The sequence below is a fragment of the Barbatula barbatula genome (genome assembly GCF_947034865.1).
Source record: "Barbatula barbatula genome assembly, chromosome: 23".
In the NCBI taxonomy this organism is placed as follows: domain Eukaryota; kingdom Metazoa; phylum Chordata; class Actinopteri; order Cypriniformes; family Nemacheilidae; genus Barbatula; species Barbatula barbatula.
In genome coordinates, this window is record NC_136786.1 from 3,418,322 (window position 1) to 3,562,500 (window position 144,179).

The following is a 144,179-nucleotide window of genomic DNA, read 5'->3' on the forward strand; positions in this document are numbered from 1 at the left end:
GAGCTGTTAGAATGTCAGAAACAAGCTTTCTGAGCTGAGAACTGCATTTTGTGACAAAGTGAATCAGTGGATGATGAGAATGTCACTTTTGAAAAAGAACACTGATCATTACTAAAATGCTCTAATTGAGCTGTTAGAATGTCAGAAACAAGCTTTCTGAGCTGAGAACTGCATTTTGTGACATAGTGCATCAGTGGATGATGAGAATGTCACTTTTGACAAAGAACACTGTTCATTACTAAAATGCTCTAATTGAGCTGTTAGAATGTCAGAAACAAGCTTTCTGAGCAGAGAACTGCATTTTGTGACAAAGTTCATCAGTGAATGATGAGAATGTCAGTTTTGACAAAGAACACTGATCATTACTAAAATGCTCCAATTGAGCTGTTAGAATGTCAGAAACAAGCTTTCTGAGCTGAGAACTGCATTTTGTGACATAGGTCATCAGTGGATGATGAGAATGTCAGTTTTGACAAAGAACACTGATCATTACTAAAATGCTCCAATTGAGCTGTTAGAATGTCAGAAACAAGCTTTCTGAGCTGAGAACTGCATTTTGTGACATAGTTCATCAGTGGATGATGAGAATGTCAGTTTTGACAAAGAACACTGTTCATTACTAAAATGCTCAAATTGAGCTGTTAGAATGTCAGAAACAAGCTTTCTGAGTTGAGAACTGCATTTTGTGACATAGTTCATCAGTGGATGATGAGAATGTCAGTTTTGACAAAGAACACTGTTCATTACTAAAATGCTCTAATTGAGCTGTTAGAATGTCAGAAACAAGCTTTCTGAGCTGAAAACTGCATTTTGTGACAAAAAGCATCAGTGGATGATGAGAATGTCAGTTTTGACAAAGAACAATGATCATCACTAAAATGCTCCAATTGAGCTGTTAGAATGTCAGAAACAAGCTTTCTGAGCTGAGAACTGCATTTTGTGACATAGTTCATCAGTGGATGATGAGAATGTCAGTTTTGACAAAGAACACTGTTCATTACTAAAATGCTCTAATTGAGCTGTTAGAATGTCAGAAACAAGCTTTCTGAGCTGAGAACTGCATTTTGTGACATAGTTCATCAGTGGATGATGAGAATGTCAGTTTTGACAAAGAACACTGTTCATTACTAAAATGCTCTAATTGAGCTGTTAGAATGTCAGAAACAAGCTTTCTGAGCTGAGAACTGCATTTTGTGACAAAGTGAATCAGTGGATGATGAGAATGTCACTTTTGACAAAGAACACTGATCATTACTAAAATGCTCTAATTGAGCTGTTAGAATGTCAGAAACAAGCTTTCTGAGCATAAAACTGCATTTTGTGACAAAGTGCATCAGTGGATGATGAGAATGTCAGTTTTGACAAAGAACACTGTTCATTACTAAAATGCTCTAATTGAGCTGTTAAAATATCAGAAACAAGCTTTCTGAGCTGAGAACTGCATTTTGTGACAAAGTGAATCAGTGGATGATGAGAATGTCACTTTTGACAAAGAACACTGATCATTACTAAAATGCTCTAATTGAGCTGTTAGAATGTCAGAAACAAGCTTTCTGAGCTGAGAACTGCATTTTGTGACAAAGTGAATCAGTGGATGATGAGAATGTCACTTTTGACAAAGAACACTGATCATTACTAAAATGCTCTAATTGAGCTGTTAGAATGTCAGAAACAAGCTTTCTGAGCTGAGAACTGCATTTTGTGACATAGTTCATCAGTGGATGATGAGAATGTCAGTTTTGACAAAGAACACTGTTCATTACTGAAATGCTCCAATTGAGCTGTTAGAATGTCAGAAACAAGCTTTCTGAGCTGAGAAATGCATTTTGTGACAAAGTGAATCAGTGGATGATGAGAATGTCAGTTTTGACAAAGAACACTGATAATTACTAAAATGCTCTAATTGAGCTGTTAGAATGTCAGAAACAAGCTTTCTGAGCTGAGAACTGCATTTTGTGACAAAGTGAATCGGTGGATGATGAGAATGTCACTTTTGACAAAGAACACTGATCATTACTAAAATGCTCTAATTGAGCTGTTAGAATGTCAGAAACAAGCTTTCTGAGCTGAGAACTGCATTTTGTGACATAGTTCATCAGTGGATGATGAGAATGTCAGTTTTGACAAAGAACACTGTTCATTACTGAAATGCTCCAATTGAGCTGTTAGAATGTCAGAAACAAGCTTTCTGAGCTGAGAAATGCATTTTGTGACAAAGTGAATCAGTGGATGATGAGAATGTCAGTTTTGACAAAGAACACTGATAATTACTAAAATGCTCTAATTGAGCTGTTAGAATGTCAGAAACAAGCTTTCTGAGCTGAGAACTGCATTTTGTGACAAAGTGAATCGGTGGATGATGAGAATGTCACTTTTGACAAAGAACACTGATCATTACTAAAATGCTCTAATTGAGCTGTTAGAATGTCAGAAACAAGCTTTCTGAGCTGAGAACTGCATTTTGTGACAAAGTGAATCAGTGGATGATGAGAATGTCACTTTTGACAAAGAACACTGATCATTACTAAAATGCTCTAATTGAGCTGTTAGAATGTCAGAAACAAGCTTTCTGAGCTGAGAACTGCATTTTGTGACAAAGTGAATCGGTGGATGATGAGAATGTCACTTTTGACAAAGAACACTGATCATTACTAAAATGCTCTAATTGAGCTGTTAGAATGTCAGAAACAAGCTTTCTGAGCTGAGAACTGCATTTTGTGACAAAGTGAATCAGTGGATGATGAGAATGTCACTTTTGACAAAGAACACTGATCATTGCTAAAATGCTCTAATTTGAGCTGTTAGAATGTCAGAAACAAGCTTTCTGAGCTGAGAACTGCATTTTGTGACAAAGTTCATCAGTGGATGATGAGAATGTCAGTTTTGACAAAGAACACTGATCATTACTAAAATGCTCCAATTGAGCTGTTAGAATGTCAGAAACAAGCTTTCTGAGCTGAGAACTGCATTTTGTGACATAGGTCATCAGTGGATGATGAGAATGTCAGTTTTGACAAAGAACACTGATCATTAGTAAAATGCTCCAATTGAGCTGTTAGAATGTCAGAAACAAGCTTTCTGAGCTGAAAACAGCATTTATTTGACAAAGTGCATCAGTGGATGATGAGAATGTCAGTTTTGACAAAGAACACTGTTCATTACTAAAATGCTCTAATTGAGCTGTTAGAATGTCAGAAACAAGCTTTCTGAGCTGAGAACTGCATTTTGTGACAAAGTGAATCAGTGGATGATGAGAATGTCACTTTTGACAAAGAACACTGATCATTACTAAAATGCTCTAATTGAGCTGTTAGAATGTCAGAAACAAGCTTTCTGAGCTGAGAACTGCATTTTGTGACAAAGTGAATCAGTGGATGATGAGAATGTCAGTTTTGACAAAGAACACTGTTCATTACTGAAATGCTCCAATTGAGCTGTTAGAATGTCAGAAACAAGCTTTCTGAGCTGAAAACTGCATTTTGTGACAAAAAGCATCAGTGGATGATGAGAATGTCAGTTTTGACAAAGAACACTGTTCATCACTAAAATGCTCCAATTGAGCTGTTAGAATGTCAGAAACAAGCTTTCTGAGCTGAGAACTGCATTTTGTGACATAGTTCATCAGTGGATGATGAGAATGTCAGTTTTGACAAAGAACACTGTTCATTACTAAAATGCTCCAATTGAGCTGTTAGAATGTCAGAAACAAGCTTTCTGAGCTGAAAACAGCATTTATTTGACAAAGTGCATCAGTGGATGATGAGAATGTCAGTTTTGACAAAGAACACTGTTCATTACTAAAATGCTCTAATTGAGCTGTTAGAATGTCAGAAACAAGCTTTCTGAGCTGAGAACTGCATTTTGTGACAAAGTGAATCAGTGGATGATAAGAATGTCAGTTTTGACAAAGAACACTGTTCATTACTGAAATGCTCCAATTGAGCTGTTAGAATGTCAGAAACAAGCTTTCTGAGCTGAGAAATGCATTTTGTGACAAAGTGAATCAGTGGATGATGAGAATGTCACTTTTGACAAAGAACACTGATCATTACTAAAATGCTCTAATTGAGCTGTTAGAATGTCAGAAACAAGCTTTCTGAGCTGAGAACTGCATTTTGTGACAAAGTGAATCAGTGGATGATGAGAATGTCACTTTTGACAAAGAACACTGATCATTACTAAAATGCTCTAATTGAGCTGTTAGAATGTCAGAAACAAGCTTTCTGAGCTGAGAACTGCATTTTGTGACAAAGTGAATCGGTGGATGATGAGAATGTCACTTTTGACAAAGAACACTGATCATTACTAAAATGCTCTAATTGAGCTGTTAGAATGTCAGAAACAAGCTTTCTGAGCTGAGAACTGCATTTTGTGACAAAGTGAATCAGTGGATGATGAGAATGTCACTTTTGACAAAGAACACTGATCATTGCTAAAATGCTCTAATTTGAGCTGTTAGAATGTCAGAAACAAGCTTTCTGAGCTGAGAACTGCATTTTGTGACAAAGTTCATCAGTGGATGATGAGAATGTCAGTTTTGACAAAGAACACTGATCATTACTAAAATGCTCAAATTGAGCTGTTAGAATGTCAGAAACAAGCTTTCTGAGCTGAGAACTGCATTTTGTGACATAGGTCATCAGTGGATGATGAGAATGTCAGTTTTGACAAAGAACACTGATCATTAGTAAAATGCTCCAATTGAGCTGTTAGAATGTCAGAAACAAGCTTTCTGAGCTGAAAACAGCATTTATTTGACAAAGTGCATCAGTGGATGATGAGAATGTCAGTTTTGACAAAGAACACTGTTCATTACTAAAATGCTCTAATTGAGCTGTTAGAATGTCAGAAACAAGCTTTCTGAGCTGAGAACTGCATTTTGTGACAAAGTGAATCAGTGGATGATGAGAATGTCACTTTTGACAAAGAACACTGATCATTGCTAAAATGCTCTAATTTGAGCTGTTAGAATGTCAGAAACAAGCTTTCTGAGCTGAGAACTGCATTTTGTGACAAAGTGAATCAGTGGATGATGAGAATGTCAGTTTTGACAAAGAACACTGTTCATTACTAAAATGCTCTAATTGAGCTGTTAGAATGTCAGAAACAAGCTTTCTGAGCATAAAACTGCATTTTGTGACAAAGTGCATCAGTGGATGATGAGAATGTCAGTTTTGACAAAGAACACTGATCATTACTAAAATGCTCCAATTGAGCTGTTAGAATGTCAGAAACAAGCTTTCTGAGCTGAGAACTGCATTTTGTGACATAGTTCATCAGTGGATGATGAGAATGTCAGTTTTGACAAAGAACACTGTTCATTACTAAAATGCTCTAATTGAGCTGTTATAATGTCAGAAACAAGCTTTCTGAGCTGAAAACTGCATTTTGTGACAAAAAGCATCAGTGGATGATGAGAATGTCAGTTTTGACAAAGAACACTGATCATTACTAAAATGCTCCAATTGAGCTGTTAGAATTTCAGAAACAAGCTTTCTGAGCTGAGAACTGCATTTTGTGACAAAGTGAATCAGTGGATGATGAGAATGTCAGTTTTGACAAAGAACACTGATCGTTACTAAAATGCTCTAATTGAGCTGTTATAATGTCAGAAACAAGCTTTCTGAGCTGAGAACTGCATTTTGTGACAAAGTGAATCAGTGGATGATGAGAATGTCAGTTTTGACAAAGAACACTGTTCATTACTGAAATGCTCCAATTGAGCTGTTAGAATGTCAGAAACAAGCTTTCTGAGCTGAGAAATGCATTTTGTGACAAAGTGAATCAGTGGATGATGAGAATGTCAGTTTTGACAAAGAACACTGATAATTACTAAAATGCTCTAATTGAGCTGTTAGAATGTCAGAAACAAGCTTTCTGAGCTGAGAACTGCATTTTGTGACAAAGTTCATCAGTGGATGATGAGAATGTCAGTTTTGACAAAGAACACTGTTCATTACTAAAATGCTCTAATTGAGCTGTTAGAATGTCAGAAACAAGCTTTCTGAGCATAAAACTGCATTTTGTGACAAAGTGCATCAGTGGATGATGAGAATGTCAGTTTTGACAAAGAACACTGATCATTACTAAAATGCTCCAATTGAGCTGTTAGAATGTCAGAAACAAGCTTTCTGAGCTGAGAACTGCATTTTGTGACATAGTTCATCAGTGGATGATGAGAATGTCAGTTTTGACAAAGAACACTGTTCATTACTAAAATGCTCTAATTGAGCTGTTAGAATGTCAGAAACAAGCTTTCTGAGCTGAAAACTGCATTTTGTGACAAAAAGCATCAGTGGATGATGAGAATGTCAGTTTTGACAAAGAACACTGATCATCACTAAAATGCTCCAATTGAGCTGTTAGAATGTCAGAAACAAGCTTTCTGAGCTGAAAACTGCATTTTGTGACAAAAAGCATCAGTGGATGATGAGAATGTCACTTTTGACAAAGAACACTGATCATTGCTAAAATGCTCTAATTTGAGCTGTTAGAATGTCAGAAACAAGCTTTCTGAGCTGAGAACTGCATTTTGTGACAAAGTTCATCAGTGGATGATGAGAATGTCAGTTTTGACAAAGAACACTGATCATTACTAAAATGCTCAAATTGAGCTGTTAGAATGTCAGAAACAAGCTTTCTGAGCTGAGAACTGCATTTTGTGACATAGGTCATCAGTGGATGATGAGAATGTCAGTTTTGACAAAGAACACTGATCATTAGTAAAATGCTCCAATTGAGCTGTTAGAATGTCAGAAACAAGCTTTCTGAGCTGAAAACAGCATTTATTTGACAAAGTGCATCAGTGGATGATGAGAATGGCAGTTTTGACAAAGAACACTGTTCATTACTAAAATGCTCTAATTGAGCTGTTAGAATGTCAGAAACAAGCTTTCTGAGCTGAGAACTGCATTTTGTGACAAAGTGAATCAGTGGATGATGAGAATGTCACTTTTGACAAAGAACACTGATCATTGCTAAAATGCTCTAATTTGAGCTGTTAGAATGTCAGAAACAAGCTTTCTGAGCTGAGAACTGCATTTTGTGACAAAGTGAATCAGTGGATGATGAGAATGTCAGTTTTGACAAAGAACACTGTTCATTACTAAAATGCTCTAATTGAGCTGTTAGAATGTCAGAAACAAGCTTTCTGAGCATAAAACTGCATTTTGTGACAAAGTGCATCAGTGGATGATGAGAATGTCAGTTTTGACAAAGAACACTGATCATTACTAAAATGCTCCAATTGAGCTGTTAGAATGTCAGAAACAAGCTTTCTGAGCTGAGAACTGCATTTTGTGACATAGTTCATCAGTGGATGATGAGAATGTCAGTTTTGACAAAGAACACTGTTCATTACTAAAATGCTCTAATTGAGCTGTTAGAATGTCAGAAACAAGCTTTCTGAGCTGAAAACTGCATTTTGTGACAAAAAGCATCAGTGGATGATGAGAATGTCAGTTTTGACAAAGAACACTGATCATTACTAAAATGCTCCAATTGAGCTGTTAGAATTTCAGAAACAAGCTTTCTGAGCTGAGAACTGCATTTTGTGACAAAGTGAATCAGTGGATGATGAGAATGTCAGTTTTGACAAAGAACACTGATCGTTACTAAAATGCTCTAATTGAGCTGTTATAATGTCAGAAACAAGCTTTCTGAGCTGAAAACTGCATTTTGTGACAAAGTGAATCAGTGGATGATGAGAATGTCAGTTTTGACAAAGAACACTGTTCATTACTGAAATGCTCCAATTGAGCTGTTAGAATGTCAGAAACAAGCTTTCTGAGCTGAGAAATGCATTTTGTGACAAAGTGAATCAGTGGATGATGAGAATGTCAGTTTTGACAAAGAACACTGATAATTACTAAAATGCTCTAATTGAGCTGTTAGAATGTCAGAAACAAGCTTTCTGAGCTGAGAACTGCATTTTGTGACAAAGTTCATCAGTGGATGATGAGAATGTCAGTTTTGACAAAGAACACTGTTCATTACTAAAATGCTCTAATTGAGCTGTTAGAATGTCAGAAACAAGCTTTCTGAGCATAAAACTGCATTTTGTGACAAAGTGCATCAGTGGATGATGAGAATGTCAGTTTTGACAAAGAACACTGATCATTACTAAAATGCTCCAATTGAGCTGTTAGAATGTCAGAAACAAGCTTTCTGAGCTGAGAACTGCATTTTGTGACATAGTTCATCAGTGGATGATGAGAATGTCAGTTTTGACAAAGAACACTGTTCATTACTAAAATGCTCTAATTGAGCTGTTAGAATGTCAGAAACAAGCTTTCTGAGCTGAAAACTGCATTTTGTGACAAAAAGCATCAGTGGATGATGAGAATGTCAGTTTTGACAAAGAACACTGATCATCACTAAAATGCTCCAATTGAGCTGTTAGAATGTCAGAAACAAGCTTTCTGAGCATAAAACTGCATTTTGTGACATAGTTAATCAGTGGATGATGAGACTGTCAGTTTTGACAAAGAACACTGTTCATTACTAAAATGCTCTAATTGAGCTGTTAAAATATCAGAAACAAGCTTTCTGAGCTGAAAACTGCATTTTGTGACAAAAAGCATCAGTGGATGATGAGAATGTCAGTTTTGACAAAGAACACTGTTCATTACTAAAATGCTCTAATTGAGCTGTTAGAATGTCAGAAACAAGCTTTCTGAGCTGAGAACTGCATTTTGTGACAAAAAGCATCAGTGGATGATGAGAATGTCAGTTTTGACAAAGAACACTGATCATTACTAAAATGCTCTAATTGAGCTGTTAGAATGTCAGAAACAAGCTTTCTGAGCTGAGAACTGCATTTTGTGACAAAGTGAATCAGTGGATGATGAGAATGTCAGTTTTGACAAAGAACACTGTTCATTACTAAAATGCTCTAATTGAGCTGTTAGAATGTCAGAAACAAGCTTTCTGAGCATAAAACTGCATTTTGTGACAAAGTGCATCAGTGGATGATGAGAATGTCAGTTTTGACAAAGAACACTGTTCATTACTAAAATGCTCTAATTGAGCTGTTAGAATGTCAGAAACAAGCTTTCTGAGCTGAAAACTGCATTTTGTGACAAAAAGCATCAGTGGACGATGAGAATGTCAGTTTTGACAAAGAACACTGATCATCACTAAAATGCTCCAATTGAGCTGTTAGAATGTCAGAAACAAGCTTTCTGAGCTGAGAACTGCATTTTGTGACATAGTTCATCAGTGGATGATGAGAATGTCAGTTTTGACAAAGAACACTGTTCATTACTAAAATGCTCTAATTGAGCTGTTAGAATGTCAGAAACAAGCTTTCTGAGCTGAAAACTGCATTTTGTGACAAAGTGAATCAGTGGATGATGAGAATGTCAGTTTTGACAAAGAAAACTGTTCATTACTAAAATGCTCTAATTGAGCTGTTAGAATGTCAGAAACAAGCTTTCTGAGCTGAGAACTGCATTTTGTGACATAGTTCATCAGTGGATGATGAGAATGTCAGTTTTGACAAAGAACACTGTTCATTACTAAAATGCTCTAATTGAGCTGTTAGAATGTCAGAAACAAGCTTTCTGAGCTGAGAACTGCATTTTGTGACATAGTTCATCAGTGGATGATGAGAATGTCAGTTTTGACAAAGAACACTGTTCATTACTAAAATGCTCGAATTGAGCTTTTAGAATGTCAGAAACAAGCTTTCTGAGCTGAGAACTGCATTTTGTGACAAAGTGAATCAGTGGATGATGAGAATGTCACTTTTGACAAAGAACACTGTTCATTACTAAAATGCTCTAATTGAGCTGTTAGAATGTCAGAAACAAGCTTTCTGAGCTGAGAACTGCATTTTGTGACATAGTTCATCAGTGGATGATGAGATGTCAGTTTTGACAAAGAACACTGATCATTACTAAAATGCTCCAATTGAGCTTGTTAGAATGTCAGAAACAAGCTTTCTGAGCTGAAAACTGCATTTTGTGACAAAAAGCATCAGTGGATGATGAGAATGTCAGTTTTGACAAAGAACACTGATCATTACTAAAATGCTCTAATTGAGCTGTTAGAATGTCAGAAACAAGCTTTCTGAGCTGAGAACTGCATTTTGTGACAAAAAGCATCAGTGTATGATGAGAATGTCAGTTTTGACAAAGAACACTGATCATTACTGAAATGCTCCAATTGAGCTGTTAGAATGTCAGAAACAAGCTTTCTGAGCTGAGAAATGCATTTTGTGACAAAAAGCATCAGTGGATGATGAGAATGTCAGTTTTGACAAAGAACACTGAACATCACTAAAATGCTCCAATTGAGCAGTTAGAATGTCAGACACAAGCTTTCTGAGCTGAGAACTGCATTTTGTGACAAAGTGAATCAGTGGATGATAAGAATGTCAGTTTTGACAAAGAACACTGTTCATTACTGAAATGCTCCAATTGAGCTGTTAGAATGTCAGAAACAAGCTTTCTGAGCTGAGAAATGCATTTTGTGACAAAGTGAATCAGTGGATGATGAGAATGTCACTTTTGACAAAGAACACTGATCATCACTAAAATGCTCCAATTGAGCTGTTAGAATGTCAGAAACAAGCTTTCTGAGCTGAGAAATGCATTTTGTGACAAAGTGCATCAGTGGATGATGAGAATGTCAGTTTTGACAAAGAACACTGTTCATTACCAAAATGCTCTAATTGAGCTGTTAGAATGTCAGAAACAAGCTTTCTGAGCTGAAAACTGCATTTTGTGACAAAAAGCATCAGTGGATGATGAGAATGTCAGTTTTGACAAAGAACACTGAACATCACTAAAATGCTCCAATTGAGCAGTTAGAATGTCAGACACAAGCTTTCTGAGCTGAGAACTGCATTTTGTGACAAAGTGAATCAGTGGATGATAAGAATGTCAGTTTTGACAAAGAACACTGTTCATTACTGAAATGCTCCAATTGAGCTGTTAGAATGTCAGAAACAAGCTTTCTGAGCTGAGAAATGCATTTTGTGACAAAGTGAATCAGTGGATGATGAGAATGTCACTTTTGACAAAGAACACTGATCATCACTAAAATGCTCCAATTGAGCTGTTAGAATGTCAGAAACAAGCTTTCTGAGCTGAAAACTGCATTTTGTGACAAAGTGAATCAGTGGATGATGAGAATGTCACTTTTGACAAAGAACACTGATCATTACTAAAATGCTCTAATTGAGCTGTTAGAATGTCAGAAACAAGCTTTCTGAGCATAAAACTGCATTTTGTGACAAAGTGAATCAGTGGATGATGAGAATGTCACTTTTGACAAAGAACACTGATCATCACTAAAATGCTCCAATTGAGCTGTTAGAATGTCAGAAACAAGCTTTCTGAGCTGAGAAATGCATTTTGTGACAAAGTGCATCAGTGGATGATGAGAATGTCAGTTTTGACAAAGAACACTGTTCATTACCAAAATGCTCTAATTGAGCTGTTAGAATGTCAGAAACAAGCTTTCTGAGCTGAAAACTGCATTTTGTGACAAAAAGCATCAGTGGATGATGAGAATGTCACTTTTGACAAAGAACACTGATCATTACTAAAATGCTCTAATTGAGCTGTTAGAATGTCAGAAACAAGCTTTCTGAGCTGAGAACTGCATTTTGTGACATAGTGCATCAGTGGATGATGAGAATGTCACTTTTGACAAAGAACACTGTTCATTACTAAAATGCTCTAATTGAGCTGTTAGAATGTCAGAAACAAGCTTTCTGAGCAGAGAACTGCATTTTGTGACAAAGTTCATCAGTGAATGATGAGAATGTCAGTTTTGACAAAGAACACTGATCATTACTAAAATGCTCCAATTGAGCTGTTAGAATGTCAGAAACAAGCTTTCTGAGCTGAGAACTGCATTTTGTGACATAGGTCATCAGTGGATGATGAGAATGTCAGTTTTGACAAAGAACACTGATCATTACTAAAATGCTCCAATTGAGCTGTTAGAATGTCAGAAACAAGCTTTCTGAGCTGAGAACTGCATTTTGTGACATAGTTCATCAGTGGATGATGAGAATGTCAGTTTTGACAAAGAACACTGTTCATTACTAAAATGCTCAAATTGAGCTGTTAGAATGTCAGAAACAAGCTTTCTGAGTTGAGAACTGCATTTTGTGACATAGTTCATCAGTGGATGATGAGAATGTCAGTTTTGACAAAGAACACTGATCATCACTAAAATGCTCCAATTGAGCTGTTAGAATGTCAGAAACAAGCTTTCTGAGCTGAGAACTGCATTTTGTGACATAGTTCATCAGTGGATGATGAGAATGTCAGTTTTGACAAAGAACACTGTTCATTACTAAAATGCTCTAATTGAGCTGTTAGAATGTCAGAAACAAGCTTTCTGAGCTGAGAACTGCATTTTGTGACAAAGTGAATCAGTGGATGATGAGAATGTCACTTTTGACAAAGAACACTGATCATTACTAAAATGCTCTAATTGAGCTGTTAGAATGTCAGAAACAAGCTTTCTGAGCTGAGAACTGCATTTTGTGACAAAGTGAATCAGTGGATGATGAGAATGTCACTTTTGACAAAGAACACTGTTCATTACTAAAATGCTCTAATTGAGCTGTTAAAATATCAGAAACAAGCTTTCTGAGCTGAGAACTGCATTTTGTGACAAAGTGAATCAGTGGATGATGAGAATGTCACTTTTGACAAAGAACACTGATCATTACTAAAATGCTCTAATTGAGCTGTTAGAATGTCAGAAACAAGCTTTCTGAGGATAAAACTGCATTTTGTGACAAAGTGCATCAGTGGATGATGAGAATGTCAGTTTTGACAAAGAACACTGTTCATTACTAAAATGCTCTAATTGAGCTGTTAAAATATCAGAAACAAGCTTTCTGAGCTGAAAACTGCATTTTGTGACAAAAAGCATCAGTGGATGATGAGAATGTCAGTTTTGACAAAGAACACTGATCGTTACTAAAATGCTCTAATTGAGCTGTTAGAATGTCAGAAACAAGCTTTCTGAGCTGAGAACTGCATTTTGTGACAAAGTGAATCAGTGGATGATGAGAATGTCACTTTTGACAAAGAACACTGATCATTACTAAAATGCTCTAATTGAGCTGTTAGAATGTCAGAAACAAGCTTTCTGAGCATAAAACTGCATTTTGTGACATAGTTCATCAGTGGATGATGAGAATGTCAGTTTTGACAAAGAACACTGTTCATTACTAAAATGCTCCAATTGAGCTGTTAGAATGTCAGAAACAAGCTTTCTGAGCATAAAACTGCATTTTGTGACAAAAAGCATCAGTGGATGATGAGAATGTCAGTTTTGACAAAGAACACTGTTCATCACTAAAATGCTCCAATTGAGCTGTTAGAATGTCAGAAACAAGCTTTCTGAGCTGAGAACTGCATTTTGTGACATAGTTCATCAGTGGATGATGAGAATGTCAGTTTTGACAAAGAACACTGTTCATTACTAAAATGCTCTAATTGAGCTGTTAGAATGTCAGAAACAATATTTCTGAGCTGAGAACTGCATTTTGTGACATAGTTCATCAGTGGATGATGAGAATGTCAGTTTTGACAAAGAACACTGTTCATTACTAAAATGCTCTAATTGAGCTGTTAGAATGTCAGAAACAAGCTTTCTGAGCTGAAAACTGCATTTTGTGACAAAGTGAATCAGTGGATGATGAGAATGTCAGTTTTGACAAAGAACACTGTTCATTACTAAAATGCTCTAATTGAGCTGTTAGAATGTCAGAAACAAGCTTTCTGAGCTGAGAACTGCATTTTGTGACATAGTTCATCAGTGGATGATGAGAATGTCAGTTTTGACAAAACACTGTTCATTACTAAAATGCTCTAATTGAGCTGTTAGAATGTCAGAAACAAGCTTTCTGAGCTGAGAACTGCATTTTGTGACATAGTTCATCAGTGGATGATGAGAATGTCAGTTTTGACAAAGAACACTGTTCATTACTAAAATGCTCTAATTGAGCTGTTAGAATGTCAGAAACAAGCTTTCTGAGCTGAGAACTGCATTTTGTGACAAAGTGAATCAGTGGATGATGAGAATGTCACTTTTGACAAAGAAAACTAATCATTACTAAAATGCTCTAATTGAGCTGTTAGAATGTCAGAAACTAGCTTTCTGAGCTGAGAACTGCATTTTGTGACAAAGTGAATCAGTGGATGATGAGAATGTCAGTTTTGACAAAGAACACTGATCGTTACTAAAATGCTCTAATTGAGCTGTTAGAATGTCAGAAACAAGCTTTCTGAGCTGAGAACTGCATTTTGTGACATAGTTCATCAGTGGATGATGAGAATGTCAGTTTTGACAAAGAACACTGTTCATTACTAAAATGCTCTAATTGAGCTGTTAGAATGTCAGAAACAAGCTTTCTGAGCTGAGAACTGCATTTTGTGACATAGTTCATCAGTGGATGATGAGAATGTCAGTTTTGACAAAGAACACTGTTCATTACTAAAATGCTCTAATTGAGCTGTTAGAATGTCAGAAACAAGCTTTCTGAGCTGAGAACTGCATTTTGTGACAAAGTGAATCAGTGGATGATGAGAATGTCACTTTTGACAAAGAACACTGATCATTACTAAAATGCTCTAATTGAGCTGTTAGAATGTCAGAAACAAGCTTTCTGAGCTGAGAACTGCATTTTGTGACAAAGTGAATCAGTGGATGATGAGAATGTCAGTTTTGACAATGAACACTGATCATTACTAAAATGCTCCAATTGAGCTGTTAGAATGTCAGAAACAAGCTTTCTGAGCTGAGAACTGCATTTTGTGACATAGGTCATCAGTGGATGATGAGAATGTCAGTTTTGACCAAGAACACTGATCATTACTAAAATGCTCCAATTGAGCTGTTAGAATGTCAGAAACAAGCTTTCTGAGCTGAGAACTGCATTTTGTGACAAAGTTCATCAGTGGATGATGAGAATGTCAGTTTTGACAATGAACACTGATCATTACTAAAATGCTCCAATTGAGCTGTTAGAATGTCAGAAACAAGCTTTCTGAGCTGAGAACTGCATTTTGTGACATAGGTCATCAGTGGATGATGAGAATGTCAGTTTTGACAAAGAACACTGATCATTACTAAAATGCTCCAATTGAGCTGTTAGAATGTCAGAAACAAGCTTTCTGAGCTGAAAACAGCATTTATTTGACAAAGTGCATCAGTGAATGATGAGAATGTCAGTTTTGACAAAGAACACTGTTCATTACTAAAATGCTCTAATTGAGCTGTTAGAATGTCAGGAACAAGCTTTCTGAGCTGAGAACTGCATTTTGTGACAAAGTGAATCAGTGGATGATGAGAATGTCACTTTTGACAAAGAACACTGATCATTACTAAAATGCTCTAATTGAGCTGTTAGAATGTCAGAAACAAGCTTTCTGAGCATAAAACTGCATTTTGTGACAAAGTGCATCAGTGGATGATGAGAATGTCAGTTTTGACAAAGAACACTGTTCATTACTAAAATGCTCTAATTGAGCTGTTAAAATATCAGAAACAAGCTTTCTGAGCTGAAAACTGCATTTTGTGACAAAAAGCATCAGTGGATGATGAGAATGTCAGTTTTGACAAAGAACACTGATCATTACTAAAATGCTCCAATTGAGCTGTTAGAATGTCAGAAACAAGCTTTCTGAGCTGAGAACTGCATTTTGTGACATAGTTCATCAGTGGATGATGAGAATGTCAGTTTTGACAAAGAACACTGTTCATTACTAAAATGCTCTAATTTAGCTGTTAGAATGTCAGAAACAAGCTTTCTGAGCTGAAAACTGCATTTTGTGACAAAAAGCATCAGTGGATGATGAGAATGTCAGTTTTGACAAAGAACACTGATCATCACTAAAATGCTCCAATTGAGCTGTTAGAATGTCAGAAACAAGCTTTCTGAGCTGAGAACTGCATTTTGTGACATAGTTCATCAGTGGATGATGAGAATGTCAGTTTTGACAAAGAACACTGTTCATTACTGAAATGCTCCAATTGAGCTGTTAGAATGTCAGAAACAAGCTTTCTGAGCTGAGAAATGCATTTTGTGACAAAGTGAATCAGTGGATGATGAGAATGTCAGTTTTGACAAAGAACACTGATAATTACTAAAATGCTCTAATTGAGCTGTTAGAATGTCAGAAACAAGCTTTCTGAGCTGAGAACTGCATTTTGTGACATAGTTCATCAGTGGATGATGAGAATGTCAGTTTTGACAAAGAACACTGTTCATTACTAAAATGCTCTAATTGAGCTGTTAGAATGTCAGAAACAAGCTTTCTGAGCTGAGAACTGCATTTTGTGACAAAGTGAATCAGTGGATGATGAGAATGTCACTTTTGACAAAGAACACTGATCATTACTAAAATGCTCTAATTGAGCTGTTAGAATGTCAGAAACAAGCTTTCTGAGCTGAGAACTGCATTTTGTGACAAAGTGAATCAGTGGATGATGAGAATGTCACTTTTGACAAAGAACACTGATCATTGCTAAAATGCTCTAATTGAGCTGTTAGAATGTCAGAAACAAGCTTTCTGAGCTGAGAACTGCATTTTGTGACAAAGTTCATCAGTGGATGATGAGAATGTCAGTTTTGACAAAGAACACTGATCATTACTAAAATGCTCCAATTGAGCTGTTAGAATGTCGGAAACAAGCTTTCTGAGCTGAGAACTGCATTTTGTGACATAGGTCATCAGTGTATGATGAGAATGTCAGTTTTGACAAAGAACACTGATCATTACTAAAATGCTCTAATTGAGCTGTTAGAATGTCAGAAACAAGCTTTCTGAGCTGAGAACTGCATTTTGTGACAAAGTGAATCAGTGGATGATGAGAATGTCACTTTTGACAAAGAACACTGATCATTGCTAAAATGCTCTAATTGAGCTGTTAGAATGTCAGAAACAAGCTTTCTGAGCTGATAACTGCATTTTGTGACATAGTGCATCAGTGGATGATGAGAATGTCAGTTTTGACAAAGAACACTGTTCATTACTAAAATGCTCTAATTGAGCTGTTAGAATGTCAGAAACAAGCTTTCTGAGCTGAGAACTGCATTTTGTGACAAAGTTCATCAGTGGATGATGAGAATGTCAGTTTTGACAAAGAACACTGATCATTACTAAAATGCTCCAATTGAGCTGTTAGAATGTCAGAAACAAGCTTTCTGAGCTGAGAACTGCATTTTGTGACATAGGTCATCAGTGGATGATGAGAATGTCAGTTTTGACAAAGAACACTGATCATTACTAAAATGCTCCAATTGAGCTGTTAGAATGTCAGAAACAAGCTTTCTGAGCTGAAAACTGCATTTTGTGACAAAAAGCATCAGTGGATGATGAGAATGTCAGTTTTGACAAAGAACACTGTTCATCACTAAAATGCTCCAATTAAGCTGTTAGAATGTCAGAAACAAGCTTTCTGAGCTGAGAACTGCATTTTGTGACATAGTTCATCAGTGGATGATGAGAATGTCAGTTTTGACAAAGAACACTGTTCATTACTAAAATGCTCTAATTGAGCTGTTAGAATGTCAGAAACAAGCTTTCTGAGCTGAGAACTGCATTTTGTGACATAGTTCATCAGTGGATGATGAGAATGTCAGTTTTGACAAAGAACACTGTTCATTACTAAAATGCTCTAATTGAGCTGTTAGAATGTCAGAAACAAGCTTTCTGAGCTGAGAACTGCATTTTGTGACAAAGTGAATCAGTGGATGATGAGAATGTCACTTTTGACAAAGAACACTGATCATTACTAAAATGCTCTAATTGAGCTGTTAGAATGTCAGAAACAAGCTTTCTGAGCATAAAACTGCATTTTGTGACAAAGTGCATCAGTGGATGATGAGAATGTCAGTTTTGACAAAGAACACTGTTCATTACTAAAATGCTCTAATTGAGCTGTTAAAATATCAGAAACAAGCTTTCTGAGCTGAGAACTGCATTTTGTGACAAAGTGAATCAGTGGATGATGAGAATGTCACTTTTGACAAAGAACACTGATCATTACTAAAATGCTCTAATTGAGCTGTTAGAATGTCAGAAACAAGCTTTCTGAGCTGAGAACTGCATTTTGTGACAAAGTGAATCAGTGGATGATGAGAATGTCACTTTTGACAAAGAACACTGATCATTACTAAAATGCTCTAATTGAGCTGTTAGAATGTCAGAAACAAGCTTTCTGAGCTGAGAACTGCATTTTGTGACATAGTTCATCAGTGGATGATGAGAATGTCAGTTTTGACAAAGAACACTGTTCATTACTAAAATGCTCTAATTGAGCTGTTAGAATGTCAGAAACAAGCTTTCTGAGCTGAAAACTGCATTTTGTGACAAAAAGCATCAGTGGATGATGAGAATGTCAGTTTTGACAAAGAACACTGTTCATTACTAAAATGCTCTAATTGAGCTGTTAGAATGTCAGAAACAAGCTTTCTGAGCTGAAAACTGCATTTTGTGACAAAAAGCATCAGTGGATGATGAGAATGTCAGTTTTGACAAAGAACACTGATCATTACTAAAATGCTCTAATTGAGCTGTTAGAATGTCAGAAACAAGCTTTCTGAGCTGAAAACTGCATTTTGTGACAAAGTGAATCAGTGGATGATGAGAATGTCAGTTTTGACAAAGAACACTGTTCATTACTGAAATGCTCCAATTGAGCTGTTAGAATGTCAGAAACAAGCTTTCTGAGCTGAGAAATGCATTTTGTGACAAAGTGCATCAGTGGATGATGAGAATGTCAGTTTTGACAAAGAACACTGATCATTACTAAAATGCTCTAATTGAGCTGTTAGAATGTCAGAAACAAGCTTTCTGAGCTGAGAACTGCATTTTGTGACATAGTTCATCAGTGGATGATGAGAAGGTCAGTTTTGACAAAGAACACTGTTCATTACTAAAATGCACTAATTGAGCTGTTAGAATGTCAGAAACAAGCTTTCTGAGCTGAGAACTGCATTTTGTGACATAGTTCATCAGTGGATGATGAGAATGTCAGTTTTGACAAAGAACACTGTTCATTACTAAAATGCTCTAATTGAGCTGTTAGAATGTCAGAAACAAGCTTTCTGAGCTGAGAACTGCATTTTGTGACAAAGTGAATCAGTGGATGATGAGAATGTCAGTTTTGACAAAGAACACTGATCGTTACTAAAATGCTCTAATTGAGCTGTTAGAATGTCAGAAACAAGCTTTCTGAGCTGAGAACTGCATTTTGTGACAAAGTGAATCAGTGGATGATGAGAATGTCACTTTTGACAAAGAACACTGATCATTACTAAAATGCTCTAATTGAGCTGTTAGAATATCAGAAACAAGCTTTCTGAGCTGAGAACTGCATTTTGTGACAAAGTGAATCAGTGGATGATGAGAATGTCAGTTTTGACAAAGAACACTGTTCATTACTGAAATGCTCCAATTGAGCTGTTAGAATGTCAGAAACAAGCTTTCTGAGCTGAAAACTGCATTTTGTGACAAAAAGCATCAGTGGATGATGAGAATGTCAGTTTTGACAAAGAACACTGTTCATCACTAAAATGCTCCAATTGAGCTGTTAGAATGTCAGAAACAAGCTTTCTGAGCTGAGAACTGCATTTTGTGACATAGTTCATCAGTGGATGATGAGAATGTCAGTTTTGACAAAGAACACTGTTCATTACTAAAATGCTCTAATTGAGCTGTTAGAATGTCAGAAACAAGCTTTCTGAGCTGAGAACTGCATTTTGTGACATAGTTCATCAGTGGATGATGAGAATGTCAGTTTTGACAAAGAACACTGTTCATTACTAAAATGCTCTAATTGAGCTGTTAGAATGTCAGAAACAAGCTTTCTGAGCTGAGAACTGCATTTTGTGACAAAGTGAATCAGTGGATGATGAGAATGTCACTTTTGACAAAGAACACTGATCATTACTAAAATGCTCTAATTGAGCTGTTAGAATGTCAGAAACAAGCTTTCTGAGCTGAGAACTGCATTTTGTGACAAAGTGAATCAGTGGATGATGAGAATGTCACTTTTGACAAAGAACACTGATCATTACTAAAATGCTCTAATTGAGCTGTTAGAATGTCAGAAACAAGCTTTCTGAGCTGAGAACTGCATTTTGTGACAAAGTGAATCAGTGGATGATGAGAATGTCAGTTTTGAAAAAGAACACTGATCGTTACTAAAATGGTCTAATTGAGCTGTTAGAATGTCAGAAACAAGCTTTCTGAGCTGAGAACTGCATTTTGTGACAAAGTGAATCAGTGGATGATGAGAATGTCACTTTTGACAAAGAACACTGATCATTACTAAAATGCTCTAATTGAGCTGTTAGAATGTCAGAAACAAGCTTTCTGAGCTGAGAACTGCATTTTGTGACAAAGTGAATCAGTGGATGATGAGAATGTCAGTTTTGACAAAGAACACTGTTCATTACTGAAATGCTCTAATTGAGCTGTTAGAATGTCAGAAACAAGCTTTCTGAGCTGAAAACTGCATTTTGTGACAAAAAGCATCAGTGGATGATGAGAATGTCAGTTTTGACAAAGAACACTGTTCATCACTAAAATGCTCCAATTGAGCTGTTAGAATGTCAGAAACAAGCTTTCTGAGCTGAGAACTGCATTTTGTGACATAGTTCATCAGTGGATGATGAGAATGTCAGTTTTGACAAAGAACACTGTTCATTACTAAAATGCTCCAATTGAGCTGTTAGAATGTCAGAAACAAGCTTTCTGAGCTGAAAACAGCATTTATTTGACAAAGTGCATCAGTGGATGATGAGAATGTCAGTTTTGACAAAGAACACTGTTCATTACTAAAATGCTCTAATTGAGCTGTTAGAATGTCAGAAACAAGCTTTCTGAGCTGAGAACTGCATTTTGTGACAAAGTGAATCAGTGGATGATGAGAACGTCACTTTTGACAAAGAAAACTAATCATTACTAAAATGCTCTAATTGAGCTGTTAGAATGTCAGAAACAAGCTTTCTGAGCTGAGAACTGCATTTTGTGACAAAGTGAATCAGTGGATGATGAGAATGTCAGTTTTGACAAAGAACACTGATCGTTACTAAAATGCTCTAATTGAGCTGTTAGAATGTCAGAAACAAGCTTTCTGAGCTGAAAACTGCATTTTGTGACAAAGTGAATCAGTGGATGATGAGAATGTCAGTTTTGACAAAGAACACTGTTCATTACTGAAATGCTCCAATTGAGCTGTAGAATGTCAGAAACAAGCTTTCTGAGCTGAAAACTGCATTTTGTGACATAGTTCATCAGTGGATGATGAGAATGTCAGTTTTGACAAAGAACACTGTTCATTACTAAAATGCTCTAATTGAGCTGTTAGAATGTCAGAAACAAGCTTTCTGAGCTGAAAACTGCATTTTGTGACAAAAAGCATCAGTGGATGATGAGAATGTCAGTTTTGACAAAGAACACTGATCATTACTAAAATGCTCTAATTGAGCTGTTAGAATGTCAGAAACAAGCTTTCTGAGCTGAAAACTGCATTTTGTGACAAAGTGAATCAGTGGATGATGAGAATGTCAGTTTTGACAAAGAACACTGTTCATTACTGAAATGCTCCAATTGAGCTGTTAGAATGTCAGAAACAAGCTTTCTGAGCTGAGAACTGCATTTTGTGACAAAGTGAATCAGTGGATGATGAGAATGTCAGTTTTGACAAAGAACACTGTTCATTACTGAAATGCTCCAATTGAGCTGTTAGAATGTCAGAAACAAGCTTTCTGAGCTGAAAACTGCATTTTGTGACAAAAAGCATCAGTGGATGATGAGAATGTCAGTTTTGACAAAGAACACTGTTCATCACTAAAATGCTCCAATTGAGCTGTTAGAATGTCAGAAACAAGCTTTCTGAGCTGAGAACTGCATTTTGTGACATAGTTCATCAGTGGATGATGAGAATGTCAGTTTTGACAAAGAACACTGATCATTACTAAAATGCTCTAATTGAGCTGTTAGAATGTCAGAAACAAGCTTTCTGAGCTGAAAACTGCATTTTGTGACATAGTTCATCAGTGGATGATGAGAATGTCAGTTTTGACAAAGAACACTGTTCATTACTAAAATGCTCTAATTGAGCTGTTAGAATGTCAGAAACAAGCTTTCTGAGCTGAGAACTGCATTTTGTGACATAGTTCATCAGTGGATGATGAGAATGTCAGTTTTGACAAAGAACACTGTTCATTACTAAAATGCTCTAATTGATCTGTTAGAATGTCAGAAACAAGCTTTCTGAGCTGAGAACTGCATTTTGTGACATAGTTCATCAGTGGATGATGAGAATGTCAGTTTTGACAAAGAACACTGTTCATTACTAAAATGCTCTAATTGAGCTGTTAGAATGTCAGAAACAAGCTTTCTGAGCTGAGAACTGCATTTTGTGACAAAGTGAATCAGTGGATGATGAGAAATTCAGTTTTGACAAAGAAGACTGTTCATCACTAAAATGCTCTAATTGAGCTGTTAGAATGTCAGAAACAAGCTTTCTGAGCTGAAAACTGCATTTTGTGACAAAGTGAATTAGTGGATGATGAGAATGTCAGTTTTGACAAAGAACACTGTTCATTACTGAAATGCTCCAATTCAGCTGTTACAATGTCAGAAACAAGCTTTCTGAGCTGAGAATTGCATTTTGTGACAAAGTGAATCAGTGGATGATGAGAATGTCAGTTTTGACAAAGAACACTGATAATTACTAAAATGCTCTAATTGAGCTGTTAGAATGTCAGAAACAAGCTTTCTGAGCTGAGAACTGCATTTTGTGACATAGTTCATCAGTGGATGATGAGAATGTCAGTTTTGACAAAGAACACTGTTCATTACTAAAATGCTCTAATTGAGCTGTTAGAATGTCAGAAACAAGCTTTCTGAGCTGAGAACTGCATTTTGTGACAAAGTGAATCAGTGGATGATGAGAATGTCACTTTTGACAAAGAACACTGATCATTACTAAAATGCTCTAATTGAGCTGTTAGAATGTCAGAAACAAGCTTTCTGAGCTGAGAACTGCATTTTGTGACATAGTGCATCAGTGGATGATGAGAATGTCACTTTTGACAAAGAACACTGTTCATTACTAAAATGCTCTAATTGAGCTGTTAGAATGTCAGAAACAAGCTTTCTGAGCAGAGAACTGCATTTTGTGACAAAGTTCATCAGTGGATGATGAGAATGTCAGTTTTGACAAAGAACACTGTTCATCACTAAAATGCTCCAATTGAGCTGTTAGAATGTCAGAAACAAGCTTTCTGAGCTGAGAACTGCATTTTGTGACATAGTTCATCAGTGGATGATGAGAATGTCAGTTTTGACAAAGAACACTGATCATTACTAAAATGCTCTAATTGAGCTGTTAGAATGTCAGAAACAAGCTTTCTGAGCTGAAAACTGCATTTTGTGACATAGTTCATCAGTGGATGATGAGAATGTCAGTTTTGACAAAGAACACTGTTCATTACTAAAATGCTCTAATTGAGCTGTTAGAATGTCAGAAACAAGCTTTCTGAGCTGAGAACTGCATTTTGTGACATAGTTCATCAGTGGATGATGAGAATGTCAGTTTTGACAAAGAACACTGTTCATTACTAAAATGCTCTAATTGAGCTGTTAGAATGTCAGAAACAAGCTTTCTGAGCTGAGAACTGCATTTTGTGACATAGTTCATCAGTGGATGATGAGAATGTCAGTTTTGACAAAGAACACTGTTCATTACTAAAATGCTCTAATTGAGCTGTTAGAATGTCAGAAACAAGCTTTCTGAGCTGAGAACTGCATTTTGTGACAAAGTGAATCAGTGGATGATGAGAAATTCAGTTTTGACAAAGAAGACTGTTCATCACTAAAATGCTCTAATTGAGCTGTTAGAATGTCAGAAACAAGCTTTCTGAGCTGAAAACTGCATTTTGTGACAAAGTGAATTAGTGGATGATGAGAATGTCAGTTTTGACAAAGAACACTGTTCATTACTGAAATGCTCCAATTGAGCTGTTACAATGTCAGAAACAAGCTTTCTGAGCTGAGAACTGCATTTTGTGACAAAGTGAATCAGTGGATGATGAGAATGTCACTTTTGACAAAGAACACTGATCATTACTAAAATGCTCTAATTGAGCTGTTAGAATGTCAGAAACAAGCTTTCTGAGCTGAAAACTGCATTTTGTGACAAAGTGAATCAGTGGATGATGAGAATGTCAGTTTTGACAAAGAACACTGTTCATTACTGAAATGCTCCAATTGAGCTGTTAGAATGTCAGAAACAAGCTTTCTGAGCTGAGAAATGCATTTTGTGACAAAGTGCATCAGTGGATGATGAGAATGTCAGTTTTGACAAAGAACACTGATCATTACTAAAATGCTCCAATTAAGCTGTTAGAATGTCAGAAACAAGCTTTCTGACCTGAGAACTGCATTTTGTGACATAGTTCATCAGTGGATGATGAGAATGTCAGTTTTGACAAAGAACACTGTTCATTACTAAAATGCTCTAATTGAGCTGTTAGAATGTCAGAAACAAGCTTTCTGAGCTGAGAACTGCATTTTGTGACATAGTTCATCAGTGGATGATGAGAATGTCAGTTTTGACAAAGAACACTGTTCATTACTGAAATGCTCCAATTGAGCTGTTAGAATGTCAGAAACAAGCTTTCTGAGCTGAAAACTGCATTTTGTGACAAAAAGCATCAGTGGATGATGAGAATGTCAGTTTTGACAAAGAACACTGTTCATCACTAAAATGCTCCAATTGAGCTGTTAGAATGTCAGAAACAAGCTTTCTGAGCTGAGAACTGCATTTTGTGACATAGTTCATCAGTGGATGATGAGAATGTCAGTTTTGACAAAGAACACTGTTCATTACTAAAATGCTCTAATTGAGCTGTTAGAATGTCAGAAACAAGCTTTCTGAGCTGAGAACTGCATTTTGTGACATAGTTCATCAGTGGATGATGAGAATGTCAGTTTTGACAAAGAACACTGTTCATTACTAAAATGCTCTAATTGAGCTGTTAGAATGTCAGAAACAAGCTTTCTGAGCTGAGAACTGCATTTTGTGACAAAGTGAATCAGTGGATGATGAGAATGTCACTTTTGACAAAGAACACTGATCATTACTAAAATGCTCTAATTGAGCTGTTAGAATGTCAGAAACAAGCTTTCTGAGCTGAGAACTGCATTTTGTGACAAAGTGAATCAGTGGATGATGAGAATGTCACTTTTGACAAAGAACACTGATCATTACTAAAATGCTCTAATTGAGCTGTTAGAATGTCAGAAACAAGCTTTCTGAGCTGAGAACTGCATTTTGTGACAAAGTGAATCAGTGGATGATGAGAATGTCAGTTTTGAAAAAGAACACTGATCGTTACTAAAATGGTCTAATTGAGCTGTTAGAATGTCAGAAACAAGCTTTCTGAGCTGAGAACTGCATTTTGTGACAAAGTGAATCAGTGGATGATGAGAATGTCACTTTTGACAAAGAACACTGATCATTACTAAAATGCTCTAATTGAGCTGTTAGAATGTCAGAAACAAGCTTTCTGAGCTGAGAACTGCATTTTGTGACAAAGTGAATCAGTGGATGATGAGAATGTCAGTTTTGACAAAGAACACTGTTCATTACTGAAATGCTCTAATTGAGCTGTTAGAATGTCAGAAACAAGCTTTCTGAGCTGAAAACTGCATTTTGTGACAAAAAGCATCAGTGGATGATGAGAATGTCAGTTTTGACAAAGAACACTGTTCATCACTAAAATGCTCCAATTGAGCTGTTAGAATGTCAGAAACAAGCTTTCTGAGCTGAGAACTGCATTTTGTGACATAGTTCATCAGTGGATGATGAGAATGTCAGTTTTGACAAAGAACACTGTTCATTACTAAAATGCTCCAATTGAGCTGTTAGAATGTCAGAAACAAGCTTTCTGAGCTGAAAACAGCATTTATTTGACAAAGTGCATCAGTGGATGATGAGAATGTCAGTTTTGACAAAGAACACTGTTCATTACTAAAATGCTCTAATTGAGCTGTTAGAATGTCAGAAACAAGCTTTCTGAGCTGAGAACTGCATTTTGTGACAAAGTGAATCAGTGGATGATGAGAACGTCACTTTTGACAAAGAAAACTAATCATTACTAAAATGCTCTAATTGAGCTGTTAGAATGTCAGAAACAAGCTTTCTGAGCTGAGAACTGCATTTTGTGACAAAGTGAATCAGTGGATGATGAGAATGTCAGTTTTGACAAAGAACACTGATCGTTACTAAAATGCTCTAATTGAGCTGTTAGAATGTCAGAAACAAGCTTTCTGAGCTGAAAACTGCATTTTGTGACAAAGTGAATCAGTGGATGATGAGAATGTCAGTTTTGACAAAGAACACTGTTCATTACTGAAATGCTCCAATTGAGCTGTAGAATGTCAGAAACAAGCTTTCTGAGCTGAAAACTGCATTTTGTGACATAGTTCATCAGTGGATGATGAGAATGTCAGTTTTGACAAAGAACACTGTTCATTACTAAAATGCTCTAATTGAGCTGTTAGAATGTCAGAAACAAGCTTTCTGAGCTGAAAACTGCATTTTGTGACAAAAAGCATCAGTGGATGATGAGAATGTCAGTTTTGACAAAGAACACTGATCATTACTAAAATGCTCTAATTGAGCTGTTAGAATGTCAGAAACAAGCTTTCTGAGCTGAAAACTGCATTTTGTGACAAAGTGAATCAGTGGATGATGAGAATGTCAGTTTTGACAAAGAACACTGTTCATTACTGAAATGCTCCAATTGAGCTGTTAGAATGTCAGAAACAAGCTTTCTGAGCTGAGAACTGCATTTTGTGACAAAGTGAATCAGTGGATGATGAGAATGTCAGTTTTGACAAAGAACACTGTTCATTACTGAAATGCTCCAATTGAGCTGTTAGAATGTCAGAAACAAGCTTTCTGAGCTGAAAACTGCATTTTGTGACAAAAAGCATCAGTGGATGATGAGAATGTCAGTTTTGACAAAGAACACTGTTCATCACTAAAATGCTCCAATTGAGCTGTTAGAATGTCAGAAACAAGCTTTCTGAGCTGAGAACTGCATTTTGTGACATAGTTCATCAGTGGATGATGAGAATGTCAGTTTTGACAAAGAACACTGATCATTACTAAAATGCTCTAATTGAGCTGTTAGAATGTCAGAAACAAGCTTTCTGAGCTGAAAACTGCATTTTGTGACATAGTTCATCAGTGGATGATGAGAATGTCAGTTTTGACAAAGAACACTGTTCATTACTAAAATGCTCTAATTGAGCTGTTAGAATGTCAGAAACAAGCTTTCTGAGCTGAGAACTGCATTTTGTGACATAGTTCATCAGTGGATGATGAGAATGTCAGTTTTGACAAAGAACACTGTTCATTACTAAAATGCTCTAATTGATCTGTTAGAATGTCAGAAACAAGCTTTCTGAGCTGAGAACTGCATTTTGTGACATAGTTCATCAGTGGATGATGAGAATGTCAGTTTTGACAAAGAACACTGTTCATTACTAAAATGCTCTAATTGAGCTGTTAGAATGTCAGAAACAAGCTTTCTGAGCTGAGAACTGCATTTTGTGACAAAGTGAATCAGTGGATGATGAGAAATTCAGTTTTGACAAAGAAGACTGTTCATCACTAAAATGCTCTAATTGAGCTGTTAGAATGTCAGAAACAAGCTTTCTGAGCTGAAAACTGCATTTTGTGACAAAGTGAATTAGTGGATGATGAGAATGTCAGTTTTGACAAAGAACACTGTTCATTACTGAAATGCTCCAATTCAGCTGTTACAATGTCAGAAACAAGCTTTCTGAGCTGAGAATTGCATTTTGTGACAAAGTGAATCAGTGGATGATGAGAATGTCAGTTTTGACAAAGAACACTGATAATTACTAAAATGCTCTAATTGAGCTGTTAGAATGTCAGAAACAAGCTTTCTGAGCTGAGAACTGCATTTTGTGACATAGTTCATCAGTGGATGATGAGAATGTCAGTTTTGACAAAGAACACTGTTCATTACTAAAATGCTCTAATTGAGCTGTTAGAATGTCAGAAACAAGCTTTCTGAGCTGAGAACTGCATTTTGTGACAAAGTGAATCAGTGGATGATGAGAATGTCACTTTTGACAAAGAACACTGATCATTACTAAAATGCTCTAATTGAGCTGTTAGAATGTCAGAAACAAGCTTTCTGAGCTGAGAACTGCATTTTGTGACATAGTGCATCAGTGGATGATGAGAATGTCACTTTTGACAAAGAACACTGTTCATTACTAAAATGCTCTAATTGAGCTGTTAGAATGTCAGAAACAAGCTTTCTGAGCAGAGAACTGCATTTTGTGACAAAGTTCATCAGTGGATGATGAGAATGTCAGTTTTGACAAAGAACACTGTTCATCACTAAAATGCTCCAATTGAGCTGTTAGAATGTCAGAAACAAGCTTTCTGAGCTGAGAACTGCATTTTGTGACATAGTTCATCAGTGGATGATGAGAATGTCAGTTTTGACAAAGAACACTGATCATTACTAAAATGCTCTAATTGAGCTGTTAGAATGTCAGAAACAAGCTTTCTGAGCTGAAAACTGCATTTTGTGACATAGTTCATCAGTGGATGATGAGAATGTCAGTTTTGACAAAGAACACTGTTCATTACTAAAATGCTCTAATTGAGCTGTTAGAATGTCAGAAACAAGCTTTCTGAGCTGAGAACTGCATTTTGTGACATAGTTCATCAGTGGATGATGAGAATGTCAGTTTTGACAAAGAACACTGTTCATTACTAAAATGCTCTAATTGAGCTGTTAGAATGTCAGAAACAAGCTTTCTGAGCTGAGAACTGCATTTTGTGACATAGTTCATCAGTGGATGATGAGAATGTCAGTTTTGACAAAGAACACTGTTCATTACTAAAATGCTCTAATTGAGCTGTTAGAATGTCAGAAACAAGCTTTCTGAGCTGAGAACTGCATTTTGTGACAAAGTGAATCAGTGGATGATGAGAAATTCAGTTTTGACAAAGAAGACTGTTCATCACTAAAATGCTCTAATTGAGCTGTTAGAATGTCAGAAACAAGCTTTCTGAGCTGAAAACTGCATTTTGTGACAAAGTGAATTAGTGGATGATGAGAATGTCAGTTTTGACAAAGAACACTGTTCATTACTGAAATGCTCCAATTGAGCTGTTACAATGTCAGAAACAAGCTTTCTGAGCTGAGAACTGCATTTTGTGACAAAGTGAATCAGTGGATGATGAGAATGTCACTTTTGACAAAGAACACTGATCATTACTAAAATGCTCTAATTGAGCTGTTAGAATGTCAGAAACAAGCTTTCTGAGCATAAAACTGCATTTTGTGACAAAGTGCATCAGTGGATGATGAGAATGTCAGTTTTGACAAAGAACACTGTTCATTACTAAAATGCTCTAATTGAGCTGTTAAAATATCAGAAACAAGCTTTCTGAGCTGAAAACTGCATTTTGTGACAAAAAGCATCAGTGGATGATGAGAATGTCAGTTTTGACAAAGAACACTGATCATTACTAAAATGCTCCAATTGAGCTGTTAGAATGTCAGAAACAAGCTTTCTGAGCTGAGAACTGCATTTTGTGACAAAGTGAATCAGTGGATGATGAGAATGTCACTTTTGACAAAGAACACTGATCATTACTAAAATGCTCTAATTGAGCTGTTAGAATGTCAGAAACAAGCTTTCTGAGCTGAGAACTGCATTTTGTGACAAAGTGAATCAGTGGATGATGAGAATGTCAGTTTTGACAAAGAACACTGATCGTTACTAAAATGCTCTAATTGAGCTGTTAGAATGTCAGAAACAAGCTTTCTGAGCTGAGAACTGCATTTTGTGACATAGTTCATCAGTGGATGATGAGAATGTCAGTTTTGACAAAGAACACTGATAATTACTAAAATGCTCTAATTGAGCTGTTAGAATGTCAGAAACAAGCTTTCTGAGCTGAGAACTGCATTTTGTGACATAGTTCATCAGTGGATGATGAGAATGTCAGTTTTGACAAAGAACACTGTTCATTACTAAAATGCTCTAATTGAGCTGTTAGAATGTCAGAAACAAGCTTTCTGAGCTGAGAACTGCATTTTGTGACAAAGTGAATCAGTGGATGATGAGAATGTCACTTTTGACAAAGAACACTGATCATTACTAAAATGCTCTAATTGAGCTGTTAGAATGTCAGAAACAAGCTTTCTGAGCTGAGAACTGCATTTTGTGACATAGTGCATCAGTGGATGATGAGAATGTCACTTTTGACAAAGAACACTGTTCATTACTAAAATGCTCTAATTGAGCTGTTAGAATGTCAGAAACAAGCTTTCTGAGCAGAGAACTGCATTTTGTGACAAAGTTCATCAGTGGATGATGAGAATGTCAGTTTTGACAAAGAACACTGTTCATCACTAAAATGCTCCAATTGAGCTGTTAGAATGTCAGAAACAAGCTTTCTGAGCTGAGAACTGCATTTTGTGACATAGTTCATCAGTGGATGATGAGAATGTCAGTTTTGACAAAGAACACTGATCATTACTAAAATGCTCTAATTGAGCTGTTAGAATGTCAGAAACAAGCTTTCTGAGCTGAAAACTGCATTTTGTGACATAGTTCATCAGTGGATGATGAGAATGTCAGTTTTGACAAAGAACACTGTTCATTACTAAAATGCTCTAATTGAGCTGTTAGAATGTCAGAAACAAGCTTTCTGAGCTGAGAACTGCATTTTGTGACATAGTTCATCAGTGGATGATGAGAATGTCAGTTTTGACAAAGAACACTGTTCATTACTAAAATGCTCTAATTGAGCTGTTAGAATGTCAGAAACAAGCTTTCTGAGCTGAGAACTGCATTTTGTGACATAGTTCATCAGTGGATGATGAGAATGTCAGTTTTGACAAAGAACACTGTTCATTACTAAAATGCTCTAATTGAGCTGTTAGAATGTCAGAAACAAGCTTTCTGAGCTGAGAACTGCATTTTGTGACAAAGTGAATCAGTGGATGATGAGAAATTCAGTTTTGACAAAGAAGACTGTTCATCACTAAAATGCTCTAATTGAGCTGTTAGAATGTCAGAAACAAGCTTTCTGAGCTGAAAACTGCATTTTGTGACAAAGTGAATTAGTGGATGATGAGAATGTCAGTTTTGACAAAGAACACTGTTCATTACTGAAATGCTCCAATTGAGCTGTTACAATGTCAGAAACAAGCTTTCTGAGCTGAGAACTGCATTTTGTGACAAAGTGAATCAGTGGATGATGAGAATGTCACTTTTGACAAAGAACACTGATCATTACTAAAATGCTCTAATTGAGCTGTTAGAATGTCAGAAACAAGCTTTCTGAGCATAAAACTGCATTTTGTGACAAAGTGCATCAGTGGATGATGAGAATGTCAGTTTTGACAAAGAACACTGTTCATTACTAAAATGCTCTAATTGAGCTGTTAAAATATCAGAAACAAGCTTTCTGAGCTGAAAACTGCATTTTGTGACAAAAAGCATCAGTGGATGATGAGAATGTCAGTTTTGACAAAGAACAGTGATCATTACTAAAATGCTCCAATTGAGCTGTTAGAATGTCAGAAACAAGCTTTCTGAGCTGAGAACTGCATTTTGTGACAAAGTGAATCAGTGGATGATGAGAATGTCACTTTTGACAAAGAACACTGATCATTACTAAAATGCTCTAATTGAGCTGTTAGAATGTCAGAAACAAGCTTTCTGAGCTGAGAACTGCATTTTGTGACAAAGTGAATCAGTGGATGATGAGAATGTCAGTTTTGACAAAGAACACTGATCGTTACTAAAATGCTCTAATTGAGCTGTTAGAATGTCAGAAACAAGCTTTCTGAGCTGAGAACTGCATTTTGTGACATAGTTCATCAGTGGATGATGAGAATGTCAGTTTTGACAAAGAACACTGTTCATTACTAAAATGCTCTAATTGAGCTGTTAGAATGTCAGAAACAAGCTTTCTGAGCTGAAAACTGCATTTTGTGACAAAAAGCATCAGTGGATGATGAGAATGTCAGTTTTGACAAAGAACACTGCTCATCACTAAAATGCTCCAATTGAGCTGTTAGAATGTCAGAAACAAGCTTTCTGAGCTGAGAACTGCATTTTGTGACATAGTTCATCAGTGGATGATGAGAATGTCAGTTTTGACATAGAACACTGTTCATTACTAAAATGCTCTAATTGAGCTGTTAGAATGTCAGAAACAAGCTTTCTGAGCTGAGAACTGCATTTTGTGACAAAGTGAATCAGTGGATGATGAGAATGTCACTTTTGACAAAGAACACTGATCATTACTAAAATGCTCTAATTGAGCTGTTAGAATGTCAGAAACAAGCTTTCTGAGCATAAAACTGCATTTTGTGACAAAGTGCATCAGTGGATGATGAGAATGTCAGTTTTGACAAAGAACACTGTTCATTACTAAAATGCTCTAATTGAGCTGTTAAAATATCAGAAACAAGCTTTCTGAGCTGAAAACTGCATTATGTGACAAAAAGCATCAGTGTATGATGAGAATGTCAGTTTTGACAAAGAACACTGATCATTACTAAAATGCTCCAATTGAGCTGTTAGAATGTCAGAAACAAGCTTTCTGAGCTGAGAACTGCATTTTGTGACATAGTTCATCAGTGGATGATGAGAATGTCAGTTTTGACAAAGAACACTGTTCATTACTAAAATGCTCTAATTGAGCTGTTAGAATGTCAGAAACAAGCTTTCTGAGCTGAAAACTGCATTTTGTGACAAAGTGAATCAGTGGATGATGAGAATGTCAGTTTTGACAAAGAACACTGTTCATTACTAAAATGCTCTAATTGAGCTGTTAGAATGTCAGAAACAAGCTTTCTGAGCTGAGAACTGCATTTTGTGACATAGTTCATCAGTGGATGATGAGAATGTCAGTTTTGACAAAGAACACTGTTCATTACTTAAATGCTCTAATTGAGCTGTTAGAATGTCAGAAACAAGCTTTCTGAGCTGAAAACTGCATTTTGTGACAAAGTGAATCAGTGGATGATGAGAATGTCAGTTTTGACAAAGAACACTGTTCATTACTAAAATGCTCTAATTGAGCTGTTAGAATGTCAGAAACAAGCTTTCTGAGCTGAGAACTGCATTTTGTGACATAGTTCATCAGTGGATGATGAGAATGTCAGTTTTGACAAAGAACACTGTTCATTACTAAAATGCTCTAATTGAGCTGTTAGAATGTCAGAAACAAGCTTTCTGAGCTGAGAACTGCATTTTGTGACAAAGTGAATCAGTGGATGATGAGAATGTCAGTTTTGACAAAGAACACTGATAATTACTAAAATGCTCTAATTGAGCTGTTAGAATGTCAGAAACAAGCTTTCTGAGCTGAGAACTGCATTTTGTGACAAAGTGAATCAGTGGATGATGAGAATGTCACTTTTGACAAAGAACACTGATCGTTACTAAAATGCTCTAATTGAGCTGTTAGAATGTCAGAAACAAGCTTTCTGAGCTGAGAACTGCATTTTGTGACAAAGTGAATCAGTGGATGATGAGAATGTCACTTTTGACAAAGAACACTGATCATTACTAAAATGCTCTAATTGAGCTGTTAGAATGTCAGAAACAAGCTTTCTGAGCTGAGAACTGCATTTTGTGACAAAGTGAATCAGTGGATGATGAGAATGTCAGTTTTGACAAAGAACACTGTTCATTACTGAAATGCTCCAATTGAGCTGTTAGAATGTCAGAAACAAGCTTTCTGAGCTGAAAACTGCATTTTGTGACAAAAAGCATCAGTGGATGATGAGAATGTCAGTTTTGACAAAGAACACTGTTCATCACTAAAATGCTCCAATTGAGCTGTTAGAATGTCAGAAACAAGCTTTCTGAGCTGAGAACTGCATTTTGTGACATAGTTCATCAGTGGATGATGAGAATGTCAGTTTTGACAAAGAACACTGATCATTACTAAAATGCTCTAATTGAGCTGATAGAATGTCAGAAACAAGCTTTCTGAGCTGAGAACTGCATTTTGTGACATAGTTCATCAGTGGATGATGAGAATGTCAGTTTTGACAAAGAACACTGTTCATTACTAAAATGCTCTAATTGAGCTGTTAGAATGTCAGAAACAAGCTTTCTGAGCTGAGAACTGCATTTTGTGACATAGTTCATCAGTGGATGATGAGAATGTCAGTTTTGACAAAGAACACTGTTCATTACTAAAATGCTCTAATTGAGCTGTTAGAATGTCAGAAACAAGCTTTCTGAGCTGAGAACTGCATTTTGTGACAAAGTGAATCAGTGGATGATGAGAATGTCACTTTTGACAAAGAACACTGATCATTACTAAAATGCTCTAATTGAGCTGTTAGAATGTCAGAAACAAGCTTTCTGAGCTGAGAACTGCATTTTGTGACAAAGTGAATCAGTGGATGATGAGAATGTCACTTTTGACAAAGAACACTGATCATTACTAAAATGCTCTAATTGAGCTGTTAGAATGTCAGAAACAAGCTTTCTGAGCTGAGAACTGCATTTTGTGACAAAGTGAATCAGTGGATGATGAGAATGTCAGTTTTGAAAAAGAACACTGATCGTTACTAAAATGCTCTAATTGAGCTGTTAGAATGTCAGAAACAAGCTTTCTGAGCTGAGAACTGCATTTTGTGACAAAGTGAATCAGTGGATGATGAGAATGTCACTTTTGACAAAGAACACTGATCATTACTAAAATGCTCTAATTGAGCTGTTAGAATGTCAGAAACAAGCTTTTTGAGCTGAGAACTGCATTTTGTGACAAAGTGAATCAGTGGATGATGAGAATGTCAGTTTTGACAAAGAACACTGTTCATTACTGAAATGCTCCAATTGAGCTGTTAGAATGTCAGAAACAAGCTTTCTGAGCTGAAAACTGCATTTTGTGACAAAAAGCATCAGTGGATGATGAGAATGTCAGTTTTGACAAAGAACACTGTTCATCACTAAAATGCTCCAATTGAGCTGTTAGAATGTCAGAAACAAGCTTTCTGAGCTGAGAACTGCATTTTGTGACATAGTTCATCAGTGGATGATGAGAATGTCAGTTTTGACAAAGAACACTGTTCATTACTAAAATGCTCTAATTGAGCTGTTAGAATGTCAGAAACAAGCTTTCTGAGCTGAAAACTGCATTTTGTGACAAAGTGAATCAGTGGATGATGAGAATGTCAGTTTTGACAAAGAACACTGTTCATTACTAAAATGCTCTAATTGAGCTGTTAGAATGTCAGAAACAATATTTCTGAGCTGAGAACTGCATTTTGTGACATAGTTCATCAGTGGATGATGAGAATGTCAGTTTTGACAAAGAACACTGTTCATTACTAAAATGCTCTAATTGAGCTGTTAGAATGTCAGAAACAAGCTTTCTGAGCTGAAAACTGCATTTTGTGACAAAGTGAATCAGTGGATGATGAGAATGTCAGTTTTGACAAAGAACACTGTTCATTACTAAAATGCTCTAATTGAGCTGTTAGAATGTCAGAAACAAGCTTTCTGAGCTGAGAACTGCATTTTGTGACATAGTTCATCAGTGGATGATGAGAATGTCAGTTTTGACAAAACACTGTTCATTACTAAAATGCTCTAATTGAGCTGTTAGAATGTCAGAAACAAGCTTTCTGAGCTGAGAACTGCATTTTGTGACATAGTTCATCAGTGGATGATGAGAATGTCAGTTTTGACAAAGAACACTGTTCATTACTAAAATGCTCTAATTGAGCTGTTAGAATGTCAGAAACAAGCTTTCTGAGCTGAGAACTGCATTTTGTGACAAAGTGAATCAGTGGATGATGAGAATGTCACTTTTGACAAAGAAAACTAATCATTACTAAAATGCTCTAATTGAGCTGTTAGAATGTCAGAAACTAGCTTTCTGAGCTGAGAACTGCATTTTGTGACAAAGTGAATCAGTGGATGATGAGAATGTCAGTTTTGACAAAGAACACTGATCGTTACTAAAATGCTCTAATTGAGCTGTTAGAATGTCAGAAACAAGCTTTCTGAGCTGAGAACTGCATTTTGTGACATAGTTCATCAGTGGATGATGAGAATGTCAGTTTTGACAAAGAACACTGTTCATTACTAAAATGCTCTAATTGAGCTGTTAGAATGTCAGAAACAAGCTTTCTGAGCTGAGAACTGCATTTTGTGACATAGTTCATCAGTGGATGATGAGAATGTCAGTTTTGACAAAGAACACTGTTCATTACTAAAATGCTCTAATTGAGCTGTTAGAATGTCAGAAACAAGCTTTCTGAGCTGAGAACTGCATTTTGTGACAAAGTGAATCAGTGGATGATGAGAATGTCACTTTTGACAAAGAACACTGATCATTACTAAAATGCTCTAATTGAGCTGTTAGAATGTCAGAAACAAGCTTTCTGAGCTGAGAACTGCATTTTGTGACAAAGTGAATCAGTGGATGATGAGAATGTCAGTTTTGACAATGAACACTGATCATTACTAAAATGCTCCAATTGAGCTGTTAGAATGTCAGAAACAAGCTTTCTGAGCTGAGAACTGCATTTTGTGACATAGGTCATCAGTGGATGATGAGAATGTCAGTTTTGACAAAGAACACTGATCATTACTAAAATGCTCCAATTGAGCTGTTAGAATGTCAGAAACAAGCTTTCTGAGCTGAGAACTGCATTTTGTGACAAAGTTCATCAGTGGATGATGAGAATGTCAGTTTTGACAATGAACACTGATCATTACTAAAATGCTCCAATTGAGCTGTTAGAATGTCAGAAACAAGCTTTCTGAGCTGAGAACTGCATTTTGTGACATAGGTCATCAGTGGATGATGAGAATGTCAGTTTTGACAAAGAACACTGATCATTACTAAAATGCTCCAATTGAGCTGTTAGAATGTCAGAAACAAGCTTTCTGAGCTGAAAACTGCATTTTGTGACAAAAAGCATCAGTGGATGATGAGAATGTCAGTTTTGACAAAGAACACTGATCATTACTAAAATGCTCCAATTGAGCTGTTAGAATGTCAGAAACAAGCTTTCTGAGCTGAGAACTGCATTTTGTGACATAGTTCATCAGTGGATGATGAGAATGTCAGTTTTGACAAAGAACACTGATCATTACTAAAATGCTCCAATTGAGCTGTTAGAATGTCAGAAACAAGCTTTCTGAGCTGAGAACTGCATTTTGTGACATAGTTCATCAGTGGATGATGAGAATGTCAGTTTTGACAAAGAACACTGTTCATTACTAAAATGCTCTAATTTAGCTGTTAGAATGTCAGAAACAAGCTTTCTGAGCTGAAAACTGCATTTTGTGACAAAAAGCATCAGTGGATGATGAGAATGTCAGTTTTGACAAAGAACACTGATCATCACTAAAATGCTCCAATTGAGCTGTTAGAATGTCAGAAACAAGCTTTCTGAGCTGAGAACTGCATTTTGTGACATAGTTCATCAGTGGATGATGAGAATGTCAGTTTTGACAAAGAACACTGTTCATTACTGAAATGCTCCAATTGAGCTGTTAGAATGTCAGAAACAAGCTTTCTGAGCTGAGAAATGCATTTTGTGACAAAGTGAATCAGTGGATGATGAGAATGTCAGTTTTGACAAAGAACACTGTTCATTACTAAAATGCTCTAATTGAGCTGTTAGAATGTCAGAAACAAGCTTTCTGAGCTGAGAACTGCATTTTGTGACAAAGTGAATCAGTGGATGATGAGAATGTCACTTTTGACAAAGAACACTGATCATTACTAAAATGCTCTAATTGAGCTGTTAGAATGTCAGAAACAAGCTTTCTGAGCTGAGAACTGCATTTTGTGACAAAGTGAATCAGTGGATGATGAGAATGTCACTTTTGACAAAGAACACTGATCATTGCTAAAATGCTCTAATTGAGCTGTTAGAATGTCAGAAACAAGCTTTCTGAGCTGAGAACTGCATTTTGTGACATAGTGCATCAGTGGATGATGAGAATGTCAGTTTTGACAAAGAACACTGTTCATTACTAAATTGCTCTAATTGAGCTGTTAGAATGTCAGAAACAAGCTTTCTGAGCTGAGAACTGCATTTTGTGACAAAGTTCATCAGTGGATGATGAGAATGTCAGTTTTGACAAAGAACACTGATCATTACTAAAATGCTCCAATTGAGCTGTTAGAATGTCAGAAACAAGCTTTCTGAGCTGAGAACTGCATTTTGTGACATAGGTCATCAGTGGATGATGAGAATGTCAGTTTTGACAAAGAACACTGATCATTACTAAAATGCTCTAATTGAGCTGTTAGAATGTCAGAAACAAGCTTTCTGAGCTGAGAACTGCATTTTGTGACAAAGTGAATCAGTGGATGATGAGAATGTCACTTTTGACAAAGAACACTGATCATTGCTAAAATGCTCTAATTGAGCTGTTAGAATGTCAGAAACAAGCTTTCTGAGCTGAGAACTGCATTTTGTGACATAGTGCATCAGTGGATGATGAGAATGTCAGTTTTGACAAAGAACACTGTTCATTACTAAAATGCTCTAATTGAGCTGTTAGAATGTCAGAAACAAGCTTTCTGAGCTGAGAACTGCATTTTGTGACAAAGTTCATCAGTGGATGATGAGAATGTCAGTTTTGACAAAGAACACTGATCATTACTAAAATGCTCCAATTGAGCTGTTAGAATGTCAGAAACAAGCTTTCTGAGCTGAGAACTGCATTTTGTGACATAGGTCATCAGTGGATGATGAGAATGTCAGTTTTGACAAAGAACACTGATCATTACTAAAATGCTCCAATTGAGCTGTTAGAATGTCAGAAACAAGCTTTCTGAGCTGAAAACAGCATTTATTTGACAAAGTGCATCAGTGGATGATGAGAATGTCAGTTTTGACAAAGAACACTGTTCATTACTAAAATGCTCTAATTGAGCTGTTAGAATGTCAGAAACAAGCTTTCTGAGCTGAGAACTGCATTTTGTGACAAAGTGAATCAGTGGATGATGAGAATGTCACTTTTGACAAAGAACACTGATCATTACTAAAATGCTCTAATTGAGCTGTTAGAATGTCAGAAACAAGCTTTCTGAGCATAAAACTGTATTTTGTGACAAAGTGCATCAGTGGATGATGAGAATGTCAGTTTTGACAAAGAACACTGTTCATTACTAAAATGCTCTAATTGAGCTGTTAAAATATCAGAAACAAGCTTTCTGAGCTGAAAACTGCATTTTGTGACAAAAAGCATCAGTGGATGATGAGAATGTCAGTTTTGACAAAGAACACTGATCATTACTAAAATGCTCCAATTGAGCTGTTAGAATGTCAGAAACAAGCTTTCTGAGCTGAGAACTGCATTTTGTGACATAGTTCATCAGTGGATGATGAGAATGTCAGTTTTGACAAAGAACACTGTTCATTACTAAAATGCTCTAATTGAGCTGTTAGAATGTCAGAAACAAGCTTTCTGAGCTGAAAACTGCATTTTGTGACAAAAAGCATCAGTGGATGATGAGAATGTCAGTTTTGACAAAGAACACTGTTCATTACTAAAATGCTCTAATTGAGCTGTTAGAATGTCAGAAACAAGCTTTCTGAGCTGAGAACTGCATTTTGTGACATAGTTCATCAGTGGATGATGAGAATGTCAGTTTTGACAAAGAACACTGTTCATTACTAAAATGCTCTAATTGAGCTGTTAGAATGTCAGAAACAAGCTTTCTGAGCTGAGAACTGCATTTTGTGACAAAGTGAATCAGTGGATGATGAGAATGTCACTTTTGACAAAGAACACTGATCATTACTAAAATGCTCTAATTGAGCTGTTAGAATGTCAGAAACAAGCTTTCTGAGCATAAAACTGCATTTTGTGACAAAGTGCATCAGTGGATGATGAGAATGTCAGTTTTGACAAAGAACACTGTTCATTACTAAAATGCTCTAATTGAGCTGTTAAAATATCAGAAACAAGCTTTCTGAGCTGAAAACTGCATTATGTGACAAAAAGCATCAGTGTATGATGAGAATGTCAGTTTTGACAAAGAACACTGATCATTACTAAAATGCTCCAATTGAGCTGTTAGAATGTCAGAAACAAGCTTTCTGAGCTGAGAACTGCATTTTGTGACATAGTTCATCAGTGGATGATGAGAATGTCAGTTTTGACAAAGAACACTGTTCATTACTAAAATGCTCTAATTGAGCTGTTAGAATGTCAGAAACAAGCTTTCTGAGCTGAAAACTGCATTTTGTGACAAAGTGAATCAGTGGATGATGAGAATGTCAGTTTTGACAAAGAACACTGTTCATTACTAAAATGCTCTAATTGAGCTGTTAGAATGTCAGAAACAAGCTTTCTGAGCTGAGAACTGCATTTTGTGACATAGTTCATCAGTGGATGATGAGAATGTCAGTTTTGACAAAGAACACTGTTCATTACTAAAATGCTCTAATTGAGCTGTTAGAATGTCAGAAACAAGCTTTCTGAGCTGAAAACTGCATTTTGTGACAAAGTGAATCAGTGGATGATGAGAATGTCAGTTTTGACAAAGAACACTGTTCATTACTAAAATGCTCTAATTGAGCTGTTAGAATGTCAGAAACAAGCTTTCTGAGCTGAGAACTGCATTTTGTGACATAGTTCATCAGTGGATGATGAGAATGTCAGTTTTGACAAAGAACACTGTTCATTACTAAAATGCTCTAATTGAGCTGTTAGAATGTCAGAAACAAGCTTTCTGAGCTGAGAACTGCATTTTGTGACATAGTTCATCAGTGGATGATGAGAATGTCAGTTTTGACAAAGAACATTGTTCATTACTAAAATGCTCTAATTGAGCTGTTAGAATGTCAGAAACAAGCTTTCTGAGCTGAGAACTGCATTTTGTGACAAAGTGAATCAGTGGATGATGAGAATGTCACTTTTGACAAAGAACACTGATCATTACTAAAATGCTCTAATTGAGCTGTTAGAATGTCAGAAACAAGCTTTCTGAGCTGAGAACTGCATTTTGTGACATAGTTCATCAGTGGATGATGAGAATGTCAGTTTTGACAAAGAACACTGTTCATTACTAAAATGCTCTAATTGAGCTGTTAGAATGTCAGAAACACGCTTTCTGATCTGAGAACTGCATTTTGTGACAAATTGAATCAGTGGATGATGAGAATGTCACTTTTGACAAAGAACACTGATCATTACTAAAATGCTCCAATTGAGCTGTTAGAATGTCATAAACAAGCTTTCTGAGCTGAGAACTGCATTTTGTGACAAAGTGAATCAGTGGATGATGAGAATGTCACTTTTGACAAAGAACACTGATCATTACTAAAATGCTCTAATTGAGCTGTTAGAATGTCAGAAACAAGCTTTCTGAGCTGAGAACTGCATTTTGTGACAAAGTGAATCAGTGGATGATGAGAATGTCAGTTTTGACAAAGAACACTGTTCATTACTAAAATGCTCTAATTGAGCTGTTAGAATGTCAGAAACAAGCTTTCTGAGCTGAAAACTGCATTTTGTGAAAAAAGCATCAGTGGATGATGAGAATGTCAGTTTTGACAAAGAACACTGTTCATTACTAAAATGCTCTAATTGAGCTGTTAGAATGTCAGAAACAAGCTTTCTGAGCTGAAAGCTGCATTTTGTGACAAAAAGCATCAGTGGATGATGAGAATGTCAGTTTTGACAAAGAACACTGATCATTACTAAAATGCTCTAATTGAGCTGTTAGAATGTCAGAAACAAGCTTTCTGAGCTGAGAACTGCATTTTGTGACAAAGTGAATCAGTGGATGATGAGAATGTCAGTTTTGACAAAGAACACTGTTCATTACTAAAATGCTCTAATTGAGCTGTTAGAATGTCAGAAACAAGCTTTCTGAGCATAAAACTGCATTTTGTGACAAAGTGCATCAGTGGATGATGAGAATGTCAGTTTTGACAAAGAACACTGTTCATTACTAAAATGCTCTAATTGAGCTGTTAGAATGTCAGAAACAAGCTTTCTGAGCTGAAAACTGCATTTTGTGACAAAGTGAATCAGTGGATGATGAGAATGTCAGTTTTGACAAAGAACACTGTTCATTACTGAAATGCTCCAATTGAGCTGTTAGAATGTCAGAAACAAGCTTTCTGAGCTGAGAACTGCATTTTGTGACATAGTTCATCAGTGGATGATGAGAATGTCAGTTTTGACAAAGAACACTGTTCATTACTAAAATGCTCTAATTGAGCTGTTAGAATGTCAGAAACAAGCTTTCTGAGCTGAAAACTGCATTTTGTGACAAAAAGCATCAGTGGATGATGAGAATGTCAGTTTTGACAAAGAACACTGATCATTACTAAAATGCTCTAATTGAGCTGTTAGAATGTCAGAAACAAGCTTTCTGAGCTGAAAACTGCATTTTGTGACAAAGTGAATCAGTGGATGATGAGAATGTCAGTTTTGACAAAGAACACTGTTCATTACTGAAATGCTCCAATTGAGCTGTTAGAATGTCAGAAACAAGCTTTCTGAGCTGAGAAATGCATTTTGTGACAAAGTTAATCAGTGGATGATGAGAATGTCAGTTTTGACAAAGAACACTGATCATTACTAAAATGCTCTAATTGAGCTGTTAGAATGTCAGAAACAAGCTTTCTGAGCTGAGAACTGCATTTTGTGACATAGTTCATCAGTGGATGATGAGAATGTCAGTTTTGACAAAGAACACTGTTCATTACTAAAATGCTCTAATTGAGCTGTTAGAATGTCAGAAACAAGCTTTCTGAGCTGAGAACTGCATTTTGTGACATAGTTCATCAGTGGATGATGAGAATGTCAGTTTTGACAAAGAACACTGTTCATTACTAAAATGCTCTAATTGAGCTGTTAGAATGTCAGAAACAAGCTTTTTGAGCTGAGAACTGCATTTTGTGACAAAGTGAATCAGTGGATGATGAGAATGTCACTTTTGACAAAGAACACTGATCATTACTAAAATGCTCTAATTGAGCTGTTAGAATGTCAGAAACAAGCTTTCTGAGCTGAGAACTGCATTTTGTGACATAGTTCATCAGTGGATGATGAGAATGTCAGTTTTGACAAAGAACACTGTTCATTACTAAAATGCTCTAATTGAGCTGTTAGAATGTCAGAAACAAGCTTTCTGAGCTGAGAACTGCATTTTGTGACATAGTTCATCAGTGGATGATGAGAATGTCAGTTTTGACAAAGAACACTGTTCATTACTAAAATGCTCTAATTGAGCTGTTAGAATGTCAGAAACAAGCTTTCTGAGCTGAGAACTGCATTTTGTGACATAGTTCATCAGTGGATGATGAGAATGTCAGTTTTGACAAAGAACACTGTTCATTACTAAAATGCTCTAATTGAGCTGTTAGAATGTCAGAAACAAGCTTTCTGAGCTGAAAACTGCATTTTGTGACAAAAAGCATCAGTGGATGATGAGAATGTCAGTTTTGACAAAGAACACTGTTCATTACTGAAATGCTCCAATTGAGCTGTTAGAATGTCAGAAACAAGCTTTCTGAGCTGAGAAATGCATTTTGTGACAAAGTGCATCAGTGGATGATGAGAATGTCAGTTTTGACAAAGAACACTGTTCATTACTAAAATGCTCTGATTGAGCTGTTAGAATGTCAGAAACAAGCTTTCTGAGCTGAGAACTGCATTTTGTGACAAAGTGAATCAGTGGATGATGAGAATGTCAGTTTTGACAAAGAACACTGATCATTACTAAAATGCTCTAATTGAGCTGTTAGAATGTCAGAAACAAGCTTTCTGAGCTGAGAACTGCATTTTGTGACATAGTTCATCAGTTGATGATGAGAATGTCAGTTTTGACAAAGAACACTGTTCATTACTAAAATGCTCTAATTGAGCTGTTAGAATGTCAGAAACAAGCTTTCTGAGCTGAGAACTGCATTTTGTGACAAAGTGAATCAGTGGATGATGAGAATGTCACTTTTGACAAAGAACACTGATCATTACTAAAATGCTCTAATTGAGCTGTTAGAATGTCAGAAACAAGCTTTCTGAGCTGAGAACTGCATTTTGTGACAAAGTGAATCAGTGGATGATGAGAATGTCAGTTTTGACAAAGAACACTGTTCATTACTAAAATGCTCTAATTGAGCTGTTAGAATGTCAGAAACAAGCTTTCTGAGCTGAAAACTGCATTTTGTGAAAAAAGCATCAGTGGATGATGAGTATGTCAGTTTTGACAAAGAACACTGTTCATTACTAAAATGCTCTAATTGAGCTGTTAGAATGTCAGAAACAAGCTTTCTGAGCTGAAAACTGCATTTTGTGACAAAAAGCATCAGTGGATGATGAGAATGTCAGTTTTGACAAAGAACACTGTTCATTACTAAAATGCTCTAATTGAGCTGTTAGAATGTCAGAAACAAGCTTTCTGAGCTGAGAACTGCATTTTGTGACATAGTTCATCAGTGGATGATGAGAATGTCAGTTTTGACAAAGAACACTGTTCATTACTAAAATGCTCTAATTGAGCTGTTAGAATGTCAGAAACAAGCTTTTTGAGCTGAGAACTGCATTTTGTGACAAAGTGAATCAGTGGATGATGAGAATGTCACTTTTGACAAAGAACACTGATCATTACTAAAATGCTCTAATTGAGCTGTTAGAATGTCAGAAACAAGCTTTCTGAGCTGAGAACTGCATTTTGTGACATAGTTCATCAGTGGATGATGAGAATGTCAGTTTTGACAAAGAACACTGTTCATTACTAAAATGCTCTAATTGAGCTGTTAGAATGTCAGAAACAAGCTTTCTGAGCTGAGAACTGCATTTTGTGACAAAAAGCATCAGTGGATGATGAGAATGTCAGTTTTGACAAAGAACACTGATCATTATTAAAATGCTCCAATTGAGCTGTTAGAATGTCAGAAACAAGCTTTCTGAGCTGAGAACTGCATTTTGTGACATAGTTCATCAGTGGATGATGAGATGTCAGTTTTGACAAAGAACACTGATCATTACTAAAATGCTCCAATTGAGCTTGTTAGAATGTCAGAAACAAGCTTTCTGAGCTGAAAACAGCATTTATTTGACAAAGTGCATCAGTGGATGATGAGAATGTCAGTTTTGACAAAGAACACTGTTCATTACTAAAATGCTCTAATTGAGCTGTTAGAATGTCAGAAACAAGCTTTCTGATCTGAGAACTGCATTTTGTGACAAATTGAATCAGTGGATGATGAGAATGTCACTTTTGACAAAGAACACTGATCATTACTAAAATGCTCCAATTGAGCTGTTAGAATGTCATAAACAAGCTTTCTGAGCTGAGAACTGCATTTTGTGACATAGTTCATCAGTGGATGATGAGAATGTCAGTTTTGACAAAGAACACTGTTCATTACTAAAATGCTCTGATTGAGCTGTTAGAATGTCAGAAACAAGCTTTCTGAGCTGAGAACTGCATTTTGTGACAAAGTGAATCAGTGGATGATGAGAATGTCAGTTTTGACAAAGAACACTGATCATTACTAAAATGCTCTAATTGAGCTGTTAGAATGTCAGAAACAAGCTTTCTGAGCTGAGAACTGCATTTTGTGACATAGTTCATCAGTGGATAAAGAGAATGTCAGTTTTGACAAAGAACACTGATCATTACTAAAATGCTCTAATTGAGCTGTTAGAATGTCAGAAACAAGCTTTCTGAGCTGAGAACTGCATTTTGTGACAAAGTGAATCAGTGGATGATGAGAATGTCAGTTTTGACAAAGAACACTGTTCATTACTAAAATGCTCTAATTGAGCTGTTAGAATGTCAGAAACAAGCTTTCTGAGCTGAAAACTGCATTTTGTGAAAAAAGCATCAGTGGATGATGAGAATGTCAGTTTTGACAAAGAACACTGTTCATTACTAAAATGCTCTAATTGAGCTGTTAGAATGTCAGAAACAAGCTTTCTGAGCTGAAAACTGCATTTTGTGACAAAAAGCATCAGTGGATGATGAGAATGTCAGTTTTGACAAAGAACACTGATCATTACTAAAATGCTCTAATTGAGCTGTTAGAATGTCAGAAACAAGCTTTCTGAGCTGAGAACTGCATTTTGTGACAAAGTGAATCAGTGGATGATGAGAATGTCAGTTTTGACAAAGAACACTGTTCATTACTAAAATGCTCTAATTGAGCTGTTAGAATGTCAGAAACAAGCTTTCTGAGCATAAAACTGCATTTTGTGACAAAGTGCATCAGTGGATGATGAGAATGTCAGTTTTGACAAAGAACACTGTTCATTACTAAAATGCTCTAATTGAGCTGTTAGAATGTCAGAAACAAGCTTTCTGAGCTGAAAACTGCATTTTGTGACAAAAAGCATCAGTGGACGATGAGAATGTCAGTTTTGACAAAGAACACTGATCATTACTAAAATGCTCCATTTGAGTTGTTAGAATGTCAGAAACAAGCTTTCTGAGCTGAGAACTGCATTTTGTGACATAGTTCATCAGTGGATGATGAGAATGTCAGTTTTGACAAAGAACACTGTTCATTACTGAAATGCTCCAATTGAGCTGTTAGAATGTCAAAAACAAGCTTTCTGAGCTGAAAACTGCATTTTGTGACAAAGTGAATCAGTGGATGATGAGAATGTCACTTTTGACAAAGAACACTGATCATTACTAAAATGCTCTAATTGAGCTGTTAGAATGTCAGAAACAAGCTTTCTGAGCATAAAACTGCATTTTGTGACAAAGTGCATCAGTGGATGATGAGAATGTCAGTTTTGACAAAGAACACTGTTCATTACTAAAATGCTCTAATTGAGCTGTTAGAATGTCAGAAACAAGCTTTCTGAGCTGAAAACTGCATTTTGTGACAAAAAGCATCAGTGGACGATGAGAATGTCAGTTTTGACAAAGAACACTGATCATTACTAAAATGCTCCATTTGAGTTGTTAGAATGTCAGAAACAAGCTTTCTGAGCTGAGAACTGCATTTTGTGACATAGTTCATCAGTGGATGATGATAATGTCACTTTTGACAAAGAACACTGTTCATTACTGAAATGCTCCAATTGAGCTGTTAGAATGTCAAAAACAAGCTTTCTGAGCTGAAAACTGCATTTTGTGACAAAGTGAATCAGTGGATGATGAGAATGTCACTTTTGACAAAGAACACTGATCATTACTAAAATGCTCTAATTGAGCTGTTAGAATGTCAGAAACAAGCTTTCTGAGCTGAGAACTGCATTTTGTGACAAAGTGAATCAGTGGATGATGAGAATGTCAGTTTTGACAAAGAACACTGATCGTTACTAAAATGCTCTAATTGAGCTGTTAGAATGTCAGAAACAAGCTTTCTGAGCTGAGAACTGCATTTTGTGACATAGTTCATCAGTGGATGATGAGAATGTCAGTTTTGACAAAGAACACTGTTCATTACTAAAATGCTCTAATTGAGCTGTTAGAATGTCAGAAACAAGCTTTCTGAGCTGAAAACTGCATTTTGTGACAAAAAGCATCAGTGGATGATGAGAATGTCAGTTTTGACAAAGAACACTGATCATTACTTAAATGCTCTAATTGAGCTGTTAGAATGTCAGAAACAAGCTTTCTGAGCTGAAAACTAAATTTGGTGACAAAGTGAATCAGTGGATGATGAGAATGTCAGTTTTGACAAAGAACACTGATCATCACTAAAATGCTCCAATTGAGCTGTTAGAATGTCAGAAACAAGCTTTCTGAGCTGAGAACTGCATTTTGTGACAAAGTGAATCAGTGGATGATGAGAATGTCACTTTTGACAAAGAACACTGATCATTGCTAAAATGCTCTAATTGAGCTGTTAGAATGTCAGAAACAAGCTTTCTGAGCATAAAACTGCATTTTGTGACAAAGTGCATCAGTGGATGATGAGAATGTCAGTTTTGACAAAGAACACTGTTCATTACTAAAATGCTCCAATTGAGGTGTTAGAATGTCAGAAACAAGCTTTCTGAGATGAGAACTGCATTTTGTGACAAAAAGCATCAGTGGATGATGAGAATGTCAGTTTTGACAAAGAACACTGATCATTACTAAAATGCTCCAATTGAGCTGTTAGAATGTCAGAAACAGGCTTTCTGAGCTGAGAACTGCATTTTGTGACATAGTTCATCAGTGGATGATGAGAATGTCAGTTTTGACAAAGAACACTGATCATTACTAAAATGCTGTAATTGAGCTGTTAGAATGTCAGAAACGAGCTTTCCGAGCTGAGAACTGCATTTTGTGACATAGTTCATCAGTGGATGATGAGAATGTCAGTTTTGACAAAGAACACTGTTCATTACTAAAATGCTCTAATTGAGCTGTTAGAATGTCAGAAACAAGCTTTCTGAGCTGAGAACTGCATTTTGTGACATAGTTCATCAGTGGATGATGAGAATGTCAGTTTTGACAAAGAACACTGTTCATTACTAAAATGCTCTAATTGAGCTGTTAGAATGTCAGAAACAAGCTTTTTGAGCTGAGAACTGCATTTTGTGACAAAGTGAATCAGTGGATGATGAGAATGTCACTTTTGACAAAGAACACTGATCATTACTAAAATGCTCTAATTGAGCTGTTAGAATGTCAGAAACAAGCTTTCTGAGCTGAGAACTGCATTTTGTGACATAGTTCATCAGTGGATGATGAGAATGTCAGTTTTGACAAAGAACACTGTTCATTACTAAAATGCTCTAATTGAGCTGTTAGAATGTCAGAAACAAGCTTTCTGAGCTGAGAACTGCATTTTGTGACAAAAAGCATCAGTGGATGATGAGAATGTCAGTTTTGACAAAGAACACTGATCATTATTAAAATGCTCCAATTGACCTGTTAGAATGTCAGAAACAAGCTTTCTGAGCTGAGAACTGCATTTTGTGACATAGTTCATCAGTGGATGATGAGATGTCAGTTTTGACAAAGAACACTGATCATTACTAAAATGCTCCAATTGAGCTTGTTAGAATGTCAGAAACAAGCTTTCTGAGCTGAAAACAGCATTTATTTGACAAAGTGCATCAGTGGATGATGAGAATGTCAGTTTTGACAAAGAACACTGTTCATTACTAAAATGCTCTAATTGAGCTGTTAGAATGTCAGAAACAAGCTTTCTGATCTGAGAACTGCATTTTGTGACAAATTGAATCAGTGGATGATGAGAATGTCACTTTTGACAAAGAACACTGATCATTACTAAAATGCTCCAATTGAGCTGTTAGAATGTCATAAACAAGCTTTCTGAGCTGAGAACTGCATTTTGTGACATAGTTCATCAGTGGATGATGAGAATGTCAGTTTTGACAAAGAACACTGTTCATTACTAAAATGCTCTGATTGAGCTGTTAGAATGTCAGAAACAAGCTTTCTGAGCTGAGAACTGCATTTTGTGACAAAGTGAATCAGTGGATGATGAGAATGTCAGTTTTGACAAAGAACACTGATCATTACTAAAATGCTCTAATTGAGCTGTTAGAATGTCAGAAACAAGCTTTCTGAGCTGAGAACTGCATTTTGTGACATAGTTCATCAGTGGATGATGAGAATGTCAGTTTTGACAAAGAACACTGTTCATTACTAAAATGCTCTAATTGAGCTGTTAGAATGTCAGAAACAAGCTTTCTGAGCTGAGAACTGCATTTTGTGACAAAGTGAATCAGTGGATGATGAGAATGTCACTTTTGACAAAGAACACTGATCATTACTAAAATGCTCTAATTGAGCTGTTAGAATGTCAGAAACAAGCTTTCTGAGCTGAGAACTGCATTTTGTGACAAAGTGAATCAGTGGATGATGAGAATGTCAGTTTTGACAAAGAACACTGTTCATTACTAAAATGCTCTAATTGAGCTGTTAGAATGTCAGAAACAAGCTTTCTGAGCTGAAAACTGCATTTTGTGAAAAAAGCATCAGTGGATGATGAGAATGTCAGTTTTGACATAGAACACTGTTCATTACTAAAATGCTCTAATTGAGCTGTTAGAATGTCAGAAACAAGCTTTCTGAGCTGAAAACTGCATTTTGTGACAAAAAGCATCAGTGGATGATGAGAATGTCAGTTTTGACAAAGAACACTGATCATTACTAAAATGCTCTAATTGAGCTGTTAGAATGTCAGAAACAAGCTTTCTGAGCATAAAACTGCATTTTGTGACAAAGTGCATCAGTGGATGATGAGAATGTCAGTTTTGACAAAGAACACTGTTCATTACTAAAATGCTCTAATTGAGCTGTTAGAATGTCAGAAACAAGCTTTCTGAGCTGAAAACTGCATTTTGTGACAAAAAGCATCAGTGGACGATGAGAATGTCAGTTTTGACAAAGAACACTGATCATTACTAAAATGCTCCATTTGAGTTGTTAGAATGTCAGAAACAAGCTTTCTGAGCTGAGAACTGCATTTTGTGACATAGTTCATCAGTGGATGATGAGAATGTCAGTTTTGACAAAGAACACTGTTCATTACTGAAATGCTCCAATTGAGCTGTTAGAATGTCAAAAACAAGCTTTCTGAGCTGAAAACTGCATTTTGTGACAAAGTGAATCAGTGGATGATGAGAATGTCACTTTTGACAAAGAACACTGATCATTACTAAAATGCTCTAATTGAGCTGTTAGAATGTCAGAAACAAGCTTTCTGAGCATAAAACTGCATTTTGTGACAAAGTGCATCAGTGGATGATGAGAATGTCAGTTTTGACAAAGAACACTGTTCATTACTAAAATGCTCTAATTGAGCTGTTAGAATGTCAGAAACAAGCTTTCTGAGCTGAAAACTGCATTTTGTGACAAAAAGCATCAGTGGACGATGAGAATGTCAGTTTTGACAAAGAACACTGATCATTACTAAAATGCTCCATTTGAGTTGTTAGAATGTCAGAAACAAGCTTTCTGAGCTGAGAACTGCATTTTGTGACATAGTTCATCAGTGGATGATGATAATGTCACTTTTGACAAAGAACACTGTTCATTACTGAAATGCTCCAATTGAGCTGTTAGAATGTCAAAAACAAGCTTTCTGAGCTGAAAACTGCATTTTGTGACAAAGTGAATCAGTGGATGATGAGAATGTCACTTTTGACAAAGAACACTGATCATTACTAAAATGCTCTAATTGAGCTGTTAGAATGTCAGAAACAAGCTTTCTGAGCTGAGAACTGCATTTTGTGACAAAGTGAATCAGTGGATGATGAGAATGTCAGTTTTGACAAAGAACACTGATCGTTACTAAAATGCTCTAATTGAGCTGTTAGAATGTCAGAAACAAGCTTTCTGAGCTGAGAACTGCATTTTGTGACATAGTTCATCAGTGGATGATGAGAATGTCAGTTTTGACAAAGAACACTGATCGTTACTAAAATGCTCTAATTGAGCTGTTAGAATGTCAGAAACAAGCTTTCTGAGCTGAAAACTGCATTTTGTGACAAAAAGCATCAGTGGATGATGAGAATGTCAGTTTTGACAAAGAACACTGATCATTACTTAAATGCTCTAATTGAGCTGTTAGAATGTCAGAAACAAGCTTTCTGAGCTGAAAACTAAATTTGGTGACAAAGTGAATCAGTGGATGATGAGAATGTCAGTTTTGACAAAGAACACTGATCATCACTAAAATGCTCCAATTGAGCTGTTAGAATGTCAGAAACAAGCTTTCTGAGCTGAGAACTGCATTTTGTGACAAAGTGAATCAGTGGATGATGAGAATGTCACTTTTGACAAAGAACACTGATCATTGCTAAAATGCTCTAATTGAGCTGTTAGAATGTCAGAAACAAGCTTTCTGAGCATAAAACTGCATTTTGTGACAAAGTGCATCAGTGGATGATGAGAATGTCAGTTTTGACAAAGAACACTGTTCATTACTAAAATGCTCCAATTGAGCTGTTAGAATGTCAGAAACAAGCTTTCTGAGATGAGAACTGCATTTTGTGACAAAAAGCATCAGTGGATGATGAGAATGTCAGTTTTGACAAAGAACACTGATCATTACTAAAATGCTCCAATTGAGCTGTTAGAATGTCAGAAACAGGCTTTCTGAGCTGAGAACTGCATTTTGTGACATAGTTCATCAGTGGATGATGAGAATGTCAGTTTTGACAAAGAACACTGATCATTACTAAAATGCTCTAATTGAGCTGTTAGAATGTCAGAAACGAGCTTTCTGAGCTGAGAACTGCATTTTGTGACATAGTTCATCAGTGGATGATGAGAATGTCAGTTTTGACAAAGAACACTGTTCATTACTAAAATGCTCTAATTGAGCTGTTAGAATGTCAGAAACAAGCTTTCTGAGCTGAGAACTGCATTTTGTGACATAGTTCATCAGTGGATGATGAGAATGTCAGTTTTGACAGAGAACACTGTTCATTACTAAAATGCTCTAATTGAGCTGTTAGAATGTCAGAAACAAGCTTTTTGAGCTGAGAACTGCATTTTGTGACAAAGTGAATCAGTGGATGATGAGAATGTCACTTTTGACAAAGAACACTGATCATTACTAAAATGCTCTAATTGAGCTGTTAGAATGTCAGAAACAAGCTTTCTGAGCTGAGAACTGCATTTTGTGACATAGTTCATCAGTGGATGATGAGAATGTCAGTTTTGACAAAGAACACTGTTCATTACTAAAATGCTCTAATTGAGCTGTTAGAATGTCAGAAACAAGCTTTCTGAGCTGAGAACTGCATTTTGTGACAAAAAGCATCAGTGGATGATGAGAATGTCAGTTTTGACAAAGAACACTGATCATTACTAAAATGCTCCAATTGAGCTTGTTAGAATGTCAGAAACAAGCTTTCTGAGCTGAAAACAGCATTTATTTGACAAAGTGCATCAGTGGATGATGAGAATGTCAGTTTTGACAAAGAACACTGTTCATTACTAAAATGCTCTAATTGAGCTGTTAGAATGTCAGAAACAATCTTTCTGATCTGAGAACTGCATTTTGTGACAAATTGAATCAGTGGATGATGAGAATGTCACTTTTGACAAAGAACACTGATCATTACTAAAATGCTCCAATTGAGCTGTTAGAATGTCAGAAACAAGCTTTCTGAGCTGAGAACTGCATTTTGTGACAAAGTGAATCAGTGGATGATGAGAATGTCAGTTTTGACAAAGAACACTGTTCATTACTAAAATGCTCTAATTGAGCTGTTAGAATGTCAGAAACAAGCTTTCTGAGCTGAAAACTGCATTTTGTGAAAAAAGCATCAGTGGATGATGAGAATGTCAGTTTTGACAAAGAACACTGTTCATTACTAAAATGCTCTAATTGAGCTGTTAGAATGTCAGAAACAAGCTTTCTGAGCTGAAAACTGCATTTTGTGACAAAAAGCATCAGTGGATGATGAGAATGTCAGTTTTGACAAAGAACACTGTTCATTACTAAAATGCTCTAATTGAGCTGTTAGAATGTCAGAAACAAGCTTTCTGAGCTGAGAACTGCATTTTGTGACATAGTTCATCAGTGGATGATGAGAATGTCAGTTTTGACAAAGAACACTGTTCATTACTAAAATGCTCTAATTGAGCTGTTAGAATGTCAGAAACAAGCTTTTTGAGCTGAGAACTGCATTTTGTGACAAAGTGAATCAGTGGATGATGAGAATGTCACTTTTGACAAAGAACACTGATCATTACTAAAATGCTCTAATTGAGCTGTTAGAATGTCAGAAACAAGCTTTCTGAGCTGAGAACTGCATTTTGTGACATAGTTCATCAGTGGATGATGAGAATGTCAGTTTTGACAAAGAACACTGTTCATTACTAAAATGCTCTAATTGAGCTGTTAGAATGTCAGAAACAAGCTTTCTGAGCTGAGAACTGCATTTTGTGACAAAAAGCATCAGTGGATGATGAGAATGTCAGTTTTGACAAAGAACACTGATCATTATTAAAATGCTCCAATTGAGCTGTTAGAATGTCAGAAACAAGCTTTCTGAGCTGAGAACTGCATTTTGTGACATAGTTCATCAGTGGATGATGAGATGTCAGTTTTGACAAAGAACACTGATCATTACTAAAATGCTCCAATTGAGCTTGTTAGAATGTCAGAAACAAGCTTTCTGAGCTGAAAACAGCATTTATTTGACAAAGTGCATCAGTGGATGATGAGAATGTCAGTTTTGACAAAGAACACTGTTCATTACTAAAATGCTCTAATTGAGCTGTTAGAATGTCAGAAACAAGCTTTCTGATCTGAGAACTGCATTTTGTGACAAATTGAATCAGTGGATGATGAGAATGTCACTTTTGACAAAGAACACTGATCATTACTAAAATGCTCCAATTGAGCTGTTAGAATGTCATAAACAAGCTTTCTGAGCTGAGAACTGCATTTTGTGACATAGTTCATCAGTGGATGATGAGAATGTCAGTTTTGACAAAGAACACTGTTCATTACTAAAATGCTCTGATTGAGCTGTTAGAATGTCAGAAACAAGCTTTCTGAGCTGAGAACTGCATTTTGTGACAAAGTGAATCAGTGGATGATGAGAATGTCAGTTTTGACAAAGAACACTGATCATTACTAAAATGCTCTAATTGAGCTGTTAGAATGTCAGAAACAAGCTTTCTGAGCTGAGAACTGCATTTTGTGACATAGTTCATCAGTGGATAAAGAGAATGTCAGTTTTGACAAAGAACACTGATCATTACTAAAATGCTCTAATTGAGCTGTTAGAATGTCAGAAACAAGCTTTCTGAGCTGAGAACTGCATTTTGTGACAAAGTGAATCAGTGGATGATGAGAATGTCAGTTTTGACAAAGAACACTGTTCATTACTAAAATGCTCTAATTGAGCTGTTAGAATGTCAGAAACAAGCTTTCTGAGCTGAAAACTGCATTTTGTGAAAAAAGCATCAGTGGATGATGAGAATGTCAGTTTTGACAAAGAACACTGTTCATTACTAAAATGCTCTAATTGAGCTGTTAGAATGTCAGAAACAAGCTTTCTGAGCTGAAAACTGCATTTTGTGACAAAAAGCATCAGTGGATGATGAGAATGTCAGTTTTGACAAAGAACACTGATCATTACTAAAATGCTCTAATTGAGCTGTTAGAATGTCAGAAACAAGCTTTCTGAGCTGAGAACTGCATTTTGTGACAAAGTGAATCAGTGGATGATGAGAATGTCAGTTTTGACAAAGAACACTGTTCATTACTAAAATGCTCTAATTGAGCTGTTAGAATGTCAGAAACAAGCTTTCTGAGCATAAAACTGCATTTTGTGACAAAGTGCATCAGTGGATGATGAGAATGTCAGTTTTGACAAAGAACACTGTTCATTACTAAAATGCTCTAATTGAGCTGTTAGAATGTCAGAAACAAGCTTTCTGAGCTGAAAACTGCATTTTGTGACAAAAAGCATCAGTGGACGATGAGAATGTCAGTTTTGACAAAGAACACTGATCATTACTAAAATGCTCCATTTGAGTTGTTAGAATGTCAGAAACAAGCTTTCTGAGCTGAGAACTGCATTTTGTGACATAGTTCATCAGTGGATGATGAGAATGTCAGTTTTGACAAAGAACACTGTTCATTACTGAAATGCTCCAATTGAGCTGTTAGAATGTCAAAAACAAGCTTTCTGAGCTGAAAACTGCATTTTGTGACAAAGTGAATCAGTGGATGATGAGAATGTCACTTTTGACAAAGAACACTGATCATTACTAAAATGCTCTAATTGAGCTGTTAGAATGTCAGAAACAAGCTTTCTGAGCATAAAACTGCATTTTGTGACAAAGTGCATCAGTGGATGATGAGAATGTCAGTTTTGACAAAGAACACTGTTCATTACTAAAATGCTCTAATTGAGCTGTTAGAATGTCAGAAACAAGCTTTCTGAGCTGAAAACTGCATTTTGTGACAAAAAGCATCAGTGGACGATGAGAATGTCAGTTTTGACAAAGAACACTGATCATTACTAAAATGCTCCATTTGAGTTGTTAGAATGTCAGAAACAAGCTTTCTGAGCTGAGAACTGCATTTTGTGACATAGTTCATCAGTGGATGATGATAATGTCACTTTTGACAAAGAACACTGTTCATTACTGAAATGCTCCAATTGAGCTGTTAGAATGTCAAAAACAAGCTTTCTGAGCTGAAAACTGCATTTTGTGACAAAGTGAATCAGTGGATGATGAGAATGTCACTTTTGACAAAGAACACTGATCATTACTAAAATGCTCTAATTGAGCTGTTAGAATGTCAGAAACAAGCTTTCTGAGCTGAGAACTGCATTTTGTGACAAAGTGAATCAGTGGATGATGAGAATGTCAGTTTTGACAAAGAACACTGATCGTTACTAAAATGCTCTAATTGAGCTGTTAGAATGTCAGAAACAAGCTTTCTGAGCTGAGAACTGCATTTTGTGACATAGTTCATCAGTGGATGATGAGAATGTCAGTTTTGACAAAGAACACTGTTCATTACTAAAATGCTCTAATTGAGCTGTTAGAATGTCAGAAACAAGCTTTCTGAGCTGAAAACTGCATTTTGTGACAAAAAGCATCAGTGGATGATGAGAATGTCAGTTTTGACAAAGAACACTGATCATTACTTAAATGCTCTAATTGAGCTGTTAGAATGTCAGAAACAAGCTTTCTGAGCTGAAAACTAAATTTGGTGACAAAGTGAATCAGTGGATGATGAGAATGTCAGTTTTGACAAAGAACACTGATCATCACTAAAATGCTCCAATTGAGCTGTTAGAATGTCAGAAACAAGCTTTCTGAGCTGAGAACTGCATTTTGTGACAAAGTGAATCAGTGGATGATGAGAATGTCACTTTTGACAAAGAACACTGATCATTGCTAAAATGCTCTAATTGAGCTGTTAGAATGTCAGAAACAAGCTTTCTGAGCATAAAACTGCATTTTGTGACAAAGTGCATCAGTGGATGATGAGAATGTCAGTTTTGACAAAGAACACTGTTCATTACTAAAATGCTCCAATTGAGCTGTTAGAATGTCAGAAACAAGCTTTCTGAGATGAGAACTGCATTTTGTGACAAAAAGCATCAGTGGATGATGAGAATGTCAGTTTTGACAAAGAACACTGATCATTACTAAAATGCTCCAATTGAGCTGTTAGAATGTCAGAAACAGGCTTTCTGAGCTGAGAACTGCATTTTGTGACATAGTTCATCAGTGGATGATGAGAATGTCAGTTTTGACAAAGAACACTGATCATTACTAAAATGCTCTAATTGAGCTGTTAGAATGTCAGAAACGAGCTTTCTGAGCTGAGAACTGCATTTTGTGACATAGTTCATCAGTGGATGATGAGAATGTCAGTTTTGACAAAGAACACTGTTCATTACTAAAATGCTCTAATTGAGCTGTTAGAATGTCAGAAACAAGCTTTCTGAGCTGAGAACTGCATTTTGTGACATAGTTCATCAGTGGATGATGAGAATGTCAGTTTTGACAAAGAACACTGTTCATTACTAAAATGCTCTAATTGAGCTGTTAGAATGTCAGAAACAAGCTTTTTGAGCTGAGAACTGCATTTTGTGACAAAGTGAATCAGTGGATGATGAGAATGTCACTTTTGACAAAGAACACTGATCATTACTAAAATGCTCTAATTGAGCTGTTAGAATGTCAGAAACAAGCTTTCTGAGCTGAGAACTGCATTTTGTGACATAGTTCATCAGTGGATGATGAGAATGTCAGTTTTGACAAAGAACACTGTTCATTACTAAAATGCTCTAATTGAGCTGTTAGAATGTCAGAAACAAGCTTTCTGAGCTGAGAACTGCATTTTGTGACAAAAAGCATCAGTGGATGATGAGAATGTCAGTTTTGACAAAGAACACTGATCATTATTAAAATGCTCCAATTGACCTGTTAGAATGTCAGAAACAAGCTTTCTGAGCTGAGAACTGCATTTTGTGACATAGTTCATCAGTGGATGATGAGATGTCAGTTTTGACAAAGAACACTGATCATTACTAAAATGCTCCAATTGAGCTTGTTAGAATGTCAGAAACAAGCTTTCTGAGCTGAAAACAGCATTTATTTGACAAAGTGCATCAGTGGATGATGAGAATGTCAGTTTTGACAAAGAACACTGTTCATTACTAAAATGCTCTAATTGAGCTGTTAGAATGTCAGAAACAAGCTTTCTGATCTGAGAACTGCATTTTGTGACAAATTGAATCAGTGGATGATGAGAATGTCACTTTTGACAAAGAACACTGATCATTACTAAAATGCTCCAATTGAGCTGTTAGAATGTCATAAACAAGCTTTCTGAGCTGAGAACTGCATTTTGTGACATAGTTCATCAGTGGATGATGAGAATGTCAGTTTTGACAAAGAACACTGTTCATTACTAAAATGCTCTGATTGAGCTGTTAGAATGTCAGAAACAAGCTTTCTGAGCTGAGAACTGCATTTTGTGACAAAGTGAATCAGTGGATGATGAGAATGTCAGTTTTGACAAAGAACACTGATCATTACTAAAATGCTCTAATTGAGCTGTTAGAATGTCAGAAACAAGCTTTCTGAGCTGAGAACTGCATTTTGTGACATAGTTCATCAGTGGATGATGAGAATGTCAGTTTTGACAAAGAACACTGTTCATTACTAAAATGCTCTAATTGAGCTGTTAGAATGTCAGAAACAAGCTTTCTGAGCTGAGAACTGCATTTTGTGACAAAGTGAATCAGTGGATGATGAGAATGTCACTTTTGACAAAGAACACTGATCATTACTAAAATGCTCTAATTGAGCTGTTAGAATGTCAGAAACAAGCTTTCTGAGCTGAGAACTGCATTTTGTGACAAAGTGAATCAGTGGATGATGAGAATGTCAGTTTTGACAAAGAACACTGTTCATTACTAAAATGCTCTAATTGAGCTGTTAGAATGTCAGAAACAAGCTTTCTGAGCTGAAAACTGCATTTTGTGAAAAAAGCATCAGTGGATGATGAGAATGTCAGTTTTGACATAGAACACTGTTCATTACTAAAATGCTCTAATTGAGCTGTTAGAATGTCAGAAACAAGCTTTCTGAGATGAAAACTGCATTTTGTGACAAAAAGCATCAGTGGATGATGAGAATGTCAGTTTTGACAAAGAACACTGATCATTACTAAAATGCTCTAATTGAGCTGTTAGAATGTCAGAAACAAGCTTTCTGAGCATAAAACTGCATTTTGTGACAAAGTGCATCAGTGGATGATGAGAATGTCAGTTTTGACAAAGAACACTGTTCATTACTAAAATGCTCTAATTGAGCTGTTAGAATGTCAGAAACAAGCTTTCTGAGCTGAAAACTGCATTTTGTGACAAAAAGCATCAGTGGACGATGAGAATGTCAGTTTTGACAAAGAACACTGATCATTACTAAAATGCTCCATTTGAGTTGTTAGAATGTCAGAAACAAGCTTTCTGAGCTGAGAACTGCATTTTGTGACATAGTTCATCAGTGGATGATGAGAATGTCAGTTTTGACAAAGAACACTGTTCATTACTGAAATGCTCCAATTGAGCTGTTAGAATGTCAAAAACAAGCTTTCTGAGCTGAAAACTGCATTTTGTGACAAAGTGAATCAGTGGATGATGAGAATGTCACTTTTGACAAAGAACACTGATCATTACTAAAATGCTCTAATTGAGCTGTTAGAATGTCAGAAACAAGCTTTCTGAGCATAAAACTGCATTTTGTGACAAAGTGCATCAGTGGATGATGAGAATGTCAGTTTTGACAAAGAACACTGTTCATTACTAAAATGCTCTAATTGAGCTGTTAGAATGTCAGAAACAAGCTTTCTGAGCTGAAAACTGCATTTTGTGACAAAAAGCATCAGTGGACGATGAGAATGTCAGTTTTGACAAAGAACACTGATCATTACTAAAATGCTCCATTTGAGTTGTTAGAATGTCAGAAACAAGCTTTCTGAGCTGAGAACTGCATTTTGTGACATAGTTCATCAGTGGATGATGATAATGTCACTTTTGACAAAGAACACTGTTCATTACTGAAATGCTCCAATTGAGCTGTTAGAATGTCAAAAACAAGCTTTCTGAGCTGAAAACTGCATTTTGTGACAAAGTGAATCAGTGGATGATGAGAATGTCACTTTTGACAAAGAACACTGATCATTACTAAAATGCTCTAATTGAGCTGTTAGAATGTCAGAAACAAGCTTTCTGAGCTGAGAACTGCATTTTGTGACAAAGTGAATCAGTGGATGATGAGAATGTCAGTTTTGACAAAGAACACTGATCGTTACTAAAATGCTCTAATTGAGCTGTTAGAATGTCAGAAACAAGCTTTCTGAGCTGAGAACTGCATTTTGTGACATAGTTCATCAGTGGATGATGAGAATGTCAGTTTTGACAAAGAACACTGATCGTTACTAAAATGCTCTAATTGAGCTGTTAGAATGTCAGAAACAAGCTTTCTGAGCTGAAAACTGCATTTTGTGACAAAAAGCATCAGTGGATGATGAGAATGTCAGTTTTGACAAAGAACACTGATCATTACTTAAATGCTCTAATTGAGCTGTTAGAATGTCAGAAACAAGCTTTCTGAGCTGAAAACTAAATTTGGTGACAAAGTGAATCAGTGGATGATGAGAATGTCAGTTTTGACAAAGAACACTGATCATCACTAAAATGCTCCAATTGAGCTGTTAGAATGTCAGAAACAAGCTTTCTGAGCTGAGAACTGCATTTTGTGACAAAGTGAATCAGTGGATGATGAGAATGTCACTTTTGACAAAGAACACTGATCATTGCTAAAATGCTCTAATTGAGCTGTTAGAATGTCAGAAACAAGCTTTCTGAGCATAAAACTGCATTTTGTGACAAAGTGCATCAGTGGATGATGAGAATGTCAGTTTTGACAAAGAACACTGTTCATTACTAAAATGCTCCAATTGAGCTGTTAGAATGTCAGAAACAAGCTTTCTGAGATGAGAACTGCATTTTGTGACAAAAAGCATCAGTGGATGATGAGAATGTCAGTTTTGACAAAGAACACTGATCATTACTAAAATGCTCCAATTGAGCTGTTAGAATGTCAGAAACAGGCTTTCTGAGCTGAGAACTGCATTTTGTGACATAGTTCATCAGTGGATGATGAGAATGTCAGTTTTGACAAAGAACACTGATCATTACTAAAATGCTCTAATTGAGCTGTTAGAATGTCAGAAACGAGCTTTCTGAGCTGAGAACTGCATTTTGTGACATAGTTCATCAGTGGATGATGAGAATGTCAGTTTTGACAAAGAACACTGTTCATTACTAAAATGCTCTAATTGAGCTGTTAGAATGTCAGAAACAAGCTTTCTGAGCTGAGAACTGCATTTTGTGACATAGTTCATCAGTGGATGATGAGAATGTCAGTTTTGACAGAGAACACTGTTCATTACTAAAATGCTCTAATTGAGCTGTTAGAATGTCAGAAACAAGCTTTTTGAGCTGAGAACTGCATTTTGTGACAAAGTGAATCAGTGGATGATGAGAATGTCACTTTTGACAAAGAACACTGATCATTACTAAAATGCTCTAATTGAGCTGTTAGAATGTCAGAAACAAGCTTTCTGAGCTGAGAACTGCATTTTGTGACATAGTTCATCAGTGGATGATGAGAATGTCAGTTTTGACAAAGAACACTGTTCATTACTAAAATGCTCTAATTGAGCTGTTAGAATGTCAGAAACAAGCTTTCTGAGCTGAGAACTGCATTTTGTGACCAAAAGCATCAGTGGATGATGAGAATGTCAGTTTTGACAAAGAACACTGATCATTACTAAAATGCTCCAATTGAGCTTGTTAGAATGTCAGAAACAAGCTTTCTGAGCTGAAAACAGCATTTATTTGACAAAGTGCATCAGTGGATGATGAGAATGTCAGTTTTGACAAAGAACACTGTTCATTACTAAAATGCTCTAATTGAGCTGTTAGAATGTCAGAAACAATCTTTCTGATCTGAGAACTGCATTTTGTGACAAATTGAATCAGTGGATGATGAGAATGTCACTTTTGACAAAGAACACTGATCATTACTAAAATGCTCCAATTGAGCTGTTAGAATGTCATAAACAAGCTTTCTGAGCTGAGAACTGCATTTTGTGACAAAGTTCATCAGTGGATGATGAGAATGTCAGTTTTGACAAAGAACACTGTTCATTACTAAAATGCTCTGATTGAGCTGTTAGAATGTCAGAAACAAGCTTTCTGAGCTGAGAACTGCATTTTGTGACAAAGTGAATCAGTGGATGATGAGAATGTCACTTTTGACAAAGAACACTGATCATTACTAAAATGCTCTAATTGAGCTGTTAGAATGTCAGAAACAAGCTTTCTGAGCTGAGAACTGCATTTTGTGACATAGTTCATCAGTGGATGATGAGAATGTCAGTTTTGACAAAGAACACTGTTCATTACTAAAATGCTCTAATTGAGCTGTTAGAATGTCAGAAACAAGCTTTCTGAGCTGAGAACTGCATTTTGTGACAAAGTGAATCAGTGGATGATGAGAATGTCACTTTTGACAAAGAACACTGATCATTACTAAAATGCTCTAATTGAGCTGTTAGAATGTCAGAAACAAGCTTTCTGAGCTGAGAACTGCATTTTGTGACAAAGTGAATCAGTGGATGATGAGAATGTCAGTTTTGACAAAGAACACTGTTCATTACTAAAATGCTCTAATTGAGCTGTTAGAATGTCAGAAACAAGCTTTCTGAGCTGAAAACTGCATTTTGTGAAAAAAGCATCAGTGGATGATGAGAATGTCAGTTTTGACAAAGAACACTGTTCATTACTAAAATGCTCTAATTGAGCTGTTAGAATGTCAGAAACAAGCTTTCTGAGCTGAAAACTGCATTTTGTGACAAAAAGCATCAGTGGATGATGAGAATGTCAGTTTTGACAAAGAACACTGATCATTACTAAAATGCTCTAATTGAGCTGTTAGAATGTCAGAAACAAGCTTTCTGAGCTGAGAACTGCATTTTGTGACAAAGTGAATCAGTGGATGATGAGAATGTCAGTTTTGACAAAGAACACTGTTCATTACTAAAATGCTCTAATTGAGCTGTTAGAATGTCAGAAACAAGCTTTCTGAGCATAAAACTGCATTTTGTGACAAAGTGCATCAGTGGATGATGAGAATTTCAGTTTTGACAAAGAACACTGTTCATTACTAAAATGCTCTAATTGAGCTGTTAGAATGTCAGAAACAAGCTTTCTGAGCTGAAAACTGCATTTTGTGACAAAAAGCATCAGTGGACGATGAGAATGTCAGTTTTGACAAAGAACACTGATCATTACTAAAATGCTCCATTTGAGTTGTTAGAATGTCAGAAACAAGCTTTCTGAGCTGAGAACTGCATTTTGTGACATAGTTCATCAGTGGATGATGAGAATGTCAGTTTTGACAAAGAACACTGTTCATTACTGAAATGCTCCAATTGAGCTGTTAGAATGTCAAAAACAAGCTTTCTGAGCTGAAAACTGCATTTTGTGACAAAGTGAATCAGTGGATGATGAGAATGTCACTTTTGACAAAGAACACTGATCATTAATAAAATGCTCTAATTGAGCTGTTAGAATGTCAGAAACAAGCTTTCTGAGCATAAAACTGCATTTTGTGACAAAGTGCATCAGTGGATGATGAGAATGTCAGTTTTGACAAAGAACACTGTTCATTACTAAAATGCTCTAATTGAGCTGTTAGAATGTCAGAAACAAGCTTTCTGAGCTGAAAACTGCATTTTGTGACAAAAAGCATCAGTGGACGATGAGAATGTCAGTTTTGACAAAGAACACTGATCATTACTAAAATGCTCCATTTGAGTTGTTAGAATGTCAGAAACAAGCTTTCTGAGCTGAGAACTGCATTTTGTGACATAGTTCATCAGTGGATGATGATAATGTCACTTTTGACAAAGAACACTGTTCATTACTGAAATGCTCCAATTGAGCTGTTAGAATGTCAAAAACAAGCTTTCTGAGCTGAAAACTGCATTTTGTGACAAAGTGAATCAGTGGATGATGAGAATGTCACTTTTGACAAAGAACACTGATCATTACTAAAATGCTCTAATTGAGCTGTTAGAATGTCAGAAACAAGCTTTCTGAGCTGAGAACTGCATTTTGTGACAAAGTGAATCAGTGGATGATGAGAATGTCAGTTTTGACAAAGAACACTGATCGTTACTAAAATGCTCTAATTGAGCTGTTAGAATGTCAGAAACAAGCTTTCTGAGCTGAGAACTGCATTTTGTGACATAGTTCATCAGTGGATGATGAGAATGTCAGTTTTGACAAAGAACACTGTTCATTACTAAAATGCTCTAATTGAGCTGTTAGAATGTCAGAAACAAGCTTTCTGAGCTGAAAACTGCATTTTGTGACAAAAAGCATCAGTGGATGATAAGAATGTCAGTTTTGACAAAGAACACTGATCATTACTTAAATGCTCTAATTGAGCTGTTAGAATGTCAGAAACAAGCTTTCTGAGCTGAAAACTAAATTTGGTGACAAAGTGAATCAGTGGATGATGAGAATGTCAGTTTTGACAAAGAACACTGATCATCACTAAAATGCTCCAATTGAGCTGTTAGAATGTCAGAAACAAGCTTTCTGAGCTGAGAACTGCATTTTGTGACAAAGTGAATCAGTGGATGATGAGAATGTCACTTTTGACAAAGAACACTGATCATTGCTAAAATGCTCTAATTGAGCTGTTAGAATGTCAGAAACAAGCTTTCTGAGCATAAAACTGCATTTTGTGACAAAGTGCATCAGTGGATGATGAGAATGTCAGTTTTGACAAAGAACACTGTTCATTACTAAAATGCTCCAATTGAGCTGTTAGAATGTCAGAAACAAGCTTTCTGAGATGAGAACTGCATTTTGTGACAAAAAGCATCAGTGGATGATGAGAATGTCAGTTTTGACAAAGAACACTGATCATTACTAAAATGCTCCAATTGAGCTGTTAGAATGTCAGAAACAGGCTTTCTGAGCTGAGAACTGCATTTTGTGACATAGTTCATCAGTGGATGATGAGAATGTCAGTTTTGACAAAGAACACTGATCATTACTAAAATGCTCTAATTGAGCTGTTAGAATGTCAGAAACGAGCTTTCTGAGCTGAGAACTGCATTTTGTGACATAGTTCATCAGTGGATGATGAGAATGTCAGTTTTGACAAAGAACACTGTTCATTACTAAAATGCTCTAATTGAGCTGTTAGAATGTCAGAAACAAGCTTTCTGAGCTGAGAACTGCATTTTGTGACATAGTTCATCAGTGGATGATGAGAATGTCAGTTTTGACAAAGAACACTGTTCATTACTAAAATGCTCTAATTGAGCTGTTAGAATGTCAGAAACAAGCTTTCTGAGCTGAGAACTGCATTTTGTGACAAAGTGAATCAGTGGATGATGAGAATGTCACTTTTAAAAGGAACACTGATCATTACTAAAATGCTCTAATTGAGCTGTTAGAATGTCAGAAACAAGCTTTCTGAGCATAAAACTGCATTTTGTGACAAAGTGCATCAGTGGATGATGAGAATGTCAGTTTTGACAAAGAACACTGTTCATTACTAAAATGCTCTAATTGAGCTGTTAAAATATCAGAAACAAGCTTTCTGAGCTGAAAACTGCATTTTGTGACAAAAAGCATCAGTGGATGATGAGAATGTCAGTTTTGACAAAGAACACTGTTCATTACTAAAATGCTCTAATTGAGCTGTTAGAATGTCAGAAACAAGCTTTCTGAGCTGAAAACTGCATTTTGTGACAAAGTGAATCAGTGGATGATGAGAATGTCAGTTTTGACAAAGAACACTGTTCATTACTAAAATGCTCTAATTGAGCTGTTAGAATGTCAGAAACAAGCTTTCTGAGCTGAGAACTGCATTTTTTGACATAGTTCATCAGTGGATGATGAGAATGTCAGTTTTGACAAAGAACACTGTTCATTACTAAAATGCTCTAATTGAGCTGTTAGAATGTCAGAAACAAGCTTTCTGAGCTGAGAACTGCATTTTGTGACAAAGTGAATCAGTGGATGATGAGAATGTCACTTTTGACAAAGAACACTGATCATTACTAAAATGCTCTAATTGAGCTGTTAGAATGTCAGAAACAAGCTTTCTGAGCTGAGAACTGCATTTTGTGACAAAGTGAATCAGTGGATGATGAGAATGTCACTTTTGACAAAGAACACTGATCATTACTAAAATGCTCTAATTGAGCTGTTAGAATGTCAGAAACAAGCTTTCTGAGCTGAGAACTGCATTTTGTGACAAAGTGAATCAGTGGATGATGAGAATGTCAGTTTTGAAAAAGAACACTGATCGTTACTAAAATGCTCTAATTGAGCTGTTAGAATGTCAGAAACAAGCTTTCTGAGCTGAGAACTGCATTTTGTGACAAAGTGAATCAGTGGATGATGAGAATGTCACTTTTGAAAAAGAACACTGATCATTACTAAAATGCTCTAATTGAGCTGTTAGAATGTCAGAAACAAGCTTTCTGAGCTGAGAACTGCATTTTGTGACAAAGTGAATCAGTGGATGATGAGAATGTCAGTTTTGACAAAGAACACTGTTCATTACTGAAATGCTCCAATTGAGCTGTTAGAATGTCAGAAACAAGCTTTCTGAGCTGAAAACTGCATTTTGTGACAAAAAGCATCAGTGGATGATGAGAATGTCAGTTTTGACAAAGAACACTGTTCATCACTAAAATGCTCCAATTGAGCTGTTAGAATGTCAGAAACAAGCTTTCTGAGCTGAGAACTGCATTTTGTGACATAGTTCATCAGTGGATGATGAGAATGTCAGTTTTGACAAAGAACACTGTTCATTACTAAAATGCTCTAATTGAGCTGTTAGAATGTCAGAAACAAGCTTTCTGAGCTGAAAACTGCATTTTGTGACAAAGTGAATCAGTGGATGATGAGAATGTCAGTTTTGACAAAGAACACTGTTCATTACTAAAATGCTCTAATTGAGCTGTTAGAATGTCAGAAACAAGCTTTCTGAGCTGAGAACTGCATTTTGTGACATAGTTCATCAGTGGATGATGAGAATGTCAGTTTTGACAAAGAACACTGTTCATTACTAAAATGCTCTAATTGAGCTGTTAGAATGTCAGAAACAAGCTTTCTGAGCTGAAAACTGCATTTTGTGACAAAGTGAATCAGTGGATGATGAGAATGTCAGTTTTGACAAAGAACACTGTTCATTACTAAAATGCTCTAATTGAGCTGTTAGAATGTCAGAAACAAGCTTTCTGAGCTGAGAACTGCATTTTGTGACATAGTTCATCAGTGGATGATGAGAATGTCAGTTTTGACAAAACACTGTTCATTACTAAAATGCTCTAATTGAGCTGTTAGAATGTCAGAAACAAGCTTTCTGAGCTGAGAACTGCATTTTGTGACATAGTTCATCAGTGGATGATGAGAATGTCAGTTTTGACAAAGAACACTGTTCATTACTAAAATGCTCTAATTGAGCTGTTAGAATGTCAGAAACAAGCTTTCTGAGCTGAGAACTGCATTTTGTGACAAAGTGAATCAGTGAATGATGAGAATGTCACTTTTGACAAAGAAAACTAATCATTACTAAAATGCTCTAATTGAGCTGTTAGAATGTCAGAAACTAGCTTTCTGAGCTGAGAACTGCATTTTGTGACAAAGTGAATCAGTGGATGATGAGAATGTCAGTTTTGACAAAGAACACTGATCGTTACTAAAATGCTCTAATTGAGCTGTTAGAATGTCAGAAACAAGCTTTCTGAGCTGAGAACTGCATTTTGTGACATAGTTCATCAGTGGATGATGAGAATGTCAGTTTTGACAAAGAACACTGTTCATTACTAAAATGCTCTAATTGAGCTGTTAGAATGTCAGAAACAAGCTTTCTGAGCTGAGAACTGCATTTTGTGACATAGTTCATCAGTGGATGATGAGAATGTCAGTTTTGACAAAGAACACTGTTCATTACTAAAATGCTCTAATTGAGCTGTTAGAATGTCAGAAACAAGCTTTCTGAGCTGAGAACTGCATTTTGTGACAAAGTGAATCAGTGGATGATGAGAATGTCAGTTTTGACAAAGAACACTGATCATTACTAAAATGCTCCAATTGAGCTGTTAGAATGTCAGAAACAAGCTTTCTGAGCTGAGAACTGCATTTTGTGACAAAGTTCATCAGTGGATGATGAGAATGTCAGTTTTGACAATGAACACTGATCATTACTAAAATGCTCCAATTGAGCTGTTAGAATGTCAGAAACAAGCTTTCTGAGCTGAGAACTGCATTTTGTGACATAGGTCATCAGTGGATGATGAGAATGTCAGTTTTGACAAAGAACACTGATCATTACTAAAATGCTCCAATTGAGCTGTTAGAATGTCAGAAACAAGCTTTCTGAGCTGAAAACAGCATTTATTTGACAAAGTGCATCAGTGAATGATGAGAATGTCAGTTTTGACAAAGAACACTGTTCATTACTAAAATGCTCTAATTGAGCTGTTAGAATGTCAGGAACAAGCTTTCTGAGCTGAGAACTGCATTTTGTGACAAAGTGCATCAGTGGATGATGAGAATGTCACTTTTGACAAAGAACACTGATCATTACTAAAATGCTCTAATTGAGCTGTTAGAATGTCAGAAACAAGCTTTCTGAGCATAAAACTGCATTTTGTGACAAAGTGCATCAGTGGATGATGAGAATGTCAGTTTTGACAAAGAACACTGTTCATTACTAAAATGCTCTAATTGAGCTGTTAAAATATCAGAAACAAGCTTTCTGAGCTGAAAACTGCATTTTGTGACAAAAAGCATCAGTGGATGATGAGAATGTCAGTTTTGACAAAGAACACTGATCATTACTAAAATGCTCCAATTGAGCTGTTAGAATGTCAGAAACAAGCTTTCTGAGCTGAGAACTGCATTTTGTGACATAGTTCATCAGTGGATGATGAGAATGTCAGTTTTGACAAAGAACACTGTTCATTACTAAAATGCTCTAATTTAGCTGTTAGAATGTCAGAAACAAGCTTTCTGAGCTGAAAACTGCATTTTGTGACAAAAAGCATCAGTGGATGATGAGAATGTCAGTTTTGACAAAGAACACTGATCATCACTAAAATGCTCCAATTGAGCTGTTAGAATGTCAGAAACAAGCTTTCTGAGCTGAGAACTGCATTTTGTGACATAGTTCATCAGTGGATGATGAGAATGTCAGTTTTGACAAAGAACACTGTTCATTACTGAAATGCTCCAATTGAGCTGTTAGAATGTCAGAAACAAGCTTTCTGAGCTGAGAAATGCATTTTGTGACAAAGTGAATCAGTGGATGATGAGAATGTCAGTTTTGACAAAGAACACTGATCATTACTAAAATGCTCTAATTGAGCTGTTAGAATGTCAGAAACAAGCTTTCTGAGCTGAGAACTGAATTTTGTGACATAGTTCATCAGTGGATGATGAGAATGTCAGTTTTGACAAAGAACACTGTTCATTACTAAAATGCTCTAATTGAGCTGTTAGAATGTCAGAAACAAGCTTTCTGAGCTGAGAACTGCATTTTGTGACAAAGTGAATCAGTGGATGATGAGAATGTCACTTTTGACAAAGAACACTGATCATTACTAAAATGCTCTAATTGAGCTGTTAGAATGTCAGAAACAAGCTTTCTGAGCATAAAACTGTATTTTGTGACAAAGTGCATCAGTGGATGATGAGAATGTCAGTTTTGACAAAGAACACTGTTCATTACTAAAATGCTCTAATTGAGCTGTTAAAATATCAGAAACAAGCTTTCTGAGCTGAAAACTGCATTTTGTGACAAAAAGCATCAGTGGATGATGAGAATGTCAGTTTTGACAAAGAACACTGATCATTACTAAAATGCTCCAATTGAGCTGTTAGAATGTCAGAAACAAGCTTTCTGAGCTGAGAACTGCATTTTGTGACATAGTTCATCAGTGGATGATGAGAATGTCAGTTTTGACAAAGAACACTGTTCATTACTAAAATGCTCTAATTGAGCTGTTAGAATGTCAGAAACAAGCTTTCTGAGCTGAAAACTGCATTTTGTGACAAAAAGCATCAGTGGATGATGAGAATGTCAGTTGCGACAAAGAACACTGTTCATCACTAAAATGCTCCAATTAAGCTGTTAGAATGTCAGAAACAAGCTTTCTGACCTGAGAACTGCATTTTGTGACATAGTTCATCAGTGGATGATGAGAATGTCAGTTTTGACAAAGAACACTGTTCATTACTAAAATGCTCTAATTGAGCTGTTAGAATGTCAGAAACAAGCTTTCTGAGCTGAGAACTGCATTTTGTGACATAGTTCATCAGTGGATGATGAGAATGTCAGTTTTGACAAAGAACACTGTTCATTACTAAAATGCTCTAATTGAGCTGTTAGAATGTCAGAAACAAGCTTTCTGAGCTGAGAACTGCATTTTGTGACAAAGTGAATCAGTGGATGATGAGAATGTCACTTTTGACAAAGAACACTGATCATTACTAAAATGCTCTAATTGAGCTGTTAGAATGTCAGAAACAAGCTTTCTGAGCATAAAACTGCATTTTGTGACAAAGTGCATCAGTGGATGATGAGAATGTCAGTTTTGACAAAGAACACTGTTCATTACTAAAATGCTCTAATTGAGCTGTTAAAATATCAGAAACAAGCTTTCTGAGCTGAAAACTGCATTATGTGACAAAAAGCATCAGTGTATGATGAGAATGTCAGTTTTGACAAAGAACACTGATCATTACTAAAATGCTCCAATTGAGCTGTTAGAATGTCAGAAACAAGCTTTCTGAGCTGAGAACTGCATTTTGTGACATAGTTCATCAGTGGATGATGAGAATGTCAGTTTTGACAAAGAACACTGTTCATTACTAAAATGCTCTAATTGAGCTGTTAGAATGTCAGAAACAAGCTTTCTGAGCTGAAAACTGCATTTTGTGACAAAGTGAATCAGTGGATGATGAGAATGTCAGTTTTGACAAAGAACACTGTTCATTACTAAAATGCTCTAATTGAGCTGTTAGAATGTCAGAAACAAGCTTTCTGAGCTGAGAACTGCATTTTGTGACATAGTTCATCAGTGGATGATGAGAATGTCAGTTTTGACAAAGAACACTGTTCATTACTAAAATGCTCTAATTGAGCTGTTAGAATGTCAGAAACAAGCTTTCTGAGCTGAAAACTGCATTTTGTGACAAAGTGAATCAGTGGATGATGAGAATGTCAGTTTTGACAAAGAACACTGTTCATTACTAAAATGCTCTAATTGAGCTGTTAGAATGTCAGAAACAAGCTTTCTGAGCTGAGAACTGCATTTTGTGACATAGTTCATCAGTGGATGATGAGAATGTCAGTTTTGACAAAGAACACTGTTCATTACTAAAATGCTCTAATTGAGCTGTTAGAATGTCAGAAACAAGCTTTCTGAGCTGAGAACTGCATTTTGTGACAAAGTGAATCAGTGGATGATGAGAATGTCACTTTTGACAAAGAACACTGATCATTACTAAAATGCTCTAATTGAGCTGTTAGAATGTCAGAAACAAGCTTTCTGAGCTGAGAACTGCATTTTGTGACATAGTTCATCAGTGGATGATGAGAATGTCACTTTTGACAAAGAACACTGTTCATTACTAAAATGCTCCAATTGAGCTGTTAGAATGTCATAAACAAGCTTTCTGAGCTGAGAACTGCATTTTGTGACAAAGTGAATCAGTGGATGATGAGAATGTCACTTTTGACAAAGAACACTGATCATTACTAAAATGCTCTAATTGAGCTGTTAGAATGTCAGAAACAAGCTTTCTGAGCTGAGAACTGCATTTTGTGACAAAGTGAATCAGTGGATGATGAGAATGTCAGTTTTGACAAAGAACACTGTTCATTACTAAAATGCTCTAATTGAGCTGTTAGAATGTCAGAAACAAGCTTTCTGAGCTGAAAACTGCATTTTGTGAAAAAAGCATCAGTGGATGATGAGAATGTCAGTTTTGACAAAGAACACTGTTCATTACTAAAATGCTCTAATTGAGCTGTTAGAATGTCAGAAACAAGCTTTCTGAGCTGAAAACTGCATTTTGTGACAAAAAGCATCAGTGGATGATGAGAATGTCAGTTTTGACAAAGAACACTGATCATTACTAAAATGCTCTAATTGAGCTGTTAGAATGTCAGAAACAAGCTTTCTGAGCTGAGAACTGCATTTTGTGACAAAGTGAATCAGTGGATGATGAGAATGTCAGTTTTGACAAAGAACACTGTTCATTACTAAAATGCTCTAATTGAGCTGTTAGAATGTCAGAAACAAGCTTTCTGAGCATAAAACTGCATTTTGTGACAAAGTGCATCAGTGGATGATGAGAATGTCAGTTTTGACAAAGAACACTGTTCATTACTAAAATGCTCTAATTGAGCTGTTAGAATGTCAGAAACAAGCTTTCTGAGCTGAAAACTGCATTTTGTGACAAAAAGCATCAGTGGACGATGAGAATGTCAGTTTTGACAAAGAACACTGATCATTACTAAAATGCTCCATTTGAGTTGTTAGAATGTCAGAAACAAGATTTCTGAGCTGAGAACTGCATTTTGTGACATAGTTCATCAGTGGATGATGAGAATGTCAGTTTTGACAAAGAACACTGTTCATTACTAAAATGCTCTAATTGAGCTGTTAGAATGTCAGAAACAAGCTTTCTGAGCTGAAAACTGCATTTTGTGACAAAAAGCATCAGTGGATGATGAGAATGTCAGTTTTGACAAAGAACACTGATCATTACTAAAATGCTCTAATTGAGCTGTTAGAATGTCAGAAACAAGCTTTCTGAGCTGAAAACTGCATTTTGTGACAAAGTGAATCAGTGGATGATGAGAATGTCAGTTTTGACAAAGAACACTGTTCATTACTGAAATGCTCCAATTGAGCTGTTAGAATGTCAGAAACAAGCTTTCTGAGCTGAGAAATGCATTTTGTGACAAAGTGCATCAGTGGATGATGAGAATGTCAGTTTTGACAAAGAACACTGATCATTACTAAAATGCTCTAATTGAGCTGTTAGAATGTCAGAAACAAGCTTTCTGAGCTGAGAACTGCATTTTGTGACATAGTTCATCAGTGGATGATGAGAATGTCAGTTTTGACAAAGAACACTGTTCATTACTAAAATGCTCTAATTGAGCTGTTAGAATGTCAGAAACAAGCTTTCTGAGCTGAGAACTGCATTTTGTGACATAGTTCATCAGTGGATGATGAGAATGTCAGTTTTGACAAAGAACACTGTTCATTAATAAAATGCTCTAATTGAGCTGTTAGAATGTCAGAAACAAGCTTTTTGAGCTGAGAACTGCATTTTGTGACAAAGTGAATCAGTGGATGATGAGAATGTCACTTTTGACAAAGAACACTGATCATTACTAAAATGCTCTAATTGAGCTGTTAGAATGTCAGAAACAAGCTTTCTGAGCTGAGAACTGCATTTTGTGACATAGTTCATCAGTGGATGATGAGAATGTCAGTTTTGACAAAGAACACTGTTCATTACTAAAATGCTCTAATTGAGCTGTTAGAATGTCAGAAACAAGCTTTCTGAGCTGAGAACTGCATTTTGTGACATAGTTCATCAGTGGATGATGAGAATGTCAGTTTTGACAAAGAACACTGTTCATTACTAAAATGCTCTAATTGAGCTGTTAGAATGTCAGAAACAAGCTTTCTGAGCTGAGAACTGCATTTTGTGACAAAGTGAATCAGTGGATGATGAGAATGTCACTTTTGACAAAGAACACTGATCATTACTAAAATGCTCTAATTGAGCTGTTAGAATGTCAGAAACAAGCTTTCTGAGCTGAGAACTGCATTTTGTGACAAAGTGAATCAGTGGATGATGAGAATGTCAGTTTTGACAAAGAACACTGTTCATTACTAAAATGCTCTAATTGAGCTGTTAGAATGTCAGAAACAAGCTTTCTGAGCTGAAAACTGCATTTTGTGAAAAAAGCATCAGTGGATGATGAGAATGTCAGTTTTGACAAAGAACACTGTTCATTACTAAAATGCTCTAATTGAGCTGTTAGAATGTCAGAAACAAGCTTTCTGAGCTGAAAACTGCATTTTGTGACAAAAAGCATCAGTGGATGATGAGAATGTCAGTTTTGACAAAGAACACTGATCATTACTAAAATGCTCTAATTGAGCTGTTAGAATGTCAGAAACAAGCTTTCTGAGCTGAGAACTGCATTTTGTGACAAAGTGAATCAGTGGATGATGAGAATGTCAGTTTTGACAAAGAACACTGTTCATTACTAAAATGCTCTAATTGAGCTGTTAGAATGTCAGAAACAAGCTTTCTGAGCATAAAACTGCATTTTGTGACAAAGTGCATCAGTGGATGATGAGAATGTCAGTTTTGACAAAGAACACTGTTCATTACTAAAATGCTCTAATTGAGCTGTTAGAATGTCAGAAACAAGCTTTCTGAGCTGAAAACTGCATTTTGTGACAAAAAGCATCAGTGGACGATGAGAATGTCAGTTTTGACAAAGAACACTGATCATTACTAAAATGCTCCATTTGAGTTGTTAGAATGTCAGAAACAAGATTTCTGAGCTGAGAACTGCATTTTGTGACATAGTTCATCAGTGGATGATGAGAATGTCAGTTTTGACAAAGAACACTGTTCATTACTAAAATGCTCTAATTGAGCTGTTAGAATGTCAGAAACAAGCTTTCTGAGCTGAAAACTGCATTTTGTGACAAAAAGCATCAGTGGATGATGAGAATGTCAGTTTTGACAAAGAACACTGATCATTACTAAAATGCTCTAATTGAGCTGTTAGAATGTCAGAAACAAGCTTTCTGAGCTGAAAACTGCATTTTGTGACAAAGTGAATCAGTGGATGATGAGAATGTCAGTTTTGACAAAGAACACTGTTCATTACTGAAATGCTCCAATTGAGCTGTTAGAATGTCAGAAACAAGCTTTCTGAGCTGAGAAATGCATTTTGTGACAAAGTGCATCAGTGGATGATGAGAATGTCAGTTTTGACAAAGAACACTGATCATTACTAAAATGCTCTAATTGAGCTGTTAGAATGTCAGAAACAAGCTTTCTGAGCTGAGAACTGCATTTTGTGACATAGTTCATCAGTGGATGATGAGAATGTCAGTTTTGACAAAGAACACTGTTCATTACTAAAATGCTCTAATTGAGCTGTTAGAATGTCAGAAACAAGCTTTCTGAGCTGAGAACTGCATTTTGTGACATAGTTCATCAGTGGATGATGAGAATGTCAGTTTTGACAAAGAACACTGTTCATTAATAAAATACTCTAATTGAGCTGTTAGAATGTCAGAAACAAGCTTTTTGAGCTGAGAACTGCATTTTGTGACAAAGTGAATCAGTGGATGATGAGAATGTCACTTTTGACAAAGAACACTGATCATTACTAAAATGCTCTAATTGAGCTGTTAGAATGTCAGAAACAAGCTTACTGAGCTGAGAACTGCATTTTGTGACATAGTTCATCAGTGGATGATGAGAATGTCAGTTTTGACAAAGAACACTGTTCATTACTAAAATGCTCTAATTGAGCTGTTAGAATGTCAGAAACAAGCTTTCTGAGCTGAGAACTGCATTTTGTGACATAGTTCATCAGTGGATGATGAGAATGTCAGTTTTGACAAAGAACACTGTTCATTACTAAAATGCTCTAATTGAGCTGTTAGAATGTCAGAAACAAGCTTTCTGAGCTGAGAACTGCATTTTGTGACATAGTTCATCAGTGGATGATGAGAATGTCAGTTTTGACAAAGAACACTGTTCATTACTAAAATGCTCTAATTGAGCTGTTAGAATGTCAGAAACAAGCTTTCTGAGCTGAAAACTGCATTTTGTGACAAAAAGCATCAGTGGATGATGAGAATGTCAGTTTTGACAAAGAACACTGTTCATTACTGAAATGCTCCAATTGAGCTGTTAGAATGTCAGAAACAAGCTTTCTGAGCTGAGAAATGCATTTTGTGACAAAGTGCATCAGTGGATGATGAGAATGTCAGTTTTGACAAAGAACACTGATCATTACTAAAATGCTCTAATTGAGCTGTTAGAATGTCAGAAACAAGCTTTCTGAGCTGAGAACTGCATTTTGTGACATAGTTCATCAGTGGATGATGAGAATGTCAGTTTTGACAAAGAACACTGTTCATTACTAAAATGCTCTAATTGAGCTGTTAGAATGTCAGAAACAAGCTTTCTGAGCTGAGAACTGCATTTTGTGACATAGTTCATCAGTGGATGATGAGAATGTCACTTTTGACAAAGAACACTGATCATTACTAAAATGCTCTAATTGAGCTGTTAGAATGTCAGAAACAAGCTTTCTGAGCTGAGAACTGCATTTTGTGACAAAGTGAATCAGTGGATGATGAGAATGTCACTTTTGACAAAGAACACTGATCATTACTAAAATGCTCTAATTGAGCTGTTAGAATGTCAGAAACAAGCTTTCTGAGCTGAGAACTGCATTTTGTGACATAGTTCATCAGTGGATGATGAGAATGTCAGTTTTGACAAAGAACACTGTTCATTACTAAAATGCTCTAATTGAGCTGTTAGAATGTCAGAAACAAGCTTTCTGATCTGAGAACTGCATTTTGTGACAAATTGAATCAGTGGATGATGAAAATGTCACTTTTGACAAAGAACACTGATCATTACTAAAATGCTCCAATTGAGCTGTTAGAATGTCATAAACAAGCTTTCTGAGCTGAGAACTGCATTTTGTGACATAGTTCATCAGTGGATGATGAGAATGTCAGTTTTGACAAAGAACACTGTTCATTACTAAAATGCTCTGATTGAGCTGTTAGAATGTCAGAAACAAGCTTTCTGAGCTGAGAACTGCATTTTGTGACAAAGTGAATCAGTGGATGATGAGAATGTCAGTTTTGACAAAGAACACTGATCATTACTAAAATGCTCTAATTGAGCTGTTAGAATGTCAGAAACAAGCTTTCTGAGCTGAGAACTGCATTTTGTGACATAGTTCATCAGTGGATGATGAGAATGTCAGTTTTGACAAAGAACACTGTTCATTACTAAAATGCTCTAATTGAGCTGTTAGAATGTCAGAAACAAGCTTTCTGAGCTGAGAACTGCATTTTGTGACAAAGTGAATCAGTGGATGATGAGAATGTCACTTTTGACAAAGAACACTGATCATTACTAAAATGCTCTAATTGAGCTGTTAGAATGTCAGAAACAAGCTTTCTGAGCTGAGAACTGCATTTTGTGACAAAGTGAATCAGTGGATGATGAGAATGTCAGTTTTGACAAAGAACACTGTTCATTACTAAAATGCTCTAATTGAGCTGTTAGAATGTCAGAAACAAGCTTTCTGAGCTGAAAACTGCATTTTGTGAAAAAAGCATCAGTGGATGATGAGAATGTCAGTTTTGACAAAGAACACTGTTCATTACTAAAATGCTCTAATTGAGCTGTTAGAATGTCAGAAACAAGCTTTCTGAGCTGAAAACTGCATTTTGTGACAAAAAGCATCAGTGGATGATGAGAATGTCAGTTTTGACAAAGAACACTGATCATTACTAAAATGCTCTAATTGAGCTGTTAGAATGTCAGAAACAAGCTTTCTGAGCTGAGAACTGCATTTTGTGACAAAGTGAATCAGTGGATGATGAGAATGTCAGTTTTGACAAAGAACACTGTTCATTACTAAAATGCTCTAATTGAGCTGTTAGAATGTCAGAAACAAGCTTTCTGAGCATAAAACTGCATTTTGTGACAAAGTGCATCAGTGGATGATGAGAATGTCAGTTTTGACAAAGAACACTGTTCATTACTAAAATGCTCTAATTGAGCTGTTAGAATGTCAGAAACAAGCTTTCTGAGCTGAAAACTGCATTTTGTGACAAAAAGCATCAGTGGACGATGAGAATGTCAGTTTTGACAAAGAACACTGATCATTACTAAAATGCTCCATTTGAGTTGTTAGAATGTCAGAAACAAGCTTTCTGAGCTGAGAACTGCATTTTGTGACATAGTTCATCAGTGGATGATGAGAATGTCAGTTTTGACAAAGAACACTGTTCATTACTGAAATGCTCCAATTGAGCTGTTAGAATGTCAAAAACAAGCTTTCTGAGCTGAAAACTGCATTTTGTGACAAAGTGAATCAGTGGATGATGAGAATGTCACTTTTGACAAAGAACACTGATCATTACTAAAATGCTCTAATTGAGCTGTTAGAATGTCAGAAACAAGCTTTCTGAGCATAAAACTGCATTTTGTGACAAAGTGCATCAGTGGATGATGAGAATGTCAGTTTTGACAAAGAACACTGTTCATTACTAAAATGCTCTAATTGAGCTGTTAGAATGTCAGAAACAAGCTTTCTGAGCTGAAAACTGCATTTTGTGACAAAAAGCATCAGTGGATGATGAGAATGTCAGTTTTGACAAAGAACACTGATCATTACTTAAATGCTCTAATTGAGCTGTTAGAATGTCAGAAACAAGCTTTCTGAGCTGAAAACTAAATTTGGTGACAAAGTGAATCAGTGGATGATGAGAATGTCAGTTTTGACAAAGAACACTGATCATCACTAAAATGCTCCAATTGAGCTGTTAGAATGTCAGAAACAAGCTTTCTGAGCTGAGAACTGCATTTTGTGACAAAGTGAATCAGTGGATGATGAGAATGTCACTTTTGACAAAGAACACTGATCATTACTAAAATGCTCAAATTGAGCTGTTAGAATGTCAGAAACGAGCTTTCTGAGCTGAGAACTGCATTTTGTGACATAGTTCATCAGTGGATGATGAGAATGTCAGTTTTGACAAAGAACACTGTTCATTACTAAAATGCTCTAATTGAGCTGTTAGAATGTCAGAAACAAGCTTTCTGAGCTGAGAACTGCATTTTGTGACATAGTTCATCAGTGGATGATGAGAATGTCAGTTTTGACAAAGAACACTGATCATTACTAAAATGCTCTAATTGAGCTGTTAGAATGTCAGAAACAAGCTTTCTGAGCTGAGAACTGCATTTTGTGACAAAGTGAATCAGTGGATGATGAGAATGTCACTTTTGACAAAGAACACTGATCATTACTAAAATGCTCTAATTGAGCTGTTAGAATGTCAGAAACAAGCTTTCTGAGCATAAAACTGCATTTTGTGACAAAGTGCATCAGTGGATGATGAGAATGTCAGTTTTGACAAAGAACACTGTTCATTACTAAAATGCTCTAATTGAGCTGTTAAAATATCAGAAACAAGCTTTCTGAGCTGAAAACTGCATTTTGTGACAAAAAGCATCAGTGGATGATGAGAATGTCAGTTTTGACAAAGAACACTGTTCATTACTAAAATGCTCTAATTGAGCTGTTAGAATGTCAGAAACAAGCTTTCTGAGCTGAAAACTGCATTTTGTGACAAAGTGAATCAGTGGATGATGAGAATGTCAGTTTTGACAAAGAACACTGTTCATTACTAAAATGCTCTAATTGAGCTGTTAGAATGTCAGAAACAAGCTTTCTGAGCTGAGAACTGCATTTTTTGACATAGTTCATCAGTGGATGATGAGAATGTCAGTTTTGACAAAGAAAACTGTTCATTACTAAAATGCTCTAATTGAGCTGTTAGAATGTCAGAAACAAGCTTTCTGAGCTGAGAACTGCATTTTGTGACAAAGTGAATCAGTGGATGATGAGAATGTCACTTTTGACAAAGAACACTGATAATTACTAAAATGCTCTAATTGAGCTGTTAGAATGTCAGAAACAAGCTTTCTGAGCTGAGAACTGCATTTTGTGACAAAGTGAATCAGTGGATGATGAGAATGTCAGTTTTGACAAAGAACACTGATCGTTACTAAAATGCTCTAATTGAGCTGTTAGAATGTCAGAAACAAGATTTCTGAGCTGAAAACTGCATTTTGTGACAAAGTGAATCAGTGGATGATGAGAATGTCAGTTTTGACAAAGAACACTGTTCATTACTGAAATGCTCCAATTGAGCTGTTAGAATGTCAGAAACAAGCTTTCTGAGCTGAGAAATGCATTTTGTGACAAAGTGCATCAGTGGATGATGAGAATGTCAGTTTTGACAAAGAACACTGATCATTACTAAAATGCTCTAATCGAGCTGTTAGAATGTCAGAAACGAGCTTTCTGAGCTGAGAACTGCATTTTGTGACAAAAAGCATCAGTGGATGATGAGAATGTCAGTTTTGACAAAGAACACTGTTCATTACTAAAATGCTCTAATTGAGCTGTTAGAATGTCAGAAACAAGCTTTCTGAGTTGAGAACTGCATTTTGTGACATAGTTCATCAGTGGATGATGAGAATGTCAGTTTTGACAAAGAACACTGTTCATTACTAAAATGCTCTAATTGAGCTGTTAGAATGTCAGAAACAAGCTTTCTGAGCTGAAAACTGCATTTTGTGACAAAAAGCATCAGTGGATGATGAGAATGTCAGTTTTGACAAAGAACACTGATCATCACTAAAATGCTCCAATTGAGCTGTTAGAATGTCAGAAACAAGCTTTCTGAGCTGAGAACTGCATTTTGTGACATAGTTCATCAGTGGATGATGAGAATGTCAGTTTTGACAAAGAACACTGTTCATTACTAAAATGCTCTAATTGAGCTGTTAGAATGTCAGAAACAAGCTTTCTGAGCTGAGAACTGCATTTTGTGACATAGTTCATCAGTGGATGATGAGAATGTCAGTTTTGACAAAGAACACTGTTCATTACTAAAATGCTCTAATTGAGCTGTTAGAATGTCAGAAACAAGCTTTCTGAGCTGAGAACTGCATTTTGTGACAAAGTGAATCAGTGGATGATGAGAATGTCACTTTTGACAAAGAACACTGATCATTACTAAAATGCTCTAATTGAGCTGTTAGAATGTCAGAAACAAGCTTTCTGAGCATAAAACTGCATTTTGTGACAAAGTGCATCAGTGGATGATGAGAATGTCAGTTTTGACAAAGAACACTGTTCATTACTAAAATGCTCTAATTGAGCTGTTAAAATATCAGAAACAAGCTTTCTGAGCTGAAAACTGCATTTTTTGACAAAAAGCATCAGTGGATGATGAGAATGTCAGTTTTGACAAAGAACACTGATCATTACTAAAATGCTCCAATTGAGCTGTTAGAATGTCAGAAACAAGCTTTCTGAGCTGAAAACTGCATTTTGTGACAAAGTGAATCAGTGGATGATGAGAATGTCAGTTTTGACAAAGAACACTGTTCATTACTAAAATGCTCTAATTGAGCTGTTAGAATGTCAGAAACAAGCTTTCTGAGCTGAGAACTGCATTTTGTGACAAAGTGAGTCAGTGGATGAAGAGAATGTCACTTTTGACAAAGAACACTGATCATTACTAAAATGCTCTAATTGAGCTGTTAGAATGTCAGAAACAAGCTTTCTGAGCTGAGAACTGCATTTTGTGACAAAGTGAATCAGTGGATGATGAGAATGTCACTTTTGACAAAGAAAACTAATCATTACTAAAATGCTCTAATTGAGCTGTTAGAATGTCAGAAACAAGCTTTCTGAGCTGAGAACTGCATTTTGTGACAAAGTGAATCAGTGGATGATGAGAATGTCAGTTTTGACAAAGAACACTGATCGTTACTAAAATGCTCTAATTGAGCTGTTAGAATGTCAGAAACAAGCTTTCTGAGCTGAAAACTGCATTTTGTGACAAAGTGAATCAGTGGATGATGAGAATGTCAGTTTTGACAAAGAACACTGTTCATTACTGAAATGCTCCAATTGAGCTGTTAGAATGTCAGAAACAAGCTTTCTGAGCTGAAAACTGCATTTTGTGACATAGTTCATCAGTGGATGATGAGAATGTCAGTTTTGACAAAGAACACTGTTCATTACTAAAATGCTCTAATTGAGCTGTTAGAATGTCAGAAACAAGCTTTCTGAGCTGAAAACTGCATTTTGTGACAAAAAGCATCAGTGGATGATGAGAATGTCAGTTTTGACAAAGAACACTGATCATTACTAAAATGCTCTAATTGAGCTGTTAGAATGTCAGAAACAAGCTTTCTGAGCTGAAAACTGCATTTTGTGACAAAGTGAATCAGTGGATGATGAGAATGTCAGTTTTGACAAAGAACACTGTTCATTACTGAAATGCTCCAATTGAGCTGTTAGAATGTCAGAAACAAGCTTTCTGAGCTGAGAACTGCATTTTGTGACAAAGTGAATCAGTGGATGATGAGAATGTCAGTTTTGACAAAGAACACTGTTCATTACTGAAATGCTCCAATTGAGCTGTTAGAATGTCAGAAACAAGCTTTCTGAGCTGAAAACTGCATTTTGTGACAAAAAGCATCAGTGGATGATGAGAATGTCAGTTTTGACAAAGAACACTGTTCATCACTAAAATGCTCCAATTGAGCTGTTAGAATGTCAGAAACAAGCTTTCTGAGCTGAGAACTGCATTTTGTGACATAGTTCATCAGTGGATGATGAGAATGTCAGTTTTGACAAAGAACACTGATCATTACTAAAATGCTCTAATTGAGCTGTTAGAATGTCAGAAACAAGCTTTCTGAGCTGAAAACTGCATTTTGTGACATAGTTCATCAGTGGATGATGAGAATGTCAGTTTTGACAAAGAACACTGTTCATTACTAAAATGCTCTAATTGAGCTGTTAGAATGTCAGAAACAAGCTTTCTGAGCTGAGAACTGCATTTTGTGACATAGTTCATCAGTGGATGATGAGAATGTCAGTTTTGACAAAGAACACTGTTCATTACTAAAATGCTCTAATTGAGCTGTTAGAATGTCAGAAACAAGCTTTCTGAGCTGAGAACTGCATTTTGTGACAAAGTGAATCAGTGGATGATGAGAATGTCACTTTTGACAAAGAACACTGATCATTACTAAAATGCTCTAATTGAGCTGTTAGAATGTCAGAAACAAGCTTTCTGAGCTGAGAACTGCATTTTGTGACAAAGTGAATCAGTGGATGATGAGAATGTCACTTTTGACAAAGAACACTGATCATTACTAAAATGCTCTAATTGAGCTGTTAGAATGTCAGAAACAAGCTTTCTGAGCTGAGAACTGCATTTTGTGACAAAGTGAATCAGTGGATGACGAGAATGTCAGTTTTGAAAAAGAACACTGATCGTTACTAAAATGCTCTAATTGAGCTGTTAGAATGTCAGAAACAAGCTTTCTGAGCTGAGAACTGCATTTTGTGACAAAGTGAATCAGTGGATGATGAGAATGTCACTTTTGACAAAGAACACTGATCATTACTAAAATGCTCTAATTGAGCTGTTAGAATGTCAGAAACAAGCTTTCTGAGCTGAGAACTGCATTTTGTGACAAAGTGAATCAGTGGATGATGAGAATGTCAGTTTTGACAAAGAACACTGTTCATTACTGAAATGCTCTAATTGAGCTGTTAGAATGTCAGAAACAAGCTTTCTGAGCTGAGAACTGCATTTTGTGACAAAGTGAATCAGTGGATGATGAGAATGTCAGTTTTGACAAAGAACACTGATCGTTAATAAAATGCTCTAATTGAGCTGTTAGAATGTCAGAAACAAGCTTTCTGAGCTAAAAACTGCATTTTGTGACAAAGTGAATCAGTGGATGATGAGAATGTCAATTTTGACAAAGAACACTGTTCATTACTAAAATGCTCTAATTGAGCTGTTAGAATGTCAGAAACAAGCTTTCTGAGCATAAAACTGCATTTTGTGACAATGTGCATCAGTGGATGATGAGAATGTCAGTTTTGACAAAGAACACTGTTCATTACTAAAATGCTCTAATTGAGCTGTTAAAATATCAGAAACAAGCTTTCTGAGCTGAAAACTGCATTTTGTGACAAAAAGCATCAGTGGATGATGAGAATGTCAGTTTTGACAAAGAACACTGATCATTACTAAAATGCTCCAATTGAGCTGTTAGAATGTCAGAAACAAGCTTTCTGAGCTGAGAACTGCATTTTGTGACATAGTTCATCAGTGGATGATGAGAATGTCAGTTTTGACAAAGAACACTGTTCATTACTAAAATGCTCTAATTTAGCTGTTAGAATGTCAGAAACAAGCTTTCTGAGCTGAAAACTGCATTTTGTGACAAAAAGCATCAGTGGATGATGAGAATGTCAGTTTTGACAAAGAACACTGATCATCACTAAAATGCTCCAATTGAGCTGTTAGAATGTCAGAAACAAGCTTTCTGAGCTGAGAACTGCATTTTGTGACATAGTTCATCAGTGGATGATGAGAATGTCAGTTTTGACAAAGAACACTGTTCATTACTGAAATGCTCCAATTGAGCTGTTAGAATGTCAGAAACAAGCTTTCTGAGCTGAGAAATGCATTTTGTGACAAAGTGAATCAGTGGATGATGAGAATGTCAGTTTTGACAAAGAACACTGATAATTACTAAAATGCTCTAATTGAGCTGTTAGAATGTCAGAAACAAGCTTTCTGAGCTGAGAACTGCATTTTGTGACATAGTTCATCAGTGGATGATGAGAATGTCAGTTTTGACAAAGAACACTGTTCATTACTAAAATGCTCTAATTGAGCTGTTAGAATGTCAGAAACAAGCTTTCTGAGCTGAGAACTGCATTTTGTGACAAAGTGAATCAGTGGATGATGAGAATGTCACTTTTGACAAAGAACACTGATCATTACTAAAATGCTCTAATTGAGCTGTTAGAATGTCAGAAACAAGCTTTCTGAGCTGAGAACTGCATTTTGTGACAAAGTGAATCAGTGGATGATGAGAATGTCACTTTTGACAAAGAACACTGATCATTGCTAAAATGCTCTAATTGAGCTGTTAGAATGTCAGAAACAAGCTTTCTGAGCTGAGAACTGCATTTTGTGACATAGTGCATCAGTTGATGATGAGAATGTCAGTTTTGACAAAGAACACTGTTCATTACTAAAATGCTCTAATTGAGCTGTTAGAATGTCAGAAACAAGCTTTCTGAGCTGAGAACTGCATTTTGTGACAAAGTTCATCAGTGGATGATGAGAATGTCAGTTTTGACAAAGAACACTGATCATTACTAAAATGCTCCAATTGAGCTGTTAGAATGTCAGAAACAAGCTTTCTGAGCTGAAGAACTGCATTTTGTGACATAGGTCATCAGTGGATAATGAGAATGTCACTTTTGACAAAGAACACTGATCATTACTAAAATGCTCCAATTGAGCTGTTAGAATGTCAGAAACAAGCTTTCTGAGCTGAAAACAGCATTTATTTGACAAAGTGCATCAGTGGATGATGAGAATGTCAGTTTTGTCAAAGAACACTGTTCATTACTAAAATGCTCTAATTGAGCTGTTAGAATGTCAGAAACAAGCTTTCTGAGCTGAGAACTGCATTTTGTGACAAAGTGAATCAGTGGATGATGAGAATGTCAGTTTTGACAAAGAACACTGTTCATTACTAAAATGCTCTAATTGAGCTGTTGGAATGTCAGAAACAAGCTTTCTGAGCTGAGAACTGCATTTTGTGACAAAGTGAATCAGTGGATGATGAGAATGTCACTTTTGACAAAGAACACTGATCATTACTAAAATGCTCTAATTGAGCTGTTAGAATGTCAGAAACAAGCTTTCTGAGCATAAAACTGTATTTTGTGACAAAGTGCATCAGTGGATGATGAGAATGTCAGTTTTGACAAAGAACACTGTTCATTACTAAAATGCTCTAATTGAGCTGTTAAAATATCAGAAACAAGCTTTCTGAGCTGAAAACTGCATTTTGTGACAAAAAGCATCAGTGGATGATGAGAATGTCAGTTTTGACAAAGAACACTGATCATTACTAAAATGCTCCAATTGAGCTGTTAGAATGTCAGAAACAAGCTTTCTGAGCTGAGAACTGCATTTTGTGACATAGTTCATCAGTGGATGATGAGAATGTCAGTTTTGACAAAGAACACTGTTCATTACTAAAATGCTCTAATTGAGCTGTTAGAATGTCAGAAACAAGCTTTCTGAGCTGAGAACTGCATTTTGTGACAAAGTGAATCAGTGGATGATGAGAATGTCACTTTTGACAAAGAACACTGATCATTACTAAAATGCTCTAATTGAGCTGTTAGAATGTCAGAAACAAGCTTTCTGAGCATAAAACTGCATTTTGTGACAAAGTGCATCAGTGGATGATGAGAATGTCAGTTTTGACAAAGAACACTGTTCATTACTAAAATGCTCTAATTGAGCTGTTAAAATATCAGAAACAAGCTTTCTGAGCTGAAAACTGCATTATGTGACAAAAAGCATCAGTGTATGATGAGAATGTCAGTTTTGACAAAGAACACTGATCATTACTAAAATGCTCCAATTGAGCTGTTAGAATGTCAGAAACAAGCTTTCTGAGCTGAGAACTGCATTTTGTGACATAGTTCATCAGTGGATGATGAGAATGTCAGTTTTGACAAAGAACACTGTTCATTACTAAAATGCTCTAATTGAGCTGTTAGAATGTCAGAAACAAGCTTTCTGAGCTGAGAACTGCATTTTGTGACATAGTTCATCAGTGGATGATGAGAATGTCAGTTTTGACAAAGAACACTGTTCATTACTAAAATGCTCTAATTGAGCTGTTAGAATGTCAGAAACAAGCTTTCTGAGCTGAAAACTGCATTTTGTGACAAAGTGAATCAGTGAATGATGAGAATGTCAGTTTTGACAAAGAACACTGTTCATTACTAAAATGCTCTAATTGAGCTGTTAGAATGTCAGAAACAAGCTTTCTGAGCTGAGAACTGCATTTTGTGACATAGTTCATCAGTGGATGATGAGAATGTCAGTTTTGACAAAGAACACTGTTCATTACTAAAATGCTCTAATTGAGCTGTTAGAATGTCAGAAACAAGCTTTCTGAGCTGAGAACTGCATTTTGTGACATAGTTCATCAGTGGATGATGAGAATGTCAGTTTTGACAAAGAACACTGTTCATTACTAAAATGCTCTAATTGAGCTGTTAGAATGTCAGAAACAAGCTTTCTGAGCTGAGAACTGCATTTTGTGACAAAGTGAATCAGTGGATGATGAGAATGTCACTTTTGACAAAGAACACTGATCATTACTAAAATGCTCTAATTGAGCTGTTAGAATGTCAGAAACAAGCTTTCTGAGCTGAGAACTGCATTTTGTGACAAAGTGAATCAGTGGATGATGAGAATGTCAGTTTTGACAAAGAACACTGATCGTTACTAAAATGCTCTAATTGAGCTGTTGGAATGTCAGAAACAAGCTTTCTGAGCTGAGAACTGCATTTTGTGACAAAGTGAATCAGTGGATGATGAGAATGTCACTTTTGACAAAGAACACTGATCATTACTAAAATGCTCTAATTGAGCTGTTAGAATGTCAGAAACAAGCTTTCTGAGCTGAGAACTGCATTTTGTGACAAAGTGAATCAGTGGATGATGAGAATGTCAGTTTTGACAAAGAACACTGTTCATTACTGAAATGCTCCAATTGAGCTGTTAGAATGTCAGAAACAAGCTTTCTGAGCTGAAAACTGCATTTTGTGACAAAAAGCATCAGTGGATGATGAGAATGTCAGTTTTGACAAAGAACAATGTTCATCACTAAAATGCTCCAATTGAGCTGTTAGAATGTCAGAAACAAGCTTTCTGAGCTGAGAACTGCATTTTGTGACATAGTTCATCAGTGGATGATGAGAATGTCAGTTTTGACAAAGAACACTGATCATTACTAAAATGCTCTAATTGAGCTGTTAGAATGTCAGAAACAAGCTTTCTGAGCTGAGAACTGCATTTTGTGACATAGTTCATCAGTGGATGATGAGAATGTCAGTTTTGACAAAGAACACTGTTCATTACTAAAATGCTCTAATTGAGCTGTTAGAATGTCAGAAACAAGCTTTCTGAGCTGAGAACTGCATTTTGTGACATAGTTCATCAGTGGATGATGAGAATGTCAGTTTTGACAAAGAACACTGTTCATTACTAAAATGCTCTAATTGAGCTGTTAGAATGTCAGAAACAAGCTTTCTGAGCTGAGAACTGCATTTTGTGACAAAGTGAATCAGTGGATGATGAGAATGTCACTTTTGACAAAGAACACTGATCATTACTAAAATGCTCTAATTGAGCTGTTAGAATGTCAGAAACAAGCTTTCTGAGCTGAGAACTGCATTTTGTGACAAAGTGAATCAGTGGATGATGAGAATGTCAGTTTTGACAAAGAACACTGTTCATTACTGAAATGCTCCAATTGAGCTGTTAGAATGTCAGAAACAAGCTTTCTGAGCTGAAAACTGCATTTTGTGACAAAAAGCATCAGTGGATGATGAGAATGTCACTTTTGACAAAGAACACTGATCATTGCTAAAATGCTCTAATTGAGCTGTTAGAATGTCAGAAACAAGCTTTCTGAGCTGAGAACTGCATTTTGTGACATAGTGCATCAGTGGATGATGAGAATGTCAGTTTTGACAAAGAACACTGTTCATTACTAAAATGCTCTAATTGAGCTGTTAGAATGTCAGAAACAAGCTTTCTGAGCTGAGAACTGCATTTTGTGACAAAGTTCATCAGTGGATGATGAGAATGTCAGTTTTGACAAAGAACACTGATCATTACTAAAATGCTCCAATTGAGCTGTTAGAATGTCAGAAACAAGCTTTCTGAGCTGAGAACTGCATTTTGTGACATAGGTCATCAGTGGATGATGAGAATGTCACTTTTGACAAAGAACACTGATCATTACTAAAATGCTCCAATTGAGCTGTTAGAATGTCAGAAACAAGCTTTCTGAGCTGAAAACAGCATTTATTTGACAAAGTGCATCAGTGGATGATGAGAATGTCAGTTTTGTCAAAGAACACTGTTCATTAATAAAATGCTCTAATTGAGCTGTTAGAATGTCAGAAACAAGCTTTCTGAGCTGAGAACTGCATTTTGTGACAAAGTGAATCAGTGGATGATGAGAATGTCAGTTTTGACAAAGAACACTGTTCATTACTAAAATGCTCTAATTGAGCTGTTAGAATGTCAGAAACAAGCTTTCTGAGCTGAGAACTGCATTTTGTGACAAAGTGAATCAGTGGATGATGAGAATGTCACTTTTGACAAAGAACACTGATCATTACTAAAATGCTCTAATTGAGCTGTTAGAATGTCAGAAACAAGCTTTCTGAGCATAAAACTGTATTTTGTGACAAAGTGCATCAGTGGATGATGAGAATGTCAGTTTTGACAAAGAACACTGTTCATTACTAAAATGCTCTAATTGAGCTGTTAAAATATCAGAAACAAGCTTTCTGAGCTGAAAACTGCATTTTGTGACAAAAAGCATCAGTGGATGATGAGAATGTCAGTTTTGACAAAGAACACTGATCATTACTAAAATGCTCCAATTGAGCTGTTAGAATGTCAGAAACAAGCTTTCTGAGCTGAGAACTGCATTTTGTGACATAGTTCATCAGTGGATGATGAGAATGTCAGTTTTGACAAAGAACACTGTTCATTACTAAAATGCTCTAATTGAGCTGTTAGAATGTCAGAAACAAGCTTTCTGAGCTGAGAACTGCATTTTGTGACAAAGTGAATCAGTGGATGATGAGAATGTCACTTTTGACAAAGAACACTGATCATTACTAAAATGCTCTAATTGAGCTGTTAGAATGTCAGAAACAAGCTTTCTGAGCATAAAACTGCATTTTGTGACAAAGTGCATCAGTGGATGATGAGAATGTCAGTTTTGACAAAGAACACTGTTCATTACTAAAATGCTCTAATTGAGCTGTTAAAATATCAGAAACAAGCTTTCTGAGCTGAAAACTGCATTATGTGACAAAAAGCATCAGTGTATGATGAGAATGTCAGTTTTGACAAAGAACACTGATCATTACTAAAATGCTCCAATTGAGCTGTTAGAATGTCAGAAACAAGCTTTCTGAGCTGAGAACTGCATTTTGTGACATAGTTCATCAGTGGATGATGAGAATGTCAGTTTTGACAAAGAACACTGTTCATTACTAAAATGCTCTAATTGAGCTGTTAGAATGTCAGAAACAAGCTTTCTGAGCTGAAAACTGCATTTTGTGACAAAGTGAATCAGTGGATGATGAGAATGTCAGTTTTGACAAAGAACACTGTTCATTACTAAAATGCTCTAATTGAGCTGTTAGAATGTCAGAAACAAGCTTTCTGAGCTGAGAACTGCATTTTGTGACATAGTTCATCAGTGGATGATGAGAATGTCAGTTTTGACAAAGAACACTGTTCATTACTAAAATGCTCTAATTGAGCTGTTAGAATGTCAGAAACAAGCTTTCTGAGCTGAAAACTGCATTTTGTGACAAAGTGAATCAGTGGATGATGAGAATGTCAGTTTTGACAAAGAACACTGTTCATTACTAAAATGCTCTAATTGAGCTGTTAGAATGTCAGAAACAAGCTTTCTGAGCTGAGAACTGCATTTTGTGACATAGTTCATCAGTGGATGATGAGAATGTCAGTTTTGACAAAGAACACTGTTCATTACTAAAATGCTCTAATTGAGCTGTTAGAATGTCAGAAACAAGCTTTCTGAGCTGAGAACTGCATTTTGTGACATAGTTCATCAGTGGATGATGAGAATGTCAGTTTTGACAAAGAACACTGTTCATTACTAAAATGCTCTAATTGAGCTGTTAGAATGTCAGAAACAAGCTTTCTGAGCTGAGAACTGCATTTTGTGACAAAGTGAATCAGTGGATGATGAGAATGTCAGTTTTGACAAAGAACACTGATCGTTACTAAAATGCTCTAATTGAGCTGTTAGAATGTCAGAAACAAGCTTTCTGAGCTGAGAACTGCATTTTGTGACAAAGTGAATCAGTGGATGATGAGAATGTCAGTTTTGACAAAGAACACTGTTCATTACTGAAATGCTCCAATTGAGCTGTTAGAATGTCAGAAACAAGCTTTCTGAGCTGAGAACTGCATTTTGTGACATAGTTCATCAGTGGATGATGAGAATGTCAGTTTTGACAAAGAACACTGTTCATTACTAAAATGCTCTAATTGAGCTGTTAGAATGTCAGAAACAAGCTTTCTGAGCTGAGAACTGCATTTTGTGACAAAGTGAATCAGTGGATGATGAGAATGTCACTTTTGACAAAGAACACTGATCATTACTAAAATGCTCTAATTGAGCTGTTAGAATGTCAGAAACAAGCTTTCTGAGCTGAGAACTGCATTTTGTGACAAAGTGAATCAGTGGATGATGAGAATGTCACTTTTGACAAAGAACACTGATCATTACTAAAATGCTCTAATTGAGCTGTTAGAATGTCAGAAACAAGCTTTCTGAGCTGAGAACTGCATTTTGTGACAAAGTGAATCAGTGGATGATGAGAATGTCAGTTTTGAAAAAGAACACTGATCGTTACTAAAATGCTCTAATTGAGCTGTTAGAATGTCAGAAACAAGCTTTCTGAGCTGAGAACTGCATTTTGTGACAAAGTGAATCAGTGGATGATGAGAATGTCAGTTTTGACAAAGAACACTGTTCATTACTGAAATGCTCCAATTGAGCTGTTAGAATGTCAGAAACAAGCTTTCTGAGCTGAAAACTGCATTTTGTGACAAAAAGCATCAGTGGATGATGAGAATGTCAGTTTTGACAAAGAACACTGTTCATCACTAAAATGCTCCAATTGAGCTGTTAGAATGTCAGAAACAAGCTTTCTGAGCTGAGAACTGCATTTTGTGACATAGTTCATCAGTGGATGATGAGAATGTCAGTTTTGACAAAGAACACTGTTCATTACTAAAATGCTCTAATTGAGCTGTTAGAATGTCAGAAACAAGCTTTCTGAGCTGAAAACTGCATTTTGTGACATAGTTCATCAGTGGATGATGAGAATGTCAGTTTTGACAAAGAACACTGTTCATTACTAAAATGCTCTAATTGAGCTGTTAGAATGTCAGAAACAAGCTTTCTGAGCTGAGAACTGCATTTTGTGACAAAGTGAATCAGTGGATGATGAGAATGTCACTTTTGACAAAGAACACTGATCATTACTAAAATGCTCTAATTGAGCTGTTAGAATGTCAGAAACAAGCTTTCTGAGCTGAGAACTGCATTTTGTGACAAAGTGAATCAGTGGATGGTGAGAATGTCAGTTTTGACAAAGAACACTGATCGTTACTAAAATGCTCTAATTGAGCTGTTAGAATGTCAGAAACAAGCTTTCTGAGCTGAGAACTGCATTTTGTGACATAGTTCATCAGTGGATGATGAGAATGTCAGTTTTGACAAAGAACACTGTTCATTACTAAAATGCTCTAATTGAGCTGTTAGAATGTCAGAAACAAGCTTTCTGAGCTGAAAACTGCATTTTGTGACAAAAAGCATCAGTGGATGATGAGAATGTCAGTTTTGACAAAGAACACTGTTCATCACTAACATGCTCCAATTGAGCTGTTAGAATGTCAGAAACAAGCTTTCTGAGCTGAGAACTGCATTTTGTGACATAGTTCATCAGTGGATGATGAGAATGTCAGTTTTGACAAAGAACACTGTTCATTACTAAAATGCTCTAATTGAGCTGTTAGAATGTCAGAAACAAGCTTTCTGAGCTGAGAACTGCATTTTGTGACATAGTTCATCAGTGGATGATGAGAATGTCAGTTTTGACAAAGAACACTGTTCATTACTAAAATGCTCTAATTGAGCTGTTAGAATGTCAGAAACAAGCTTTCTGAGCTGAGAACTGCATTTTGTGACAAAGTGAATCAGTGGATGATGAGAATGTCACTTTTGACAAAGAACACTGATCATTACTAAAATGCTCTAATTGAGCTGTTAGAATGTCAGAAACAAGCTTTCTGAGCATAAAACTGCATTTTGTGACAAAGTGCATCAGTGGATGATGAGAATGTCAGTTTTGACAAAGAACACTGTTCATTACTAAAATGCTCTAATTGAGCTGTTAAAATATCAGAAACAAGCTTTCTGAGCTGAAAACTGCATTATGTGACAAAAAGCATCAGTGTATGATGAGAATGTCAGTTTTGACAAAGAACACTGATCATTACTAAAATGCTCCAATTGAGCTGTTAGAATGTCAGAAACAAGCTTTCTGAGCTGAGAACTGCATTTTGTGACATAGTTCATCAGTGGATGATGAGAATGTCAGTTTTGACAAAGAACACTGTTCATTACTAAAATGCTCTAATTGAGCTGTTAGAATGTCAGAAACAAGCTTTCTGAGCTGAAAACTGCATTTTGTGACAAAGTGAATCAGTGGATGATGAGAATGTCAGTTTTGACAAAGAACACTGTTCATTACTAAAATGCTCTAATTGAGCTGTTAGAATGTCAGAAACAAGCTTTCTGAGCTGAGAACTGCATTTTGTGACATAGTTCATCAGTGGATGATGAGAATGTCAGTTTTGACAAAGAACACTGTTCATTACTAAAATGCTCTAATTGAGCTGTTAGAATGTCAGAAACAAGCTTTCTGAGCTGAGAACTGCATTTTGTGACATAGTTCATCAGTGGATGATGAGAATGTCAGTTTTGACAATAACACTGTTCATTACTAAAATGCTCTAATTGAGCTGTTAGAATGTCAGAAACAAGCTTTCTGAGCTGAGAACTGCATTTTGTGACATAGTTCATCAGTGGATGATGAGAATGTCAGTTTTGACAAAGAACACTGTTCATTACTAAAATGCTCTAATTGAGCTGTTAGAATGTCAGAAACAAGCTTTCTGAGCTGAGAACTGCATTTTGTGACAAAGTGAATCAGTGGATGATGAGAATGTCACTTTTGACAAAGAACACTGATCATTACTAAAATGCTCCAATTGAGCTGTTAGAATGTCAGAAACAAGCTTTCTGAGCTGAGAACTGCATTTTGTGACAAAGTGAATCAGTGGATGATGAGAATGTCACTTTTGACAAAGAACACTGATCATTACTAAAATGCTCTAATTGAGCTGTTAGAATGTCAGAAACAAGCTTTCTGAGCTGAGAACTGCATTTTGTGACAAAGTGAATCAGTGGATGATGAGAATGTCAGTTTTGAAAAAGAACACTGATCGTTACTAAAATGCTCTAATTGAGCTGTTAGAATGTCAGAAACAAGCTTTCTGAGCTGAGAACTGCATTTTGTGACAAAGTGAATCAGTGGATGATGAGAATGTCACTTTTGACAAAGAACACTGATCATTACTAAAATGCTCTAATTGAGCTGTTAGAATGTCAGAAACAAGCTTTCTGAGCTGAGAACTGCATTTTGTGACAAAGTGAATCAGTGGATGATGAGAATGTCAGTTTTGACAAAGAACACTGTTCATTACTGAAATGCTCCAATTGAGCTGTTAGAATGTCAGAAACAAGCTTTCTGAGCTGAAAACTGCATTTTGTGACAAAAAGCATCAGTGGATGATGAGAATGTCAGTTTTGACAAAGAACACTGTTCATCACTAAAATGCTCCAATTGAGCTATTAGAATGTCAGAAACAAGCTTTCTGAGCTGAGAACTGCATTTTGTGACATAGTTCATCAGTGGATGATGAGAATGTCAGTTTTGACAAAGAACACTGTTCATTACTAAAATGCTCTAATTGAGCTGTTAAAATGTCAGAAACAAGCTTTCTGAGCTGAAAACTGCATTTTGTGACAAAGTGAATCAGTGGATGATGAGAATGTCAGTTTTGACAAAGAACACTGTTCATTACTAAAATGCTCTAATTGAGCTGTTAGAATGTCAGAAACAAGCTTTCTGAGCTGAGAACTGCATTTTGTGACATAGTTCATCAGTGGATGATGAGAATGTCAGTTTTGACAAAGAACACTGTTCATTACTAAAATGCTCTAATTGAGCTGTTAGAATGTCAGAAACAAGCTTTCTGAGCTGAGAACTGCATTTTGTGACATAGTTCATCAGTGGATGATGAGAATGTCAGTTTTGACAAAGAACACTGTTCATTACTAAAATGCTCTAATTGAGCTGTTAGAATGTCAGAAACAAGCTTTCTGAGCTGAGAACTGCATTTTGTGACATAGTTCATCAGTGGATGATGAGAATGTCAGTTTTGACAAAAAACACTGTTCATTACTAAAATGCTCTAATTGAGCTGTTAGAATGTCAGAAACAAGCTTTCTGAGCTGAGAACTGCATTTTGTGACAAAGTGAATCAGTGGATGATGATAATGTCACTTTTGACAAAGAACACTGATCATTACTAAAATGCTCTAATTGAGCTGTTAGAATGTCAGAAACAAGCTTTCTGAGCTGAGAACTGCATTTTGTGACTAAGTGAATCAGTGGATGATGAGAATGTCACTTTTGACAAAGAACACTGATCATTACTAAAATGCTCTAATTGAGCTGTTAGAATGTCAGAAACAAGCTTTCTGAGCTGAGAACTGCATTTTGTGACAAAGTGAATCAGTGGATGATGAGAATGTCAGTTTTGACAAAGAACACTGATCGTTACTAAAATGCTCTAATTGAGCTGTTAGAATGTCAGAAACAAGCTTTCTGAGCTGAGAACTGCATTTTGTGACATAGTTCATCAGTGGATGATGAGAATGTCAGTTTTGACAAAGAACACTGTTCATTACTAAAATGCTCTAATTGAGCTGTTAGAATGTCAGAAACAAGCTTTCTGAGCTGAAAACTGCATTTTGTGACAAAAAGCATCAGTGGATGATGAGAATGTCAGTTTTGACAAAGAACACTGTTCATCACTAAAATGCTCCAATTGAGCTGTTAGAATGTCAGAAACAAGCTTTCTGAGCTGAGAACTGCATTTTGTGACATAGTTCATCAGTGGATGATGAGAATGTCAGTTTTGACAAAGAACACTGTTCATTACTAAAATGCTCTAATTGAGCTGTTAGAATGTCAGAAACAAGCTTTCTGAGCTGAGAACTGCATTTTGTGACAAAGTGAATCAGTGGATGATGAGAATGTCAGTTTTGACAAAGAACACTGTTCATTACTGAAATGCTCCAATTGAGCTGTTAGAATGTCAGAAACAAGCTTTCTGAGCTGAAAACTGCATTTTGTGACAAAAAGCATCAGTGGATGATGAGAATGTCAGTTTTGACAAAGAACACTGTTCATCACTAAAATGCTCCAATTGAGCTGTTAGAATGTCAGAAACAAGCTTTCTGAGCTGAGAACTGCATTTTGTGACATAGTTCATCAGTGGATGATGAGAATGTCAGTTTTGACAAAGAACACTGTTCATTACTAAAATGCTCTAATTGAGCTGTTAGAATGTCAGAAACAAGCTTTCTGAGCTGAAAACTGCATTTTGTGACATAGTTCATCAGTGGATGATGAGAATGTCAGTTTTGACAAAGAACACTGTTCATTACTAAAATGCTCTAATTGAGCTGTTAGAATGTCAGAAACAAGCTTTCTGAGCTGAGAACTGCATTTTGTGACAAAGTGAATCAGTGGATGATGAGAATGTCACTTTTGACAAAGAACACTGATCATTACTAAAATGCTCTAATTGAGCTGTTAGAATGTCAGAAACAAGCTTTCTGAGCTGAGAACTGCATTTTGTGACAAAGTGAATCAGTGGATGGTGAGAATGTCAGTTTTGACAAAGAACACTGATCGTTACTAAAATGCTCTAATTGAGCTGTTAGAATGTCAGAAACAAGCTTTCTGAGCTGAGAACTGCATTTTGTGACATAGTTCATCAGTGGATGATGAGAATGTCAGTTTTGACAAAGAACACTGTTCATTACTAAAATGCTCTAATTGAGCTGTTAGAATGTCAGAAACAAGCTTTCTGAGCTGAAAACTGCATTTTGTGACAAAAAGCATCAGTGGATGATGAGAATGTCAGTTTTGACAAAGAACACTGTTCATCACTAAAATGCTCCAATTGAGCTGTTAGAATGTCAGAAACAAGCTTTCTGAGCTGAGAACTGCATTTTGTGACATAGTTCATCAGTGGATGATGAGAATGTCACTTTTGACAAAGAACACTGATCATTACTAAAATGCTCTAATTGAGCTGTTAGAATGTCAGAAACAAGCTTTCTGAGCATAAAACTGCATTTTGTGACAAAGTGCATCAGTGGATGATGAGAATGTCAGTTTTGACAAAGAACACTGTTCATTACTAAAATGCTCTAATTGAGCTGTTAAAATATCAGAAACAAGCTTTCTGAGCTGAAAACTGCATTATGTGACAAAAAGCATCAGTGTATGATGAGAATGTCAGTTTTGACAAAGAACACTGATCATTACTAAAATGCTCCAATTGAGCTGTTAGAATGTCAGAAACAAGCTTTCTGAGCTGAGAACTGCATTTTGTGACATAGTTCATCAGTGGATGATGAGAATGTCAGTTTTGACAAAGAACACTGTTCATTACTAAAATGCTCTAATTGAGCTGTTAGAATGTCAGAAACAAGCTTTCTGAGCTGAAAACTGCATTTTGTGACAAAGTGAATCAGTGGATGATGAGAATGTCAGTTTTGACAAAGAACACTGTTCATTACTAAAATGCTCTAATTGAGCTGTTAGAATGTCAGAAACAAGCTTTCTGAGCTGAGAACTGCATTTTGTGACATAGTTCATCAGTGGATGATGAGAATGTCAGTTTTGACAAAGAACACTGTTCATTACTAAAATGCTCTAATTGAGCTGTTAGAATGTCAGAAACAAGCTTTCTGAGCTGAGAACTGCATTTTGTGACATAGTTCATCAGTGGATGATGAGAATGTCAGTTTTGACAATAACACTGTTCATTACTAAAATGCTCTAATTGAGCTGTTAGAATGTCAGAAACAAGCTTTCTGAGCTGAGAACTGCATTTTGTGACATAGTTCATCAGTGGATGATGAGAATGTCAGTTTTGACAAAGAACACTGTTCATTACTAAAATGCTCTAATTGAGCTGTTAGAATGTCAGAAACAAGCTTTCTGAGCTGAGAACTGCATTTTGTGACAAAGTGAATCAGTGGATGATGAGAATGTCAGTTTTGACAAAGAACACTGTTCATCACTAAAATGCTCCAATTGAGCTATTAGAATGTCAGAAACAAGCTTTCTGAGCTGAGAACTGCATTTTGTGACATAGTTCATCAGTGGATGATGAGAATGTCAGTTTTGACAAAGAACACTGTTCATTACTAAAATGCTCTAATTGAGCTGTTAGAATGTCAGAAACAAGCTTTCTGAGCTGAAAACTGCATTTTGTGACAAAGTGAATCAGTGGATGATGAGAATGTCAGTTTTGACAAAGAACACTGTTCATTACTAAAATGCTCTAATTGAGCTGTTAGAATGTCAGAAACAAGCTTTCTGAGCTGAGAACTGCATTTTGTGACATAGTTCATCAGTGGATGATGAGAATGTCAGTTTTGACAAAGAACACTGTTCATTACTAAAATGCTCTAATTGAGCTGTTAGAATGTCAGAAACAAGCTTTCTGAGCTGAGAACTGCATTTTGTGACATAGTTCATCAGTGGATGATGAGAATGTCAGTTTTGACAAAGAACACTGTTCATTACTAAAATGCTCTAATTGAGCTGTTAGAATGTCAGAAACAAGCTTTCTGAGCTGAGAACTGCATTTTGTGACATAGTTCATCAGTGGATGATGAGAATGTCAGTTTTGACAAAAAACACTGTTCATTACTAAAATGCTCTAATTGAGCTGTTAGAATGTCAGAAACAAGCTTTCTGAGCTGAGAACTGCATTTTGTGACAAAGTGAATCAGTGGATGATGATAATGTCACTTTTGACAAAGAACACTGATCATTACTAAAATGCTCTAATTGAGCTGTTAGAATGTCAGAAACAAGCTTTCTGAGCTGAGAACTGCATTTTGTGACTAAGTGAATCAGTGGATGATGAGAATGTCACTTTTGACAAAGAACACTGATCATTACTAAAATGCTCTAATTGAGCTGTTAGAATGTCAGAAACAAGCTTTCTGAGCTGAGAACTGCATTTTGTGACAAAGTGAATCAGTGGATGATGAGAATGTCAGTTTTGACAAAGAACACTGATCGTTACTAAAATGCTCTAATTGAGCTGTTAGAATGTCAGAAACAAGCTTTCTGAGCTGAGAACTGCATTTTGTGACATAGTTCATCAGTGGATGATGAGAATGTCAGTTTTGACAAAGAACACTGTTCATTACTAAAATGCTCTAATTGAGCTGTTAGAATGTCAGAAACAAGCTTTCTGAGCTGAAAACTGCATTTTGTGACAAAAAGCATCAGTGGATGATGAGAATGTCAGTTTTGACAAAGAACACTGTTCATCACTAAAATGCTCCAATTGAGCTGTTAGAATGTCAGAAACAAGCTTTCTGAGCTGAGAACTGCATTTTGTGACATAGTTCATCAGTGGATGATGAGAATGTCAGTTTTGACAAAGAACACTGTTCATTACTAAAATGCTCTAATTGAGCTGTTAGAATGTCAGAAACAAGCTTTCTGAGCTGAGAACTGCATTTTGTGACAAAGTGAATCAGTGGATGATGAGAATGTCAGTTTTGACAAAGAACACTGTTCATTACTGAAATGCTCCAATTGAGCTGTTAGAATGTCAGAAACAAGCTTTCTGAGCTGAAAACTGCATTTTGTGACAAAGTGAATCAGTGGATGATGAGAATGTCACTTTTGACAAAGAACACTGATCATTACTAAAATGCTCTAATTGAGCTGTTAGAATGTCAGAAACAAGCTTTCTGAGCTGAGAACTGCATTTTGTGACAAAGTGAATCAGTGGATGGTGAGAATGTCAGTTTTGACAAAGAACACTGATCGTTACTAAAATGCTCTAATTGAGCTGTTAGAATGTCAGAAACAAGCTTTCTGAGCTGAGAACTGCATTTTGTGACATAGTTCATCAGTGGATGATGAGAATGTCAGTTTTGACAAAGAACACTGTTCATTACTAAAATGCTCTAATTGAGCTGTTAGAATGTCAGAAACAAGCTTTCTGAGCTGAAAACTGCATTTTGTGACAAAAAGCATCAGTGGATGATGAGAATGTCAGTTTTGACAAAGAACACTGTTCATCACTAAAATGCTCCAATTGAGCTGTTAGAATGTCAGAAACAAGCTTTCTGAGCTGAGAACTGCATTTTGTGACATAGTTCATCAGTGGATGATGAGAATGTCAGTTTTGACAAAGAACACTGTTCATTACTAAAATGCTCTAATTGAGCTGTTAGAATGTCAGAAACAAGCTTTCTGAGCTGAGAACTGCATTTTGTGACATAGTTCATCAGTGGATGATGAGAATGTCAGTTTTGACAAAGAACACTGTTCATTACTAAAATGCTCTAATTGAGCTGTTAGAATGTCAGAAACAAGCTTTCTGAGCTGAGAACTGCATTTTGTGACAAAGTGAATCAGTGGATGATGAGAATGTCACTTTTGACAAAGAACACTGATCATTACTAAAATGCTCTAATTGAGCTGTTAGAATGTCAGAAACAAGCTTTCTGAGCATAAAACTGCATTTTGTGACAAAGTGCATCAGTGGATGATGAGAATGTCAGTTTTGACAAAGAACACTGTTCATTACTAAAATGCTCTAATTGAGCTGTTAAAATATCAGAAACAAGCTTTCTGAGCTGAAAACTGCATTATGTGACAAAAAGCAACAGTGTATGATGAGAATGTCAGTTTTGACAAAGAACACTGATCATTACTAAAATGCTCCAATTGAGCTGTTAGAATGTCAGAAACAAGCTTTCTGAGCTGAGAACTGCATTTTGTGACATAGTTCATCAGTGGATGATGAGAATGTCAGTTTTGACAAAGAACACTGTTCATTACTAAAATGCTCTAATTGAGCTGTTAGAATGTCAGAAACAAGCTTTCTGAGCTGAAAACTGCATTTTGTGACAAAGTGAATCAGTGGATGATGAGAATGTCAGTTTTGACAAAGAACACTGTTCATTACTAAAATGCTCTAATTGAGCTGTTAGAATGTCAGAAACAAGCTTTCTGAGCTGAGAACTGCATTTTGTGACATAGTTCATCAGTGGATGATGAGAATGTCAGTTTTGACAAAGAACACTGTTCATTACTAAAATGCTCTAATTGAGCTGTTAGAATGTCAGAAACAAGCTTTCTGAGCTGAGAACTGCATTTTGTGACATAGTTCATCAGTGGATGATGAGAATGTCAGTTTTGACAATAACACTGTTCATTACTAAAATGCTCTAATTGAGCTGTTAGAATGTCAGAAACAAGCTTTCTGAGCTGAGAACTGCATTTTGTGACATAGTTCATCAGTGGATGATGAGAATGTCAGTTTTGACAAAGAACACTGTTCATTACTAAAATGCTCTAATTGAGCTGTTAGAATGTCAGAAACAAGCTTTCTGAGCTGAGAACTGCATTTTGTGACAAAGTGAATCAGTGGATGATGAGAATGTCACTTTTGACAAAGAACACTGATCATTACTAAAATGCTCCAATTGAGCTGTTAGAATGTCAGAAACAAGCTTTCTGAGCTGAGAACTGCATTTTGTGACAAAGTGAATCAGTGGATGATGAGAATGTCACTTTTGACAAAGAACACTGATCATTACTAAAATGCTCTAATTGAGCTGTTAGAATGTCAGAAACAAGCTTTCTGAGCTGAGAACTGCATTTTGTGACAAAGTGAATCAGTGGATGATGAGAATGTCAGTTTTGAAAAAGAACACTGATCGTTACTAAAATGCTCTAATTGAGCTGTTAGAATGTCAGAAACAAGCTTTCTGAGCTGAGAACTGCATTTTGTGACAAAGTGAATCAGTGGATGATGAGAATGTCACTTTTGACAAAGAACACTGATCATTACTAAAATGCTCTAATTGAGCTGTTAGAATGTCAGAAACAAGCTTTCTGAGCTGAGAACTGCATTTTGTGACAAAGTGAATCAGTGGATGATGAGAATGTCAGTTTTGACAAAGAACACTGTTCATTACTGAAATGCTCCAATTGAGCTGTTAGAATGTCAGAAACAAGCTTTCTGAGCTGAAAACTGCATTTTGTGACAAAAAGCATCAGTGGATGATGAGAATGTCAGTTTTGACAAAGAACACTGTTCATCACTAAAATGCTCCAATTGAGCTATTAGAATGTCAGAAACAAGCTTTCTGAGCTGAGAACTGCATTTTGTGACATAGTTCATCAGTGGATGATGAGAATGTCAGTTTTGACAAAGAACACTGTTCATTACTAAAATGCTCTAATTGAGCTGTTAGAATGTCAGAAACAAGCTTTCTGAGCTGAAAACTGCATTTTGTGACAAAGTGAATCAGTGGATGATGAGAATGTCAGTTTTGACAAAGAACACTGTTCATTACTAAAATGCTCTAATTGAGCTGTTAGAATGTCAGAAACAAGCTTTCTGAGCTGAGAACTGCATTTTGTGACATAGTTCATCAGTGGATGATGAGAATGTCAGTTTTGACAAAGAACACTGTTCATTACTAAAATGCTCTAATTGAGCTGTTAGAATGTCAGAAACAAGCTTTCTGAGCTGAGAACTGCATTTTGTGACATAGTTCATCAGTGGATGATGAGAATGTCAGTTTTGACAAAGAACACTGTTCATTACTAAAATGCTCTAATTGAGCTGTTAGAATGTCAGAAACAAGCTTTCTGAGCTGAAAACTGCATTTTGTGACATAGTTCATCAGTGGATGATGAGAATGTCAGTTTTGACAAAAAACACTGTTCATTACTAAAATGCTCTAATTGAGCTGTTAGAATGTCAGAAACAAGCTTTCTGAGCTGAGAACTGCATTTTGTGACAAAGTGAATCAGTGGATGATGATAATGTCACTTTTGACAAAGAACACTGATCATTACTAAAATGCTCTAATTGAGCTGTTAGAATGTCAGAAACAAGCTTTCTGAGCTGAGAACTGCATTTTGTGACTAAGTGAATCAGTGGATGATGAGAATGTCACTTTTGACAAAGAACACTGATCATTACTAAAATGCTCTAATTGAGCTGTTAGAATGTCAGAAACAAGCTTTCTGAGCTGAGAACTGCATTTTGTGACAAAGTGAATCAGTGGATGATGAGAATGTCAGTTTTGACAAAGAACACTGATCGTTACTAAAATGCTCTAATTGAGCTGTTAGAATGTCAGAAACAAGCTTTCTGAGCTGAGAACTGCATTTTGTGACATAGTTCATCAGTGGATGATGAGAATGTCAGTTTTGACAAAGAACACTGTTCATTACTAAAATGCTCTAATTGAGCTGTTAGAATGTCAGAAACAAGCTTTCTGAGCTGAAAACTGCATTTTGTGACAAAAAGCATCAGTGGATGATGAGAATGTCAGTTTTGACAAAGAACACTGTTCATCACTAAAATGCTCCAATTGAGCTGTTAGAATGTCAGAAACAAGCTTTCTGAGCTGAGAACTGCATTTTGTGACATAGTTCATCAGTGGATGATGAGAATGTCAGTTTTGACAAAGAACACTGTTCATTACTAAAATGCTCTAATTGAGCTGTTAGAATGTCAGAAACAAGCTTTCTGAGCTGAGAACTGCATTTTGTGACATAGTTCATCAGTGGATGATGAGAATGTCAGTTTTGACAAAGAACACTGTTCATTACTAAAATGCTCTAATTGAGCTGTTAGAATGTCAGAAACAAGCTTTCTGAGCTGAGAACTGCATTTTGTGACAAAGTGAATCAGTGGATGATGAGAATGTCACTTTTGACAAAGAACACTGATCATTACTAAAATGCTCTAATTGAGCTGTTAGAATGTCAGAAACAAGCTTTCTGAGCATAAAACTGCATTTTGTGACAAAGTGCATCAGTGGATGATGAGAATGTCAGTTTTGACAAAGAACACTGTTCATTACTAAAATGCTCTAATTGAGCTGTTAAAATATCAGAAACAAGCTTTCTGAGCTGAAAACTGCATTAATGTGACAAAAAGCATCAGTGTATGATGAGAATGTCACTTTTGACAAAGAACACTGATCATTACTAAAATGCTCCAATTGAGCTGTTAGAATGTCAGAAACAAGCTTTCTGAGCTGAGAACTGCATTTTGTGACATAGTTCATCAGTGGATGATGAGAATGTCAGTTTTGACAAAGAACACTGTTCATTACTAAAATGCTCTAATTGAGCTGTTAGAATGTCAGAAACAAGCTTTCTGAGCTGAAAACTGCATTTTGTGACAAAAAGCATCAGTGGATGATGAGAATGTCAGTTTTGACAAAGAACACTGTTCATCACTAAAATGCTCCAATTGAGCTGTTAGAATGTCAGAAACAAGCTTTCTGAGCTGAGAACTGCATTTTGTGACATAGTTCATCAGTGGATGATGAGAATGTCAGTTTTGACAAAGAACACTGTTCATTACTAAAATGCTCTAATTGAGCTGTTAGAATGTCAGAAACAAGCTTTCTGAGCTGAGAACTGCATTTTGTGACATAGTTCATCAGTGGATGATGAGAATGTCAGTTTTGACAAAGAACACTGTTCATTACTAAAATGCTCTAATTGAGCTGTTAGAATGTCAGAAACAAGCTTTCTGAGCTGAGAACTGCATTTTGTGACAAAGTGAATCAGTGGATGATGAGAATGTCAGTTTTGACAAAGAACACTGTTCATTACTAAAATGCTCTAATTGAGCTGTTAAAATATCAGAAACAAGCTTTCTGAGCTGAAAACTGCATTATGTGACAAAAAGCATCAGTGTATGATGAGAATGTCAGTTTTGACAAAGAACACTGATCATTACTAAAATGCTCCAATTGAGCTGTTAGAATGTCAGAAACAAGCTTTCTGAGCTGAGAACTGCATTTTGTGACATAGTTCATCAGTGGATGATGAGAATGTCAGTTTTGACAAAGAACACTGTTCATTACTAAAATGCTCTAATTGAGCTGTTAGAATGTCAGAAACAAGCTTTCTGAGCTGAAAACTGCATTTTGTGACAAAGTGAATCAGTGGATGATGAGAATGTCAGTTTTGACAAAGAACACTGTTCATTACTAAAATGCTCTAATTGAGCTGTTAGAATGTCAGAAACAAGCTTTCTGAGCTGAGAACTGCATTTTGTGACATAGTTCATCAGTGGATGATGAGAATGTCAGTTTTGACAAAGAACACTGTTCATTACTAAAATGCTCTAATTGAGCTGTTAGAATGTCAGAAACAAGCTTTCTGAGCTGAGAACTGCATTTTGTGACAAAGTGAATCAGTGGATGATGAGAATGTCACTTTTGACAAAGAACACTGATCATTACTAAAATGCTCCAATTGAGCTGTTAGAATGTCAGAAACAAGCTTTCTGAGCTGAGAACTGCATTTTGTGACATAGTTCATCAGTGGATGATGAGAATGTCAGTTTTGACAAAGAACACTGTTCATTACTAAAATGCTCTAATTGAGCTGTTAGAATGTCAGAAACAAGCTTTCTGAGCTGAAAACTGCATTTTGTGACAAAAAGCATCAGTGGATGATGAGAATGTCAGTTTTGACAAAGAACACTGTTCATCACTAAAATGCTCCAATTGAGCTGTTAGAATGTCAGAAACAAGCTTTCTGAGCTGAGAACTGCATTTTGTGACATAGTTCATCAGTGGATGATGAGAATGTCAGTTTTGACAAAGAACACTGTTCATTACTAAAATGCTCTAATTGAGCTGTTAGAATGTCAGAAACAAGCTTTCTGAGCTGAGAACTGCATTTTGTGACATAGTTCATCAGTGGATGATGAGAATGTCAGTTTTGACAAAGAACACTGTTCATTACTAAAATGCTCTAATTGAGCTGTTAGAATGTCAGAAACAAGCTTTCTGAGCTGAGAACTGCATTTTGTGACAAAGTGAATCAGTGGATGATGAGAATGTCACTTTTGACAAAGAACACTGATCATTACTAAAATGCTCTAATTGAGCTGTTAGAATGTCAGAAACAAGCTTTCTGAGCATAAAACTGCATTTTGTGACAAAGTGCATCAGTGGATGATGAGAATGTCAGTTTTGACAAAGAACACTGTTCATTACTAAAATGCTCTAATTGAGCTGTTAAAATATCAGAAACAAGCTTTCTGAGCTGAAAACTGCATTATGTGACAAAAAGCATCAGTGTATGATGAGAATGTCAGTTTTGACAAAGAACACTGATCATTACTAAAATGCTCCAATTGAGCTGTTAGAATGTCAGAAACAAGCTTTCTGAGCTGAGAACTGCATTTTGTGACATAGTTCATCAGTGGATGATGAGAATGTCAGTTTTGACAAAGAACACTGTTCATTACTAAAATGCTCTAATTGAGCTGTTAGAATGTCAGAAACAAGCTTTCTGAGCTGAAAACTGCATTTTGTGACAAAGTGAATCAGTGGATGATGAGAATGTCAGTTTTGACAAAGAACACTGTTCATTACTAAAATGCTCTAATTGAGCTGTTAGAATGTCAGAAACAAGCTTTCTGAGCTGAGAACTGCATTTTGTGACATAGTTCATCAGTGGATGATGAGAATGTCAGTTTTGACAATAACACTGTTCATTACTAAAATGCTCTAATTGAGCTGTTAGAATGTCAGAAACAAGCTTTCTGAGCTGAGAACTGCATTTTGTGACATAGTTCATCAGTGGATGATGAGAATGTCAGTTTTGACAAAGAACACTGTTCATTACTAAAATGCTCTAATTGAGCTGTTAGAATGTCAGAAACAAGCTTTCTGAGCTGAGAACTGCATTTTGTGACAAAGTGAATCAGTGGATGATGAGAATGTCACTTTTGACAAAGAACACTGATCATTACTAAAATGCTCCAATTGAGCTGTTAGAATGTCAGAAACAAGCTTTCTGAGCTGAGAACTGCATTTTGTGACAAAGTGAATCAGTGGATGATGAGAATGTCACTTTTGACAAAGAACACTGATCATTACTAAAATGCTCTAATTGAGCTGTTAGAATGTCAGAAACAAGCTTTCTGAGCTGAGAACTGCATTTTGTGACAAAGTGAATCAGTGGATGATGAGAATGTCAGTTTTGAAAAAGAACACTGATCGTTACTAAAATGCTCTAATTGAGCTGTTAGAATGTCAGAAACAAGCTTTCTGAGCTGAGAACTGCATTTTGTGACAAAGTGAATCAGTGGATGATGAGAATGTCACTTTTGACAAAGAACACTGATCATTACTAAAATGCTCTAATTGAGCTGTTAGAATGTCAGAAACAAGCTTTCTGAGCTGAGAACTGCATTTTGTGACAAAGTGAATCAGTGGATGATGAGAATGTCAGTTTTGACAAAGAACACTGTTCATTACTGAAATGCTCCAATTGAGCTGTTAGAATGTCAGAAACAAGCTTTCTGAGCTGAAAACTGCATTTTGTGACAAAAAGCATCAGTGGATGATGAGAATGTCAGTTTTGACAAAGAACACTGTTCATCACTAAAATGCTCCAATTGAGCTATTAGAATGTCAGAAACAAGCTTTCTGAGCTGAGAACTGCATTTTGTGACATAGTTCATCAGTGGATGATGAGAATGTCAGTTTTGACAAAGAACACTGTTCATTACTAAAATGCTCTAATTGAGCTGTTAGAATGTCAGAAACAAGCTTTCTGAGCTGAAAACTGCATTTTGTGACAAAGTGAATCAGTGGATGATGAGAATGTCAGTTTTGACAAAGAACACTGTTCATTACTAAAATGCTCTAATTGAGCTGTTAGAATGTCAGAAACAAGCTTTCTGAGCTGAGAACTGCATTTTGTGACATAGTTCATCAGTGGATGATGAGAATGTCAGTTTTGACAAAGAACACTGTTCATTACTAAAATGCTCTAATTGAGCTGTTAGAATGTCAGAAACAAGCTTTCTGAGCTGAGAACTGCATTTTGTGACATAGTTCATCAGTGGATGATGAGAATGTCAGTTTTGACAAAGAACACTGTTCATTACTAAAATGCTCTAATTGAGCTGTTAGAATGTCAGAAACAAGCTTTCTGAGCTGAGAACTGCATTTTGTGACATAGTTCATCAGTGGATGATGAGAATGTCAGTTTTGACAAAAAACACTGTTCATTACTAAAATGCTCTAATTGAGCTGTTAGAATGTCAGAAACAAGCTTTCTGAGCTGAGAACTGCATTTTGTGACAAAGTGAATCAGTGGATGATGATAATGTCACTTTTGACAAAGAACACTGATCATTACTAAAATGCTCTAATTGAGCTGTTAGAATGTCAGAAACAAGCTTTCTGAGCTGAGAACTGCATTTTGTGACAAAGTGAATCAGTGGATGATGAGAATGTCACTTTTGACAAAGAACACTGATCATTACTAAAATGCTCTAATTGAGCTGTTAGAATGTCAGAAACAAGCTTTCTGAGCTGAGAACTGCATTTTGTGACAAAGTGAATCAGTGGATGATGAGAATGTCAGTTTTGACAAAGAACACTGATCGTTACTAAAATGCTCTAATTGAGCTGTTAGAATGTCAGAAACAAGCTTTCTGAGCTGAGAACTGCATTTTGTGACATAGTTCATCAGTGGATGATGAGAATGTCAGTTTTGACAAAGAACACTGTTCATTACTAAAATGCTCTAATTGAGCTGTTAGAATGTCAGAAACAAGCTTTCTGAGCTGAAAACTGCATTTTGTGACAAAAAGCATCAGTGGATGATGAGAATGTCAGTTTTGACAAAGAACACTGTTCATCACTAAAATGCTCCAATTGAGCTGTTAGAATGTCAGAAACAAGCTTTCTGAGCTGAGAACTGCATTTTGTGACATAGTTCATCAGTGGATGATGAGAATGTCAGTTTTGACAAAGAACACTGTTCATTACTAAAATGCTCTAATTGAGCTGTTAGAATGTCAGAAACAAGCTTTCTGAGCTGAAAACTGCATTTTGTGACAAAGTGAATCAGTGGATGATGAGAATGTCAGTTTTGACAAAGAACACTGTTCATTACTAAAATGCTCTAATTGAGCTGTTAGAATGTCAGAAACAAGCTTTCTGAGCTGAGAACTGCATTTTGTGACATAGTTCATCAGTGGATGATGAGAATGTCAGTTTTGACAAAGAACACTGTTCATTACTAAAATGCTCTAATTGAGCTGTTAGAATGTCAGAAACAAGCTTTCTGAGCTGAAAACTGCATTTTGTGACAAAGTGAATCAGTGGATGATGAGAATGTCAGTTTTGACAAAGAACACTGTTCATTACTAAAATGCTCTAATTGAGCTGTTAGAATGTCAGAAACAAGCTTTCTGAGCTGAGAACTGCATTTTGTGACATAGTTCATCAGTGGATGATGAGAATGTCAGTTTTGACAAAGAACACTGTTCATTACTAAAATGCTCTAATTGAGCTGTTAGAATGTCAGAAACAAGCTTTCTGAGCTGAGAACTGCATTTTGTGACAAAGTGAATCAGTGGATGATGAGAATGTCACTTTTGACAAAGAACACTGATCATTACTAAAATGCTCTAATTGAGCTGTTAGAATGTCAGAAACAAGCTTTCTGAGCTGAGAACTGCATTTTGTGACAAAGTGAATCAGTGGATGATGAGAATGTCAGTTTTGACAAAGAACACTGATCGTTACTAAAATGCTCTAATTGAGCTGTTAGAATGTCAGAAACAAGCTTTCTGAGCTGAGAACTGCATTTTGTGACAAAGTGAATCAGTGGATGATGAGAATGTCACTTTTGACAAAGAACACTGATCATTACTAAAATGCTCTAATTGAGCTGTTAGAATGTCAGAAACAAGCTTTCTGAGCTGAGAACTGCATTTTGTGACAAAGTGAATCAGTGGATGATGAGAATGTCAGTTTTGACAAAGAACACTGTTCATTACTGAAATGCTCCAATTGAGCTGTTAGAATGTCAGAAACAAGCTTTCTGAGCTGAAAACTGCATTTTGTGACAAAAAGCATCAGTGGATGATGAGAATGTCAGTTTTGACAAAGAACACTGTTCATCACTAAAATGCTCCAATTGAGCTGTTAGAATGTCAGAAACAAGCTTTCTGAGCTGAGAACTGCATTTTGTGACATAGTTCATCAGTGGATGATGAGAATGTCAGTTTTGACAAAGAACACTGATCATTACTAAAATGCTCTAATTGAGCTGTTAGAATGTCAGAAACAAGCTTTCTGAGCTGAGAACTGCATTTTGTGACATAGTTCATCAGTGGATGATGAGAATGTCAGTTTTGACAAAGAACACTGTTCATTACTAAAATGCTCTAATTGAGCTGTTAGAATGTCAGAAACAAGCTTTCTGAGCTGAGAACTGCATTTTGTGACATAGTTCATCAGTGGATGATGAGAATGTCAGTTTTGACAAAGAACACTGTTCATTACTAAAATGCTCTAATTGAGCTGTTAGAATGTCAGAAACAAGCTTTCTGAGCTGAGAACTGCATTTTGTGACAAAGTGAATCAGTGGATGATGAGAATGTCACTTTTGACAAACAACACTGATCATTACTAAAATGCTCTAATTGAGCTGTTAGAATGTCAGAAACAAGCTTTCTGAGCTGAAAACTGCATTATGTGACAAAAAGCATCAGTGTATGATGAGAATGTCAGTTTTGACAAAGAACACTGATCATTACTAAAATGCTCCAATTGAGCTGTTAGAATGTCAGAAACAAGCTTTCTGAGCTGAGAACTGCATTTTGTAACATAGTTCATCAGTGGATGATGAGAATGTCAGTTTTGACAAAGAACACTGTTCATTACTAAAATGCTCTAATTGAGCTGTTAGAATGTCAGAAACAAGCTTTCTGAGCTAAGAACTGCATTTTGTGACAAAGTGAATCAGTGGATGATGAGAATGTCAGTTTTGACAAAGAACACTGTTCATTACTAAAATGCTCTAATTGAGCTGTTAGAATGTCAGAAACAAGCTTTCTGAGCTGAGAACTGCATTTTGTGACATAGTTCATCAGTGGATGATGAGAATGTCAGTTTTGACAAAGAACACTGTTCATTACTAAAATGCTCTAATTGAGCTGTTAGAATGTCAGAAACAAGCTTTCTGAGCTGAAAACTGCATTTTGTGACAAAGTGAATCAGTGGATGATGAGAATGTCAGTTTTGACAAAGAACACTGTTCATTACTAAAATGCTCTAATTGAGCTGTTAGAATGTCAGAAACAAGCTTTCTGAGCTGAGAACTGCATTTTGTGACATAGTTCATCAGTGGATGATGAGAATGTCAGTTTTGACAAAGAACACTGTTCATTACTAAAATGCTCTAATTGAGCTGTTAGAATGTCAGAAACAAGCTTTCTGAGCTGAGAACTGCATTTTGTGACAAAGTGAATCAGTGGATGATGAGAATGTCACTTTTGACAAAGAACACTGATCATTACTAAAATGCTCTAATTGAGCTGTTAGAATGTCAGAAACAAGCTTTCTGAGCTGAGAACTGCATTTTGTGACAAAGTGAATCAGTGGATGATGAGAATGTCAGTTTTGACAAAGAACACTGATCGTTACTAAAATGCTCTAATTGAGCTGTTAGAATGTCAGAAACAAGCTTTCTGAGCTGAGAACTGCATTTTGTGACAAAGTGAATCAGTGGATGATGAGAATGTCACTTTTGACAAAGAACACTGATCATTACTAAAATGCTCTAATTGAGCTGTTAGAATGTCAGAAACAAGCTTTCTGAGCTGAGAACTGCATTTTGTGACAAAGTGAATCAGTGGATGATGAGAATGTCAGTTTTGACAAAGAACACTGTTCATTACTGAAATGCTCCAATTGAGCTGTTAGAATGTCAGAAACAAGCTTTCTGAGCTGAAAACTGCATTTTGTGACAAAAAGCATCAGTGGATGATGAGAATGTCAGTTTTGACAAAGAACACTGTTCATCACTAAAATGCTCCAATTGAGCTGTTAGAATGTCAGAAACAAGCTTTCTGAGCTGAGAACTGCATTTTGTGACATAGTTCATCAGTGGATGATGAGAATGTCAGTTTTGACAAAGAACACTGATCATTACTAAAATGCTCTAATTGAGCTGTTAGAATGTCAGAAACAAGCTTTCTGAGCTGAGAACTGCATTTTGTGACATAGTTCATCAGTGGATGATGAGAATGTCAGTTTTGACAAAGAACACTGTTCATTACTAAAATGCTCTAATTGAGCTGTTAGAATGTCAGAAACAAGCTTTCTGAGCTGAGAACTGCATTTTGTGACATAGTTCATCAGTGGATGATGAGAATGTCAGTTTTGACAAAGAACACTGTTCATTACTAAAATGCTCTAATTGAGCTGTTAGAATGTCAGAAACAAGCTTTCTGAGCTGAGAACTGCATTTTGTGACAAAGTGAATCAGTGGATGATGAGAATGTCACTTTTGACAAAGAACACTGATCATTACTAAAATGCTCTAATTGAGCTGTTAGAATGTCAGAAACAAGCTTTCTGAGCTGAAAACTGCATTATGTGACAAAAAGCATCAGTGTATGATGAGAATGTCAGTTTTGACAAAGAACACTGATCATTACTAAAATGCTCCAATTGAGCTGTTAGAATGTCAGAAACAAGCTTTCTGAGCTGAGAACTGCATTTTGTAACATAGTTCATCAGTGGATGATGAGAATGTCAGTTTTGACAAAGAACACTGTTCATTACTAAAATGCTCTAATTGAGCTGTTAGAATGTCAGAAACAAGCTTTCTGAGCTGAGAACTGCATTTTGTGACAAAGTGAATCAGTGGATGATGAGAATGTCAGTTTTGACAAAGAACACTGTTCATTACTAAAATGCTCTAATTGAGCTGTTAGAATGTCAGAAACAAGCTTTCTGAGCTGAGAACTGCATTTTGTGACATAGTTCATCAGTGGATGATGAGAATGTCAGTTTTGACAAAGACCACTGTTCATTACTAAAATGCTCTAATTGAGCTGTTAGAATGTCAGAAACAAGCTTTCTGAGCTGAAAACTGCATTTTGTGACAAAGTGAATCAGTGGATGATGAGAATGTCAGTTTTGACAAAGAACACTGTTCATTACTAAAATGCTCTAATTGAGCTGTTAGAATGTCAGAAACAAGCTTTCTGAGCTGAGAACTGCATTTTGTGACATAGTTCATCAGTGGATGATGAGAATGTCAGTTTTGACAAAGAACACTGTTCATTACTAAAATGCTCTAATTGAGCTGTTAGAATGTCAGAAACAAGCTTTCTGAGCTGAAAACTGCATTTTGTGACAAAGTGAATCAGTGGATGATGAGAATGTCAGTTTTGACAAAGAACACTGTTCATTACTAAAATGCTCTAATTGAGCTGTTAGAATGTCAGAAACAAGCTTTCTGAGCTGAGAACTGCATTTTGTGACATAGTTCATCAGTGGATGATGAGAATGTCAGTTTTGACAAAGAACACTGTTCATAACTAAAATGCTCTAATTGAGCTGTTAGAATGTCAGAAACAAGCTTTCTGAGCTGAGAACTGCATTTTGTGACAAAGTGAATCAGTGGATGATGAGAATGTCAGTTTTGACAAAGAACACTGTTCATTACTAAAATGCTCTAATTGAGCTGTTAGAATGTCAGAAACAAGCTTTCTGAGCTGAGAACTGCATTTTGTGACAAAGTGAATCAGTGGATGATGAGAATGTCACTTTTGACAAAGAACACTGATCATTACTAAAATGCTCTAATTGAGCTGTTAGAATGTCAGAAACAAGCTTTCTGAGCATAAAACTGTATTTTGTGACAAAGTGCATCAGTGGATGATGAGAATGTCAGTTTTGACAAAGAACACTGTTCATTACTAAAATGCTCTAATTGAGCTGTTAAAATATCAGAAACAAGCTTTCTGAGCTGAGAACTGCATTTTGTGACATAGTTCATCAGTGGATGATGAGAATGTCAGTTTTGACAAAGAACACTGTTCATTACTAAAATGCTCTAATTGAGCTGTTAGAATGTCAGAAACAAGCTTTCTGAGCTGAAAACTGCATTTTGTGACAAAAAGCATCAGTGGATGATGAGAATGTCAGTTTTGACAAAGAACACTGTTCATCACTAAAATGCTCCAATTAAGCTGTTAGAATGTCAGAAACAAGCTTTCTGAGCTGAGAACTGCATTTTGTGACATAGTTCATCAGTGGATGATGAGAATGTCAGTTTTGACAAAGAACACTGTTCATTACTAAAATGCTCTAATTGAGCTGTTAGAATGTCAGAAACAAGCTTTCTGAGCTGAGAACTGCATTTTGTGACAAAGTGAATCAGTGGATGATGAGAATGTCAGTTTTGACAAAGAACACTGTTCATTACTGAAATGCTCCAATTGAGCTGTTAGAATGTCAGAAACAAGCTTTCTGAGCTGAAAACTGCATTTTGTGACAAAAAGCATCAGTGGATGATGAGAATGTCAGTTTTGACAAAGAACACTGTTCATCACTAAAATGCTCCAATTGAGCTGTTAGAATGTCAGAAACAAGCTTTCTGAGCTGAGAACTGCATTTTGTGACATAGTTCATCAGTGGATGATGAGAATGTCAGTTTTGACAAAGAACACTGATCATTACTAAAATGCTCTAATTGAGCTGTTAGAATGTCAGAAACAAGCTTTCTGAGCTGAGAACTGCATTTTGTGACATAGTTCATCAGTGGATGATGAGAATGTCAGTTTTGACAAAGAACACTGTTCATTACTGAAATGCTCCAATTGAGCTGTTAGAATGTCAGAAACAAGCTTTCTGAGCTGAAAACTGCATTTTGTGACAAAAAGCATCAGTGGATGATGAGAATGTCAGTTTTGACAAAGAACACTGTTCATCACTAAAATGCTCCAATTGAGCTGTTAGAATGTCAGAAACAAGCTTTCTGAGCTGAGAACTGCATTTTGTGACATAGTTCATCAGTGGATGATGAGAATGTCAGTTTTGACAAAGAACACTGTTCATTACTAAAATGCTCTAATTGAGCTGTTAGAATGTCAGAAACAAGCTTTCTGAGCTGAAAACTGCATTTTGTGACAAAGTGAATCAGTGGATGATGAGAATGTCAGTTTTGACAAAGAACACTGTTCATTACTAAAATGCTCTAATTGAGCTGTTAGAATGTCAGAAACAAGCTTTCTGAGCTGAAAACTGCATTTTGTGACAAAAAGCATCAGTGGAGGATGAGAATGTCAGTTTTGACAAAGAACACTGATCATTACTAAAATGCTCCAATTGAGCTGTTAGAATGTCAGAAACAAGCTTTCTGAGCTGAGAACTGCATTTTGTGACAAAGTGAATCAGTGGATGATGAGAATGTCACTTTTGACAAAGAACACTGATCATTACTAAAATGCTCTAATTGAGCTGTTAGAATGTCAGAAACAAGCTTTCTGAGCTGAGAACTGCATTTTGTGACAAAGTGAATCAGTGGATGATGAGAATGTCAGTTTTGACAAAGAACACTGTTCATTACTGAAATGCTCCAATTGAGCTGTTAGAATGTCAGAAACAAGCTTTCTGAGCTGAAAACTGCATTTTGTGACAAAAAGCATCAGTGGATGATGAGAATGTCAGTTTTGACAAAGAACACTGTTCATCACTAAAATGCTCCAATTGAGCTGTTAGAATGTCAGAAACAAGCTTTCTGAGCTGAGAACTGCATTTTGTGACAAAGTGAATCAGTGGATGATGATAATGTCACTTTTGACAAAGAACACTGATCATTACTAAAATGCTCTAATTGAGCTGTTAGAATGTCAGAAACAAGCTTTCTGAGCTGAGAACTGCATTTTGTGACAAAGTGAATCAGTGGATGATGAGAATGTCACTTTTGACAAAGAACACTGATCATTACTAAAATGCTCTAATTGAGCTGTTAGAATGTCAGAAACAAGCTTTCTGAGCTGAGAACTGCATTTTGTGACAAAGTGAATCAGTGGATGATGAGAATGTCAGTTTTGACAAAGAACACTGATCGTTACTAAAATGCTCTAATTGAGCTGTTAGAATGTCAGAAACAAGCTTTCTGAGCTGAGAACTGCATTTTGTGACATAGTTCATCAGTGGATGATGAGAATGTCAGTTTTGACAAAGAACACTGTTCATTACTAAAATGCTCTAATTGAGCTGTTAGAATGTCAGAAACAAGCTTTCTGAGCTGAAAACTGCATTTTGTGACAAAAAGCATCAGTGGATGATGAGAATGTCAGTTTTGACAAAGAACACTGTTCATCACTAAAATGCTCCAATTGAGCTGTTAGAATGTCAGAAACAAGCTTTCTGAGCTGAGAACTGCATTTTGTGACATAGTTCATCAGTGGATGATGAGAATGTCAGTTTTGACAAAGAACACTGTTCATTACTAAAATGCTCTAATTGAGCTGTTAGAATGTCAGAAACAAGCTTTCTGAGCTGAAAACTGCATTTTGTGACAAAGTGAATCAGTGGATGATGAGAATGTCAGTTTTGACAAAGAACACTGTTCATTACTAAAATGCTCTAATTGAGCTGTTAGAATGTCAGAAACAAGCTTTCTGAGCTGAGAACTGCATTTTGTGACATAGTTCATCAGTGGATGATGAGAATGTCAGTTTTGACAAAGAACACTGTTCATTACTAAAATGCTCTAATTGAGCTGTTAGAATGTCAGAAACAAGCTTTCTGAGCTGAAAACTGCATTTTGTGACAAAGTGAATCAGTGGATGATGAGAATGTCAGTTTTGACAAAGAACACTGTTCATTACTAAAATGCTCTAATTGAGCTGTTAGAATGTCAGAAACAAGCTTTCTGAGCTGAGAACTGCATTTTGTGACATAGTTCATCAGTGGATGATGAGAATGTCAGTTTTGACAAAGAACACTGTTCATTACTAAAATGCTCTAATTGAGCTGTTAGAATGTCAGAAACAAGCTTTCTGAGCTGAGAACTGCATTTTGTGACAAAGTGAATCAGTGGATGATGAGAATGTCAGTTTTGACAAAGAACACTGATCGTTACTAAAATGCTCTAATTGAGCTGTTAGAATGTCAGAAACAAGCTTTCTGAGCTGAGAACTGCATTTTGTGACAAAGTGAATCAGTGGATGATGAGAATGTCACTTTTGACAAAGAACACTGATCATTACTAAAATGCTCTAATTGAGCTGTTAGAATGTCAGAAACAAGCTTTCTGAGCTGAGAACTGCATTTTGTGACAAAGTGAATCAGTGGATGATGAGAATGTCAGTTTTGACAAAGAACACTGTTCATTACTGAAATGCTCCAATTGAGCTGTTAGAATGTCAGAAACAAGCTTTCTGAGCTGAAAACTGCATTTTGTGACAAAAAGCATCAGTGGATGATGAGAATGTCAGTTTTGACAAAGAACACTGTTCATCACTAAAATGCTCCAATTGAGCTGTTAGAATGTCAGAAACAAGCTTTCTGAGCTGAGAACTGCATTTTGTGACATAGTTCATCAGTGGATGATGAGAATGTCAGTTTTGACAAAGAACACTGATCATTACTAAAATGCTCTAATTGAGCTGTTAGAATGTCAGAAACAAGCTTTCTGAGCTGAGAACTGCATTTTGTGACATAGTTCATCAGTGGATGATGAGAATGTCAGTTTTGACAAAGAACACTGTTCATTACTAAAATGCTCTAATTGAGCTGTTAGAATGTCAGAAACAAGCTTTCTGAGCTGAGAACTGCATTTTGTGACATAGTTCATCAGTGGATGATGAGAATGTCAGTTTTGACAAAGAACACTGTTCATTACTAAAATGCTCTAATTGAGCTGTTAGAATGTCAGAAACAAGCTTTCTGAGCTGAGAACTGCATTTTGTGACAAAGTGAATCAGTGGATGATGAGAATGTCACTTTTGACAAAGAACACTGATCATTACTAAAATGCTCTAATTGAGCTGTTAGAATGTCAGAAACAAGCTTTCTGAGCTGAAAACTGCATTATGTGACAAAAAGCATCAGTGTATGATGAGAATGTCAGTTTTGACAAAGAACACTGATCATTACTAAAATGCTCCAATTGAGCTGTTAGAATGTCAGAAACAAGCTTTCTGAGCTGAGAACTGCATTTTGTAACATAGTTCATCAGTGGATGATGAGAATGTCAGTTTTGACAAAGAACACTGTTCATTACTAAAATGCTCTAATTGAGCTGTTAGAATGTCAGAAACAAGCTTTCTGAGCTGAGAACTGCATTTTGTGACAAAGTGAATCAGTGGATGATGAGAATGTCAGTTTTGACAAAGAACACTGTTCATTACTAAAATGCTCTAATTGAGCTGTTAGAATGTCAGAAACAAGCTTTCTGAGCTGAGAACTGCATTTTGTGACATAGTTCATCAGTGGATGATGAGAATGTCAGTTTTGACAAAGAACACTGTTCATTACTAAAATGCTCTAATTGAGCTGTTAGAATGTCAGAAACAAGCTTTCTGAGCTGAAAACTGCATTTTGTGACAAAGTGAATCAGTGGATGATGAGAATGTCAGTTTTGACAAAGAACACTGTTCATTACTAAAATGCTCTAATTGAGCTGTTAGAATGTCAGAAACAAGCTTTCTGAGCTGAGAACTGCATTTTGTGACATAGTTCATCAGTGGATGATGAGAATGTCAGTTTTGACAAAGAACACTGTTCATTACTAAAATGCTCTAATTGAGCTGTTAGAATGTCAGAAACAAGCTTTCTGAGCTGAAAACTGCATTTTGTGACAAAGTGAATCAGTGGATGATGAGAATGTCAGTTTTGACAAAGAACACTGTTCATTACTAAAATCCTCTAATTGAGCTGTTAGAATGTCAGAAACAAGCTTTCTGAGCTGAGAACTGCATTTTGTGACATAGTTCATCAGTGGATGATGAGAATGTCAGTTTTGACAAAGAACACTGTTCATAACTAAAATGCTCTAATTGAGCTGTTAGAATGTCAGAAACAAGCTTTCTGAGCTGAGAACTGCATTTTGTGACAAAGTGAATCAGTGGATGATGAGAATGTCAGTTTTGACAAAGAACACTGTTCATTACTAAAATGCTCTAATTGAGCTGTTAGAATGTCAGAAACAAGCTTTCTGAGCTGAGAACTGCATTTTGTGACAAAGTGAATCAGTGGATGATGAGAATGTCACTTTTGACAAAGAACACTGATCATTACTAAAATGCTCTAATTGAGCTGTTAGAATGTCAGAAACAAGCTTTCTGAGCATAAAACTGTATTTTGTGACAAAGTGCATCAGTGGATGATGAGAATGTCAGTTTTGACAAAGAACACTGTTCATTACTAAAATGCTCTAATTGAGCTGTTAAAATATCAGAAACAAGCTTTCTGAGCTGAGAACTGCATTTTGTGACATAGTTCATCAGTGGATGATGAGAATGTCAGTTTTGACAAAGAACACTGTTCATTACTAAAATGCTCTAATTGAGCTGTTAGAATGTCAGAAACAAGCTTTCTGAGCTGAAAACTGCATTTTGTGACAAAAAGCATCAGTGGATGATGAGAATGTCAGTTTTGACAAAGAACACTGTTCATCACTAAAATGCTCCAATTAAGCTGTTAGAATGTCAGAAACAAGCTTTCTGAGCTGAGAACTGCATTTTGTGACATAGTTCATCAGTGGATGATGAGAATGTCAGTTTTGACAAAGAACACTGTTCATTACTAAAATGCTCTAATTGAGCTGTTAGAATGTCAGAAACAAGCTTTCTGAGCTGAGAACTGCATTTTGTGACAAAGTGAATCAGTGGATGATGAGAATGTCAGTTTTGACAAAGAACACTGTTCATTACTGAAATGCTCCAATTGAGCTGTTAGAATGTCAGAAACAAGCTTTCTGAGCTGAAAACTGCATTTTGTGACAAAAAGCATCAGTGGATGATGAGAATGTCAGTTTTGACAAAGAACACTGTTCATCACTAAAATGCTCCAATTGAGCTGTTAGAATGTCAGAAACAAGCTTTCTGAGCTGAGAACTGCATTTTGTGACATAGTTCATCAGTGGATGATGAGAATGTCAGTTTTGACAAAGAACACTGATCATTACTAAAATGCTCTAATTGAGCTGTTAGAATGTCAGAAACAAGCTTTCTGAGCTGAGAACTGCATTTTGTGACATAGTTCATCAGTGGATGATGAGAATGTCAGTTTTGACAAAGAACACTGTTCATTACTGAAATGCTCCAATTGAGCTGTTAGAATGTCAGAAACAAGCTTTCTGAGCTGAAAACTGCATTTTGTGACAAAAAGCATCAGTGGATGATGAGAATGTCAGTTTTGACAAAGAACACTGTTCATCACTAAAATGCTCCAATTGAGCTGTTAGAATGTCAGAAACAAGCTTTCTGAGCTGAGAACTGCATTTTGTGACATAGTTCATCAGTGGATGATGAGAATGTCAGTTTTGACAAAGAACACTGTTCATTACTAAAATGCTCTAATTGAGCTGTTAGAATGTCAGAAACAAGCTTTCTGAGCTGAAAACTGCATTTTGTGACAAAGTGAATCAGTGGATGATGAGAATGTCAGTTTTGACAAAGAACACTGTTCATTACTAAAATGCTCTAATTGAGCTGTTAGAATGTCAGAAACAAGCTTTCTGAGCTGAGAACTGCATTTTGTGACATAGTTCATCAGTGGATGATGAGAATGTCAGTTTTGACAAAGAACACTGTTCATTACTAAAATGCTCTAATTGAGCTGTTAGAATGTCAGAAACAAGCTTTCTGAGCTGAAAACTGCATTTTGTGACAAAGTGAATCAGTGGATGATGAGAATGTCAGTTTTGACAAAGAACACTGTTCATTACTAAAATGCTCTAATTGAGCTGTTAGAATGTCAGAAACAAGCTTTCTGAGCTGAGAACTGCATTTTGTGACATAGTTCATCAGTGGATGATGAGAATGTCAGTTTTGACAAAGAACACTGTTCATACTAAAATGCTCTAATTGAGCTGTTAGAATGTCAGAAACAAGCTTTCTGAGCTGAGAACTGCATTTTGTGACATAGTTCATCAGTGGATGATGAGAATGTCAGTTTTGACAAAGAACACTGTTCATAACTAAAATGCTCTAATTGAGCTGTTAGAATGTCAGAAACAAGCTTTCTGAGCTGAGAACTGCATTTTGTGACAAAGTGAATCAGTGGATGATGAGAATGTCAGTTTTGACAAAGAACACTGTTCATTACTAAAATGCTCTAATTGAGCTGTTAGAATGTCAGAAACAAGCTTTCTGAGCTGAGAACTGCATTTTGTGACAAAGTGAATCAGTGGATGATGAGAATGTCACTTTTGACAAAGAACACTGATCATTACTAAAATGCTCTAATTGAGCTGTTAGAATGTCAGAAACAAGCTTTCTGAGCATAAAACTGTATTTTGTGACAAAGTGCATCAGTGGATGATGAGAATGTCAGTTTTGACAAAGAACACTGTTCATTACTAAAATGCTCTAATTGAGCTGTTAAAATATCAGAAACAAGCTTTCTGAGCTGAGAACTGCATTTTGTGACATAGTTCATCAGTGGATGATGAGAATGTCAGTTTTGACAAAGAACACTGTTCATTACTAAAATGCTCTAATTGAGCTGTTAGAATGTCAGAAACAAGCTTTCTGAGCTGAAAACTGCATTTTGTGACAAAAAGCATCAGTGGATGATGAGAATGTCAGTTTTGACAAAGAACACTGTTCATCACTAAAATGCTCCAATTAAGCTGTTAGAATGTCAGAAACAAGCTTTCTGAGCTGAGAACTGCATTTTGTGACATAGTTCATCAGTGGATGATGAGAATGTCAGTTTTGACAAAGAACACTGTTCATTACTAAAATGCTCTAATTGAGCTGTTAGAATGTCAGAAACAAGCTTTCTGAGCTGAGAACTGCATTTTGTGACAAAGTGAATCAGTGGATGATGAGAATGTCAGTTTTGACAAAGAACACTGTTCATTACTGAAATGCTCCAATTGAGCTGTTAGAATGTCAGAAACAAGCTTTCTGAGCTGAAAACTGCATTTTGTGACAAAAAGCATCAGTGGATGATGAGAATGTCAGTTTTGACAAAGAACACTGTTCATCACTAAAATGCTCCAATTGAGCTGTTAGAATGTCAGAAACAAGCTTTCTGAGCTGAGAACTGCATTTTGTGACATAGTTCATCAGTGGATGATGAGAATGTCAGTTTTGACAAAGAACACTGATCATTACTAAAATGCTCTAATTGAGCTGTTAGAATGTCAGAAACAAGCTTTCTGAGCTGAGAACTGCATTTTGTGACATAGTTCATCAGTGGATGATGAGAATGTCAGTTTTGACAAAGAACACTGTTCATTACTAAAATGCTCTAATTGAGCTGTTAGAATGTCAGAAACAAGCTTTCTGAGCTGAGAACTGCATTTTGTATCATAGTTCATCAGTGGATGATGAGAATGTCAGTTTTGACAAAGAACACTGTTCATTACTAAAATGCTCTAATTGAGCTGTTAGAATGTCAGAAACAAGCTTTCTGAGCTGAGAACTGCATTTTGTGACAAAGTGAATCAGTGGATGATGAGAATGTCACTTTTGACAAAGAACACTGATCATTACTAAAATGCTCTAATTGAGCTGTTAGAATATCAGAAACAAGCTTTCTGAGCTGAGAACTGCATTTTGTGACAAAGTGAATCAGTGGATGATGAGAATGTCAGTTTTGACAAAGAACACTGTTCATTACTAAAATGCTCTAATTGAGCTGTTAGAATGTCAGAAACAAGCTTTCTGAGCTGAAAACTGCATTATGTGACAAAAAGCATCAGTGTATGATGAGAATGTCAGTTTTGACAAAGAACACTGATCATTACTAAAATGCTCCAATTGAGCTGTTAGAATGTCAGAAACAAGCTTTCTGAGCTGAGAACTGCATTTTGTAACATAGTTCATCAGTGGATGATGAGAATGTCAGTTTTGACAAAGAACACTGTTCATTACTAAAATGCTCTAATTGAGCTGTTAGAATGTCAGAAACAAGCTTTCTGAGCTGAAAACTGCATTTTGTGACAAAGTGAATCAGTGGATGATGAGAATGTCAGTTTTGACAAAGAACACTGTTCATTACTAAAATGCTCTAATTGAGCTGTTAGAATGTCAGAAACAAGCTTTCTGAGCTGAGAACTGCATTTTGTGACATAGTTCATCAGTGGATGATGAGAATGTCAGTTTTGACAAAGAACACTGTTCATTACTAAAATGCTCCAATTGAGCTGTTAGAATGTCAGAAACAAGCTTTCTGAGCTGAGAACTGCATTTTGTGACATAGTTCATCAGTGGATGATGAGAATGTCAGTTTTGACAAAGAACACTGTTCATTACTAAAATGCTCTAATTGAGCTGTTAGAATGTCAGAAACAAGCTTTCTGAGCTGAAAACTGCATTTTGTGACAAAAAGCATCAGTGGATGATGAGAATGTCAGTTTTGACAAAGAACACTGTTCATCACTAAAATGCTCCAATTGAGCTGTTAGAATGTCAGAAACAAGCTTTCTGAGCTGAGAACTGCATTTTGTGACATAGTTCATCAGTGGATGATGAGAATGTCAGTTTTGACAAAGAACACTGTTCATTACTAAAATGCTCTAATTGAGCTGTTAGAATGTCAGAAACAAGCTTTCTGAGCTGAGAACTGCATTTTGTGACATAGTTCATCAGTGGATGATGAGAATGTCAGTTTTGACAAAGAACACTGTTCATTACTAAAATGCTCTAATTGAGCTGTTAGAATGTCAGAAACAAGCTTTCTGAGCTGAGAACTGCATTTTGTGACAAAGTGAATCAGTGGATGATGAGAATGTCACTTTTGACAAAGAACACTGATCATTACTAAAATGCTCTAATTGAGCTGTTAGAATGTCAGAAACAAGCTTTCTGAGCATAAAACTGCATTTTGTGACAAAGTGCATCAGTGGATGATGAGAATGTCAGTTTTGACAAAGAACACTGTTCATTACTAAAATGCTCTAATTGAGCTGTTAAAATATCAGAAACAAGCTTTCTGAGCTGAAAACTGCATTATGTGACAAAAAGCATCAGTGTATGATGAGAATGTCAGTTTTGACAAAGAACACTGATCATTACTAAAATGCTCCAATTGAGCTGTTAGAATGTCAGAAACAAGCTTTCTGAGCTGAGAACTGCATTTTGTGACATAGTTCATCAGTGGATGATGAGAATGTCAGTTTTGACAAAGAACACTGTTCATTACTAAAATGCTCTAATTGAGCTGTTAGAATGTCAGAAACAAGCTTTCTGAGCTGAAAACTGCATTTTGTGACAAAGTGAATCAGTGGATGATGAGAATGTCAGTTTTGACAAAGAACACTGTTCATTACTAAAATGCTCTAATTGAGCTGTTAGAATGTCAGAAACAAGCTTTCTGAGCTGAGAACTGCATTTTGTGACATAGTTCATCAGTGGATGATGAGAATGTCAGTTTTGACAATAACACTGTTCATTACTAAAATGCTCTAATTGAGCTGTTAGAATGTCAGAAACAAGCTTTCTGAGCTGAGAACTGCATTTTGTGACATAGTTCATCAGTGGATGATGAGAATGTCAGTTTTGACAAAGAACACTGTTCATTACTAAAATGCTCTAATTGAGCTGTTAGAATGTCAGAAACAAGCTTTCTGAGCTGAGAACTGCATTTTGTGACAAAGTGAATCAGTGGATGATGAGAATGTCACTTTTGACAAAGAACACTGATCATTACTAAAATGCTCCAATTGAGCTGTTAGAATGTCAGAAACAAGCTTTCTGAGCTGAGAACTGCATTTTGTGACAAAGTGAATCAGTGGATGATGAGAATGTCACTTTTGACAAAGAACACTGATCATTACTAAAATGCTCTAATTGAGCTGTTAGAATGTCAGAAACAAGCTTTCTGAGCTGAGAACTGCATTTTGTGACAAAGTGAATCAGTGGATGATGAGAATGTCAGTTTTGAAAAAGAACACTGATCGTTACTAAAATGCTCTAATTGAGCTGTTAGAATGTCAGAAACAAGCTTTCTGAGCTGAGAACTGCATTTTGTGACAAAGTGAATCAGTGGATGATGAGAATGTCACTTTTGACAAAGAACACTGATCATTACTAAAATGCTCTAATTGAGCTGTTAGAATGTCAGAAACAAGCTTTCTGAGCTGAGAACTGCATTTTGTGACAAAGTGAATCAGTGGATGATGAGAATGTCAGTTTTGACAAAGAACACTGTTCATTACTGAAATGCTCCAATTGAGCTGTTAGAATGTCAGAAACAAGCTTTCTGAGCTGAAAACTGCATTTTGTGACAAAAAGCATCAGTGGATGATGAGAATGTCAGTTTTGACAAAGAACACTGTTCATCACTAAAATGCTCCAATTGAGCTATTAGAATGTCAGAAACAAGCTTTCTGAGCTGAGAACTGCATTTTGTGACATAGTTCATCAGTGGATGATGAGAATGTCAGTTTTGACAAAGAACACTGTTCATTACTAAAATGCTCTAATTGAGCTGTTAGAATGTCAGAAACAAGCTTTCTGAGCTGAAAACTGCATTTTGTGACAAAGTGAATCAGTGGATGATGAGAATGTCAGTTTTGACAAAGAACACTGTTCATTACTAAAATGCTCTAATTGAGCTGTTAGAATGTCAGAAACAAGCTTTCTGAGCTGAGAACTGCATTTTGTGACATAGTTCATCAGTGGATGATGAGAATGTCAGTTTTGACAAAGAACACTGTTCATTACTAAAATGCTCTAATTGAGCTGTTAGAATGTCAGAAACAAGCTTTCTGAGCTGAGAACTGCATTTTGTGACATAGTTCATCAGTGGATGATGAGAATGTCAGTTTTGACAAAGAACACTGTTCATTACTAAAATGCTCTAATTGAGCTGTTAGAATGTCAGAAACAAGCTTTCTGAGCTGAGAACTGCATTTTGTGACATAGTTCATCAGTGGATGATGAGAATGTCAGTTTTGACAAAAAACACTGTTCATTACTAAAATGCTCTAATTGAGCTGTTAGAATGTCAGAAACAAGCTTTCTGAGCTGAGAACTGCATTTTGTGACAAAGTGAATCAGTGGATGATGATAATGTCACTTTTGACAAAGAACACTGATCATTACTAAAATGCTCTAATTGAGCTGTTAGAATGTCAGAAACAAGCTTTCTGAGCTGAGAACTGCATTTTGTGACAAAGTGAATCAGTGGATGATGAGAATGTCACTTTTGACAAAGAACACTGATCATTACTAAAATGCTCTAATTGAGCTGTTAGAATGTCAGAAACAAGCTTTCTGAGCTGAGAACTGCATTTTGTGACAAAGTGAATCAGTGGATGATGAGAATGTCAGTTTTGACAAAGAACACTGATCGTTACTAAAATGCTCTAATTGAGCTGTTAGAATGTCAGAAACAAGCTTTCTGAGCTGATAACTGCATTTTGTGACATAGTTCATCAGTGGATGATGAGAATGTCAGTTTTGACAAAGAACACTGTTCATTACTAAAATGCTCTAATTGAGCTGTTAGAATGTCAGAAACAAGCTTTCTGAGCTGAAAACTGCATTTTGTGACAAAAAGCATCAGTGGATGATGAGAATGTCAGTTTTGACAAAGAACACTGTTCATCACTAAAATGCTCCAATTGAGCTGTTAGAATGTCAGAAACAAGCTTTCTGAGCTGAGAACTGCATTTTGTGACATAGTTCATCAGTGGATGATGAGAATGTCAGTTTTGACAAAGAACACTGTTCATTACTAAAATGCTCTAATTGAGCTGTTAGAATGTCAGAAACAAGCTTTCTGAGCTGAAAACTGCATTTTGTGACAAAGTGAATCAGTGGATGATGAGAATGTCAGTTTTGACAAAGAACACTGTTCATTACTAAAATGCTCTAATTGAGCTGTTAGAATGTCAGAAACAAGCTTTCTGAGCTGAGAACTGCATTTTGTGACATAGTTCATCAGTGGATGATGAGAATGTCAGTTTTGACAAAGAACACTGTTCATTACTAAAATGCTCTAATTGAGCTGTTAGAATGTCAGAAACAAGCTTTCTGAGCTGAAAACTGCATTTTGTGACAAAGTGAATCAGTGGATGATGAGAATGTCAGTTTTGACAAAGAACACTGTTCATTACTAAAATGCTCTAATTGAGCTGTTAGAATGTCAGAAACAAGCTTTCTGAGCTGAGAACTGCATTTTGTGACATAGTTCATCAGTGGATGATGAGAATGTCAGTTTTGACAAAGAACACTGTTCATTACTAAAATGCTCTAATTGAGCTGTTAGAATGTCAGAAACAAGCTTTCTGAGCTGAGAACTGCATTTTGTGACAAAGTGAATCAGTGGATGATGAGAATGTCACTTTTGACAAAGAACACTGATCATTACTAAAATGCTCTAATTGAGCTGTTAGAATGTCAGAAACAAGCTTTCTGAGCTGAGAACTGCATTTTGTGACAAAGTGAATCAGTGGATGATGAGAATGTCAGTTTTGACAAAGAACACTGATCGTTACTAAAATGCTCTAATTGAGCTGTTAGAATGTCAGAAACAAGCTTTCTGAGCTGAGAACTGCATTTTGTGACAAAGTGAATCAGTGGATGATGAGAATGTCACTTTTGACAAAGAACACTGATCATTACTAAAATGCTCTAATTGAGCTGTTAGAATGTCAGAAACAAGCTTTCTGAGCTGAGAACTGCATTTTGTGACAAAGTGAATCAGTGGATGATGAGAATGTCAGTTTTGACAAAGAACACTGTTCATTACTGAAATGCTCCAATTGAGCTGTTAGAATGTCAGAAACAAGCTTTCTGAGCTGAAAACTGCATTTTGTGACAAAAAGCATCAGTGGATGATGAGAATGTCAGTTTTGACAAAGAACACTGATCATTACTAAAATGCTCCAATTGAGCTGTTAGAATGTCAGAAACAAGCTTTCTGAGCTGAGAACTGCATTTTGTAACATAGTTCATCAGTGGATGATGAGAATGTCAGTTTTGACAAAGAACACTGTTCATTACTAAAATGCTCTAATTGAGCTGTTAGAATGTCAGAAACAAGCTTTCTGAGCTGAGAACTGCATTTTGTGACAAAGTGAATCAGTGGATGATGAGAATGTCAGTTTTGACAAAGAACACTGTTCATTACTAAAATGCTCTAATTGAGCTGTTAGAATGTCAGAAACAAGCTTTCTGAGCTGAGAACTGCATTTTGTGACATAGTTCATCAGTGGATGATGAGAATGTCAGTTTTGACAAAGAACACTGTTCATTACTAAAATGCTCTAATTGAGCTGTTAGAATGTCAGAAACAAGCTTTCTGAGCTGAAAACTGCATTTTGTGACAAAGTGAATCAGTGGATGATGAGAATGTCAGTTTTGACAAAGAACACTGTTCATTACTAAAATGCTCTAATTGAGCTGTTAGAATGTCAGAAACAAGCTTTCTGAGCTGAGAACTGCATTTTGTGACATAGTTCATCAGTGGATGATGAGAATGTCAGTTTTGACAAAGAACACTGTTCATTACTAAAATGCTCTAATTGAGCTGTTAGAATGTCAGAAACAAGCTTTCTGAGCTGAAAACTGCATTTTGTGACAAAGTGAATCAGTGGATGATGAGAATGTCAGTTTTGACAAAGAACACTGTTCATTACTAAAATCCTCTAATTGAGCTGTTAGAATGTCAGAAACAAGCTTTCTGAGCTGAGAACTGCATTTTGTGACATAGTTCATCAGTGGATGATGAGAATGTCAGTTTTGACAAAGAACACTGTTCATAACTAAAATGCTCTAATTGAGCTGTTAGAATGTCAGAAACAAGCTTTCTGAGCTGAGAACTGCATTTTGTGACAAAGTGAATCAGTGGATGATGAGAATGTCAGTTTTGACAAAGAACACTGTTCATTACTAAAATGCTCTAATTGAGCTGTTAGAATGTCAGAAACAAGCTTTCTGAGCTGAGAACTGCATTTTGTGACAAAGTGAATCAGTGGATGATGAGAATGTCACTTTTGACAAAGAACACTGATCATTACTAAAATGCTCTAATTGAGCTGTTAGAATGTCAGAAACAAGCTTTCTGAGCATAAAACTGTATTTTGTGACAAAGTGCATCAGTGGATGATGAGAATGTCAGTTTTGACAAAGAACACTGTTCATTACTAAAATGCTCTAATTGAGCTGTTAAAATATCAGAAACAAGCTTTCTGAGCTGAGAACTGCATTTTGTGACATAGTTCATCAGTGGATGATGAGAATGTCAGTTTTGACAAAGAACACTGTTCATTACTAAAATGCTCTAATTGAGCTGTTAGAATGTCAGAAACAAGCTTTCTGAGCTGAAAACTGCATTTTGTGACAAAAAGCATCAGTGGATGATGAGAATGTCAGTTTTGACAAAGAACACTGTTCATCACTAAAATGCTCCAATTAAGCTGTTAGAATGTCAGAAACAAGCTTTCTGAGCTGAGAACTGCATTTTGTGACATAGTTCATCAGTGGATGATGAGAATGTCAGTTTTGACAAAGAACACTGTTCATTACTAAAATGCTCTAATTGAGCTGTTAGAATGTCAGAAACAAGCTTTCTGAGCTGAGAACTGCATTTTGTGACAAAGTGAATCAGTGGATGATGAGAATGTCAGTTTTGACAAAGAACACTGTTCATTACTGAAATGCTCCAATTGAGCTGTTAGAATGTCAGAAACAAGCTTTCTGAGCTGAAAACTGCATTTTGTGACAAAAAGCATCAGTGGATGATGAGAATGTCAGTTTTGACAAAGAACACTGTTCATCACTAAAATGCTCCAATTGAGCTGTTAGAATGTCAGAAACAAGCTTTCTGAGCTGAGAACTGCATTTTGTGACATAGTTCATCAGTGGATGATGAGAATGTCAGTTTTGACAAAGAACACTGATCATTACTAAAATGCTCTAATTGAGCTGTTAGAATGTCAGAAACAAGCTTTCTGAGCTGAGAACTGCATTTTGTGACATAGTTCATCAGTGGATGATGAGAATGTCAGTTTTGACAAAGAACACTGTTCATTACTGAAATGCTCCAATTGAGCTGTTAGAATGTCAGAAACAAGCTTTCTGAGCTGAAAACTGCATTTTGTGACAAAAAGCATCAGTGGATGATGAGAATGTCAGTTTTGACAAAGAACACTGTTCATCACTAAAATGCTCCAATTGAGCTGTTAGAATGTCAGAAACAAGCTTTCTGAGCTGAGAACTGCATTTTGTGACATAGTTCATCAGTGGATGATGAGAATGTCAGTTTTGACAAAGAACACTGTTCATTACTAAAATGCTCTAATTGAGCTGTTAGAATGTCAGAAACAAGCTTTCTGAGCTGAAAACTGCATTTTGTGACAAAGTGAATCAGTGGATGATGAGAATGTCAGTTTTGACAAAGAACACTGTTCATTACTAAAATGCTCTAATTGAGCTGTTAGAATGTCAGAAACAAGCTTTCTGAGCTGAGAACTGCATTTTGTGACATAGTTCATCAGTGGATGATGAGAATGTCAGTTTTGACAAAGAACACTGTTCATACTAAAATGCTCTAATTGAGCTGTTAGAATGTCAGAAACAAGCTTTCTGAGCTGAGAACTGCATTTTGTGACATAGTTCATCAGTGGATGATGAGAATGTCAGTTTTGACAAAGAACACTGTTCATAACTAAAATGCTCTAATTGAGCTGTTAGAATGTCAGAAACAAGCTTTCTGAGCTGAGAACTGCATTTTGTGACAAAGTGAATCAGTGGATGATGAGAATGTCAGTTTTGACAAAGAACACTGTTCATTACTAAAATGCTCTAATTGAGCTGTTAGAATGTCAGAAACAAGCTTTCTGAGCTGAGAACTGCATTTTGTGACAAAGTGAATCAGTGGATGATGAGAATGTCACTTTTGACAAAGAACACTGATCATTACTAAAATGCTCTAATTGAGCTGTTAGAATGTCAGAAACAAGCTTTCTGAGCATAAAACTGTATTTTGTGACAAAGTGCATCAGTGGATGATGAGAATGTCAGTTTTGACAAAGAACACTGTTCATTACTAAAATGCTCTAATTGAGCTGTTAAAATATCAGAAACAAGCTTTCTGAGCTGAGAACTGCATTTTGTGACATAGTTCATCAGTGGATGATGAGAATGTCAGTTTTGACAAAGAACACTGTTCATTACTAAAATGCTCTAATTGAGCTGTTAGAATGTCAGAAACAAGCTTTCTGAGCTGAAAACTGCATTTTGTGACAAAAAGCATCAGTGGATGATGAGAATGTCAGTTTTGACAAAGAACACTGTTCATCACTAAAATGCTCCAATTAAGCTGTTAGAATGTCAGAAACAAGCTTTCTGAGCTGAGAACTGCATTTTGTGACATAGTTCATCAGTGGATGATGAGAATGTCAGTTTTGACAAAGAACACTGTTCATTACTAAAATGCTCTAATTGAGCTGTTAGAATGTCAGAAACAAGCTTTCTGAGCTGAGAACTGCATTTTGTGACAAAGTGAATCAGTGGATGATGAGAATGTCAGTTTTGACAAAGAACACTGTTCATTACTGAAATGCTCCAATTGAGCTGTTAGAATGTCAGAAACAAGCTTTCTGAGCTGAAAACTGCATTTTGTGACAAAAAGCATCAGTGGATGATGAGAATGTCAGTTTTGACAAAGAACACTGTTCATCACTAAAATGCTCCAATTGAGCTGTTAGAATGTCAGAAACAAGCTTTCTGAGCTGAGAACTGCATTTTGTGACATAGTTCATCAGTGGATGATGAGAATGTCAGTTTTGACAAAGAACACTGATCATTACTAAAATGCTCTAATTGAGCTGTTAGAATGTCAGAAACAAGCTTTCTGAGCTGAGAACTGCATTTTGTGACATAGTTCATCAGTGGATGATGAGAATGTCAGTTTTGACAAAGAACACTGTTCATTACTAAAATGCTCTAATTGAGCTGTTAGAATGTCAGAAACAAGCTTTCTGAGCTGAGAACTGCATTTTGTATCATAGTTCATCAGTGGATGATGAGAATGTCAGTTTTGACAAAGAACACTGTTCATTACTAAAATGCTCTAATTGAGCTGTTAGAATGTCAGAAACAAGCTTTCTGAGCTGAGAACTGCATTTTGTGACAAAGTGAATCAGTGGATGATGAGAATGTCACTTTTGACAAAGAACACTGATCATTACTAAAATGCTCTAATTGAGCTGTTAGAATATCAGAAACAAGCTTTCTGAGCTGAGAACTGCATTTTGTGACAAAGTGAATCAGTGGATGATGAGAATGTCAGTTTTGACAAAGAACACTGTTCATTACTAAAATGCTCTAATTGAGCTGTTAGAATGTCAGAAACAAGCTTTCTGAGCTGAAAACTGCATTATGTGACAAAAAGCATCAGTGTATGATGAGAATGTCAGTTTTGACAAAGAACACTGATCATTACTAAAATGCTCCAATTGAGCTGTTAGAATGTCAGAAACAAGCTTTCTGAGCTGAGAACTGCATTTTGTAACATAGTTCATCAGTGGATGATGAGAATGTCAGTTTTGACAAAGAACACTGTTCATTACTAAAATGCTCTAATTGAGCTGTTAGAATGTCAGAAACAAGCTTTCTGAGCTGAAAACTGCATTTTGTGACAAAGTGAATCAGTGGATGATGAGAATGTCAGTTTTGACAAAGAACACTGTTCATTACTAAAATGCTCTAATTGAGCTGTTAGAATGTCAGAAACAAGCTTTCTGAGCTGAGAACTGCATTTTGTGACATAGTTCATCAGTGGATGATGAGAATGTCAGTTTTGACAAAGAACACTGTTCATTACTAAAATGCTCCAATTGAGCTGTTAGAATGTCAGAAACAAGCTTTCTGAGCTGAGAACTGCATTTTGTGACATAGTTCATCAGTGGATGATGAGAATGTCAGTTTTGACAAAGAACACTGTTCATTACTAAAATGCTCTAATTGAGCTGTTAGAATGTCAGAAACAAGCTTTCTGAGCTGAAAACTGCATTTTGTGACAAAAAGCATCAGTGGATGATGAGAATGTCAGTTTTGACAAAGAACACTGTTCATCACTAAAATGCTCCAATTGAGCTGTTAGAATGTCAGAAACAAGCTTTCTGAGCTGAGAACTGCATTTTGTGACATAGTTCATCAGTGGATGATGAGAATGTCAGTTTTGACAAAGAACACTGTTCATTACTAAAATGCTCTAATTGAGCTGTTAGAATGTCAGAAACAAGCTTTCTGAGCTGAGAACTGCATTTTGTGACATAGTTCATCAGTGGATGATGAGAATGTCAGTTTTGACAAAGAACACTGTTCATTACTAAAATGCTCTAATTGAGCTGTTAGAATGTCAGAAACAAGCTTTCTGAGCTGAGAACTGCATTTTGTGACAAAGTGAATCAGTGGATGATGAGAATGTCACTTTTGACAAAGAACACTGATCATTACTAAAATGCTCTAATTGAGCTGTTAGAATGTCAGAAACAAGCTTTCTGAGCATAAAACTGCATTTTGTGACAAAGTGCATCAGTGGATGATGAGAATGTCAGTTTTGACAAAGAACACTGTTCATTACTAAAATGCTCTAATTGAGCTGTTAAAATATCAGAAACAAGCTTTCTGAGCTGAAAACTGCATTATGTGACAAAAAGCATCAGTGTATGATGAGAATGTCAGTTTTGACAAAGAACACTGATCATTACTAAAATGCTCCAATTGAGCTGTTAGAATGTCAGAAACAAGCTTTCTGAGCTGAGAACTGCATTTTGTGACATAGTTCATCAGTGGATGATGAGAATGTCAGTTTTGACAAAGAACACTGTTCATTACTAAAATGCTCTAATTGAGCTGTTAGAATGTCAGAAACAAGCTTTCTGAGCTGAAAACTGCATTTTGTGACAAAGTGAATCAGTGGATGATGAGAATGTCAGTTTTGACAAAGAACACTGTTCATTACTAAAATGCTCTAATTGAGCTGTTAGAATGTCAGAAACAAGCTTTCTGAGCTGAGAACTGCATTTTGTGACATAGTTCATCAGTGGATGATGAGAATGTCAGTTTTGACAATAACACTGTTCATTACTAAAATGCTCTAATTGAGCTGTTAGAATGTCAGAAACAAGCTTTCTGAGCTGAGAACTGCATTTTGTGACATAGTTCATCAGTGGATGATGAGAATGTCAGTTTTGACAAAGAACACTGTTCATTACTAAAATGCTCTAATTGAGCTGTTAGAATGTCAGAAACAAGCTTTCTGAGCTGAGAACTGCATTTTGTGACAAAGTGAATCAGTGGATGATGAGAATGTCACTTTTGACAAAGAACACTGATCATTACTAAAATGCTCCAATTGAGCTGTTAGAATGTCAGAAACAAGCTTTCTGAGCTGAGAACTGCATTTTGTGACAAAGTGAATCAGTGGATGATGAGAATGTCACTTTTGACAAAGAACACTGATCATTACTAAAATGCTCTAATTGAGCTGTTAGAATGTCAGAAACAAGCTTTCTGAGCTGAGAACTGCATTTTGTGACAAAGTGAATCAGTGGATGATGAGAATGTCAGTTTTGAAAAAGAACACTGATCGTTACTAAAATGCTCTAATTGAGCTGTTAGAATGTCAGAAACAAGCTTTCTGAGCTGAGAACTGCATTTTGTGACAAAGTGAATCAGTGGATGATGAGAATGTCACTTTTGACAAAGAACACTGATCATTACTAAAATGCTCTAATTGAGCTGTTAGAATGTCAGAAACAAGCTTTCTGAGCTGAGAACTGCATTTTGTGACAAAGTGAATCAGTGGATGATGAGAATGTCAGTTTTGACAAAGAACACTGTTCATTACTGAAATGCTCCAATTGAGCTGTTAGAATGTCAGAAACAAGCTTTCTGAGCTGAAAACTGCATTTTGTGACAAAAAGCATCAGTGGATGATGAGAATGTCAGTTTTGACAAAGAACACTGTTCATCACTAAAATGCTCCAATTGAGCTATTAGAATGTCAGAAACAAGCTTTCTGAGCTGAGAACTGCATTTTGTGACATAGTTCATCAGTGGATGATGAGAATGTCAGTTTTGACAAAGAACACTGTTCATTACTAAAATGCTCTAATTGAGCTGTTAGAATGTCAGAAACAAGCTTTCTGAGCTGAAAACTGCATTTTGTGACAAAGTGAATCAGTGGATGATGAGAATGTCAGTTTTGACAAAGAACACTGTTCATTACTAAAATGCTCTAATTGAGCTGTTAGAATGTCAGAAACAAGCTTTCTGAGCTGAGAACTGCATTTTGTGACATAGTTCATCAGTGGATGATGAGAATGTCAGTTTTGACAAAGAACACTGTTCATTACTAAAATGCTCTAATTGAGCTGTTAGAATGTCAGAAACAAGCTTTCTGAGCTGAGAACTGCATTTTGTGACATAGTTCATCAGTGGATGATGAGAATGTCAGTTTTGACAAAGAACACTGTTCATTACTAAAATGCTCTAATTGAGCTGTTAGAATGTCAGAAACAAGCTTTCTGAGCTGAGAACTGCATTTTGTGACATAGTTCATCAGTGGATGATGAGAATGTCAGTTTTGACAAAAAACACTGTTCATTACTAAAATGCTCTAATTGAGCTGTTAGAATGTCAGAAACAAGCTTTCTGAGCTGAGAACTGCATTTTGTGACAAAGTGAATCAGTGGATGATGATAATGTCACTTTTGACAAAGAACACTGATCATTACTAAAATGCTCTAATTGAGCTGTTAGAATGTCAGAAACAAGCTTTCTGAGCTGAGAACTGCATTTTGTGACAAAGTGAATCAGTGGATGATGAGAATGTCACTTTTGACAAAGAACACTGATCATTACTAAAATGCTCTAATTGAGCTGTTAGAATGTCAGAAACAAGCTTTCTGAGCTGAGAACTGCATTTTGTGACAAAGTGAATCAGTGGATGATGAGAATGTCAGTTTTGACAAAGAACACTGATCGTTACTAAAATGCTCTAATTGAGCTGTTAGAATGTCAGAAACAAGCTTTCTGAGCTGAGAACTGCATTTTGTGACATAGTTCATCAGTGGATGATGAGAATGTCAGTTTTGACAAAGAACACTGTTCATTACTAAAATGCTCTAATTGAGCTGTTAGAATGTCAGAAACAAGCTTTCTGAGCTGAAAACTGCATTTTGTGACAAAAAGCATCAGTGGATGATGAGAATGTCAGTTTTGACAAAGAACACTGTTCATCACTAAAATGCTCCAATTGAGCTGTTAGAATGTCAGAAACAAGCTTTCTGAGCTGAGAACTGCATTTTGTGACATAGTTCATCAGTGGATGATGAGAATGTCAGTTTTGACAAAGAACACTGTTCATTACTAAAATGCTCTAATTGAGCTGTTAGAATGTCAGAAACAAGCTTTCTGAGCTGAAAACTGCATTTTGTGACAAAGTGAATCAGTGGATGATGAGAATGTCAGTTTTGACAAAGAACACTGTTCATTACTAAAATGCTCTAATTGAGCTGTTAGAATGTCAGAAACAAGCTTTCTGAGCTGAGAACTGCATTTTGTGACATAGTTCATCAGTGGATGATGAGAATGTCAGTTTTGACAAAGAACACTGTTCATTACTAAAATGCTCTAATTGAGCTGTTAGAATGTCAGAAACAAGCTTTCTGAGCTGAAAACTGCATTTTGTGACAAAGTGAATCAGTGGATGATGAGAATGTCAGTTTTGACAAAGAACACTGTTCATTACTAAAATGCTCTAATTGAGCTGTTAGAATGTCAGAAACAAGCTTTCTGAGCTGAGAACTGCATTTTGTGACATAGTTCATCAGTGGATGATGAGAATGTCAGTTTTGACAAAGAACACTGTTCATTACTAAAATGCTCTAATTGAGCTGTTAGAATGTCAGAAACAAGCTTTCTGAGCTGAGAACTGCATTTTGTGACAAAGTGAATCAGTGGATGATGAGAATGTCACTTTTGACAAAGAACACTGATCATTACTAAAATGCTCTAATTGAGCTGTTAGAATGTCAGAAACAAGCTTTCTGAGCTGAGAACTGCATTTTGTGACAAAGTGAATCAGTGGATGATGAGAATGTCAGTTTTGACAAAGAACACTGATCGTTACTAAAATGCTCTAATTGAGCTGTTAGAATGTCAGAAACAAGCTTTCTGAGCTGAGAACTGCATTTTGTGACAAAGTGAATCAGTGGATGATGAGAATGTCACTTTTGACAAAGAACACTGATCATTACTAAAATGCTCTAATTGAGCTGTTAGAATGTCAGAAACAAGCTTTCTGAGCTGAGAACTGCATTTTGTGACAAAGTGAATCAGTGGATGATGAGAATGTCAGTTTTGACAAAGAACACTGTTCATTACTGAAATGCTCCAATTGAGCTGTTAGAATGTCAGAAACAAGCTTTCTGAGCTGAAAACTGCATTTTGTGACAAAAAGCATCAGTGGATGATGAGAATGTCAGTTTTGACAAAGAACACTGTTCATCACTAAAATGCTCCAATTGAGCTGTTAGAATGTCAGAAACAAGCTTTCTGAGCTGAGAACTGCATTTTGTGACATAGTTCATCAGTGGATGATGAGAATGTCAGTTTTGACAAAGAACACTGATCATTACTAAAATGCTCTAATTGAGCTGTTAGAATGTCAGAAACAAGCTTTCTGAGCTGAGAACTGCATTTTGTGACATAGTTCATCAGTGGATGATGAGAATGTCAGTTTTGACAAAGAACACTGTTCATTACTAAAATGCTCTAATTGAGCTGTTAGAATGTCAGAAACAAGCTTTCTGAGCTGAGAACTGCATTTTGTGACATAGTTCATCAGTGGATGATGAGAATGTCAGTTTTGACAAAGAACACTGTTCATTACTAAAATGCTCTAATTGAGCTGTTAGAATGTCAGAAACAAGCTTTCTGAGCTGAGAACTGCATTTTGTGACAAAGTGAATCAGTGGATGATGAGAATGTCACTTTTGACAAAGAACACTGATCATTACTAAAATGCTCTAATTGAGCTGTTAGAATGTCAGAAACAAGCTTTCTGAGCTGAAAACTGCATTATGTGACAAAAAGCATCAGTGTATGATGAGAATGTCAGTTTTGACAAAGAACACTGATCATTACTAAAATGCTCCAATTGAGCTGTTAGAATGTCAGAAACAAGCTTTCTGAGCTGAGAACTGCATTTTGTAACATAGTTCATCAGTGGATGATGAGAATGTCAGTTTTGACAAAGAACACTGTTCATTACTAAAATGCTCTAATTGAGCTGTTAGAATGTCAGAAACAAGCTTTCTGAGCTGAGAACTGCATTTTGTGACAAAGTGAATCAGTGGATGATGAGAATGTCAGTTTTGACAAAGAACACTGTTCATTACTAAAATGCTCTAATTGAGCTGTTAGAATGTCAGAAACAAGCTTTCTGAGCTGAAAACTGCATTATGTGACAAAAAGCATCAGTGTATGATGAGAATGTCAGTTTTGACAAAGAACACTGATCATTACTAAAATGCTCCAATTGAGCTGTTAGAATGTCAGAAACAAGCTTTCTGAGCTGAGAACTGCATTTTGTAACATAGTTCATCAGTGGATGATGAGAATGTCAGTTTTGACAAAGAACACTGTTCATTACTAAAATGCTCTAATTGAGCTGTTAGAATGTCAGAAACAAGCTTTCTGAGCTGAGAACTGCATTTTGTGACAAAGTGAATCAGTGGATGATGAGAATGTCAGTTTTGACAAAGAACACTGTTCATTACTAAAATGCTCTAATTGAGCTGTTAGAATGTCAGAAACAAGCTTTCTGAGCTGAGAACTGCATTTTGTGACATAGTTCATCAGTGGATGATGAGAATGTCAGTTTTGACAAAGAACACTGTTCATTACTAAAATGCTCTAATTGAGCTGTTAGAATGTCAGAAACAAGCTTTCTGAGCTGAGAACTGCATTTTGTGACATAGTTCATCAGTGGATGATGAGAATGTCAGTTTTGACAAAGAACACTGTTCATTACTAAAATGCTCTAATTGAGCTGTTAGAATGTCAGAAACAAGCTTTCTGAGCTGAAAACTGCATTTTGTGACAAAGTGAATCAGTGGATGATGAGAATGTCAGTTTTGACAAAGAACACTGTTCATTACTAAAATGCTCTAATTGAGCTGTTAGAATGTCAGAAACAAGCTTTCTGAGCTGAGAACTGCATTTTGTGACATAGTTCATCAGTGGATGATGAGAATGTCAGTTTTGACAAAGAACACTGTTCATAACTAAAATGCTCTAATTGAGCTGTTAGAATGTCAGAAACAAGCTTTCTGAGCTGAGAACTGCATTTTGTGACAAAGTGAATCAGTGGATGATGAGAATGTCACTTTTGACAAAGAACACTGATCATTACTAAAATGCTCTAATTGAGCTGTTAGAATGTCAGAAACAAGCTTTCTGAGCATAAAACTGTATTTTGTGACAAAGTGCATCAGTGGATGATGAGAATGTCAGTTTTGACAAAGAACACTGTTCATTACTAAAATGCTCTAATTGAGCTGTTAAAATATCAGAAACAAGCTTTCTGAGCTGAGAACTGCATTTTGTGACATAGTTCATCAGTGGATGATGAGAATGTCAGTTTTGACAAAGAACACTGTTCATTACTAAAATGCTCTAATTGAGCTGTTAGAATGTCAGAAACAAGCTTTCTGAGCTGAAAACTGCATTTTGTGACAAAAAGCATCAGTGGATGATGAGAATGTCAGTTTTGACAAAGAACACTGTTCATCACTAAAATGCTCCAATTAAGCTGTTAGAATGTCAGAAACAAGCTTTCTGAGCTGAGAACTGCATTTTGTGACATAGTTCATCAGTGGATGATGAGAATGTCAGTTTTGACAAAGAACACTGTTCATTACTAAAATGCTCTAATTGAGCTGTTAGAATGTCAGAAACAAGCTTTCTGAGCTGAGAACTGCATTTTGTGACAAAGTGAATCAGTGGATGATGAGAATGTCAGTTTTGACAAAGAACACTGTTCATTACTGAAATGCTCCAATTGAGCTGTTAGAATGTCAGAAACAAGCTTTCTGAGCTGAAAACTGCATTTTGTGACAAAAAGCATCAGTGGATGATGAGAATGTCAGTTTTGACAAAGAACACTGTTCATCACTAAAATGCTCCAATTGAGCTGTTAGAATGTCAGAAACAAGCTTTCTGAGCTGAGAACTGCATTTTGTGACATAGTTCATCAGTGGATGATGAGAATGTCAGTTTTGACAAAGAACACTGATCATTACTAAAATGCTCTAATTGAGCTGTTAGAATGTCAGAAACAAGCTTTCTGAGCTGAGAACTGCATTTTGTGACATAGTTCATCAGTGGATGATGAGAATGTCAGTTTTGACAAAGAACACTGTTCATTACTGAAATGCTCCAATTGAGCTGTTAGAATGTCAGAAACAAGCTTTCTGAGCTGAAAACTGCATTTTGTGACAAAAAGCATCAGTGGATGATGAGAATGTCAGTTTTGACAAAGAACACTGTTCATCACTAAAATGCTCCAATTGAGCTGTTAGAATGTCAGAAACAAGCTTTCTGAGCTGAGAACTGCATTTTGTGACATAGTTCATCAGTGGATGATGAGAATGTCAGTTTTGACAAAGAACACTGTTCATTACTAAAATGCTCTAATTGAGCTGTTAGAATGTCAGAAACAAGCTTTCTGAGCTGAAAACTGCATTTTGTGACAAAGTGAATCAGTGGATGATGAGAATGTCAGTTTTGACAAAGAACACTGTTCATTACTAAAATGCTCTAATTGAGCTGTTAGAATGTCAGAAACAAGCTTTCTGAGCTGAGAACTGCATTTTGTGACATAGTTCATCAGTGGATGATGAGAATGTCAGTTTTGACAAAGAACACTGTTCATTACTAAAATGCTCTAATTGAGCTGTTAGAATGTCAGAAACAAGCTTTCTGAGCTGAAAACTGCATTTTGTGACAAAGTGAATCAGTGGATGATGAGAATGTCAGTTTTGACAAAGAACACTGTTCATTACTAAAATGCTCTAATTGAGCTGTTAGAATGTCAGAAACAAGCTTTCTGAGCTGAGAACTGCATTTTGTGACATAGTTCATCAGTGGATGATGAGAATGTCAGTTTTGACAAAGAACACTGTTCATACTAAAATGCTCTAATTGAGCTGTTAGAATGTCAGAAACAAGCTTTCTGAGCTGAGAACTGCATTTTGTGACATAGTTCATCAGTGGATGATGAGAATGTCAGTTTTGACAAAGAACACTGTTCATAACTAAAATGCTCTAATTGAGCTGTTAGAATGTCAGAAACAAGCTTTCTGAGCTGAGAACTGCATTTTGTGACAAAGTGAATCAGTGGATGATGAGAATGTCAGTTTTGACAAAGAACACTGTTCATTACTAAAATGCTCTAATTGAGCTGTTAGAATGTCAGAAACAAGCTTTCTGAGCTGAGAACTGCATTTTGTGACAAAGTGAATCAGTGGATGATGAGAATGTCACTTTTGACAAAGAACACTGATCATTACTAAAATGCTCTAATTGAGCTGTTAGAATGTCAGAAACAAGCTTTCTGAGCATAAAACTGTATTTTGTGACAAAGTGCATCAGTGGATGATGAGAATGTCAGTTTTGACAAAGAACACTGTTCATTACTAAAATGCTCTAATTGAGCTGTTAAAATATCAGAAACAAGCTTTCTGAGCTGAGAACTGCATTTTGTGACATAGTTCATCAGTGGATGATGAGAATGTCAGTTTTGACAAAGAACACTGTTCATTACTAAAATGCTCTAATTGAGCTGTTAGAATGTCAGAAACAAGCTTTCTGAGCTGAAAACTGCATTTTGTGACAAAAAGCATCAGTGGATGATGAGAATGTCAGTTTTGACAAAGAACACTGTTCATCACTAAAATGCTCCAATTAAGCTGTTAGAATGTCAGAAACAAGCTTTCTGAGCTGAGAACTGCATTTTGTGACATAGTTCATCAGTGGATGATGAGAATGTCAGTTTTGACAAAGAACACTGTTCATTACTAAAATGCTCTAATTGAGCTGTTAGAATGTCAGAAACAAGCTTTCTGAGCTGAGAACTGCATTTTGTGACAAAGTGAATCAGTGGATGATGAGAATGTCAGTTTTGACAAAGAATACTGTTCATTACTGAAATGCTCCAATTGAGCTGTTAGAATGTCAGAAACAAGCTTTCTGAGCTGAAAACTGCATTTTGTGACAAAAAGCATCAGTGGATGATGAGAATGTCAGTTTTGACAAAGAACACTGTTCATCACTAAAATGCTCCAATTGAGCTGTTAGAATGTCAGAAACAAGCTTTCTGAGCTGAGAACTGCATTTTGTGACATAGTTCATCAGTGGATGATGAGAATGTCAGTTTTGACAAAGAACACTGATCATTACTAAAATGCTCTAATTGAGCTGTTAGAATGTCAGAAACAAGCTTTCTGAGCTGAGAACTGCATTTTGTGACATAGTTCATCAGTGGATGATGAGAATGTCAGTTTTGACAAAGAACACTGTTCATTACTAAAATGCTCTAATTGAGCTGTTAGAATGTCAGAAACAAGCTTTCTGAGCTGAGAACTGCATTTTGTGACATAGTTCATCAGTGGATGATGAGAATGTCAGTTTTGACAAAGAACACTGTTCATTACTAAAATGCTCTAATTGAGCTGTTAGAATGTCAGAAACAAGCTTTCTGAGCTGAGAACTGCATTTTGTGACAAAGTGAATCAGTGGATGATGAGAATGTCACTTTTGACAAAGAACACTGATCATTACTAAAATGCTCTAATTGAGCTGTTAGAATATCAGAAACAAGCTTTCTGAGCTGAGAACTGCATTTTGTGACAAAGTGAATCAGTGGATGATGAGAATGTCAGTTTTGACAAAGAACACTGTTCATTACTAAAATGCTCTAATTGAGCTGTTAGAATGTCAGAAACAAGCTTTCTGAGCTGAAAACTGCATTATGTGACAAAAAGCATCAGTGTATGATGAGAATGTCAGTTTTGACAAAGAACACTGATCATTACTAAAATGCTCCAATTGAGCTGTTAGAATGTCAGAAACAAGCTTTCTGAGCTGAGAACTGCATTTTGTAACATAGTTCATCAGTGGATGATGAGAATGTCAGTTTTGACAAAGAACACTGTTCATTACTAAAATGCTCTAATTGAGCTGTTAGAATGTCAGAAACAAGCTTTCTGAGCTGAAAACTGCATTTTGTGACAAAGTGAATCAGTGGATGATGAGAATGTCAGTTTTGACAAAGAACACTGTTCATTACTAAAATGCTCTAATTGAGCTGTTAGAATGTCAGAAACAAGCTTTCTGAGCTGAGAACTGCATTTTGTGACATAGTTCATCAGTGGATGATGAGAATGTCAGTTTTGACAAAGAACACTGTTCATTACTAAAATGCTCTAATTGAGCTGTTAGAATGTCAGAAACAAGCTTTCTGAGCTGAAAACTGCATTTTGTGACAAAGTGAATCAGTGGATGATGAGAATGTCAGTTTTGAAAAAGAACACTGATCGTTACTAAAATGCTCTAATTGAGCTGTTAGAATGTCAGAAACAAGCTTTCTGAGCTGAGAACTGCATTTTGTGACAAAGTGAATCAGTGGATGATGAGAATGTCACTTTTGACAAAGAACACTGATCATTACTAAAATGCTCTAATTGAGCTGTTAGAATGTCAGAAACAAGCTTTCTGAGCTGAGAACTGCATTTTGTTACAAAGTGAATCAGTGGATGATGAGAATGTCAGTTTTGACAAAGAACACTGTTCATTACTGAAATGCTCCAATTGAGCTGTTAGAATGTCAGAAACAAGCTTTCTGAGCTGAAAACTGCATTTTGTGACAAAAAGCATCAGTGGATGATGAGAATGTCAGTTTTGACAAAGAACACTGTTCATCACTAAAATGCTCCAATTGAGCTGTTAGAATGTCAGAAACAAGCTTTCTGAGCTG